A 144,179-nucleotide genomic window follows, 5' to 3' on the forward strand; every position below is an offset into this window, starting at 1 on the left:
TAAGCTGATCATTCAATACAGACTGGCGTTAGAACATTACTAGAAATCAACCAATTAGGCGAGAAATAACCTGTGAATAACCAGTCTAAGCTTCATCTTTGTCAATCAAAAGTTTGCCCGTCCTAAGCCTCAGCTAAATCCATGCACTTATGAATGTTCTAGATGAAATACCTTTTTATTGTCATGCCAAAATCAAGCACAAGAAACAACAAGTGTAGTGCCTGTAGTACTGAGGGAAGGCAAATGGTCCAGGTCAGAAAATGACACCAATACAATAAAAATAAACTGACAACTATGTTTCTTCCTAACAGAAGGTTGCTGGTCCCATTTCTTACTCTATCACTGGAAATCATAAATGTTAGGAAACTTTTTATGCATAATGATTTCCTGCAAAGGTTCAGATTTCATATTAAAGAAAAAATTTGACAAAAAGCATTACGAATAGTGGAAAGTGTAACTATATAATTTTCTGGTTACTATGCTAAATAAATAATTGATGATTTAACAAGCAATAATGTAGCTCTGTGAATTTTCCAACTGATAAATTCTACTAAAGGAAGCAAAGATACTGTCGCTGGAAAGGAGAAAAATAATTTTCACTGAAGACTGAAATGACTTCTTGCAGAACTTCATGTTCAAATCCAGGACTCCCAATGCCCCTCCTTGACATTCATATCCTGGACTTCCAATTGTCGTCACTGAGAATATGTTTCTTTACAGACCGAGCTCCCTATTTTTTAAATAAATGTAGATTCCACTTTCAAAATCTAATTTATAGCTCTGACTAACCCAGGATCTTTACTACTGACCAATATAAACCAAAGACAGTACTCCCTCAATATAACTGTGCCTCAGCTTAAGACAGTCCCATGATAATACACAGACCATTTTATTAACATATTCTATTTAAGACTTCTGGATGGAATTGTTAACCACTATGAAATAAAACTATCCCAATAAATGATCTAGCTATTGAAAGAAAGACTGCTGAATGCTTCGATATTTGTTTTATATACATGTACTTACTTCAGATCTTTAAAAGTGTCTTTATCCAGACTCCATATTTCTTCTACTTGCACACCTTCCACACCTGTAGAATAATGAATAGGATGATTTGTACACCAAACCCTTAGTTTTAATTTTGTTAATTTTAAGCCATATCCCAAAATCAAAACTGAATTCTTCACTTTGTTGTTGATAAATTCTGCACAAAGTATATAGTTTTGTTATGTGGGCTGAATATGTACTGGACCATGCATGCTTTGGAATAAAATGTAACAATGATAGAGAACCAGTACAACACTGGGTTAAAAGACTAGTACAAGTATCGCAACTTTAGCTTTGGAAAGAAAGTGTCACAATGTTAGAGAATCAGTTAAACACTGAGATAAAAGGCACAAGTGTCCCAGCTTTAGCTTAGTCAACCTAATAGTACCAAGATGGTGTCACCAAAGTTGGGACTGGTCAGGGGCTCTGTCACTGGTAACTTTATTGGTCAGTTTGATCACATGGGTATACATACACTCGATATAATATCACAATGGTCAATCACATATAGCAAATGACCACTGTGATGTAACACAATTATCAATATGGCATGTAGTCACTCACACATTCCAAGTTTAATCTAGCACTTGAGCATACTTTGATTTCTTCAATCTAACCTCCTTTCTACCATTCAGATGATAGAGTGGTCCCCCTTTTCTGCAGCAGGAAATGACCGATAGAATGGGTAGACTTTTCTGAAGGGAATCACAAAGATGTGAGTAATTGTTATAATACACAAAAATTAAGAAACATTAAATAATTTCATTTAAAAACCATGGGCACATTATGGAATCGATGAGATAAAATTTATATTAATGTTATTTAAAATAATTAGTGCTTTCCCCAGAATCGGAAAAAGGGTATTATAATTATCCTCACAAATGAGCAATTTAAATGTGTAGGCACTTAAACTCATAAATGGGCACTTTAAACATGAAGGCACTTGAACAAAAAAAAGGTACTTTAAATGTATAGGCACTTTAAATCTGTAGACACTTAAAAAATGGGCGTTTTAAACGTATAGGCACTTGAACTAAAAGAGGCACTTTAAATGTGTAGGGACTTGAACTAAAAAAAGCATTTTAAATGTGTAGACGCTTGAACTAAGAAAAAGGCACTTAAAATGTGTAGGCACTTAAAAGAGGGCACTTAAAATGTAGGCATTTAAAATGGGCACTTTAAATGTGTAGGCACTTGAACTCAGAAAAGGCACTTTAAATATATAGGCACTTGAACTCATAAAGGCACTTTAAATATGCAGGCACTTAAACTCAAAAAGGCGCTTTCAATGTGTAGGTGCTTGAACTCAAAAAAGGTACTTTCAATTTGTAGGCATTTAAACTCAAAAAAGACACTTTCAATCTGTAGGCATTTAAACTCAAAAAAGGCACTTTCAATTTGTAGACATTTAAACTCAAAAAGGCACTTTCAATTTGTAGGCATTTAAACTCAAAAAAGGCACTTTCAATGTGTGGAAGATTGAACTCAAAAAAGGGCACTTTAAATGTGTAGGCATTTGAACTAAAGAAAGGCATTTTCAATGTGTAGGCGCTTGAACTCAAAAAAGGGAACTTTAAATGTATAGGCATTTAAACCCCCAAAAGGCAATTATTTTTTTTATTTTCATATAATTATGTATGATGTTCTGAATAAAATGGTACATTCATATTGATGTTAAGCATAAAAATAAGCTAATTATGATCATTTTTCTCTTGCTTACATAATTTGCCATGAGATATGTTTGTGTGAGTAGTGATCTTAATTATGGGGAAATTAGAAGTCTTAGAATATAGGAATAGAGTCAACTTAAATTTAAAACAGTTGCAAACTCTGACACTCATAAATACTGTTCTGTGGGGGAAAAGGCAGGAGAATTATTCAAAAGGATTGTTTTGATGCTTGCGATTTAAATGCTTCAGCCATATAAACATAATTAAATCATACAAAAATAATACCTATATCTTCTTTATGGTGGCGCTCGCCAGATAATATGTACTTTTGAGAGAGTGACATATGTAAGGTGAAGTAGTTCGCATTTAAAACATGCACAGTGGAGAGAATGTTTGCATACCTCTATGCTACATTAATGTGGATGATATTTCTTTTGGATATTGTACTTTTGGAAATTTTACATGATTTAAGCACACTGCTAACTAAAATGACTGCTCCCTTGTGTTAAAAAATCAGTCTGAATTAGTCTGAAGTACACTATACATAGCAGCTATTAAAATAGGGAAAATGAATTTTGCCAGACTAGACAATACCAGCTTCTGAAAGTGCAATGAATGAATTACCAAATATATAAAATGTAAAAAAAGTTATTGGCTCTTTTTTATACAATTTACCTCTGAAGTTCAGGAAGTGAAAATGACCAAGTAGAGCTAGCACTTTTTTGAAAGGTGCACATTTGAAGTAAGGTCAAGCTGTATACTCTATAACCCATAGTACACCCATCAATCATACACCAAAATAAAGGGAATTAAAGGTTCTTTGCATTATACCTAAGATATACAAGGTCATTTTTAAATAGCCAGTATAACCAGTGAGGAAAGCCGGGGACATTCTTTTTCTTTAAAATCCTAACCCTATGCAAAATGTGAAACTGTATAGGGCCACCATAGGCATTTAAACCCCAAAAAGGCACTTTCAATGTGTGTAGACACTTGAACTAAGAAAAAGACACTTAAAATGTGTAGGCACTTAAAAAAGGGCACTTAAAATGTAGGCATTTAAAATGGGCACTTTAAATGTGTAGGCACTTGAACTCAGAAAAGGCACTTTAAATGTGTAGGCATTTAAACCCCAAAAAGACACTTTCAATGTGTGGCCACTTCAACTAAAAAAAGGGTACTTTAAATGTGTAGGCATTTAAACTAAAAAAGGCACTTTCAATGTGTAGGTACTTCAACTAAAAAAAGGGCACTTTAAATGTGTAGGCATTTAAACTCAAAAAAGGGAACTTTAAATGTGTAGGCATTTAAACTGAAAAAGGCACTTTCAATGTGTAGGCACTTGAACTCAGAAAAGGCACTTTAAATGTGTAGGCATTTAAACTCAAAAAAGGGAACTTTAAATGTGTAGGCATTTAAACTGAAAAAGGCACTTTCAATGTGTAGGCACTTGAACTCAAAAAAGGGAACTTTAAATGTGTAGGCCTTTAAACCCCAAAGAGGCACTTTCAACGTGTGGGCATTTAAACTCAAAAAAGGCACTTTAAATGTGTAGGCATTTAAACTGAAAAAGGCACTTTCAATGTGTAGGTGCTTGAACTCAAAAAAGGGAACTTTAAATGTGTAGGCATTTAAACTAAAAAAAGTAACTTTAAATGTGTAGGCATTTAAACTAAAAAAGGCACTTTCAATGTGTAGGCACTTCACCTCAAAAAAGGGCACCTTAAATGTGTAGGCATTTAAACTCAAAAAAGGGAACTTTCAATGTATAGGCATCTAAACTCAAAAAGAACACTTAAAAAAGGGCACATTAAATGTATAGACACTTAAACTAAAAAAGGGCATTTTAAATGTGTGTATCATTAGCAATAACAATCATTAATGATATGAACCAAAACATCAATTCCAAACGAAATAAGGTGATATTCATGTTTAAAGTGCCGTATTATTGTAAAATCGGAAAATTATAAAAGTAGTTAACTTGTAAAATTTAAAAAAAAGATCAAAATTATGTTTCATATGTATACCACACAAAGTGTTGAAGGAACAAATTCTTTATACAATCTTTCCTGGTATTGATTTTCTTTTCTTTTTTCATACCTTTGCTGAAGATACATGTGGCAGTACTGCTTCAAATACAACTGAATGTATGGTTAAGTATATGAATAAATTTTAAATCAATTAATAATAATCATTAATTACTGTGACTATAGGTGACATAGATGAAATTGCTTAATTTTACTACACTTTATATTTCTTCTGTTTTGTCATGTGTCTTCAAATTCTTGGATGAACTATGATTTAATTTACTGAATGGCAGAATAAGATGTACCTTTGAAAACAAACCTAGTTACTTGTTCTAATAACAGTCTGTTTTCTATTAAGCCTTCCAAAATGGAACTGTGTCTCTACCATGTTTGTAAACTATCATGCATTCAGTTTTGTAAAAGTAAATAGAAAATATGTTTTCAATGATGGCAAAATTATTAAATATCTTGTATATTTGTTAATTACTATATATAAGATTAATGGAATAAATTACTCATTAAATTTCTTTTAAAAATTTTTCTTAACAATGCTGGACACATCTTCACATTCTGTAGTTCTAGATGTCTATATTTCTAAGTAAGATACCTACAATCTTTTATATTTAAAATGCTTTTATATTTTATAATTTAATTTAGATATATGGACTATGCAGTCTGAAATAAAAATAAAACTCATCTTAAAAATAATACTATAACAAATCAGTATCATTTATTTTGCCCTACGAGAATATAACCGTCTGCTAAACTGGCAATATAGATTTCCTTTTTGATGTTTAGCTTTAATCTGAAACAATAAACTAAATGAATGTCAGTATATTATTAACTGTCAACAATCAAAAACTTTTGAAACTTTTTGAGAACAATAGTCTTTCTGACAGGATCAGATTCAATGCAATGATGACCCACATTAATCATTATCACATTCTGGATATTAAGTTGAAAAAATTAGCATGTCACATAGGATTATCCAAACAGACAATACCCAGCAACTGGCAACAAGGATATGTTGTAAATGATAATCTCTTTAATCATATCTACTCCACTGTGGTTCATCCATGAATGTCAACACTGCTGTAAGTAGTTCCATTCCAGTAAAGGGCTTAATGTTAATTAGAAGTTACATGCTACACAGTGCATAGTGTAAGCTCTGGGCACATGTATAATGACACGATTTATGCATTACCACATGCTGGTATTCAGAGGACACAATGAATAGCCTAATCTTTGGGCACAGATATATTACTACTTATGATCCTAGAAATTACATCAAGCACATAAGTGATCGTACTTGTTACAGAGACACAAAAAGGTACCTTTTGCAACCAAAGAAGAGACAGTTGATGGGGGGAAAAAGAGCCTGGCAGGATTTTAAAAAATGGCCTAGCGCACAAATGAAACAGTATGGCATGACACTATCCTAAAATGTCCTGTTGGGAAACATTAATAATTGTGATCAATCATGAACTGTGCTGCAAATTCACCTTGTCAACAAAAATCAAGGTACAAACATCTGGCTTTTTTCTAAAGACTTTATTTTGCATACTTCCCATTATAACGAGGGTTTCAATTTAGATATCTCAAGACTCAAATGGTCTAAAGTGCTTACCGTTACAAATCATTATTGTCTCAACTCTGTCTGCATGGGTTCGAGTCTCAGGCTCAGCCAATGTGGGTACGTGAGAAAGCATGCCAGTAGCTTCTCATGGATCGGTGGTTCTTTCCAGGGTTTTCCCAGGTTCTTCCTCCACTATTTATACTGGCCGCCATGTATAGTCTATCTTGTGCTGAAAAATGGCGCTAAACATTACAACAACAACAACAATTATTAAATACTGTTATTGTGCAGTAAGATTTATCTCATATTGTAAATATGCATTATGCTACATGTCGTGCAAATCTTGTCTAGTGTCTTTATTGTTTTATATAATGTTGCTTACGGGCTGAGGATGCTTTGATCAGCAATGGAAAGATCTCCAGACATACAAACATGCCAACCGTGTATCATCATGGCATCAGAGCCTTTAAAGACGGAAATAGCAGAAGGAATACGAGGGTCATGGGTGAAACGAAGTATTTGGAAGTTCCGTAAGTTCTCTCTTATATATCATGATAGAGAGGGTCCTATGTCAGAACGGGTCATGGGGGTAATCTAAGGTAGTTTTGTCACTCTATGATTTTTGTTCCTTCAGATATTTTTCTTCTTTTTTTCTCAACATCTAGCTCGCGTCGAGCACCTGTGGAAGTCTAAGCTTCTTTCGTAACATTGACATCGTCAACGCACGATAAAGAGAGGGAGGGTCTATTCACTTTCCTGGGGAAAGCACATTTAAAACAAAACATAAAATAATTTGTGTCTAGAACTTTGAAAGTGTCTGACGTACCAAACCCTCTGATTAACTCAGTGAAAACACCAGGGTCACTCTCAATTAAACACCAATCACCAGCACTGGACATCTTTGACAATTCTCACGTGTCTCTACTGATATAAAGGGGTGATAGTGGAAGTATTCCAAATGACATTTTGTCTAAAATAAAATCCGAATCTGGAGTTGAACAATAAACACCAAAAAAAAAACAAAAGGAAAACAATAAGGTGTCAATCGTTTTGATTTTTAACAAAAATTCAACTCACGATACAACCCCTTTAAAACACCAAAAAGCACAAAAACAAACAAACGTAGTAGTAGCAGTAGCAAGGGCATTATATAATCCGTAAGATAATATCAGGTAGTTTTAGTAGTAGTAGAAGGAACAGTAGTTGTTGTTGTGCTGTTTTCGTACTTGTTTTATTATTATTACCATTGTCCTCTTGTTTATTATTATCGCATAAAAATTTTATTTATGGTAGATGATTGTGATGTCTTAACGTAACACTTGCATTGAATCAAAATACTTGGTATACCTCATGAATGCTGTACACTTCCTTTGCATAAGTATCGTCTTACCAGAGCCACATACCAAAGCGTCAGTTACTAAATGGGATAATCAGCCAGCACTATGTTCGAGTGATTTTAGCCCGATATTCGTTTTCACTGCACTTTAAGCTATCATTTCAGGTTATTTTACAAACTAATTTGTTATTTAAAAATATTAAAGTTATTTTAAAAATTATTTAAAGTTGATGTTATAGTTTTTAATAGAAAGAAAATCCTTCTGGTTATTTAAATACAATTTCAGGCCACACACACACACACACACACACACACACAGAGCAGTTATTAAAAAATACTTCACGTTTTTGGAGAAAATAAGTCACAATATATATATATATATATATATATATATATATATATATATATATATATATATATATATATATATATATATATATATATATGTTCTATCACTTATCGCAATAGCTCACAACCCGAACTGGAGTCCTCAAACCAGGAAAGAAAAGGAATCTTACTGGATACGGCGCCTTAGAACATTGAAACCAAGCGGTTTAAACCAAGAAGACTAGAAAAAGACAAGCATGCACAAATAAAATTATCTTTTGCAGCCGAAAAATTTTCTTTTAAATAATTCTCTTAATTTGCTTAATAGCCTATGACTACTATAACAATTAAATACCCGGGATATAATCTGCGCTCACATAAAGTTACATACAATAACAGCTATCGTTATGGCTCATCAATTGCTAGGTTAATACAAATATTTTCCAGTATCAGCAACAAGCTGAAATAAACTAGTTGACACATACTATAGTTAAAATGTTTTATTCCTGTAGAAACATCCATGTTTTTCTGTCTTATTTGTTTGTCTTGTCTATGTTTTGTATTTGCCTTTGAAAAAGACTTATTAGAGAATCGAAAGAGCTCAGGCTAGTTAGATACTAGTTTCGCACTGTTCGTTGTCAGTTTATTGCGTTTATTTTAATCAATCTCTGACACACGTGATCCTTTGAAGGATCCCATGTACTTGGAAGGATTGTTAATCGCCGTATGATTTGTACTCTCTCTCTCTCTCTCTCTCTCTCTCTCTCTCTCTCTATATATATATATATATATATATATATATATATATATATATATATATGCAATAAACTGACAAAGAACATTGCGAAACTAGTATCTATTGTAACTTACTGTTATCAAATAAACGTTAAGCATTTTTTAAATATCTGCTGTGTACGTGAACGTGTGTGTGTGTGTGTGTGGTCTAAATTGTATTCAAATAAACTAGAGTTAAAAGGTTGAATTCCTGTAGAAACAGCCATGTAAAGTTTCACAAACATAACTTTTTTTTTGTTTTATTTGTTTGTATTGTCTGTGTTTTGTATTTGCCTTTGAAAAAGACTCATTGAAGGGTCGAAAGCGCTCAGGCTAACTAGATACTAGTTTCGCACTGTTCCTTGTCAGTTTATTGCATTTATCTTAATCAATCCCTGACACACGTGATCCCTTGCTGGATCCAGTGCACTTTAAATGATTGTTATTCACCATATGATTTCTACACTGTACTTATGATGTCAGTAGATTTTTAACACAAATGTGTCGACTTGAGTGCAGAAACCATCTGTAAAAAGATATTTTAGTTATAACTAAGGTGCGAGCGTGTGTTTTCGAAATCCGAAACTGTGACTGGAAGACAAGCAAAATTACTATAAGTTAAAACTTTAGAAAAGTTATCAGTATTCCTCACGATTTTTCAAAATTTAAATATAAAAAATATGTTTTTTTGCCTAAAAGGTAACATGTTCGCACCGAATCCTTCAATTCGTGCCCTGTTCTAATTATTAATGTATAATATATTAGACTGGTCCATGTTTGCTAAAAATATCGATAAAAACACTCAGTTCCTGGTCAAAAGCACTTGAACTGTACATTTGGAGCAAAATCGGTAATGTATTGCACTTGTTACGAATGCGTATACCTCAGTCTATCCTCAAATATTTCTGTTTTCATTGCCTTAGGACTATGTTCATATTAACGTAGTAAAATTATGTCGCGAGATATTGTCCTGTGTTGAAGGTTGTGATGTCCAGTCTACAGTTACTTCACAAGATTGTAATTTTTAAAAAGGAGAACAATTTGCCGGGTTTTTTAAATAATTGTTTTTGGTATACAAAGCGTACATTTAAAAATTAAACATCTGTTTACTCTGATACATATGTTGGTTTACATCTTTCCATCTTTTTTAACAAAAAAATATTGATATAACTGGAATAACATACTAATTAGGCTCCTGGTCTTCATCATCTAACGTTATGTCTATAACTTTATTATAGTCCTACAACGTAAGACACATTACCCGATATTGTTGTTCTGGGGGTGGGGTGATAGCACATAAACAAAAACATGTGTGATGTCTTACATTGTAGGACTATTACTTAAACTTGCTTTCAGAACCAAGACTCGAGAGAGAAATTCGAAGGATGAAAACTTGGTGAGATGATTAATGAAAATGACAGAGACTGAGGAAACATGTGCTACGTCAGAGACACAGAAAGGAAGCAACGAAAATAAGCTGTTTCCAACTGTAGCAATGGTAACTTGAGTTATGTACTCTTTCTTGTTTCTTTTTTCTGTGTGACACTGTGTTGTCATTTGTTAGCTGATAGATTTTGCCATTTTTCCTAAAATGTATTTTGAATTTTCTGTGTTGGTGTGGGTGTGCACACACACACACATATATATATATATATATATATATATATATATATATATATATATATATATATATATATATATGTTTGACACTAAGTTGCATTATCTTCAGGTAATTATACAGAACTTCTAGGTGTAATTAATAGTAGAAACAAAACAGACTCTGATCTCTTGGTGCATTGTGCAAGGGTAGATCCAGGTCTGTGTTGTTTAACGTTGGACTTGACTTTGAATGAGTATATATGGCACGTATTGTTCAGTACTATTTACTTCAAACTTCTCTTTTCCATTTTGCTTAAGAGATATTTTCCTTCATTTTGTACTATATTTCTTCTCATTTAAATTTTGTTTTCTTTTATTGCCAATTGATTGTAATGTGGAACTGTAATATGTTTGTCTTTCATTTCAGTATGGCCCTTGTAGCGTTTCCAATCTAGTGAAAGGGGATATAAAATATTGGTGTGCATGCGGACTTAGCAAAACCCAGCCCTGGTGTGATGGTGTGTATATTATAGGACTCATGGTACTAATGGTATGGAAACAGTAACCAGTCTTTAAATGGGCATATATATATATATATATATATATATATATATATATATATATATATATATATATGGGTTTGTCTGGCCAGGATTAGTTGATAATGAAAGTTAGATTTTAGTTAAAAGATTCTTTTGAGAGCTTATCCTAGTTGTAAGCGAAAAAAATAGAGACATTATTTTATTGATGGAATTTCAGTCCTTTAACAGACATGAGTTGGGAATACCCATTACTGAAATTAGCACCCAACTGTTTTGGTGCGGAATTCAAAGTACATGTTTCAAACACACATAGATCCAGTGCTCAAAGAAACACTTTTTAGACACAGGCCCAGAGCTGGTGACTTAAACAAAATCACAAGCCCTGACTGAAATTCAGGTCTCCAGTTTCCACATGCCTAAAATTTCCCCATTTTAAATATTATTTGTCACACAACATTGTAATCAGCATGTTCAAAAGTTTTCTCTGACAAATTTGATTATTTTATTTCATTGACATGCCAGATGGGCACCTCTTTTAAAATACAAGATGGGTACAATCTGAAATTAGAGGGGCCTGTCATCAGGCTATCAGATATTTTGAGCACTGTAGATCCAGAAAATACTGCAGCTCCTATGGTATTCTTTGAACAGAGCCTGTCATCCAGGATACATCTATACTGATAAATATTGGTTTGATCATGAGCACTAAGAAGTTTAAAGTTATTGAATTGTTAATATCATGGTGTTTGCATAGGTTTACTGTGGGAACTAAATTTATACCATGAGTCCTTTAATGGCACTCCACAAATCAACCAGAATATTCATCATTATAAGTTGAAAAATTGAAAGAGTATAAGATCTGTAAATGTCACTGGCGATATTAAAAGAAGAGAACCGCTGAGTCCACTTCCCACTTCTTTTGCACTTTATACGATTTTATTTTCTACAAAGATCGGCTGTCATTTTCTGTGTTAACAATAGTTACTTGATAATACTGAGGGAACCCAATTACTATAAATCTCTTTTAATACCAGATATTATAAATTTAGGAAATTGAGGAACATTGATTTGACAGGGGGATACTTGGTATACTCAGTTCTGCATTCACACTAAATTGGATTTTTTTCAGGATCTCACAAAGATACTGGTTTTAAGCCATTAAAATGGACAGTTTCGAAGTCACAGACACGTTTCCAAATATGTGCCTGCAAATATACCAAGGATCCACCATATTGTGATGCAACACACACAAACTTGCCATGTGATATACTTGAACGGCAAGAGTCATGTGACAGGAAGCAGTTGCACATGCGGGATTGTAAGTTGTGCACGAGCTGTGGGTGGGTGCCAGATTTCTGAGAGTGCTGCATATATCCTGGTGAATGTACAGGACACGGGACAGATTTCCTTGAATGAATGACAAATTTGATTTTTTAATTTATGTAAATGTATTATTTTTGTGGTGGCCAGGAACTTGGTCTAATCTGGTTTACTTTTGCCCTGAAATTTTGTTTAGATTTATTTATATAAAATATAAAAAATTAGATATATGTGACATACATTTAGTGAAGCCTTTAAGCATTTGATAGCATATGATGTTTTTTTTTATAAGACATCCAAATCCTAAACTTTATTCTTGCCATATGGATGATTCTGGCCATATAAGATGCAGGGGGTAAAGGACTTAACTTTGGCGGATGCAGGAGTAACAAGCCAGAAATGGCACCAACATACAGTAAATTTATAAATGTCATGCTCTGGTCATGATTAAGAGAATTGAAATTTTACAACTTGTATTTGGCCATGTGTGTCATCTTGAAATTTAAAAAAAAAAATGAAAGCATGAAAAAGATTGATTTTTGGAGTAAGTCACAAAGGTAATATGGAATACAACTAAGCTTCTTTGGTGGATAAATAAGGAAAATCAATTTACATGTTTTATAACAAATTATATTCAAAAGGATCTCATAAAATGACTTGGGTCAGACTGGTCTCTTTCTAAATCTATCCCATTACATTCCCCACGATCATTCTGCTAAGCCTATGACTAATATTTGGTTAAATACTGTCTAGCATTATTTATCTAGTGTTATTTAATGAATATTTATGATAGTATTTTGAAAATACTCTACCTTGACTAAGCATTTTTACAATTACTCACTCGACTTAAATCAGCAGTTTTGTAAAGTGTTTTATGAATAAAGAACTTTTTAGATGACAATTCGTGTTTCAGGTTTTGTAATAATTATTAATAAAAAATTACGACATTACAATCCACAACATAAACTGTGTGGTGGAGTGTGAAGAAAAGCTACAACAATATGAGCTGTCTTGTCCAATTCGTGGTCGATATCGTATGCCAGTATTTATGGCATTCATGTAGAAAGTAATTTTATTCACAAAATATTCATACAAAATTGTTATAACCTATATACACACACTTGCATAAAAATTTAATGATTTATGTATCAAGAAATATCTGCACGATTAATTTTACTTGTGAACTGGAAGACAGGATTTTCTAATTTTTTAAAATTTTAATTGCTGTTTATTATTTTGTTTTGGAGTGGGGCTGTAAGCTTTGTGAACATCTGTTCTTAATATTTTGCCAGTAAAGAAATATTTTATCACTTAAATACAGTGCCTAAGTTAATCTCTATAGTGTTATGAGTCTGTGCTGTTAAAATAAGTAACAGAAAAGAGTGAAAGACAACAAGATTTGTTAAATTTAACAAATAATTTATTTCCTTGAATACAAAGTGAAAAAGAAAAAAGAACTTACGTTATTGTGAATTAAATCCCAAAATAATCAAAAAATTACATACACAAGTCCTAGTAATTTGAAGTCCTGAATAAAATTCAGAACAAAGTCCAGAATAAGTCCAAAAAAGTGAGGTGATGACATGTCTGTTATAGTTCTTAGTGTGTTGATGTACCAACAGTCTTTTGTTCGATCCCAGAAATATAATTCCATTTTTGAATACACTACAAATTCCAGTGAATGTCTGTATGCAAGAATTTTATCAGAGCACTTTTGTATTTTCAGAGAAAATAATCACTTGAATTCAATAGTTTGAAGAAATAAAATTAAGCACAACTGGACACAATATACAATATCGAGGTGCTTGATCTTAAAGCAGCTCATAAAATCCTTTCAGTTACAATATATATATAGTTCTCTATTTGACCGAAACAAAACCATTACCTAATGGAAAATAACCTCCTAGAATGATCCTAATGTTTACAAAACAATAACGGGGCCCCAAGTGGCCTAGTGGTCTAAAGTGCTCACTGTTATGGATCACTGCTATCTCACCTCTGTCTGCATGGGTTCGGGTCTCGGGTTTGGCCAATGTGCGTATGTGAGAAACCTTGCCAGTAACTTCTCATGGGTCAGTGGTTCTTTCCAGGGGTTTTCCCAGGTTCTTCCTCCACCATTAATACTGGCTGCCATGTATAGCCTATCTTGTGCAGAAAAATGGCATTAAACCCTACAACAACAACAAAACAACAACAACAAAACAATAACCTGAATTATGTATAATTCACCTTTGCAAAATCCCAAATCTAGACCCAAATAAACATATTTACTTCTTCTATTAATAATAATGATTTTAAACCCATACACAGATAGATTAATTTAGATATGTATTAGATATGAATAAAATCAAAAAGGTCAATTTTGGTCAAACAGAAATGAACTCAATTCTGGGCAACACTAAGTCCAACACACAGTGCTACACCATAATAGCATAGAATGAAATAAAATAAAACTAGCTAACAAACAAAGCAAATTAAATATACATAACAGTAGCAAGTAAGCAACTCTCCCTCATTTGTTGATGAATATTAAGTTGTATATTTTTATATCCAAGTAGGGTAAATAGAAAGAACATGTTCAACCAAGTAGGGCAAATAGAAATAGCTTTTCCAACCAAGTAGCACAAATAGAAAGAGCTTGTCCAACCAAGTAGGGCAAATAGAAATAGCTTGTCCAACCAAGTAGCACAAATAGAAAGAGCTTGTCCATCCAAGTAGGGCAAATAGAAAGAGCTTGTCCAACCAAGTATGGCAAATCGAAAGAGCTTGTTCAACCAAAGAGGGCAAACAGAAAGAGCTTGTAGGGCAGATAGAAAGAGCTTGTCCAACAAAATAGGGCAAATAGAAGGAGCTTGTCCTACATAGTAGAGCAAATAGAGCTTGTCCAACCAAGTAGGGCAATAGAAAGAGCTTGTTGAATCAAGTTGGGCAAATAGAAATAGCTTGCCCATCCAAAAAGGGAAGGTTTGCTTTAAAAATTATTTTCATTATTGAGCAGGTCAATTAAAAAAAATAATGAAAAATAAGTTCAGAATTGAGAACCAGGAGGGGAACACTGATGTTAATAATGTATCTCTCTTGATCAAAGTTTGACTTTGCAACCTAAACACTTTGTAATTCACTTAGTTTATACTTCTCACCAGTGTTACAATAATGATAATTGAGTCTCGACCTCCCATCACAAATCCAGTTATGCATATTATGCTTATCTTTCCTCTCCTTATACTCTCTATCATCAATACCTCTAACCTCTCTCACATATATTGAAATATTGTTATAGCCACTATGTCCATCTCTTTAGCAAGAAAGTAATTTTGTTGAACCATCTACACTTTAATTAGACAGTTTGTTCCTTTGAATCTGAATAACAATTTAATATTTTACAGGGCAGCCTTGATATACCAATCACTTGAGATTATAGTGATGCTTAAAATTCTAAAAACCAGTAAATAAATGAATAGATTATTGTGCTAATTACGATATCTGAGGATAAATGTAATTGCCTGCTTGAAAAGGTGCTAATTATAAAGAAGAAAAAGAATTTGAAATGAATCACATGATTAAAGTGAGCTAGGTCACCCTTCTCACCATGAATATTTTGAACAATTTCTCAATCGTGATAAGTTTTGTTACTTAGTATACATTTTTCTGCACAGCACACATTTAAGATATAATTATGACTTATGTGTTAATCATAAATATGAAGTGAATAAAATGTTCCACTATTGATTGAGACTCTTTGACAGATAAATTCAGGCCATCATTCTGTGGATTGGGACTCTTTGGTAGATGAATTCAGGCCATCATTATGTGGATTGGGACTCTTTGGTAGATGAATTCAGACGATAATTCTGTGGATTGGGACTCTTTTGTAGATGAATTCAGGCCATCATTCTGTGGATTGGGACTCTGGTAGATGAATTCAGACCATAATTCTGTGGATTGGGACTCTTTGGTAGATGAATTCAGACCATAATTCTGTGGATTGGGACTCTTTGGTTGATGAATTAAGACCATAATTCCTTGACATGTCTAAGCTCAATAAGAATTATTCTTACTCTACACAAGGATTTACACAAGGACTATTAGTCACACAAGGACTATTAGTTACACAAGGACTATCAGTCACACAAGAACTATTAGTTACACAAGGACTATTAGTCACTCATCTGAAGAATCACTCATACATGTGACTAAAGACAAAGAAGAGAGCAAAGTTATCAGGAAGAAAATGTCATGTCTGCCCCAAATATTTGTAATAATTATCAAAGAGATCCATAATAAAATGACCAATATATATAATTTATAATTCTAAGTGGTAACATTAAATCCTTTCTTTGTTTTTCACTATTTCATACTTATTCACACATCTGGTCAATGTCCCTATTTTCTACACATTATGTGCTTTCGTGCACATTTTGGATTTTCAGTCATCTTTAATAGATACACCGACTATTGTTTACGATTTCTGTGTTCTGTTTCTCTTTTGTCATTCCGTTTATTTAACATTATCATCACATAAATGGTGAATGCAAATATCAACACGGCACATGCAAAGGTTACCACTTCGGTGGCCTAGTGGTTAGAGCGTCCGCCTCGGATGCGGGAGGTCGTGGGTTCTATCCCCGGCCGAGTCATACCAGAGACTTACAAAAATGGTACTGACAGCTGCCTCGCTTGGCGTTCAGCATTAAGAGGTTAGTGTTAGGACTGGTCGGCCTGGTGTCAGAATAATGTGACTGGGTGGGACATCATGCTACATGTCTGTGGCATGATGCCCCAGTGCTAGACATCACTATAAACTGGTACCATTGCAGACATCGTAGCGATATGACTTAATTTTTTTTTATAGCTACGTTAAAATTCAAAATCACATCACATCACATGCAAAGATTGCACTACTACTACTATATTAAAATTAGAGCACATTGAGTATTACTATTATCCATTCTGATTTGTAACATACATCATATTTCTATTATTGAACTAAGTTATATTATATGTACTTTATTACGACTCTATGGTCTTAAACTAAGTATAAAAAAGAGCAAAAACCAACAAGTTTTACATAATTATACAACTAATCTATTTCCCAAGAATACAAGGTGAAAATTTAAAATGAACTTACTTTATTGTGAATTAAATCCAAATAAGTCCAAAAAGTTCTATCACCAGTCTATATGAATAAAGTTCTATTTAAATTCAAGTGCTATTCAAAATAAGATGAAGCCCTAGTCTTTAATTTACTAATGTCCCTGTGGCCTGAAATGTAATGATGTGCTAACAGTATTCCATTAATCACAATAAGATAATCCAAGATGTCCTTGCGTGTACAAGTCCAAAAAATGTTTCTGTCCAAGAAGATCATTCACACTTTGTAATTCCAGAGAATAATAATTTCACTTGGTAATTCTACCCAAATCAAACACTGAACACAACAATACAAATGATTGTGCTTCTAAAGTTATGACAAAAATGGGTAATTTCTCAAGTAAACAAGATTATAGACCCATCTACTTGACCTGGGTCGCAATTACCATTTTCTGGAAACACTATGACATTTAATGGAGTTTTCCAATCTTGAACAATCTAGAATGTCAACAAGAAAACAATATGTTACTAAAATTATAAGGAATGTGGTCGACATCAGGTATTGCATCTTTTTCCATGAGGAATACCAATATCGTAGACTCGGACCCAAATAAACATGTTCACTTCAATCGATAATGATCCTAATATTTAACCCACACTCTGAGAGAAATATTTACTACTTATAAGAAACTATTTTGAACAAGGTCAAGTCCAAAATACAGTTCTGCATAACATAGTCATGAAAAAAACTAACAAGCACTACAAATTAAATATACATAACAACATTACCGAAGGCTTTTGTATATTTGATGGCGAGATCTTCAGATTGTCTAATAACTTTAATATCTCCACATGACGCTGTTAGAAAATCACAACACTAATTCTGAGGACACTCGGATTTCCCATAAGAAATATGAGAGTAAACGTTGGGAAATTTACAATTCGAACAGGAAAATCCGCCATGGCAACATCAACAAGATATTATTATTCTGAAATATATTCTTTAAGAAATTTTTATTTCTGCTATGACAAAGATCTCAAAATACATTTTTATCAACGAATGAAACTTTTCTTGAAAGTTTCAACAATAAATTAAATTGGTTTGCTGATGGTTGTGCCTGATATTAAGATTGTGAGCACGGAATAACCATTTAGCTGCTTGAAGAATATTGTTGTTGTAGGGTTTAACGCCATTTTTCAGCACACAATAGGCTATACATGGCGGCCAGAATTAATGGTGGAGGAAGAACCCGGGGAAAACCCCGGAAAGAACCACTGACCCACGAGAAGCAACTGGCAGGCTTTCTCACATACCCACATTGGCCGAATCTGAGTCTCGAACCCACGCAGACAGAGGTGAGATGGCAGTAATCCGTAACGGAGAGCGCTCTAGACAACTCAGCCACTCGGGGCCCCGCTTAAAGAATAGGACTTGATTTTAAAATTAAAGAAGATGTAATTGCCTATTGATTTGATACCCCAGTAAGCTGAATTAACAGACTGAAAACGCAACGAAACACTTATAATCACTTATATCGCACCAACGATCAAACATGCTAGAATACCGTTTACATATATATATATATATATATATATATATATATATATATATATATATATATATATATATATATATATATATTCTAAAAATGCGGGATCTGCAAGAAAGGTGCTTGCATATTTGGGCTGTCAGTGAAATATTACTGTGGTCATTTCTTATGAACCGAACAAGGTACCATTCACGAGGAAGCAGATTATCGAATACCTTGGATATATAAAATACCTCGAAATCGGACCATTGTCCAGAAAAGGGACATCCTATTATTATCCTTATTATTCTAATTTTAAAATAAAATACCTTTACTACTTTCTTGGGATGAAGATGGCAGCAACCGCAATTATAAAGGAAAAAAAAAGTGGAGAAAGGGGATAATTCTTCTTTTCCTTGAAATTTGTGTTTACTGTGCTTTTTCGGTTTGAGGAGAAGGCTGATACCATAAATGCTGTTGCATTTGTTACTGATAATAATGAGGAGGAGCTGTGTGTGATTAAAAGGTATTCATAAAGTGACAAGGAAAATGGCACAAATCTGCACTGAGATTTTAACTTTTATCGTTCAAAAACCTTTTTGCAAAGGGGACATCAGTCATCGGTCTTAAAGGTTTCAATTTCTTTTCTATTCATTTGAACCATTACGTAACAAAAGTTTCCCTCCTGTGTTTAATAACTAGATATGCGGTTAATCGTAGTGCTGTAAAATAACATTACAGTGCTGACGCGCTCTTTTATATTATATGAGGACACGAAATTAACGGTGAAAACGGTCAATAGATTTACAGAACGTTTTTTTCTTTTTCAACTATGGCGCCAAAAATTGAATCGTGAGTATTTTGCTATATTGCGATCTGTTTCGCCAGGAATATAATTGACCTCCGTTAATACAATAGAGTTTTAAATCTGCTTTGATCATTTCATTCCGACTAGGGGGATTGAAAGAGTTAGTGATGGATTATCCCCTTTATTTATCATGGTCTTGCCTTCCTGCGCACATGCATCTTTTTGTCTCCACTTACGCACGGCCGATGTTTTATTTTCATACCAACTGCTTGCAGCAGCGCCAAGGGACATATAGTTTTGATGTAAATCCGACGTCATCAGGTGGAATCAATAACGTGTACCAGCGCATTTTGTAAACTCAGGAAACGGAACTGGCCGTCAAAACATGACCGCTTTCTCTGAAAATGTTAACCCACAACACGCCCAACGCATGCTGCGCTAAATATTTTCACTTTAAATGGAAGGACAAAGTCGTCCCCATATAAAAGGGTGTTTTTATAAAAAAATCACCTATATTCAATTACGGCATAGAACAATGTGGCATACGCAACTCATTACTTTCACCAAGACTTGAATAGGACTCGGTTAACCTTGAAAACTCTTGCTTCGATGAGATCTCGCAGGTGAGGTCAAGTTGGTACTTAAAGTAATGAATGACCTCTAGAAGTAAAATGAAAGTTGTCTTTGCATCAGCAACGATTTTACGACATAAATCCCCATTCTGTACTTTGTGAGTGATATGTTTTACCACATAAACAGTAATTTCAAATGGAATTGTCTACAGAGCACGTGCAACGAGTGCACTCCTAATACTGTATGAGAATTGGAACGCATTGTGTATTACAGTTTTCAATGTTGATATGTTATGTGCTTCTTGTTTCTTTAACTGAATGTCTGTGGCTGGTTTCTTGTTTTTGGAAATACGAATAACATCACATGATGTGAAAAGAGCAAGCTACCAATCTGGAGGATGCGGAACATTCAATACAGTGCTCTATGTAATACTTTGAAATTGGGTCAATGACCAAAATAAAACAACCATCCCATGAGTAACGAACCAATCGAGGAGCTAGAGGAATTCAATATCTCGCTAGCAACGTGTCTACAGACAGATATGGAGAAAGAAGCAGCAACCAGAACCAGCAAAGCCAACCGAATCTTCGGAATTCTGAAATATGGAAGTCGGAACAACTCTGACTCAAGACCAAGCATAGGATTGATCGCAACAATGTCATTGCAGCATTGATAATGCACTGCTAAGAAAGCTGGAAATTATCATCAAGGATAGCACAGAATCTTCAAACATTACAAAACCAGTGCCTGAAGAACATTCTCAGTATCTACTGGTCATGCCAAACCAGAAATGGAGAATTTAATCAGACGACAGAAACAGCGTCTCTTGTTCAGAGTCTGAAGAAAATATGGCTGGAATATGTTTGTCGAATCACACTAGACGCAGTGCTCATGACATCCTCCCACTGGGCCACAGACGACAGACGAAAGAGGGGACGTCCTAAAAAGACATGAAGGAGGACTGTAAAGAAAGAGATGAAGGAATTTGGCTTTGAGTAGGATGCCATCGCTCAGAGAGCTGCATGCTGTCAGCAGTGAAGATCTCTTTCAGTTTAGCGTTATGTGTTAGCTAAGGCACAAAGAGGGATGAAGAATTTTTGAAGTTTAATATTCTGGTGCAATTTTGTAGCTGTTTAAGTGAAAAGTCGTTATACTCTGTTTAAAGAAACTATATCAGCAAAAGCATAACATATTTTTTTAAGTGATAAAATATTATTTTCATCAGCACTGAAGATTAAGCATGTAATTTCTCTTGCACAGCATACACTGCTGTGAACATCTTTTGTTTGTCGACTGGAACAAGTCATTGCTACAAATCGGAAGATACAGACCTCTGTTATTGCAAAAATTGTCGCAGTAAAAGATTGCCTTTTTGGCACGAAGGATGCTGCATACGCTCGGCCTGCTGGAGTTGAACGGTGTATCTACTCTATGGTTTTAAACTAAGTAACAAAAAGAAGCGAAACCAGTATATTTTGTAAATCTTAACAAATAATTTAATTTTATAAGCAATAAAACGAAATATTAAGAGGAACTTACAGTATAGTGAATTAAATCCAAAATAATCCTTGAACAAAGCTGTATCGGAAGTTCAAAAGAATAGAATGTTTCCAATGGAATCGAATGTTGTTACGACTCCATGATCTTAAACTAAGTAATTGAAAGAAGCAAAACCAATAAGGTTTGTAAATCTTAACAAGTAATTTAATTCTTTAAGTAATAAAATGAAAATGTAAGAGGAATTTACAGTATTGTGAATCAAATCCGAAATAATCCATAAAAGGTATATCAAAAATCCAAAAGTAGAGTGTTCCGAATGAATTCATGGCCCTGAATGTGCTGACGTACCAACGTCCATGAAATGCTGAAGTATGAACAATCTGAACGTATCACAATGACATTGTCCAAAACGCCTTTAAATTAATTCAACAAACTTCAAATAAAGAGTAATTCAAATATAAATGACCCATTTTTTTTCATGAAGCTGTAAATTTGCTCATTACGGTAAAAATATATGTAAAAGTATACATCAAAAACTAAAAATTAATACTTTTAGGTCAACATTAGTATTGCAATAGAATCAAGAACATGAGTTTATAGATGAGTGTGACTGGAAGAAATATTTTTTCTTGCCTTTTAAAATAACCAAGTATCCTAAACTGAGATGGTTTCAAACCAAACTAATGCATAGAATTTTACCAACAAATACATTTATAAACAAAATTGGAAATATCCCTACAAGCAAGTACTCTTGATACAATGACTCCTTAGAGACTTTTCCTCATCTGTTTTGGAACTGTTCCAAAACTGAGTAATTACTTACTTGTTTTATTAGGTAAGTGTAATCATCTGCATAATTATCAAGTTTCAAAAAGAGGATTTAATCGTGGTATAAGAAACTAAACGAAAAGAGATACTGTGACCAATCTTCTTTTGTTACAACTAAAATCTTATGTCTCTAAATGTAGATTTAACAACGAAACACCAAAAATTTCACACTTAAAGGAAAGAAATGAAGTTCTATTACATGTCAGACAAATAAAATGCACCTATCAGTTGTACATAGAACAAGTTTTACGACAAATGACAACTGTATAAGCACCTCTTTCAATAATTCGTACTATCACAAATACAATTCTAATTAAATTCAAATATGTTCATATATGAAATTAAGCATGTGTGTAGCAATTGAGGTATGAATTCATTTATTTTGTTGTTGGGTATATTAGAAAGGAAAAATGTTGTAGTTATATAATATACACATCTACAAAGCAGAGTAACTGCAAAGGTGTTAATGCAGTCAATTATTAAAGAAATATATGTCTCCTAATTTATGAATCATTTTTATTGAGAGATTGATAACAAGAGAAAATATTCATTCAAAATTATAATAGAATATAAATATTGCCAAATGAGAAAAGAAAATAGTAACTGGTATAAAACTTGTAATAAGTGAATGTGGAATATGGTATTAACATGCATGGTTACAATAAATACCCTCTCTCTCCAGACAGATGCCCCCCAGAAATAAAAGTGGTTATATGTTTTTGCACTCCCTAAGATCTGTAGTGTTGTGCTTTTATTAAAAAGAAATTTTGTTCCAAAAATTTATTTAGATGAATTATGACAGTTCGCGATGTGCGGAATGAATATATATATATATATATATATATATATATATATATATATATATATATATATATATATATATATATATACATCACACCAGAACATTATGCACTCCGTTTTACCTGTTTTTTTATTTTTCTCTCTCGTTGGAGAGCCCAGAATTTGATAATTTAAAATTAAAATTACCAGGTAGAGCGATATCAGAGATATCGAGCTTATGTTATGGTCCTGCGTTGCTGATTAAGTGCAGTTGATGGTGAATGAATAAAAAATAAAACTACAATTAAAGCTATTTACAAAGTTTATAAAATATTATATTATAAAATGTTAAGTTTATTTATCATTATTCAAACAGAGGTATATAAGAATGTATTTAAAAACTAAATGTTATTATTTATTATTAGCCTTAGACGTCTTTTTAGTTAAGTCTAAAGCGTTTAAATTAAATCTTTTAAATAATGTTTAAATATTAGTTTTTTCCCTTACATCTCCTTTGGTTATTGTTCTTGGTTATGTATCGCACAATTTGATGATTCAGGATTGTTACGTTCCATGAATAGCATGAAGCGTGATATTTACGAGTATTCCGTATTTCTTATCGTTACATTTAGAACTAGTTAAACATTCAAAGAATGCGCACTTGAAACAAAACTGTGTCTATCTGTCCTTACAAGTCCGTCATTTTCATTCACTATTTTCAGGTATTAAAAATGTCCCCGAGTTTATGTGAGATCAGTAGCTTTTATATTTATAAAATACTATACCCAGGCTTTACTGAGCTATCTTAAAACAAAACAGATGTGGATATTCTTTTATTTTATATTTTACCACAAATTGAAACATTTTTTTGTTTTGTTCTGGTTCTTATGTAGTGAAACCAATTACGGGTGATAAAATAACCTGTCTGCTGTATGACAAATATATTTTGTTTCATTACAATGAATAATTAATTATGAACTCAGTAGATGTTGTATGGTAATACTGGTAAAAGTGTGAGATGTGGTCCCTTTGTAAAGGTCATAAATTTCAGTCTACAATCAATGAGCAAGTTTATAATTTGAAAAGGTGCCAGAACAAGTGCCTAATTTTTTTTAAATAAAAAATTCATTCCGAAAGATTTTGTATACTTTAACATATTTTTTCAATTACATAATTGTAATCTAATATTGATTAGGATCGTGGTCTATAATTCAGAAGAAGTGAATGCTTTAATAAAATCGTTGTGTCCATTGATTAATGAAAATAACAACCATCACGGGGAAAGTAGACGGCTAACCTGTGAGATGACTGGCATCCGTGTTGATGAGATAAGCTTGATGGTCTTGATGTTTGCGATGAGGAAGTTCATCTTTAACACACGACAGGATTCCAAAAAGCAGTGTACGAACTGTGGTTCAAAAGGTAATAAAGCTCCCAGGTATCCATTTTTTGTTTTGTTTTATTGTTTTTGTTCTTGGGTTTTTTCACAGGTAATGATAAGTCATCAATTCAATCCGAACGTTTTACTTGAAAATCTCTGACAAAGTAACCGTTTCTTCGCGTCGTCTCCGCACTCTGAGGAAAGAGAGCTTCGATGTGATGGATCTCTAGAGCAATCAGTGGAGGAGAGGAATGATCACGCAAGTCTTTCTACCACTGATGCGACGCTGCTTCTTCCGAGACGCGACTCCAAGCCTCGTCCAGATACTCGTTCAATTTTTCTTCTTGACTCAACATCAGATATTTATCGTGTTGAATTTGACTTGGGTGATCGTTTTTGACATTCGTAGCAACCGTTCTTGGTAAATTCCGTAATTGTTTCTGCCAGGTGTTTGGCAAAACAGGAGACTAAATGTTGTTCTTGTTCTGGCCATCTCGACTTCATAACTATGTCTTCTTCGTCTTTGTCTTTGGGTTCTACTTTCACGGTATCCCCCCATACCATTTTCATAGCTTCTCCACTATTCAAAGAAAGATTACAGTCTTCCATAGCTTCTAATAGTCAACAGTGACTTCTCTCAAAGTGTTGATTTCTATCGTATTATCAAATTTGGCACACAAGATGACATTCACGGTGTTATATAGGGGTAGTGGATTTGCAAACTGAAGTTCTACACGAACCTGGCTTAATTTTATAGGGTGGAAATGTCCTTCGTCGCTGCCTTGGTCTGGAGTGAAATCAAAAGGAAACAATGCATACCCTCCTGCGTAATTCTCGTACGTAATACCGTCACTGGTGTTGGTCCCTAACTGTCCGATGGCTTCGTACATGGACAAGTACGATCTCAAGTAATTCATCTCGTTGCCAAACTTAGGTTCGAAGGGTCTGGTATACAGTGTCTTGCCATCGCGACCGACTTCGATCTTGGTCGCGTTGTGATACTTAACTCGAAAGGATTTTCATTGTGAAGTCCGTTGAAGTCTGAATTCTTGACGATGCCAATGATCAAACGCTTGGGTAATTGTCCTTGGAACACGTCGTATCGGATACTTGGCGGTCGTTCTGCTCAAAGTGTGACTAATGTCGTTTCCCAATTTAGGTAACACTTCCACACGTCGTACGTAGAGTCTGGCTTCTTGGATAATGGTTTTGTAATCGGCAGTTGCAGCCATCAAATGGAAAGCGGCGCTGCTGAGATTCAGTCTCAGGCGGACATCCACTCCGTTCAGCAAATACTTCTCTTGCAACCACATGTCTAAATGCAAGCGATCGGTCAGTTCTAAACTACGGCTTTTTTTAAATTTTCTTTTGACGTTCAATAAATCGTTTATTATCGTCATCTACTTCGTTGAATTTATCTGCCGTGTCAAGTTTCCATACCACGCAGGCATCCAAATGAGTGTTTTTGGCTTATCTTCCGTACGGCAAGAAGATTTCCAGGTACGCTCGTTAAGGGTAAGAATCAATACTGCTGCTGACCAGTTTGTTATTCAATTACAAATCCACTTTACTGAACAAAGAATGCATACAATTGTTGACGGGAACTACTACCTCACCGTCCCTTAGTTTGGGACCGTCCGTCGATGTGTCTTCCACTTTGACTTTCAGGTACAAGTAAATGTTGTTCAGATCGATGTAATCTTCAGGCTGTACTTTGATTTCAAATACGGTGGAAGCTGAGGCTATCAAAGAGGAGACGTCATGAAAATATACCCATTGGGATTCTTGAATCGTCTTCATAGTGGTTGGCATGGCAAACAGATCTAGTTCCGACTTGGAACATGCGCAAGACTCTCGGTGCATCATTTTTCTTTCTTTCCTTATGTGACTTTTTAAATAATCAAAAACGTCTAAAGCTTCGACAGTTCTTCTTTTCTTAGTCTTTCTAGCTTTATGAGTGTGAAGTCCTCTGAAGAGGCGTTTTCGTCGTCTCTTTCTGCCTTGTCCTTGCTGTGGAGTCAGGGAAGCAGGAATGAATGACTCAGTAGCGTCCTGCGCATTTATAGGACTTTCTCGTCGGCCCAAAATGTCTTTGCCCGTTTTCAGCAAGACATTTTGGCATGCTCTCAAGGAAGCTTTTTTGCGGTTTTGTTTGTCGATGATGACATTTTAGAGAAATTCATTGCCGGGCGCCAATGTGGCATCTTGCAAGGCGTGCAATCCTCGTGTAACCATCGGTTTCAACATGGGGGCCACCGAACGAAAGGTCGATTTCAGCATATCTCCCCAACCATGTCCTCGATGTCGGTCGACGCCTCGGTACACTGGATACATGACTTACGAGTCTTTAGAGATTCGTTTTCGAAAATGGAGCTTAACCGTGACTTTCCTTTTGGTGAATGAAATATTTTGTCCCAGATCTCCTTCAATAGCAATGTTAACAGTGTCAAAATACGACTTACTGACGAGTAAATAGTGCGGATGTACAAATTCGCGGTGAACGTGATAGGTGTTATCCATCTTCCTCGTCAGCGTTCGTGGCAGAATCTACTTTCAAAGGAATGACACGCTGTAACGGTACAGAGATGTGTCTCACCACGTTGTACTCCACCATGTTAGAGTACACAAAGATCAATCTGAGTCCTTGGTTCAATTCTACCGGGGAACAAAAATATTTAGCAAAATCCAGGTTGTTTCTAATGGTTGGTATGGGTCCACCCTTAAGTATTTTCATGTCTCCACCCAAAATGTCATACAATTGAGGACAAAAGTTAATACCTACCACTTTTTCCTCAGTCAAAAATTTTATCAGTAGGCGACGAGGTACTTTATGATACTTAATGGTTACACGGTTTTGTTTTTTTGTCAATTTTTTTTACCAAGCAGTGCATTGAATCTAGTAGCAATCGCGATCACCAAATCTTGACCGCTAAAATAATGGCCTGCACGAATATGCAACCCATAGATGTACCATTTAATTAGCTCGTTCGGATGTACCATTTAATTAGCTCGTTCGGTGGTATTGGCTTAGCGTCAGCTTCAGTTACAACAGCTGAGTGAGTGCTCAAGTATTCTTGCACTTGAACGTCATAAACTTCGACCTTAAACCAGTTTTGATTTTCGACGATGTTTAGAATTTGTGTAGGGTGAATGATTTCCACAAAAGTCACTTCCCAATGGGCTTAGTGATCCAATTGGATGGCCTGAGGTAATTTGGCCTTGTAACAACACAAAGTACTGTTGGGAAACACCTCAATGGAACTGTCACTGGGTAGCGTCAAGTAAAATTGGTTGTTGTTGTTCATAATTCTGCTGCTGTCCGATGGGTTACTCGAAGTCATAGAAGTGTCTAAAAGAGGATTTTTTTGGTGATAGTTGTTGTTGTGGTGCTGACTGGCGTTAGCCACAAGGCTCCCGTTTGAGGAGTATTTAAGAGAGGGATTATGAAGAAGGTAATCAATGCAACTGCCCATTAAAATGGTTCACAATTGTTTGTCTCCTTGTTGCAAACTCAAATTGGCAATGGCCGCACGGATGACACAATATACGTCAAAGATTTGGCAGGAAAAGACTATTTGCATTTTAGGCACACGTTCTCCACACCACACCCACAAGGGCTGCTTTTGAAAATCTTGCGAAGAAGAACTCGGTTAAAGAGTGGTCACTGCGATCGTAGCGGTTAGGTCTGTGTGGAAGGGCATGATGGTCACTTCTTTTTATAGTCGATCACTTGCGAAGCGACGATTCAAAAATCAAAACAGAGGATATCGTTTCCAACGTACTTTGACTTCTCTGACTCGATGTTTTCCTACTTTTCTGGTTCTTCGTTCGAGAATACTTTCGATGTCGCACACTTCGTCTTCTTTTTTGGTTACGCGTTGTAACTCGGGCAAGTAAAACGTTTCTTTTAACACTTCCCCGTTCATGTCTTCCAATTTATAGACGGCAGGATGACGGCCGCGCACTCGCCCAGTGACAACAAATAGTTCGGTGGTCCAGTTTGGTAAGTAACCTTAGTCGAAGTGCATTGGTTTTGCCAATGCGATCCCATTATCCTCCGGGTCTGTTGTTCTTGCCAACAATGAAATTCCATCCATCGCTTGTACGACACTGAAGTCAGTCACGTCAGAGATCTTTAAACTCCAGAGGTCCCTTTTATCTTTTTGTTCCTTTTTTTTCTTGCTTCCATGAGCCCTCCCAAAATAGTTCCCAATACTCCTTTCAGTAAGGGTCCTAACAACATGGGCAAAATTCCTCCGCGTTGTGCCAACATCTTTTTCTTTTGACGAATGGGTATTTTATTATGGACCATTTGGCGAAGAACGTGCCGATGCTTAGCTAAGCATTCTTTCTGATGTTTATACAAAGGCATCGTGCCTTTCAAGACATTCAGGCAACATTCACATACAGTATTGACGAAGTCCATGGATGAATGAGTTGTTTTTGCATGGGTAAAGGAGCTTTGGACAGGACACACAACATGTCACAATGTTTGGATAAACGAGGACGAAGTCTTTTCCTTTTTTTCCTTTTTTAACCAGAATGTGGGGCGCACTTCTTTTGGGGGACATCTTTGGGCGTTCGGGAGCACAAAAACACTTATCTCATCCTTTACTGGGATTTTTCGCCACTGATTGTCTTTACGTCGTATCAACTCTATAACATACAGGTACTTTGTGAGCAGCTGATACTGCAGTTAAAGAGGAAGATAGTGTCACCGCTGGGGAATTTTTTGGAGACGCGGGTTTCCATTGTTTCATCAAAAGAGGAAAAACGGGTGTCAAATTTGGTTTGGCTTTCATCACCAACAACGGAGAAGTGGAAGAACCTGAGGCTACTGGAGATACGGTCACCTAGCTGCAGGTCGTGGTTTGCGATTGTAAGGTTGCGTCCTGGCCGAAGTGTCTCTCTTGCACGTTGAAGCTATTTTCTGTTGGCTTTTCTTTTTCTGCGGACTTTCTTTGTCTTTTTCTGTGGGCTTGTCATTTTCTGGGGGTCGTGATCTGGTCTTGATACTGTTACTCTTTTTCCTCTTTTGGGTTCGTTTGGCTTTTCTGGGAGTGACTTTGTCTTGGTTAGGACTTTGGGGGGCATTAGAATCCCATTTTAAGAAGGAGCGAATGATGACACCTCCTAGAGACCCGCTACCGCCAGGTTTCAAAATGATTTGCTTTTCGGTTTGAGTGTTGATGCGGAGATCGGCCAGTTGTGTCAAGGCTACTTTGTTTCTGTCAAAATAGCGTTTGGATTGATGTGGAATGTGAATTATGCCTTGCAGTAATTTACGTGCTGTCACCGTAAACCATCGTAAGACTTCTTTGAGACTCGCCTCTAAGACACGAGCACGTATTTGTGGATTTTTTTTTCGCGACTGATGCCGTACAAGGCTCGAATCAATTTGACGGGAAGATGAGACTGAAGGGAGGTCATAATCACACTGTGTGAGACAGACCCAAAGCTTTTATAGACTTTTTTGTTAAATCGAAGACGAGGATGTTTACACGACAGGCCCTCCGTCTTGGCACCAGTGGTGAAACAGATGGGTACGAAGTCGCAAGTGGGTTTTAAAGGCGCGAGTAAATATGTGTGTGGGGTTTGAGTGGCATCTTCGTACGCATGAGTCATCCAAGGCGTTCCTAACTGTTTGGCTAAGACTTGCACTTGCGATTTATCTCTAGGGCTTTTAAACAAGACCATGAAATCAGCATTGAAACTGATGGTGCGGCAGGCTTTACTTTCTTAAAATAAATATTTGGTGATGTAAATGACACTGGCATCACGATGATGCACTTTGCGCGTAAACCATAGTTTAATTTCTTCTTCGTCTTCTCCTAACATGTCGTCGAAAATGACCAGATGGGTTTGACTGGGGTCAGACACGATTCCGTCGTCTTCGCCAGGAATGCCTTCCACAAACACGATGGAATCGCCTTAACTTTCTCGCAAGAGCTGTCCGAAAATTTCCACTCTTTGTAACACTACACGATCCATTAAGTTTTACGGTTGATCAAATGATGTTTATGTTCGAGCAAACGTTTGACAAAATCGGTTTTTCCTGAACCACTGAGTCCGGCAATTTACATGTTAACGGGATGGCGAAGATATAAGGCCTCCCAACTGGCATGACTTAACTGTTCGTCGATGACTTTGAAAGTGGATTAAGAGGGAGCAGAGACAACAGAGGTAGCCTTAGTGCAGGGAATGTCACTTTTGGCACGAAGACAGACAAGACAATAGTTTTTTTACTATTTCAGGAGAAGTTAATTTTTTTAAAATGGAACACCACGAAAGACAAATATCCATCAAATCCAAATAATTAAGAACTGCGATAAAATACACATCAAAACGATGAAAGTGGAATATAAACTGTACAACATGTTTTCTGGCAACAAAGGTGCCTTAGGGACAGTGTGTAATGTTCTTCCAGTCTCAACACTGGGCACAGTCACACAGGTGTCCTCCCGGAATGGTCTTTCGGGAATGTCCATGGTACTCCTGTCCTGAAGGGGGTGGTTTTCCTCGGTGTCAAGTTTTTCTTCTGGCATTGTCACTAACACAGGTTTAAAAGTTGGTTTTTTCACTGAACGTTTGAATTGAGGATCACAGCTCTTGGGCATAATTAGCCACTTTTTCGTCCAAGCCTCGAAACCCCAATTTTTCCAATCACGTACATCTGTCCAATGATGTTGCAAGTCACAAGCTATATAAACATCGTCGTGCACATCTTCAGTACATAAAAGTTGACGATTCTTTTTTCCCGTTGAGGTCAAGAGGTGTCCAGATGAGAACGCAATGCTTTAACAAAAAGAGTCTCTCGTTGACATTTAAAGGGACCACTTTCGTGTTTTATTTGGTGGTAAATACGGTTCGTAAAGAGTCGACAAGGAATCGACTGGTAAATGAAATCCCAGAAACCAAATCAATTAGACACACTCCACATGTCGACCCCCAATTCACTGGACACAGTTCTCGCAACAAGTGTTCGTAATCCTCCACCGTTTGAATACTCTTATTGTTTTCCTTCCACGGAATCTGTAGTATCACCACTGATAAAGGTCGTGGCATGGTAAGTCGTTTTTATACCTCTTTTTCTCGGATGCATTAAGTGTACTTTCTGCACAGAGATGATCGTACTCCAGTGGCGAATCTAAATGGTTTAGTCACTAACTTTACACCGATTGGAAGTTTCCTGTTGAACTAAGTCTAAGTTGTGTAAAAGATTTTGGTAACCCTCTAACTCTTCCTCTGGAATTCGTTGCAGTATGTCTACCTTGTATCAAGAAGAATGAGTCACAACAAACCTTTCCTTCTCGCCCACGTCCAGTTTAACAATGTCTGACCACTGGAACACTTTCATGGGAATCAGTCCTCTTATAGCATTCAGGTACAAGTGGTTTAAACATCGGTGTCGTGACGGATACAATTGATCTTTGCTTTTCACTTATAGTTTGACAAGCTCTCGGTAAATGCTTTCTCTCAACTCCACAGGCATATCACAAATGTTCTCTTATAAAGTATCCATGATCATATTAGTCATTATTATTTTATTTAAAATATTCCCCTAAAGCGAATGTAATGGACATAGTGAATAATTTCTGACATTGCCATTTAGGGTAACGGTCAAGAATGTCAAAAAATCTTCTAATTTAAACGGTCGGTCCATAGCGGAATAATCGAATGAACGCAGACTTGTTCCAGAGAAATCTGACGATTTTGTTGACTTTTTTCACTTTCTTCTTGTGAATTTCTCGACACAAAAGTTCTACAGTCACCAATTGAGATTTTGCTCTAGCAAGTCCCTGTCAATCATCCTTAAAGGTCTTCTCTTGCAGTTCTTTTGGTAAACATTGAGTATTACTTTTCAAATTGGGCGCAAATACTTGTCTCTGTGTTGTCCAACGTCTGACTACTAGCCAAGCTGGTATCTTAAACGACATGGTATACCACTTCAATGATCAGAGTCCCACTAAAGGTAGGTGGTGACAATGAGGAGACAATCGAGCATGTTCCAGGTAAACCGAATCTTTCTGTTCCCACTAGTGAAGTGACACACCGCAACTGAAGCACTTGACTTTATCCCCTTTACGCAAGTAGATAAATCCGGCTCTTGCTAATTCTTCGTGGGTAGGTCCTCCCAGATATATGATCCATGGTCTTTGAACGTTTGTAATCGACTTTCAAAGTCGCAGTATTCAGGCAAATGCACAGGGAACGAATATTCGTCTTTCACAGGTTCATATCGATGAGGGTAGGGTAAAATCCGCAGAAGTTTTCTCAGTTTTGGATGACATCAGTAGGGTGGTAGCTGCATGGTTTCACGTGGAGGATGACAATGACAATGAAATCCATTAAAGTGATATGGTGTTCTGTAACGACTGTCACCGCTTTAGCATCCGTCAGGTTTGACACCAACATCATCACTTTAGTGATAGTAGTATTAGTCATAGAAAAGTTCCTTTGGTGTGGTACTGTATCGCTAAGGTCACAGCGTACGACATCGCTTTCATCGCAAGGCACAACATCTTTCTCGCTTGGTCTTGGTAGCTACAATGAACAATCGGTCTTAGACGTTGTACTTTTTTATATGCTGACCAATATCTACGAGTCCGTACGGTAAAGTGACGTGGTTGGGACGGTGCACTTGCTTCTGGTACACGATTTGATACACATTTTCCAAAGGCCGACTGGCTATTTGGTTGGTGTGTGGGTAAGCGTACTCTTTAAAGTTTCCATCCTGTCCAGACTGCAAGGCTTCTTTCAGTACGCCAAGGTTCACTACTCGACTGGTGCGATAATTTCGAGTCAATCCTTTCACTTTACACTCGGTGCGCACTTCTCCTTGTTTGTCCTGGTATTCTCAGCCGTAATTTTTGGGACCGCTACTAACAAAACTTAGAGTCTTGTCGTCGGTCTGTTCGTCTGTCCAGGCTCCTAAACGGTCTCCTTCGATGTCAGGGTGACGTCCATGTGTTTCATGCATTTGGTTTTATCGTGAATCATCTGGAAGTAGCGGTAAGGTTCTGTCAAATACTCCGTCTTGGGGAAACACGGTCGTTGTGCTATTTTACCCCACCAGCAATTTAACATCACTTTGGCAAACGATCGCCTTCCTTCGTTTTTCTCCACTTGGTCTAAAGTGATGCCTTCCTGCTCCCAGTATTTCTCTTTTAATTGTATTTGGTCTTCAGGAATGTGGCACCTGGAAGAATATCCGCTGTCTTCTTGTTTCAGTTTCTTAAAGGTATCCACATTTTCTGCGAAGTGAAATTTTGAGTTTGGTTACCTTGTGGTATTTTTCTATCTTAGGAAAGTGGTAAATTTCGTACACTTCTAACAATTGGTATCCCAGGTCCAGAGATTGAAACAATTTCACACTGACCCACGTTCCCATCAAGGTGCGTTTTTCCTGGGTGTGCTAACAAGGCTGATCTTGATTGCACATTTCGGCACAAGTACGGCACAAGGTAAACATCCGTTTTCCTTGGCAATGGCGAGGTAAAACGGGATGCTACAAGTCCGTGGGAGGCAAGACTTTGCACTTGATCAATCTTTCGTATTGTCAAATGTTGTCCAGGTCGATGTGTTCCGTCAGCAATAGCGGATGCCCTGCTGTAATATGACAATATTTTCACACGTAATGATACAGCGAACACACGTCCAAGTATTTGATTTCTTCTCCTTTCTCCCCGTCGGCTTGGTACAGCAAACAGGTGGCATTTGTCCGTCCTCCGTACAAACTGTCCCACGGGTTCAGAGGGTCCACCAGCTTGTAACTTTTGACAATGCGTTTAATCTCGGGATCGGTTTTCAAACGGTGATCGTACTCGTCTTCCCACATTTCCACCATTTGGTATCCTTGCTGTTCTAACTTCAATCGCCGCCGACAAATGGCCTGGGACAATTCTACCATGGTCTGTTGTAAAAACTGATTTTTTGTGTCACGTTGAGGGTAAGAGAGGGGACATCCGTGAAATAAGCATCCGTTAAACTCGTACACGATCTTGGGGTTTTCTAAGTCACAGCCTTCCACCGAATACCTTCCGATGGTCTTTTCGCCTCCTCCGTTGCGAGCATGTTGAATCCATTTATCTTCCTTGTCGCACAAGTAATGTAGCCATCGCAGGGCTTTGACCGAGTATTGACGTTTAACAAAGTTCGTCGTTTTAGGGCTGATGACAGCCAATAAGTTTTTGGGCATGAATCGTTGGCGATACACTAAGGAACACGCTTTGGCAATGGTACAGGCTTCTTTCAAAGGATCGACACCCCCGTGTTCCATGAATAATTCTCGAAATTATTCCACAGCAACGCCGTAAAATGTCCACATCGGAACGACAATACTTTAACATTTCTTCCTGAAAGTCGAAGGGGTCCGAGGTGTGAGTCTGGTACCAAGCGTATAAAGCTTCTCGTTGTTCTGTACGCATGTTGTCGGGGTAATAGTAGTGAGCCTCAGGCAAATGGGGTAGAACTGCGTGTTGATTGGCTTCGGTACTGAAAAGTGCGGAAAATAGCATTTGGCCATTTCTGTCATTCCAAACGTTTTAGGCATTCGACTCAAAGCCATGGCCAAATAACTCGTCGAATCTTTAAACTGCACTTGTCCCACTTACATGGAAATGATTTTGACTCCTGTCAAAGTTACTTTAGAACGTTAGGTACTTTGTTCCGTATAGGATCTCAAAAGAACGGTCTATCGTATCCCGAAAAATTGGCAATGTGACTTGGCAATGACAATCTCAGTCTCGTCGCTATGGTTTAAGATCCACTGGGCTAAATCGGAGAGCGTGTTCGATCCCCGAAATATTTTTTAACGTCCTTCATGGATCTTGCTACAGTAAGGGCAATGACTAATGATAGGGTCTTGGATGCACTACGCGCAAGTTTGATGAGCCACACAGAAATTAGGATGTGAATGACGGTCTCTTGCATGCATTCGAAATCGAAAAAGGTGAAATTGCCTTTCTTCTGGTCATCTTCCTCCTCTTGTTTGGAATGGTATTTTTGAAAATAACATTCGTGTTCCAAGTCCACGATTTGGTGACAAATGTGACATCGTTTCTTTCCTGAACATATGTATGCCTTAGCATTATTGATACGTATGCCTTGTCCACAAGTAGGGCAAAATCTCAGGAGTTGACAAGCACTTTTCTGCTGTGAACCTTGCGTCTTCAAATGTTGTTGGTAACAGGCAGGGTTGACAAAAATGCGCTGAAAAGCAGGGCAATGCACTCGTTTTTCTCCTTCGTCAAGACAGGGTTGAGAGGCCAAACAATCCTCACATTTCGATCTACAATGCTTGTGTTGGTCTCGATTGTTATGGCCATAGTCACATTTCTTGCAGTAATAACTATATCCCAGGAATCCTGAGATACGGTTAATGGCATCGAAATGTTCATCGTGATGATAGACTTGATAGACGTGAATGTATATTCCATTCCGTCTTTGAAATTTTTGCCTCGAAATAACAAAGCTCCACACGCTTCTTGAGGGTGCACTTTCAAAGTGTAGCGTGGAGCCAAGACGTCTTTCAATTTGGGCATTTCTGGAATGCCACAGGGTGTGTTTTTGGTTTGCCCCGCTTGCTGTAACAAGAGTTCTGCTTCCCTTCGTTGTTTGGCTCGGTCCGATTGTAGAATTTTCTCCCAGGCTCTTTTCCATTCTGCCGTTGGTTCTTGTCGGCATACGTTCGTCCCACAACGATGACATGGGCTAAACACATTTGGTCATAAGTGTTGTTAATTTAAACGAGGCTACGCTTGATGCTACGAAGTTCGTTCACCAATAACACTTGTCTGCGTTGTTTGGTCCCTTTGAGGAGAGACACATGGGCCATGGACAGTGTCGCTTTTCCGTCGGTGATGTGAAACTTGTCGTTGGATTGTTGCACTTGTTGAACCTTGTCAATGATTTTGGAACGTGACAGTTCTGACGGGCTGCTAAACTCGATCCAAACGAGGAACTTCAAACCGTCGTGATGAATGGAAAGTCTCAAGCGATCGTGTTCTTTGGCTTCATATTGCCGTTTCAGTGTGGTTAACAAAGAATCCCACACCTCGGTATTGAACTCTTCTGCTTTTTCCAACGGTACGTAGGACTTGAAATCTTTAAACTTCACCGTATACGTGTAGGCTGTGTTTCTATATTTTCTAGAGGAGCGCCTTTCCGTCTCTCAAATGTGGTAATATTTTTCAGGGTTTACAGATGGTGGTGAACATTGGTTGGGTGTAGACTCTCTGGCTCTGGATTCTGGCTCACTCACGTCATCTTCAAAATCGTTGGCATGAATCTGAGCCAAAACTTCGGCTACTGTGCGAGATGATAAATCATGTTTATGTCTCTTACTTTCTTCTCCTTTCTCCACGACATGATGCGATCGTTTCATATTGACTGCAAAAAGTCAAATGACTACGTCTTAAACGCCATGGGTCCCTATATCCATGTCAGACCAGTGTCTTCCCTACATAAAGATCAGTGTCTTCCCTTTCAGTATTCATTTCACTCTCAAAACGACCAGAACGAAGGAAGAGCCTACACAGATCGAACTTCTAATCAGAGCTTTGCGAGGTGTCATACGAAAGTTTTCTTCAGACATGCCGACGGACTACTCCCCCTCCTTTCGAGATAAAAGTCAAGATACTTGCTATGTCTGTAAGAAGAATGGGCATTGGGCTACAGAACGTCCAGACCGTCATAAAAGCAAGACAGGTGTCAGAAGAGACAAAAGTCAAAATACCTGTTATCATTGTCAAGAGAAAGGACATTGGTCTTCAGAATGCTCTAATAAGCAACAGGAACAAGAGGAAGAAAGGGAATCAGAACAGGAAGAAGAGGTACCCTCCCGAAAGGATGACCCCAGACACATCCAGAAAGAGAAAAAAGAGAAGAAAAGAAGAGAGGAGAAAGTGAGGACGAAGAGGAGGATCTACATTCACGCATTCACACACGTACATCATGGGGCAAAAAAAAAATGTATTTTGAATTTTAATTGATTTTGGCAAAATGAATGCTATCTCTTTTCGAGATAGGTGGGTAGCCCTGAAAAGGGCCTTTGGGTGTTTGTTTAAAAACAAACACAGGAACGTGACGTAATCCGCTTTAATTGCCTTAAGCCTTTGCCACGGCCAAGGCCTACATCTGGACTGGGGTGATATCTCAGGCGTAATAACAGGGTTGGGTTGTTTGGTTCGGGAAGGTCTTTTTCTCTTGGGTCGTAATAAAGAAGTCTGATATATTTGTTTCAGAATCCTTAACTCTGCTGAAATATCTAAGAGTACAGTTACCGTATGACTTTCACTGTCCTCCTTCTCTCCTAGACCTATTTTCCTGTCTGCTGCTTTTCAGGGCCACTCATATGCCTAGAAAAAATTTGCTTTCTTGCCTAAAACAAAATTTTTAGTCGGTTGTATAGTTGTTTGTGTGATAGATTGATGTTCATCAATCTATATCTGTATGTTGTATGTTGTATTTGTTATATATGCATATGTCCCACCAGTCCCGTTTCCGCCAATCGTTTTAGGTTTTTCCCCCGCTATTTGGTCCCGATTGAGGTCAGCCACTTGCAACATTGCTGCCAGTGTCCAGTACCGTGAATTCACTCCTGTTCCATTCATATTGACCCTATACAGGCACAATTCATTCCTTATGTTAAATTCGCCTTGACCCCATATAGACCCACCCATGTTAAAGTCCCATAGTCCCCATAGTGCCGCGACACATTGTTGACTGCGATTTCCATAGACCCTATATCGTCCCACTATACTACTGATAACTTATAACTGTCATCAGTTCTAATTTGGAAAAAGTTTGATGATAGCCATTGGTACGATACACATACAAAGCTCTAAAGATATGTGTATTGACTGTAAAGATATCTCTAATGCATGATTTTCTTGGAATTGTATATTTTCAGCCTTGGAAATATAACAAGTGTTGCTGCTACTAGTGCAGTGGTACGTTACATGGAAATGTTCCTGTGGAATAGAGCGTGGACCACTGAATGAAAACCTCTGACTGGTAGGTGCAGGCGCTTCATTTGCATAATGTGTTATTATATTTGGTGCAATTGGGGCGGATTAATAGTGTTTGACAAAATTTTAAGAACGCAGGTCCGACATAACACATTTCTGGTTGTTGCATGCTTTGCGGTAGCTCTTGCGAGATTATTATTATCATTATTGTAGCCAGCGATGTGCATAGCCTGTGTCTGGATCAGTATTTTCTGTTAGTTTCTAGCATAAACATTTCTCGCATTTTAGTCTATGTGGGCAAGTTTGTTCTCACAACCTTTTTTTTTCTTCCATTAAGGTATTTGAATTTCTTGACCCAACTGGTGCCGGCAAAAATCCATTGCTCATTTTGCATAGGTGCATCCCATGGGTTACCTGGGCAATAATGTATGGTCAGGTCACATAATCACCGGGACGTTTGTTTTTATAACGTACGTAGATACAGGACACCTACCTGGATATATGGGGTTAGTGTACATTCTTGATTTTTCATTGCTTTTGTTTCTTACGTCCTCCCCTGTCCTTATCTTCGTCTGGCCCTCGTTAAATACGGAATTTTCTAAATATTTAGTTAACAATCTTGTTTTAAAGAGAAATCAGCCCCACCCCCTCTGAAGTGTCTGTGTTCTTCACCCCTCCTCTGTACCCAAATGTGCGTCCTGTGGCTTAGTGGTTAGAGCGTCCGCCTCAGATGCGGGAGGTCGGAAGTTCGAACCAAAAACTTATAAAAATGGTGCTAACATTTGCCTCACAAGGCGCTCAGCGTTAAGAGGTTAGTATTGGGACTGATTGTCCTAGTGTTAGGATAACGTGACTAGGTGGGACATGGGCCTCAATGCTAGACATCACTATAAACTGACACACTGCAGAAATCATTGAAAAATGTTAAAAATATTTAAGCTACGTTCAAAATCCAGATCACTCCCCACACACACAAACCAGCATATTTTTAAACCATGGTGGTTAATAAATTTGATGATTTTTAAGGGCCCAACAGCGAAGATTGAAACATTTTATTCATGTAAGCAGCAAGAATGTTCTTGCGTGTGAGTGTGTCTTTCTATCAGGACAGACGTTAGGTTGATGTATACTTTAAGTAACAACAATACTGTTTCATAGTGTGTTTCTTATTCATGATAAATGATCTACTTTGATTACTTTTCTCTCTCGTTGGAGAGCCATAATTTCTTTAATTTAATACCAGGTAGAGCGATATCAGAGATATCGAGCTTATGGTATGGCCTTGCATAAAGATTTTCGCGTGAAAATGACTCATATACTAGAAATAAATGCATAAATAAAGCTGTTCGCATTGTTTATAAAAGAAAACTGTTTTGATTCTTAAAGTTATAAAATTATTTCAGATATATTAATTTGTACTATTTTATTTACGTATTTATCTATGCTAACTCTGTAACTCTCTTACATTGTCTTTAACGATAATGCATGATTTCTAAAATCTTCATGAGTTAGTTTCACTATGATGAGTTGCTTCCCTTAGAGATCCAACGTTTATTGTTCTTAGATTTATACGCAAACCAAAGTTCGCATGCAGCATAAGCACCCTTTTGCAGTATTAAGTTTACGGATACTAAATATTTTGATATTGTGGAATTTATAACGGGTTAATGTAATAAGAGAATACTTGTCAAATACAGATTTTGATGGAAATTTTATCCCTACTTGTCTTTATGAGAAAGCCATTTCCACTCATGATCGTACGTTATTTTCTCTTAGTGTCAGATCAAAAGCTTATATTTAAAAAAATACTAAATGAACCTTTTATTACACTCTTAAATAAAAAAAAATATTTTCATACGTGATAAGATTCATCTTCTTTGCCGTAGAGCGCCAGCACCTTGGTGCATATCCTTTGAATATTCTCTCTCTCTCTCTCTCTCTCTCTCTCTCTCTCTCTCTCTTAAGCTAGACATTATAAAATCATATTATTTCATTATATATATATATATATATATATATATATATATATATATATATATATATATATATATATATATATATATATATATGCATATGTATACATACGCAAATGTTGTCACGTCCAGATTGAATAATCCAGTACTTATCTCAGTCAAATGTTTAAAATAAAGTTAATTATATGCGGAGAGTTAAGAAGAATCAATAAATCTGGTATTTTTCTTCAGGAAGGCACGAGAATAACAAGCTAATAATCTTTCTGTGTACACCCACTTCCATACACACCATACATATTCTGCACAACAACAGTACATTGAATCTTTAAAAAGAAAACTTAAATAGGTCAAGGTACTCGTGTAGTACAATAGGTCAAAATATGGCTTATCTTCACTTGCAAATAACTTATCTCTTATCTACGTATTCCCATTCTAACTTCAAATAACGTAGAATCTAGGCAACAATGTCACTGTTATAAAATAGTATATAAACAGAGAGTTGCAAAGTAAGGGTGGAACCGTAACGCTTTCGAATGGACAGTGCAAAAACAATCAAATTATGAGTAACCACTGATGTACTCCATGAAAGGATTTCACAAACATGTACCTTGAATACCTTCCATGCTGCCTCTCAGACAGGCACTAACTAAACACAAACCATAGCACAAAATTATTATTATTATTATTATTATTATTATTATTATTATTATTATACTACTAATTATTATTTCTATTATTATTATTATTATTATTATTATTATTATTATTATTATCATTATTATTCTACTAATTATTATTATTATTATTATTATTATTATTATTATTATTATTATAATTATAATACTACTACTAATTATTATTATTATTATTATTATTATTATTATTATTATTATTATTATTATTGTTATTATTATTACTATGCTAATTATTATTATTATTATTATTATTATTATTATTATTATTATTATACTAATTATTATTATTATTATTATTATTATTATTATTATACTAATAATTATTATTATTATTATTATTATTATTATTATTATTATAATAATTATTATTATTATTATTATTATTATTATTATTATTATTATTATACTAATTATTATTATTATTATTATTATTATTATTATTATTATTATTATTATTGTTGTTGTTGTTGTTATTATTATTATTATTATTATTATTATTATTATTATTATTATTCTCACTATGGAACACGAGATGGCAAACAAATGCATCATGTCCTGATTGAATGTATTTACTCTGAACGTTGGTCAAAATGATTCAGTAAATACGTAACTAAGTTAAGGATTCTGTAATTTTACTTAAAGTTTGAAACAGGTTTCGAAATTTATTTGTGGGTCTCCCTTTAGACTGGGAAGTGGTGGGGATTCTCTTTAGATGTGAATATACCTTTTGCAACACTAAATAGTATATTTTTTTATTAATATATTATCACTGATGCACATTGAGAATTTTGGTCAGTAAAACACCACACGCCAGCACATAAATATGTAACAGTAATGTAAAATATTTTAAAAAGATAACAGAAATATAAGTTGTACATTTGTGAAAAAGTTTTACCATTAGCTGACAAATATAATTTGTATTTAAATATTGTTCTTTAATAACATTATAAAATTAAACTAAACACAGCCCTATAATGCACGCATGACCTACATAATAGTGTACGTCAACTTCGTCGTATAGGAGTGTTGCTTGATCTCAAATAAAATAGTTTTGTTATTCCAAACTTTGATGCTAAAATATTATTACAAGAGACTGTTCATTCCTGACTGTTGAGTGATCTGCACTTTAGTTATCATGATAAAATTTCCAGACGAAAATTATCGATCGCTATGGACTTTTTCGGTTGCAGCTGGGTACTAACTGGATCAAAAAAAGAAAACGTCGGGTCTCGTCATTTCCAGAACAGGGTAGTACAATTATTTTTCAATATGTGGCGCTTCGTTGTGACGTCATATCTGTTCACGCTCTATCACACAACATGGATGGCATCGTCTAAATAAAGTATAAATAACATTCAATCTCTAAAAACATCAGTTAATAAATAACTTAAAGAGGTAATATCTAAAAACTTATAAATAACATAAGGTAGGAAACACCCGAAACACCTCGACTAGTAATACCATAATAACCTTGAAAATCTCTCTTCATACATGATATCTACTAAGAACCTCTATAAACAGCATAGAACATCCCCCCTCCTTTTAGAACATTTTGAAGAAAAAAAAAATCGAGGAAAACAAAAAGAAAAAAAAAAGAAACGCAAGAAACACCAGGCAAATGCAACAAGAAACCAGCGATGTAAAGCAAGCAGGACCGTTTCCGAGCTCTCCTTCCCACTAATGACAGCCAACCATTTAACTGTAGGGACCTTTATGGACCCACAGATTGAGGCCAAACTATCAGGGTTCCTTGAATCCATAAAAGCCTGGGGGAGGTGGCACCATCCCCTTCCCCAGGAACAACTAGCAGGCTGCGGTGCAGTCAGAAAAAAGTGGCACATGCACAATTGTGCGCACGCCACTATAATTAAACTCAACAACAACAAAATGGCATCGTCTTAATCTTTCTGGCGCACGTATCTTCTGGAGTGGTATATCAAATGCTTGGAAGGAATATTGATCGATAGTCAAGCGAAATAAATTGAATAATCGCCATTTCAAAGTATGTGTAAACATATTCAAAACAGGATACTTCCAGAGGAAAATAATAAATAACTCCTTCATGACCTGTATAATTTATCCCCATTATACATTCTGCATAGAGTGAGGTAGAGTCACGTTATGTCACATGAGAAGACACCACTATGAACTTTTATCGCTGAATATAAGATAAGCATGCTGGACGGAAGACAGGATCAGTTGTAGATTTAACACTGAGAGAAGCAACGTGGAACATATCCATGTAAGTATCAAGATGTTTTATTTCAACACAACGTATTCTGGAATAGATTATGGGAAAGACTTTTAAAAATAATCCTATACAAACAAATAATAAGACAGTAATGAATGACTAAGATGAAGGTTGCAATTTATGTACATGATCTACATTAAATCAACATGCGAATCTTTTACAGTATTGTGATGTGTCTGTTACGGTTCGGGTAGAAAACTGCAAACTAAATACTGTTACATGATATATCCGTCTTCATTCCCTTTTTTGTGACAGTCCATAAAAACTCCTTATTTATCCTCTGATTTGACCGTAGTGCCATTATGCGAAAGTTCTTTCTTGAGCCGACTAGAATGCTAATATATGACAATTCCGGTGTACTCTTCCTAACTGGTTAATGACAGTACTTGACAACTCCATTGTATTCTTCCTAGTTGGTTAATGATAATACTTGACAAATCCGTTGTATTCTTCCTAGCTGGTTAATGACAGAACTCCGTCTTTATCAGTCTTGTATAAAATTACATTTTCTATTAAAGCCATACCAAATTCCAATCACCCCACATTACTTTGATTGCGAAATGCAAACAAGGAAAAGACAACTTTTACATGTAAGATCCCTAGCAAAGGCTTCAGCGGAATCCGATGAGTCAAAATCAGCAATGACGATTCAATTTTGTGATAAACCAAATTTATTCCATTTCTGTAGAGAATGAGAAAAACAAATACAATTATAGGATCTATAATGTAGATGAAATAGAAATTAGCAGCTTCCCACAACTCCTGCTACAAATCCTAGCTTTAATTGCAAATTTGGCCCAAGATATACAAAATAAAACATAATAAGTGTCCGATTAGACTGGCTGATCACCACACAACAGACGCGTACGGACACTTAAAGGACGACATACACAAAGAAGGTTGATTCCAGGAGAGGTTAATGTCACACAATTAATGCAACGGCTCTCTGTATACGCGCTGCTACAGTTGATACGGTCAAAAACAGCTTAACGTTAAAATCAGGGGTCATGGGGTTATGGCAAGTATCTTCCATATAACAGCTGTATCTATCTCATAATTTCTTTCTCGCATTCTCCGTCTGTCTCTAAATTTGAAAGAATTTTCGTCATCCGAAAATTCCTATTGAAAATTTTGGTTCATCGAATTCCGCTGATAACGTTAGTATGGATATTGCCAGGACTTGCTGTGTATTCATCTTGTTTAAATGTCGCATATCAACGCTATAAAAATGATTACTGAAAACTGGCATGACTTCATTATCTAATGAGATACAGAACAAACGTTCGAGCAAAAGTAGACAATTTAATTTTCTATAAGTTTTATGTTCATGGTCTAGTTGGTTTTCACTAAGAAAACTAGACATTGCGTGCTGAGGGTGACCAATGCATTTTCACAACACTTATTTACTGGTTACCGCTCCGGTGGCCTAGTGGTTAGAGCGTCCTCCTCGGATGCGGGAGGTCGTGGGTTCGAATATGGTACTAACAGCTGCCTCGCTTGGCGCTCAGCATTAAGAGCTTAGTGTTAAGACTGGTTGGCCTGGTGTCACGATAATGTGACTAGGTGGAACATCATGCTACATGTCTGCTGCTTCATGCCCCAGTGCTAGACATCACTATAAACTGCCACACTGCAGACATCGTATCGATATGACTGAAAAATTGTTAAAGCTACGTTAAAAATCCAAATCACACACACACACACACACACACACACACACACACACACACACATTTACTAGTTGGGGGGAAATACAATGGCGACTTTCTTTTCTGCAGATTTTTGCTCCTAAGGTCTCACTGGATAGTTTCGTATTTTGACACACCCCTAATTTTTAAGGTAGAAGGCATGAACCTAATTATCACAAGCCTAGCGTTTATAAATTCACACATAAGCTAAATCTATAATGTGGTTTAGATTTACTTTGAGTTAGGCTTGAAAATAGGTTGGCTTGTTGGTGACTGCCTGTCACATTTAGATGAGCATTGGAGATCAAATGCGTAACTTGGGCTGCATATGAGCTGCCGACTTGCCTTACGTATTTATATGTGTCTGCTACAGAGGTAAATATCTAAAAATCTAGATGGTTGAGGGGTGATGAAAAGTATGCTAATATGTTATAGTACTAGTGAACTTTATTCATGCATAAGGCACATACTGATTCTTTTAGCTGCTTTGTCACAGGAGAATATTCAAAATAGCTATTTCTTGTCAAAAATGAATGCAAAATTTAGGGGTTGGTGGCAGTGTTGGTTCAGTATAAAAACCACCATTTGCATCAGGAATTAACCTGATTACTGCAATCAAAATCTCACATGTATGCTTTCTACAAAAATCATTAGTTTGTTTTTATTTGTATCTTCAGTGTAAAATTATTCTCATTTTTCTGTAATTGGTCATTGTTGGATGAAAATTCACCAGATAAACTGTTCAGTAAGACCTAACGTTCACGTGCTGACAATAGTGGGTCAGTAATGCAGTATAGTAGAATGCTTAGTCATTATTTGGTCATGCTAAAGTTGTTGTAGGGTTTAACGCCATTTTTCAGCACACGATAAGCTATGCATGGTGGCCAGTATTAATGGTCAACGAAGAACCCGCGAAACCCCCAGGAAGAACCACCGACCCACGAGAAGCTACTGGCAAGCTTTCTCACATACCCACATTAGCCGAATCCTAGACTCGAACCCACGCAGACAGAGGTGAGATGGCAGTGATCCGTAACGGAGAGCGCTTTAGACCACTCGGCCAGGCGGGGCCCCTGGTCATGCTAGAGTATCTTATTACTAAACAAAAGGTAGATAATGAGAGGCTGAGATTTTAATTCCCTCCCATTTGACAGAAATCTCATACAATGGCAACGAGCTTTTCTTGCCTAAGGTCAGTCATCTCTGGTCGTCTGTCTCAGATCTCCTATCTTAATTTCCTGCTGAGAAAGACATGCTAGCAAGTTTTGGCAGTTTGATTGACAGATATCTGGTGTGAATTTCAAGAAAATAATGAAAATTTCATATTAAAACTTGTTGGAATAAAACTTACATGTATATTATTTGTACAATAATCAAATAAAGAAATTGCTGAGAAAATAACCATTCTATTGAAGTCACAGATTATACCACTGTAGCAAAGACAAAAAACATAACACTTTGATTTAGATTTCCTTGTCTCGAAAACATTCACGATACCGAAATTATTAAAACTGAATGGGAAGTAGTAAACATGTCTTGTTTATTTAAGGCCATTTACACAAATAACTGAATACGTTCTAGAGAACTGGTGCCTTCATACAGGGGAATGTAGCAACAGGCGCACGATATGAGTGACACATAGAAATACTGCCACAGGGACGTAGTCAAAGTTATACGTAGCTAGCGTTACAGAGGGAATAAAGTCGTGAGCTTAAAACGGCTGCATCTCGAAACATTTTAAACTTAATGATAATGCATATATTTATGCTGTAGTCCAAATTATATCCAAAAATATTAAGATCAACAAGAGCTCTAAATTCTTTGCAACTCAACCTGCTAAGTTTGATTACGATTATGGTGATATCCTCAACGACGACGATGATGACGCTTTATTGTCATCATCATGATGATCATCTTCATCATCATCTTTTTTTTTTGCACATTCCATTGTGAATGAATACACTGTCTTCAGTATTGGTTATTTTTAATGATCTAGGTGGTTTACGATCTGGATGTTTAAAGATCTGCATGTTTAACGATCTTAATGCTCAACGATCTGTAAGTAGTGAAGGGGGATCCTATAGCCTCAATGGGAATTAGCATTACAGACCCCCTTGGGAACATATAGCCTCAATGGAAATTTAACATGGAGAAAAATCGTGGGAACATATAGCCTCAATGGGAATTTAACATAGAGAAAAATCGTGGGACGATATAGCCTCAAGAGGAATTGAACATGGGAATTGGGACTGTATAGCGTCAAAGGAATTTAAACAGGGTGGGACTTTATCGAGTCAAGGGAAATTGAACATGGGAATAGAGTGTGGGTCTATCTAGGGACTAGGGGAATTTAACATATGGAAATTGAACATGGTGGGTCTGTATAGCGTCAAGGGGAATTGAACATGGTGGGATTGTCTAGGGACAATGATGGTAGAGGGTCAAACACAACAGAGACAGAAACATACATACACTAGTACAAGCGTGAGATTTATATATAAAGCATTACCAAGACCTGAAATCTTGCTGGGGTGTTCAAAAATTTGCATAATTGTAATGATGCTATAAATAGCTATAATCAAGGAAATGCTCAACGACAAAATGGATGTGACTAAAAGTAACGCTAAAATGACGAAATTGTCCCAGAATTTAAAGGAAAATAAACATATCCCCGAAAATTAAGTTACAATGGTTTAGACTAAAATGGATAAAATTAATAACTACTTACAATATCAACTTCTGTGACGATCGTGAATAAATACCTATGTATCTATAATCAGTTGAAATTCCTATGAAATCCCACTATCTATTTATAGCTCCAACTTGTGGGTTTTTCCTTTGGAAAATCCCACTATCTTTTTATAGCCTCAGCTTGAGTGACGTTCCTGTTTATGAATTCTAGTATATATGTATAGCTACAAAATGTGGAAATCCCCAAGTCGATATTTATAGTCTCGAAATTTCCAGCGTCAGTGACGTCACTATACTGAACACTAGGGGATAAATGGCAACAGTGTTGCAAGTGGCTGACCTGAATACGCGCTACTGTAGGTAGGTAGGTAGAGTGTATCTGATAGGGATAAAGTGAGTTTTATACGGACAAACAGAGACCAATAGACACACACAACGTACGCGCGCAGACACACACACAAACACACAAACACACACACACACACACAACGTACGCGCGCCGACATACTCACACACACACACACATACTCACACACACACACACATGCTCACACACACACACATAAACACACACACTATAAAATAGATAAAATTAGTAACTACTTACAATATCAACTTCTGTGACGATCGTGGATAAATACCTATGTATCTATAATCAGCTGAAATTCCTATCAAATCCCACTATCTATTTATAGCTCCAACTTGTGGGTTTTTCCTTTGGAAAATCCCACTATCTTTTTATAGCCTCAGCTTGAGTGACGTTCCTGTTTATGAATTCTAGTATATATATGTATAGCTACAAAATGTGGAAATCCCCAGGTCGATATTTATAGTCTCGAAATTTCCAGCGTCAGTGACGTCACTGTACTGAACACTAGGGATAAATATCAACAGTGTTGCAAGTGGCTGACCTGAATGCACGCTACTGCAGGTAGGTAGGTAGAGTGTATCTGATAGGGATAAAGTGAGTTTTATACGGACAAACAGAGACCAATACACACACCCACACAACGTACGCGCGCAGACACACACACACACACACACACACACACACACATACACACATACACACACACACATACAGAGGGAAGAGGAAAAAACAAACCCCAAATATACTATCAACACAGAAGGGAGATGATACAAACCCCAAATAAACTATCCACACAAACGTACGCGAACGCATACAAACCCCAAATATACTATCAACACAGAAGGGAGATGATACAAACCCCAAATAAACTATCCACACAAACGTACGCGAACGCATACAAACCCCAAATATACTATCAACACAGAAGGGAGATGATACAAACCCCAAATAAACTATCCACACAAACGTACGCGAACGCATACAAACCCCAAATATACTATCAACACAGAGTGAAGAAGTAAAAGTTTTTTGAAAGCACCTAAGCCCTCACCTGCAATGACCAACTCTGCCAAACACCTACACCCCACCCCACCCCACCCCCACTCCCAACACTACAAAACCCATTTAACCCGTTATTTTATGGCATCAGTGTGTGATTTAGGAAACATCAAGACACAAAATAATGGAGGAATAGACTGACTATTGTTTACCGACTTGCATGCCTAAAGAGCGTGCGTGAAGGAAAACATCCTTCCATTTCAATTCTAACTAAAACATGATCCAGAGGGATAGAGATAGGTGAAAGGGCACAATTTCATAAAGTGTGAGTAGAAAACAAAACACGCCATCCTTATTATACAATGTCAAGACCAAGAGACACTTACGTGTTCTTTCTGGTCTATTCTCTTTTAGAAGGTAGTATGAAATTTCACATCAGGGCCAACGCATCGGCTCACATTGTCAATTTTTCCATTTCCATGTCTTTACTCTTTACTGGCACAAGTTCTTCATGATCTTCAATTTCTTCTTCTTCTCAATCCCTCTTCTCTGTTTCGTCTTGTTTTTGTTTATTCTCTTTTCTCGTAGGGCACTCTGAATTCCAGTGTCCTTTCTCCTGACAACGATATTAGGTATCTTGACTTTTGTCTCTCTTTCTTAGACGAAGCAGGTATTCTGGAGACAAATACCCATTTACCTTTGCAGATATAGCAAACTTCATTAGCACTTACACACTTTCGTATGACTCTCATCAAATCAACGACCAAAAGAGTAAGTTTTGTTGCCACTTTCGCATGTGAATTATGCTTTCGTATGACTTTTAGCAAATATTTGACCAGCAGGTCGATCTGTGCTGACTCTTCCATCTTTGATCATTTGAGAGCGGAATGAATACTCTGACGCTAAGACACTCTCCTTATATACAGAGACCTGCTGCGTATGAAACCTAGTCAAATGTAATTTTGCAATAAGATGAAACGATTTCATTGAGGAAGTAAAAGGCAATGATGTACCGTATCGCCTCACACAAAACCTGAAGTGTTAGTTCAAATCCGTGTCAGCGATTTCGAAGACGACATAACTGGGCTTTAATCAATGCTCTCCATTTCTGCCACAAAACCACGAGTCCTGATTCACGCCAAAAGAAATTTCGTTCGGTCCATAAAAAATAGTATCACATCTGAGAAACGCAAAAACGAACTTCCAGAAAACTGAGAACGACGGCTTACACCTACAACGTAAATGTATGAGTTCAAGTAGTGCGTAAAACTTAGTCAAATTAAATTTTTATTGTCAAGACGAAACGATCTCTTTTCAAAGAAGAAAGCAGACACCAAACGACAATGGCGATCCGTGTCACACAACACTTTTCAAAATGTGTATGATCAGAGGTTTATTTAGCGATCTGCACGGTTAAATTAAATGTTGATGTATTTTGCAATAAGACGGACACAATTTCCATGGGATCGCCCATGGTACGATTGTTCGTGCATTAGTTTAATTTTTAAAAATATTTTTTTTATATAAATCGCCTATAGGATAGACCCAGTAAAGCATGGCCATTCTCGTCACTGTCTGAATAGCTACTCAAGTCAATTCGAAGCGAACGCGGTAAGAAAATAAGTATAGCCAATGAAATGGCTTACAACGGGTGATGCATTGTTTTGTTCTAGGACTGTGTGGCATAATAATCCCTATGTTCTTGCGTTGTTACCATTACAGTGCAGACACTGAAATGTGAACTTACAAGCCCTCTTTGTGTGTGTGTGTGTGTTGTACCATTTCCTCTTACCACATCAAAATACTGAGCGTCACAGTATTGGTTCGCGTTTTCAAGCTGACCATTTTTTATATCTCACTTAAACATTTCGACATAAACACTCACACTCACATCGGTAGAATCAGAACAGACGTGTTACAGTATTGAGGGGCATGTTATCTTTTTTTTTCAAACCAATAAATTTGGGTTTGTATGAAGTAAAGAACCGAAAGTACAGTGAAACTCAAGGATGATGACCCAATCTGTCTGTCTATTGATGCATGTATTTACTTAAGAAGAAATATGACCTCTAAAACACAAAGAGATACGGCAAGCATGATTAGATTAAACACAACGATGTTTTTCCTTCACGCCTGTGTAATTTAGAGTTTCAATCGTCTTTGAACACAAACTTGGTCTCCTTTTGTAGGGCTTGAAATAATAAAAAAGCTGAAAAATCTTAAGCACTTTGCTATAGATAATTTCATCAACAGACTAAACAACATAAATACCGTTACAACAATAGAAAGCCTTAAATCTTCTATCAAAAAGAAATGCATGAAAAAAATTAAAGATTAACGATAACTAACCAATGAAACCGAATTTAACAAAGGCAATGACATGTGAAGAAATGCCTCTCACTTTGGAAAGGTAGGCGAATGTACTCTGTCATGCACCATCAACTTGAAAAAAATTATAAACAGAGAGAAACCTGAATTCAAAATTCAGTTGTTGTTATTTTTTTCTTCAAAATTATTTCGTTTCTTTTTTCTTTTTTTTGGAACAAATCTAAGCACTAATATAGAGTGGAAAAGGGAAAATGCACATACAAGCTTTGATATTTCTGAAAAAATGAGGGGATATTCCTAACGTTCATAACCACCTATATATGCTTGGACTTGTCTGTGACTTATCCACAAAACAAGATGTACATATTTCTGGTCAAGCTGCAAGTGTGTGCGTGTTTATGAAAATGGTAAAAACTTGGATATACAATTTTCTCGTGACACTTATAAAGTGAAGAGTCTGTGCAAGTGTCAAAAGCCAAAGTCATATAAGTTTTGTATTTTGTACGGCTTGTAAAGATTTCCACTTTAGGAAATGTGAAGTATCACAAGTTATTATCACAAACAGAAGTGGAACATAGGGGCTTGCAAGAAAGAAAATAACCCAGACAGTTGGTGTCATCAAGAGTGCTAGAGACGGTACCCGAACTTGCTTGCTTGCTTACTTGAATTAAAGTGATTTTCGCTCTAATGGAGCATGTATCACTGGTTTAATAACGCACCGCGTGATTTTTAATTACTCCTGGGGAAGGAAAGAGAGCCTCATCCCCCAGGCTTTTATGTACTCACAGACTATTTTTAAATTTAGCCACTCAGGTGTAGGACTAACTAGTCCTTAACAACCTGACTGAAAGGCTTTACACATGAGTGGGAATTGTCTCACCACACACTCATTTTTCTGTCCGAGCGTGGTAAAGGAGGAAAAAGGTGCTCAGCAAGACAGCCATGGATGTTAAGTACTCACCAAAACGCTAGCCCGTACTTATTTCAAATCAAGTCGTGTTTTTTGCTAATCGACAATAATAAGTACCAATAATGTGTTAACCACCTGTGCAATTAGTTAAAACCTAACGAGTCTGTTAAATTTCCTAACATATCTGTCTAATATTAGTACTTAGTGTACATAAAAATAGCCATACTGATCTTATTTAAATTATTATGTCTAAGCGACATATACCAGTTTGGTCACTGTTAGGTTTAAAAAGTTAAGTTTGTTGCAGTGTTCCAATGGGTCAAGTTTGTTTCGAGAATAGTTTAGTCAAGGAGGGATACCAAGCCAAATATGGTTCCCTATTTAATAAAAAGCAATCTTTTGGAGCCCTAAAAAAGTCTGTTTTTTCTGTTAGAAGGTAACACGTCTCTCTTTTGCTTTCACGTTCTTTCCCGCACTCCTAGTCACATGATTCTTGATATCAGGAAATGCGTAGCCATGATGGGCGGTAATGTAAGCAGCGGCTTCTACCAGTTGACTGAGGGGGTATCCAGTGTAGGTCTGTCTGTAGAATTGGGGAAGAACTCTGACCCCTAATCCCCATTGAGAAGGTCTTGGTTTAAAGGTGTCTAGAGATCTGTAGGCAACGTATTGTATGGCTCTAATAAACTGCCCTGCTATGTTGACGTCATACAATGCTTGATCTAGCCCCATTTCGGTGTACTTTTCAATGAGGGTCAGCGTCCCCCTCCTCCTCCTCAACAGCCTCAATTTTTTTTTCTGGTTCTGATACTAATTTTTCAGATATTTTCAAATCCGCTGCTATGGTGTCTGTCGCTGTTATTGTTGTTGTGGTTGTTATTTCAGCTGAGATTGCCTGTAGTATCGGAGTGAGAAAAGAACGTAGTGCCTCCGATAATTACATTTGAGTTTGCCATACCGTTTGTCTAAGATAATTGCACCTTTGTTTTGCCACCACTCTTTCCGGGACGGGTTGTTTGTTAGGTATAGTCAGCTGTTGACTAGATGTTATTTGTGTTCTCGAGGTGGGTGGAGTGCTGACTGGCAGAAACCGTAAAGTGGGCAAACGACGTCAAAGAAGTCAAAGTACGTTGGAAAGGATATCCGACCAGTTATCATTCTTGGATCGACGCTTCGCACGTCATCGACTATAAAAAGAAGTGACCATCATTCCCTTTCACACAGATTCAGCTACTGCGATCACTCCTTCACCCAATTCTTCTGTGCAAGATTTACAAAAACAACCCTTGTGGGTGTAGTGTGGAGAACGTGTGCCTAAAACGCAAATCGTCTTTTTCTGCCAAATCTTCGTGGTGTATTGTGTCATCGGGGCAGCCATCGCCAATTTGAGTTTGCAACAAGGAGACAAACAATTGTGGACCATTGTATTGAGCAGTTACATCGATTACCTGCTTCCCAATCCCTCCCTGAAATTCTCCTCGAACGGGAACCACGGGAACCTTGTGTCCAGTGTCAGTGCCAGCCACCACTCCAACAACAACTCCATTTTGGGCGGAGACACTCCTCTGACTTCCAGTATCGCCTCGGAGAGCCACAAAACTCTGGAATTATGAGCAATAACAGTCAATTTTACTTAACCTTACCCAGTGACAGTTCCATGGAGGTGTTTCCCAACAACACGTTGTGCTGTTACACGGTCAAATTACCTCAGACCATCCAGTTAGATCACGAAGCCTATTGGGAAGTGGCTTTAGTGGAAATCATTCACCCAACACAAATCAAAAACATCACCGAAAAGCAAAACACTTTCGAGGTGGAAATCCTGAATGCCCAATTGGAGGAAGAAATCAACAAAATCGGGTTTTTAGGGGACACAAGACCAGCCAGCAATCCAGCCTTCATTATCTACACCTTGAAAATTCCTTCAGGTTATTATTTTAGTGGTGAACATTTGGTGGACACTATTGCGGACAGGTTCAACTTAGCCTTTGGCAAAGCACTGAACAGAGCCAAAAAAAGTGTGAAGATTGAGTACCATAAAGTGGCTCATCGTCTCGTGATCAAATTTCAAGATACGGACAAATTGTCCCTCAGGTTCAATGGTAGTTTGTTTGAAATTTTGGGTGGACATGCAGAAATGGTCGCAAACAATATGAGCCTCAAGATCAAAAGTAATATGGATTTTTACAGAGCTTTTGGAAACCCGGTAGAACTGAACCAAGGACTTAATTTGATCTTTGTGTATTCCGATGTGGTGGAGTACAACGTGGTGGGACACACCTCTGTGCCGTTACTGCGTGTCATTCCTTTCAAAGTGGATAGTACCACAAACAATGACCAGGAAGGTGCAAACACCTATCACGTACACCGTGAATTTGTACATCCTCACTATTTACCCGTCAGTAAGTCGTATTTAGACACTGTCAACATTGCTATAAAAGGAGATCTGGGACAAAATATTCCCTTCTCCAAAGGGAAAGTTACAGTGAAACTCCATTTTCGAAAACGGTTCTCTAACGAATTGTAAGTCAAGACAGCGACGAGTGACATTTTCACCCAATAAAATCCGGCCAGATGCGTGTGGAATTTCAGTTTGCAGAAAATCTACGCGCAGATAATACGGTGAACGTCCTCCTGTATGCTGAATTGGACAATACGATATAATCCAACAGTTTGAGAGAAGTCATTCTACACTATTAGAAGTCATGGAAGACTTTTATCAATGTTTGTATAGTAGGGATTCTTTGGACATGGAATGTGAAGATCCTGAGGAAGGAGAACCCCAAGACAAAGACGAAGAAGTCATCATGACGAAGTCTAGATGGCCAGAACAAGAATCACATATAGTTTCCTGTTATGCTATAGTCTTGACAGAAAAAAATTAAGGAATTGATCAAGAAAGATTGCTATGGATGTCATAACGATCATCCCAGTCAAATTCAACACGATAAATGCTAATGCTGAGTCAAGAAGAAAAATTGGACGAATATCTGGACGAAGCTTAAAGTCTCATCTCGGAAGAAGACGTGTTACAACAGTGGTATAAAGGCTTGCGTGAACATTATTGTCCTCCATTAACAACTCAAGAGATCCATCGCATCGAAGCTCTGTTGGATCAGAGTTGGGAGACAAGGCGAAGAAAACGGTTACTTGTCAGACATTTTCAAGCAGAAAGTCAGGATCGAATTGATGACTTAAGAAAAAAAAAACAAAAAATGGATACCTGAGAACTTTATTACCTTTTGAACCACAGTTCGTACACTGCTTCTTGGAATCCTGTCGTCTGTGCTAAAGATGAACTCCCTCATCGCAAACCTCAAGACCATCAAGCTTACGTGATCAACACGGACGACAGTCATCTCCCAGGAACCCACTGGGTAGCCGTCTACTTTCCTCAAGAAGGATGTGTGAAATATTTCGATTCGTACGGATTGCCCCCTTTGGAAGACGATATCATCGACTTTATGAGAAGAAATGCTCAGACCACCCGATTCAATAATGTGAAATTACAAGGCACAGTTTCCTTGGTGTGCGGACAGTACTGTGTGTATTTTCTGCATCATCGCAGCCTGGGCTATTCCTTAGAACATTTAGTGACTCATTTTGATCCTCGTTCTTCTTCAAGAAACGATGTGAAAGTAGATTGATGGTTTTGTGACCAGTATGCTTATCTTTTGTCTCAAGCTAGGAAACGTAGTGTCCATCAATGGCCTGATGACTTCCAACAGTGGAAATCACAATTTCATTCACAACGTTGTCAGCCCTGTTTAAAGTAGAGTGTGAATTAAAAAAAACGTTTGGTATTTGAAAAAAATGTTTGATGTTATAGTGTTAGATTATTGTTAAAAAATGTTAGAGTTGTTTGTTAGTATGAATAAAAAAATGTTGTGTTTTGAAGAAAAAAAATGCCTTTGTGGTTTGTTTGGCTATAGGAATGTTGAATTGATGCTCTTTGACTTCTTTCTATCCCTCCCATAACACTATTTGAACGTTCCGGCTCGAAAACCGTGTAGCAATGTTTTCCTTCACGTCCGCGCTTTGACAATACAAACGGGGAACTCTCCAGTCTGCCCATCCATTGTTAACTTATCTTCCTACGAAGATGTGCTCAAGATTAGCCAAGTTGAACGAAGCCTATGTGAATTTGCATAGGGTCATGACAAGTCTGATACTGAGACCTGAAGAGATAGACAATATCATAATGTTGAAAGTCACTGAAGACCTGAAAGAAGAGCTCTTCAAGGAGGAATTCAAGAAGGAGAAAGAAGAATGGATGGAGAAGTACAGACTTCATAAACGGCAGAGAGAGAAGCAACAGCAGCAGCATGAACCTGACAGAGGCTTTGTCGATTGTCGTATCGACACCAAAGAGTTGTCGTATCGACACCAAAGAGTTCTTCTTCTCTTCTCCGAAGAAGCAGACCTTATCCTGTGAGAAAGTCTGTCGTCAGAGGAGGCCGCCATCTTATAACCTAAGCGATCGCCATAGCTTCAAGTTCCCAAAAAATTTCAGGGCTACCCCATACTCTCGAAAAGAAATAACATTCCATTGCCTATGATATGTTAGTCAGTTAGAAGAAAAAATACAGAAGTGAGTCTATCAGCACATGATTTCTTTATCTTGGTTAGAAAGTGTGACTCTAAGTTGTTCGTTTCCGTCGATTATCAAAATTTTAAAAATAGTAATATTCTGTAAAAAAGTGAGTGAATGTTTCTTTTAGGTCTGTGCGTTTTTTTTTTGTTTTTTTTTTGTTGGTGATAATATGGATAATGTAAGTTCGGGTACAACGAAAGTAAAAGAATTAGGCCCAGAACTCGGTGTGGAGGGAAGAAATATACCCAAGCCCCTATGTTCCACTTCTGTTTGTGATAATAACTTGTGATACTTCACATTTCCTAAAGTGGAAATCTTTACAAGCCGTACAAAATACAAAACTTATATGACTTTGGCTTTTGACACTTGCACAGACTCTTCACTTTATAAGTGTCACGAGAAAATTGTATATCCAAGTTTTTACCATTTTCATAAACACGCACACACTTGCAGCTTGACCAGAAATATGTACATCTTGTTTTGTGGATAAGTCACAGACAAGTCCAAGCATATATAGGTGGTTATGAACGTTAGGAATATCCCCTCATTTTTTCAGAAATATCAAAGCTTGTATGTGCATTTTCCCTTTTCCACTCTATATTAGTGCTTAGATTTGTTCCAAAAAAAAGAAAAAAGAAACGAAATAATTTTGAAGAAAAAAAAAAAACAACTGAATTTTGAATTCAGGTTTCTCTCTGTTTATAATTTTTTTCAAGTTGATGGTGCATGACAGAGTACATTCGCCTACCTTTCCAAAGTGAGAGGCTTTTCTTCACATGTCATTGCCTTTGTTAAATTCGGTTTCATTGGTTAGTTATCGTTAATCTTTAATTTTTTTCATGCATTTCTTTTTGATAGAAGATTTAAGGCTTTCTATTGTTGTAACGGTATTTATGTTGTTTAGTCTGTTGATGAAATTATCTATAGCAAAGTGCTTAAGATTTTTCAGCTTTTTTTATTATTTCAAGCCCTACAAAAGGAGACCAAGTTTGTGTTCAAAGACGATTGAAACTCTAAATTACACAGGCGTGAAGGAAAAACATCGTTGTGTTTAATCTAATCATGCTTGCCGTATCTCTTTGTGTTTTAGAGGTCATATTTCTTCTTAAGTAAATACATGCATCAATAGACAGACAGATTGGGTCATCATCCTTGAGTTTCACTGTACTTTCGGTTCTTTACTTCATACAAACCCAAATTTATTGGTTTGAAAAAAAAAGATAACATGCCCCTCAATACTGTAACACGTCTGTTCTGATTCTACCGATGTGAGTGTGAGTGTTTATGTCGAAATGTTTAAGTGAGATATAAAAAAATGGTCAGCTTGAAAACGCGAACCAATACTGTGACGCTCAGTATTTTGATGTGGTAAGAGGAAATGGTACAACACACACACACACACACACAAAGAGGGCTTGTAAGTTCACATTTCAGTGTCTGCACTGTAATGGTAACAACGCAAGAACATAGGGATTATTATGCCACACAGTCCTAGAACAAAACAATGCATCACCCGTTGTAAGCCATTTCATTGGCTATACTTATTTTCTTACCGCGTTCGCTTCGAATTGACTTGAGTAGCTATTCAGACAGTGACGAGAATGGCCATGCTTTACTGGGTCTATCCTATAGGCGATTTATATAAAAAAATATTTTTAAAAATTAAACTAATGCACGAACAATCGTACCATGGGCGATCCCATGGAAATTGTGTCCGTCTTATTGCAAAATACATCAACATTTAATTTAACCGTGCAGATCGCTAAATAAACCTCTGATCATACACATTTTGAAAAGTGTTGTGTGACACGGATCGCCATTGTCGTTTGGTGTCTGCTTTCTTCTTCGAAAAGAGATCGTTTCGTCTTGACTATAAAAATTTAATTTGACTAAGTTTTACGCACTACTTGAACTCATACATTTACGTTGTAGGTGTAAGCCGTCGTTCTCAGTTTTCTGGAAGTTCGTTTTTGCGTTTCTCAGATGTGATACTATTTTTTATGGACCGAACGAAATTTCTTTTGGCGTGAATCAGGACTCGTGGTTTTGTGGCAGAAATGGAGAGCATTGATTAAAGCCCAGTTATGTCGTCTTCGAAATCGCTGACACGGATTTGAACTAACACTTCAGGTTTTGTGTGAGGCGATACGGTACATCATTGCCTTTTACTTCCTCAATGAAATCGTTTCATCTTATTGCAAAATTACATTTGACTAGGTTTCATACGCAGCAGGTCTCTGTATATAAGGAGAGTGTCTTAGCGTCAGAGTATTCATTCCGCTCTCAAACGATCAAAGATGGAAGAGTCAGCACAGATCGACCTGCTGGTCAAATATTTGCTAAAAGTCATACGAAAGCATAATTCACATGCGAAAGTGGCAACAAAACTTACTCTTTTGGTCGTTGATTTGATGAGAGTCATACGAAAGTGTGTAAGTGCTAATGAAGTTTGCTATATCTGCAAAGGTAAATGGGTATTTGTCTCCAGAATACCTACTTCGTCTAAGAAAGAGAGACAAAAGTCAAGATACCTAATATCGTTGTCAGGAGAAAGGACACTGGAATTCAGAGTGCCCTACGAGAAAAGAGAATAAACAAAAACAAGACGAAACAGAGAAGAGGGATTGAGAAGAAGAAGAAATTGAAGATCATGAAGAACTTGTGCCAGTAAAGACATGGAAATGGAAAAATTGACAATGTGAGCCAAAGGAAAAACCCACAAGTTGGAGCTATAAATAGATAGTGGGATTTCATAGGAATTTCAGCTGATTATAGATACATAGGTATTTATCCACGATCGTCACAGAAGTTGATATTGTAAGTAGTTACTAATTTTATCCATTTTAGTCTAAACCATTGTAACTTAATTTTCGGGGATATGTTTATTTTCCTTTAAATTCTGGGACAATTTCGTCATTTTAGCGTTACTTTTAGTCACATCCATTTTGTCGTTGAGCATTTCCTTGATTATAGCTATTTATAGCATCATTACAATTATGCAAATTTTTGAACACCCCAGCAAGATTTCAGGTCTTGGTAATGCTTTATATATAAATCTCACGCTTGTACTAGTGTATGTATGTTTCTGTCTCTGTTGTGTTTGACCCTCTACCATCATTGTCCCTAGACAATCCCACCATGTTCAATTCCCCTTGACGCTATACAGACCCACCATGTTCAATTTCCATATGTTAAATTCCCCTAGTCCCTAGATAGACCCACACTCTATTCCCATGTTCAATTTCCCTTGACTCTATAAAGTCCCACCCTGTTTAAATTCCTTTGACGCTATACAGTCCCAATTCCCATGTTCAATTCCTCTTGAGGCTATATCGTCCCACGATTTTTCTCTATGTTAAATTCCCATTGAGGCTATATGTTCCCCCGATTTTTCTCCATGTTAAATTTCCATTGAGGCTATATGTTCCCAAGGGGGTCTGTAATGCTAATTCCCATTGAGGCTATAGGATCCCCCTTCACTACTTCTGTACGTTTAATGATCTTAATGCTTAACGATCTGTATGTTTAACGATCTGGATGTTTAATGATGTGGATGTTTAACAATCTGTATGTTTTGATCTGTATGGTTTACGATCTGTATGTTTAACGAGCTGTATGTTTAACGGTCTTGATTTATAATGATCTATATGTTTAACGATCTAGGTGGTTAACGATCTGGATGTTTAACGATCTGGATGGTTAACGATCTGAATGTTTAACGATCTGTATGTTTAACGATCTAGGTGGTTAACGATCTGGATGTTTAACGATCTGTATGTTTAACGATCTGTATTTTTAACGATCTAGAAGGTGAACGATCTGTATGTTTAACGATCTGGATGTTTAACGATGTGGATGTTTAACGATCTGGATGTTTAATGATCGTGACGTTGAACGATCTGTGTGTTTAAAGATCTGTGTGTTTAACGATCTGTGTGTTTAACGATGTAGATGGTTAACGATCTGTATGTTTAACGATGTAGATGGTTAACGATCTGCATATTTAACGATTTACGTGTTTAACGATCTGTATGTTTAACGATCTAGGTGTTTAACGATCTGTGTGTTTAACGATCTGTATGTTTAACGATGTAGATGGTTAACGATCTGTATGTTTAACGATCTGTATGTTTAATGATCTAGATGTTTAGCGATCTGTATTTTTAATGATCTAGATGGTTAACGATCTGTATGTGTAACGATCTGGATGTTTAATGATGTGGATGTTTAACGATCTAGATGTTTAATGATATAGATGTTGAAGGATCTGTATGTTTAACGATCTAGATGGTTAACGATCTGTATGCTTAATGATCTGTATGTATAACGATCTGGATGTTTAATGATCTAGATGGTTAACGATCTGTATGTTTAACGATCTATATTTTTAACGATCTAGATGTTTAACGATCTGGATGGTTAACGATCTGTATGTTAACGATCTTAATGTTTAACGATCTGTCTTTTTAAGGATCTAGAAGGTTAACGATCTGTATGTTTAACAACCTGTATGTTTCACGATCTGTATGTTTAACGATATGGATGTTTAATGATGTGGATGTTTAATGATCTGTATGTTTAACGATCTGTATCTTTAACGATATGGATGTTTAACGATGTGGATGTTTAATGATCTGTATGTTTAACGATCTGTATGTTTATCGATCCAGATGTTTAACAATATGTATGTTTAACGATCTGTATGTTTAACGATGTGGATGTTTAATGATGTGGATGTTTAACGATCTGTATGTTTAACGATCTGTATTATCAGGACTCTTTGGTCTTGAAATAAGTAATAGATAAGGATGAGAAGCAATGAGATTTGTAAAATTCAACAAATATTGTATGTCCCTAAAATACAAAAGTGAAAAATGTAAATAAATAAAAATTACGGTATTGCAAATTAATTACCAAATAATGCAGGAGTTTCTAAAACAAGTTCTAATATTTAAGTTCTGAATAAACTTTACTGACATTAAATAATCCAACGCTGGAAGCTTTGATGTGCGTTTGGTGGCCCGTGATTTTGGTAATGTGCTAAAAGTCTTTGTTGATCACAATAATACAATCCAAGAATATATCTCTAATTGACATTTCACTATGAATCAAACTTTCCATGAATATAATTTTATATAAGCACTATGTACTTCCAGTGAATAGATTATTTTGATCAATACGTTCCAGCCAAATGAAATACTGGACACAACAATGATTCTGCCTCAAGCTCCTTATATCACGAATAAATAATTTCTAGAAAAACATGTTTAACGATTTGCGTGTTTAATGATACCCGAATATAATGGATATCTTTTTAAATGCCAAATTATTTTTTTATCTTTTTAAGTCAACTCATGACTCGGGATCTGCTAGTCTGTGGTAAGTAGAACAATTTTGTTTTATGCTTATGCAAACGAGAACTTTAAAGCTGGGTGAAGAACAATACAGTCAAAAATATACACATCTACAAAACATAAAGGTTCCTTTCCATTGGTCAAACAACGTCTAGCTGTCCGGTTTAATAATAACTGGCAATGTAGAATCAGAGAATCTTTAATAGAGTCATTGTATAGAACTTTGTCTTCATAATTTGGCTATAAAGGAGTATTAGGATATGGTAACAGTGACAAAATACAGAAAACCTCTTAGCGAAATAAAGGTGTCCGACATACTTTACATCTTACATAAAGAAGATGGAGGAGACCACAGTCTACCACACTAGTTCAAAAGACTTACATTGAAAGATGAGTATCACATGGTATCAGAATGCCAACAAAATTTGCCGCCAAGAAGAAAAACTCTTACTTTCGGAAAGTTCCGAGTATGTTGAAATTTATTAAATTATCCATAGCGCAATACTCGAAGGGCACACGGTCCTAATTGTATAGAAGAATGGGAACCAGCCTGGAAATGGGTGAACATAACATAGAGTATATATATGGGTTTGGTTAGCAAGGATTGGTTGATAACGAAAATTATTTTGTCAGAAAAAGAATCTTTTGAGAGCTTATCCTAGAGTTGTAACTGGAAAAAATAGAGACATTGTTTTCTTGATGGAATTTCAGTCCTTTAAGAGTCGTGAGCTTGGAACACTCATTACAGAAAGTAGCTCCTGACTCTTTGGTGCGGAATTGAAAGCACATGTTTCAAATACATGTAGGTCCAGAACATGCCGCGGCTGATATCCTTCCCTCAACATAGAAGCTGACATCCAGGTTTCATCTATACTGATACATATAGGCTTGATCATGATCACTCAGAAATTTATAGTTATTGAATTTTTAATATCATGGTGTTTGCATTAGTTTGCTATGGAAACTGAACTAATACCGTGAGTCCTGAACATAATAATTTCAAGATTTCTGCTCAAAATGACGTAAATTACATCTATGCTTTCTCAATAATAATGATAATAATAACGATAATAATAATAATGGTAATACTAATACTACTACTACTACTAATAATAATAATAAACAACTTTGAAAGTAGTTATTATTATTATTATTATTATTATTTTACGTTCGCTCTTTCATTCCTCTAAGCTAAATTCCTTGTTTTAATAAATACATTACGATCGTTCATATCTTATATTTTATTTATAATGTTCTTACGATACTACTGAAAAAGTATTTTCAACGCTGTTTACATCTTGATGACAGCTTTCGTGTTCTCTCCCGAAAAGCTTGTATTTAAGCATATACATGAGCTTGAACAAAACATATTTTGATGCATATTTCCCACAGCAATATTTGTTAAATAGTTATATTTTGTCATACTACACCCACCCACCCACCCACACACCATAGAGTCGTCTCAATATATATATATATATATATATATATATATATATATATATATATATATATATATATATATATATATATATATTGTGACGACTCTATGGTCATAAATTGTGTAACAAAAAGAAGCACACCCAACAATTCTTTAAAAACGTAACAAACAATTTAATCTTATTATAAAATATCTTCCGGCATCCGCAACAAGTCACAGTCATGTAAAGATTTTTCAAAGACAACGGTTTTTCTGTTTTATTTGTTTGTCTTGTCTATGTTTTGTATTTGCCTTTGAAAAGACTCATTAAGAGTCGAAAGCGCTTAGGCTAGTTATATACTAGTTTTGCACTGTTCGTAGTCAGTTTATTACATCTATCTTAATCAGTCCCTTACCAACGTGATCCCTTGCTGGATCCATTGCACTTGAAAGGACTGTTATTCGCCATATGATTTGTATTCTTTATAATTTTTTTTCTGAATGTTGGCACCTCAATTAACAACTATTTTAAGATCCATAATTAATAATTTGCACATTCTCAATTCATTCTTAAATCTATTTGCAGCATATTTCTAAATATTATAGTATCACCACTCAATAAATTTCACAGTTGTCCTTGTACTCAGATTTATGGATTTGTTTTACATGTAAATATAACCGTTCGTTTGATGCGGGATATAGTTACCTGAAGTATTATTATTCGTTCCTAAAGTTTAATTGCCCAATGAAATCTTGATGTATATAATTTGCCTTAATTGTTTCAACTTTTGAGTAAGTCCAATATATCACTTGGTAGTTCTATGTGGTTTTTGAAGAGAATGACAATTAGAGATTCCCGGCTACTTATATGAAAGATTATGTTTTCAAAATATGCTACATTCTAAAATGAAAGGAGATTTTTATGTCTAGTAACTTTTAACTGAGCAAATTCTATGCCATTCAAATATATATAGCATCTTGAATTTTAGCTCTGTGTACCTGAAGCACGGGATTCAACTCTCTTAAAGGGTCAATCAATCCAAAAGTTTTCTTTATTTCCAATATCATCTCTCTCGTCTTGGGATTAGTACAAAATACATAGTCGTATAAACTTAACTCTAGACTGAAGTCACAACATACTATAATATATTCTAAATAGCATATAATATTATAAACATTTGGTAAAATTCTGGTGAATCGTTAGTTGGGATCTGTGTGTGTGTGTGTGTGTGTTCAAAGCAAGTAGGAAATTTCCATTAAGATCCTTTTTAATTCAATGTATGAATTTTAACTGAGAGTTTATGATATATTATTATCTTCATGCAGCAAATGCACTCAGGTGACTTGTCAGTGAGATAGGTTTCCAGCTAACAAGAAACATCATAATGCTTTTTCTTTCTGAAAATCTGGTGACATGCCATTCTCTAGATGCACAACGAAACAGTAAAGCTCTTACATTGGTTATTTTAAGTATACACGACTTTGGCATTAAAAACTGTATCAAACAAATTTAAGCATGTAAGTATGTATGTATGTATGTATGTATGTATGTGGTTTAAACATGCGTATAGGTATACACATGCATCTTCCTTATTTATGTGCATTGTTCTGTTTTGCAGGCCTTGTGCTTGTAGGTGTGTTTATGACAGCTATGATCCAAGGTTAGTATATAGGCTGGGAGTTTTGAGAAGGTAAGGTAAGTCATTCTGAGCGGCAGAATATTAACTCAGATTCTCTCTCACAAAAACTTACAGTTAAATGTAATGTATATTTTATCAAGATTTGCTTTATATTTGTCTGACTAATGTAATGTATATATTATGTTACAATTGCATTTATGTTTGATTACAATTACATTTGTAGTCCCGACCGAATCATACCAAAGACAAAAATAGTGTTGGCAGATGCCTCTATTTGTTCTCAACATTAAGAGGTTATTGTTAGAACTGGTCGACCTGGTTTCAGGATAATGTGATTGGGTGGGTCATGATGCCACATGGCTGCGGCATGACGCATTGGTGCAAGATATAAATGTGAACATCCACACTGCAGACATCATAGCAATATGACTGAAAAATTCTTAAAGCTACGTTAAAAATCCAAATCTCACACACACACACACACACACACACACACACACACTTATAGTATCTTACAATTGCATTTATATGATTTTACAATTACATTTGTACTATGCTATTCTTAAATTAATACTATGCTACAACTACATTTATGCTATGCTACTATTCCATTTGGGGGCCCCGAATGGAATTGCCAAGTGGTCTAAAGTGCTCAGCGTTACGGATCACTGCCATTTTACCTCTTTCTGCATGGGTTTGAGTCTCGGATTCGGCCAATGTGGGTATGTGAGAAAGCTTGCCAGTAGCTTCTCGTGGGTCGGTAGTTCTTTCTGGGGTATTCCCGGGTTCTTCCTCCACCATTTATACTGGCCGCCATGTATAGCCTATCCTGCGCTGAAAAATGGCGTTAAACCCTACAGCAACAACAATTCCATTTATACTATGCAACAACTACATTTATACTATGTTACAATTCAATTTACACTATGCAAATATTAAATTCATCCTATGCTACAATTCCATTTATACTATGCTACAATTCCATATATACTATGCTGCAATTCCATTTATACTATGCTCCAATTCCATATATAACACTGGACAACAAATTTTTACAAAAGTCATGTTACTGAAATAAAATTAGTCAATTCTTATCAATTTTTATGTGCTGAACACGAATATGACAGTCAAATTGCAAAATTGGCTCTAGTTTTTTTTGTAATCTGCAAGAAATTAATGTTTACATAACGAAATGCATTCCAATAGTAAAAGGTCAACTGTAATAGCCTACTTATAAAAAATCAAGTCATTGACTACATCTTAGATTTCTTCGCCTGTCTCTTGTACAGCTGTTCGGGAGCATCTCTGAGGAGTGTCCAGCAGTAGTCAGCCAGCATTGTAGTGGACCATTTTCCCTGGTATCTTTGTTCCATTGTTGTGATATCTTGATGAAAACGTTCGCCGTGTTCATCACTAACAATACCACAGTTGCTAGGAAAGAAATCCAAATGGGAATGAAGGAAGTGAATCTTTAGAGACATATTGCAGCCAAGTTTCTTATACTTCATCAACATGTCTTCTACTAGTTCCTTATAGTTTTCTGCCCTAACATTTCCGAGGAAGTTTGTAGAAACTAGGCGAAAAGCATTCCATGCTTGTTTCGCGTCACCTTCCAGCAAGTTGTTGAACCGGTCATCTTTGAAAAGCTCTCGAATCTGAGGACCCACAAAAACTCCCTCTTTAATCTTTGCTTCGCTGAGTCGAGGGAATTTTTCATGCAGGTATCGGAATGCTGGCAAAGTCCGGTCAATGGCTTTCACGAAGTTCTTCATCAAACCTAGTTTGATGTGAAGGGGTGGTAGCAAGATTTTCTGAGCCTCAACCAGAGCTGGGTGTTGGATATTCTTCTCTCCAATGGCTACATTCTGCCTGTGAGTCCATTCCTTCCTCATGTAGTGCATTTCCCTTGCTCGGCTATCCCACTCGCATAAGAAACACATGTATTTTGTATATCCTTGCTGCAGTCCCATTAAAAGGGCAACTACCTTCAAATCACCACAGAGGTGCCAGCTGTACTTGTTATACTCAATGGAATTCAGTAGCTGCCTTAAGTTATCGTATGTCTCTTTCATGTGGACAGCATACGCTACTGGAATAGATGGAAGAATGTTTCCATTGTGCAAAAGCACAGCCTTGAGACTCAGTTTCGAAGAGTCCACAAATAGTCTCCATTCTTGTGGGTCATGAGTGATTTTTAAAGCATTCATGAGGCCCTCAATATCGGAACAGAATATCAGATTACTTTCCTTTCTGAAGAAAGGCTCCAATTGCTGGTGGCGCTTTCGATATGCAGTAATTGTGACATCTTCTTCTAGAAGATTCCATTGTTGGAGTCTTGATCCTAGCAATTCTGCCTTGTTCTTTGATAAGTCCAAATCACGAATCAGGTCATTTAGTTCTTTCTGTGTTATTCTGTGTGGGGTTGATGATGCACCACAGTGAAAATCTGGATCACTGCATGCTGATGGACCAGGAGAAGAACAGGTCGACTCACCTTTGTCTTCGTCAGATGAATCAAGAGAATATTCTGCTGGAGGTTCTGGAATAGGAAGTCCCTCACCATGTGGAACTGGTCTCAATGCAGACGGAATGTTTGGGTAGACTATTCTCGACTTCTTTCGCTTCGTTATTCCGCCGGAAAGAGGAGGAACCAAGCAGAAGTAACAGTCATTTAGGTGGTTGCTTGGCTCTCTCCACACCATTGGGACTGCAAACGGCATTGATGACCTTTTGCAATTCAACCACTGTGAAAGTTGTGTTGTACATGTAGCACAGCATATATGCGGAGCCCAAGGCTTGTCTTGGTCACCAACCTTGCATCCGAAGTAAAGATGATATGCCTTCTTCACTTGAGAATTGATACTTTTCTTCTGGTTGGCAAATGTCACTTCCCCACAAATATAGCAAAAATTGTCCGCGGTATTAACACACTTTCGAGGCATTACTGTTCTTTATTGTACGTAAATGGATAAAATAATAAGTTTTATGTAACAGTAGCTTGAACTGTCTCGCACAACGTCTAAAATATTTTAAATGCTGAACCTATCTGATTGGGCTTTATATAGTACACTGCTTACGTCAGCTTCAGCAGCCGCCTGGCATTAGTATAATAGGCCTACACATGTATAGTACACTGCTGACGTCAACTTACTTAAGCAGCCGCATGGCATTAGTATTGCATTGCATCAGAAAATGATGCAATCAACTGTGGATGATGTGAGCATGATGGTATTATGCAATGTTACATCATTATTCCGGATGTTGCTGCAGTCCTACTGGAGAAATTTACACAGTGAAACATAGAAAATGAGGTATATGAATATCTTCAAAACGAGAGCCAATACAAATTTTTCACGGTTATATTCGTGTTCGGCACACCAAAATACTACAGATTAGGGCCTTTTCAAGTCAGTAATGATTTCACTGTTGACCAGTGTAATATGCTACAATTCCATATATACTATGCTACAACTGCATTTATACTGTGCTACAATTCCATTTATACTATGCTACAATTAAATTAGTGCAATACTAATATTACATATATACTATGCATCAATTACTTTAATACTATGCTACAATTGAATTAATTCACTAAATCTAGGTTGCCGTTGTTGTTGTTGTTGTTGTTGTTGTTGTAGGGTTTAACGCCATTTTTCACCACAAGATAGGCTTTACATGGAGGAAGAACCCGGGAAAACCCCTAAGAGAACCAGCGACCCAGTAGAAGATACTTGCAAGCTTTCTCACATACATTGGCCGAACCCGAGACTCGAACCCACGCAGACAGAGATGAGATGGCAGTGATCCGTAACGGTGAGCGCTTTAGACCAGTCGGTAAATCTAGGTAATAAAAGTATTTAACACGTGTTGCAGAGTCCTGTAGTAAATGACGAAGATCTTGTGTTAATGTAAAACAACACAAACACTCCAAAGACTTATTTTTAAGAATATATTCTAGGTATGCCATAGATTATCAAGTACTTTCTTGTTTAAATAACCACTTATTACTGTTGATCCCTTTTGTACTTATTTAAAATATTTCCCTAAAAACATCACATTTTTGCTCTTTTAGAAGTAAACTTTATCCAAAATGAATTCTTGTATTTTTGAGAAACCTGTTCAACGTACGAGATAGGGTATTTTACATATTTCGTGATTTCTAAACATGGGCTTTCGCAGTAATTATTCCGTGGGCATATAACAGGCAAGACATAATCCTGGGGTTGGATGGCAGGGGGCAAAATAAAACCCAAATACGGATACTGCATAATATATATTTTTTTTTTAAGTTGGGGCTAGAGGTAAGTGCCCCTTCCCTTCCCCCCAGCGTTGACGTCCTTGCTTCTAAATGCATGCTTACTCTTCTTGTGGTCATGCATGTCGTGTGATCATTCCCTTGTTTGTTTTTTCTTTTTTGTATCAATTTTCCATACGTAGATTTTCCTCTACATTCCCCAGTTTTTCCCAATGTTGATAATTTTAAGGTGCAGCATAGACGATTTGACAGCTGTTTCTATGTCAAGGAATTGTTTCTCTTCGTGTTATTTCTAAAGATCCTCTAAGTTTAATTTGTCATTTCTTCATATTCGTTTCATTATATATGCCCCATATCTGTTTTCATATCGATATAACAACCTTCTTCATTCTCGAAAACTCTGAGCCGTTATTTGTTCTTCTTTTTCATATTCTCATTTCAAATTTTCATTTCCGCCATTATCGCAAATACTTCCGAAACCGTTTTTGTTGTTGTTGTTGTTGTTTTGTGTTTTTTTTTTGTTAAGAAGAAAACATCAAAGTCCTGTCGAGTTAACAATGGTGACGTAGCTCATGTAACAATGGCGACGAAGCTTTATATGCAAAAATACATGGCGAGGATAATATACCTACCAGACGATTATCCATGACAATATTGCGAAAGCGCTTGAAGGAACAAAATGGATATATATTAATGTTTATAGCTATATGTGAGCAGGTGTATATACGTTAATAAATATATAGCTTATTAATTACATTTAATAATTGCAGGTGTCAACGCACTGACATGTCGAGTTTGTAGGAACGCTTTATTCCTCGATGACTGCACCGAACAGCAAACCTGTTCACTGAATGAGGTTCGTGCCTTCGACTGTAATAATTCTTAAACTTGACGGATACATATTTTAAAACCGTACAATTATGAACGAATCTAAAATATGGGATGTCATCCTTGTACATATTTTCAACTACAGCTGCACAATGGATTGCACCCTTTGATTTGTTTACAGATAACAGAAAATCACACCATATAAATAATATGATACAATTTCCACGTTAATACCTGTATGCCCTTGGACGAGAACTTATTATCTTTGTTCATTCATTATCCAATACAAACTTTAGAAAGCAAACGTTTTCTGAGAGAACTCCTAAAGACAACGCACATATTATGTAAAAAGTGTGCACAAAACAACTGAAGACGCACCGCGTACGTGTTTACATTCTAGAATGGACACCTCGATCCTTTGTTTACTTCTGTACCCGTAGATACAGTGTCAGTTTGTCTTTGGAGTTTCTGTACCCTAATATGGTTAGTTTTAGTTCCTAATCATGTCCAATTGTGCATACTTGTTTTCTTTATATTTCACTCCGATCGAGTTAAACTTTAACCTTTAACCTGTGAAAGTGTTCTATTATTTGTTTTATTTTCTTATGATGGCTTGCTTTTTACTTGTAATCTGATCATATTTTGTATTTTGTTGTGAATACTCGCATTACTTATAGTGCATACAGCTTAGATTAGCATCGATAATATTTTAAATGCATGCAACTTAACAAATAACAGCCTGATGACATGGAATGGACTGAATGAATATATATATATATATATATATATATATATATATATATATATATATATATATATATATATATATATATATATATATATATATATATAGGGGCCCCAAGTGGCCGAGTGATCTAAAGCGCTCACCGTCACGGATCACTGCCATGTCACCTCTGTCTGCGTGAGTTCGAGTCTCAGGCTCGGCTAACGTGGCTACGTGAGAAAGCCTGCGAGTAGCTTCTCGTGGGTCGGTGGTTCTTCCCGGGGTTTTCCAGGGTTCTTCCTCCGCCAGTTATACTGGTGGCCATGTATAGCCTATCTTGTGCTCAAAAATGGCAACAACAATATATATATATATATATATATATATATATATATATATATATATATATATATATATATATATATATATCGTTTGCACACTGGTAATATCTATGTTGAATTCGTATTCATAAAATATTGATAATATTTTAAAATACTTGAATTTAGTGAATCGCTCTCAGGGAGGTAACAGTCATTTGGTTAGTTCATCCGTCAGTCAGTCGTACACATGCATACACATACATATATATCAATGGGGATACATACAATATGAATAAGAGTTGTACAAACATATCCACATACATAGGCGTCAGTGTGGATACATGCAATATGAATAAGAGTTGTACACACATATCCACATACATAGGCGTCAGTGTGGATACATACACTATGAATAAGAGTTGTACACACATATCCACATACATAGGCGTCAGTGTGGATACATGCAATATGAATAAGAGTTTGTACACACTTATACACATACATAGGCATCGATGTGGATACATGTAATATGAATAAAGCTGTACACACATATACACATTCATAGATATCAATATGGATACATACAATATGAATAAGAGATGTTCACACTTATACACATTCATAGGTATGGTTACATACAATTGTGAATAAGAGTAGTAAACACGCATGCACATAAATGGGTGTCAATGTGGATACATACAATATAAGAGTGGTACACACATATACAAATATATAGGCATCAATGTGGATACACACAATATGAATAAGAGTTGTATACACATATACACATTCATAGGTATCACTGTAGTTACATACAATATGAATAAGAGTTGTATACACATATACACATTCATAGGTATCAATGTGGTTACATACAATATGAATAAGAGTTGAATACACATATACACATTCATAGGTATCAATGTGGTTACATACAATATGAATAAGAGTTGTATACACATATACACATTCATATGTATCAATGTGGTTGCATACAATATAAATAAGAGTTGTATACACATATACACATTCATAGGCAAAAATGTGGTTACATACAATATGAATAAGAGTTGTATACACATATACACATTCATAGGTATCAATGTGGTTACATACAATATGAATAAGAGTTGTATACACATATACACATTCATAGGTATCAATGTGGTTACATACAATATGAATAAGAGTTGTATACACAGATACACATTCATATGCATAAATGTGGATACATATAATATGAAAAAAGATGTACAAACATATTCACATTGATAGGTATCAATGTGGATACATATAATCATGAATAAGAGTTGTACACACTTATCAACATTCATAGGTATAAATGTGGATACATTTATAGGTTTTTGTAAATACAACGAATATGTTTTAGGCAGATACATTGTAACGTTTTATTATGAATTGGTCATTTGGTGCAAATTACACATACCTACGTGAAACGGCCTAACATTACCTTTATCTTATTACAGGAATGCTACATTGATCAGCTACTAACGCCCCAGTTTCAAATCTTGTATAATGGTGGCTGTAGGTCAAGGGCAGTAAGTAACATATTACCATAATCGTTCAGAAAAGCGATTAAGCTAGAAAATAATATACACAAGAATATGTTTATTTATATTACACCTTTATTTTGTCATACTGTTGGTGTATGATTTCATTATTATAATTTAAATTTTCTCCAAAAATTATATTGAAAATAATCTCTCTCTCTCTCTCTCTCTCTCTCTCTCTCTCTCTCTATATATATATATATATATATATATATATATATATATATATATATATATATATATATATATATATATATATACATACATACATACATACATACATACATATATATATATATATATATATATATATATATATATATATATATATATATATATATATATATATATATATATATATATGTATGTATGTATGTATGTATGTATGTATGTATAATGGAGGTTTTAATAGTAACATCCTATTGGTTTTAGTTTATGGATCGATCATTGCGAGTAAGCACTATAGCATTAACATTTCATGACCATGGCAATTTGTCCCATACCAGGATATCATTGATGCTAAAGTTGTAGGCAGCCTATAATTTGGGGTCTAACTGCATCAGGACAGAAAAGTATATTTAAGGGTTCAAAATCATTTGTATGTGTCCCATTAAAATGCAACGTTTTAAGCATTAAGTTCCAAACATTACGTACCATGAATGAGACGCCCGGAGCGCTAAAAGGCTGATTTTTATTCTTTAGCAAGAAATGAATGAATAGAGACCTGCCAAAAATAAAAATTCTGACCAAGTTATTTGTAGATATATGTCCTCCTTTTCATTGCCATAGTCAATTTGTTAAAAATGTTATTTCTGTTTGGCAAGATTAATTAAATATATTCAATCCATGCTCTGGAATATTAAGACCGTTATGTAAACGTTTGCATCCCAAACTCATCTTTTTGGCTGAATATTGACCTAGCTATTTTCTGTTTTAGAACTAGTGCCCGCGTGTTATCATTCTCGGCTGAGGTTCTGTCTGGAAAAGTTGATTTTTTTTCCCCCCATAATGTTGCAGGCGTGTCTTGCTGCTTCGTCGACACATCTTGGGAAGAGAGTTGTGCCCAGTTATATAGGTTGCTCTCGATGCTGCGATACTCCTGGAAACTCATCATTTCTGGAATGCAACACTCAGCTTTGTGGAATAAGAACTCGTAAGCGTTGTCATTTTAACGTTGTAGGTAGAGCTAAATGAATCCAGTGTGATGGCATGAGAGATTTTTTTTCTTCACAATTATACACACTACTACGGCTATTGTTTATGACTCTGCATTCATTAATAACATAAACTGCTGGATGGTATAGTCGACAATGACAAAGATTACAAAATTACATATATATGCAGCTTTGTAATGTGTTTATTTGTACTCTATCAGCAAGAGTGTGAAATGCTTTAGGTGCTTGAGGTTTAACTGGGCTGAATGTATTTAAGTTTCGATAAATACATGCATGAAAATATACATGTAAACACATAAATGATATATTGTCCTGCATTAGATTTCAATCAAAATAGTTTTGCTGTTGAAATAACGTCAGGTCCATTCACAGTTCATCAGTGCATTTCTCATTTCTTTGTCAACCAGCTTATTTTCTGTGTTAGTGTGTCAGACACTGTATCTTTCTTTTAATATAGATAGTGCTGCCAAATTGCATTATAATATAGACGCTATATGTATAATTCGCATTTTAATTCGACAGCTGGAATCATCTAGGGTCAATATATGTTATCTTGGCATCCGTCCGTCTACGGAAGACGATGGCGTAGCTCCAAAGTAAGCTTTTGTTTATCATTCTTTCTAGCTCTCTTTTCAGCTTGTTTTATTTTTCTCTCTTCCTCTGCGTTTTGAACTCCCTGCCTGACAGCGAGACGCCAGCTGGAATGGTTGTTTGCACACTTCTCCCAGTCGTTGACATCGATGTTTGCTGTCTTCATATCCTTCTTGCAAACATCTTTGTAGCGCAGATGTGGTCGTCCAGTTGGTCGTGCACCTTCTGCTAACTCCCCATATAACAGGTCCTTGGGAATGCGCCCTGGGCCCATTCTCTTGACATGGCCAAGCCAGCGAAGGCGTCTCTCGCTGAGAATGGAGAACATGCTGTTCATGTTGGCGCGTTCTAGAACCTTTGTGTTGAGTACTTTGTCCTGCTACTGGATGTGCAGAATGCACCGCAGACATCTCAGGTGGAAGCTGTTGAGTTTCCTCTCGTGTCTTGCATAGGTAGTCCATGTTTCGCGGCTGTAGAGAAGTGAGTTGAGCACGCAGGCTTGGTAGACACGCAGTTTGGTCTTCTCGGTGAGGTTGGGTTTGTTCCACACTCTCTGGTTAAGTCTGGCCATCACTGCTGATACCTTGGCAATCCTGCCGTTCACTTCAGAATCAATGGAGAGTGAGCTGGAGATGTTAGACCCGAGGTATGTGAAGTTCTCGACAACTTCCAAGTTGTACCCATCGATGGTGACAGAGGGAGGGGAGTCTGCGTCCTGCGCCATGACGTTCGTTTTCTTCAAACGGATGGTCAGTCCAAGTTCCTTACAAGCATGGGAGAGGAGGCATACCAGCTGCTGAAGTCCATCTTCCGTGTGTGATGTCAAGGCTGCATTTTTGGCGAAGAGCAATTCACGGATGAGTATCTCTGTGACTTTAGTCTTAGCACGGAGACGGGCGATGTTGAACAGCTTGCCGTCAGCCCTGGTATGGATGTACACTTCCTCGCTGCAGTCCTTGAATGCGTACTGGAGAAGTATGGGAATGCTTCAGATGTTGCGCCATTGAAGCACACTGTGCTGCGCATGTTCTCGTGGAACGATATGATGAAAGCAAGCAGACGTGTGTGTGTGGAGGGGTGGGTGGGGTGGGGGCGGTAGCCAATCTTCTGCAAGAGTCTGAAGAGTCCACTCCGACTAACCAGGTCAAACGCCTTCGTCAGGTCTCTGAAGGCAATGTAGAGGGGCATCTGCTGCTCGCGACACTTCTGCAGCTGACGTAGTGAGAAGATCATGTCTACAGTTGACCTGCCGGCTCGACATCCACACTGGGACTTTGGGTAGACGCGGATGGCTAGGATCTTCAAGCGCGCAAGGCAACACGGGCGAAAGCCTTTCCAACGATGCTGAGGAGGGAGATGCCCCGATAGTTGTTTCAGTCGCTAGGTCTCCTTTGTTTTTGTACAAAGTGACGATGTTGGCGTCACCCATGTCCTGTGGGATGTAACCCTGTTCCCAGCAAAGGCAGAGGAGTATGTGTAGGGGTTGGAGCAGTGCTGGTTTTCCGCTCTTGAGGACTTCAGGCGGAAATGGCGTCGCTTCCAGGAGCCTTCCCACAGACAAGGCAATCGCTGGCTTTTCCGAGCTCTTCCAGGGTGGGCTGTGTGTCTAGCTCCTCCATGACAGGCAGGTCTGGAATGGCGTCCAGGGCAGTTCCGGTGACATTGTTTTGGGTTGCATAAAGCTCGAGATAGTGCTCAACCCATCGCTGCAGTTGTTTCCCCTGGTCTTTGATGACTTCGCCCGTCTTGGACTTGAGGGGGGCGGTCTTGTAGCTGGGGGGGGGGGGCTGTCGTCTTTTTATACCCTCGTACATTCCTCTTGCATCCCCGGTGACGGCAGCTGTCTGTATACTGTTGCAAAGGTTGAGCCAGTAGGTGTTGGCACAGCGGCGGGCGGTCTTCTGGGCGTTGTTCCTTGCAATCATGAGGGCTTGTAGTGTTCTGGGGCTAGGTGCAGCCTTGTATGCCAGAAGGGCTTTCCTCTTTGCCTCACTCACGGGCTCCATCTCCTCCCAGTTTGCCTCATACCAGTCGACATTCTTTCGCTCCCTCTTCCCGTAAGCTGTGATGGCTGAATTGTACACAGAGTCACGGATATGGGACCACTTGGAGTCAATGGTGTCATCACGTGTCACTTTGGTGAGGGATTCCTTCAGTTTGCTGATGAACTGCTGTGTTTTATCTGGGTCGCTTGCACAGCAGGTGTTGATGCGTGGGTGACCCATCTTCTTGGCGTGGTGCAGCTTCTTGGGTAATATTCGCACCTTGCTGGCCACGAGGGAATGGTCAGTGTCGCAATCGGCACTGTGGTAGCTCCGGGTGAGGAGGACAGTGGTCAGTTTTGCACGCCTGTGATGACGAGGTCTAGCTGGTGCCAGTGGCGTGAACGTGGGTGTGTACACGACACCTGGTGGATCTCCTTGCACTTGAAGAAAGTGTTGGTCACACATAGGCTGTGGGAGCAGCACATCTCCAGCAGTCTCTGACCATTCTCGTTGATCTTGCCCCTTCCGTAAAAGCCGAGACAGGTGGACCAGGCCTCATGGTCAGCTCCCACTCTAGCATTGAAGTCTCCTAGTAAGTAAAGGCTTTCATTGTTGGGGATACTGGATATTGCCTGATCCAGAGCCTCATAAAACTTGTCTTTCTCCTCGTGGGTGGAGCAGAGGTTTGGGGCGTACACACTGAAGATGTTGACCGGGCCTAAGGATGTTGACAGCCGGAGGGCAAGGATTCTCTCAGTACCTGATGATGGAGGGTCAATGAAGGAGATTAGCGTGGTCTTTACGGCAAAGCCTACACCATGCTGCCTAGGTTCATCTGAGGGCTTCCCCTGCCAAAAGAACGTGTAATTGGCTTCCCTGATGGTGCCACTGTCAGCCAGTCGGGTCTCCTGGAGGCAGGCAATGTCGATGTTCAGTCGGGACAGTTCTCTGTCAATAACGGCTGTCTTTCGTGCATCGTCAATCTGCTGTAGGTCAGCGGTCAATCCAGGACACATGGTCCTGATGTTCCAGGTTGCAAAACGAAGAGTTGGAGTCTTCTTCTTTCTTTTTTAGTCTTTCCTGGTGCGGAGTTTTGTGGCCCACTTGTCGAGATGGTTCTCTAAGTTCCACGCACCCAGTGAAGCAGGCAGGCCATGGCGGACAGCACCTTACTGACTGGGGGCTGCCCAGCTTGAGGCGGGCGGTAGCTTTCCAGTGAGACCTGGTGATCTCTCCCACCGTCAGAAGTAACCCCTGGCGCCAAGCTCTACGCCAATCAAGCTTTGACTTAGAACCGGTAAACTGCTAATTCTCGTGTTGTGCCGACGCCGTACGACGACGCTGGAGTGTCGTCTTCAGTGGAGCTATGAAGCCTGGTCAGGGTGGTATGGATAATCAGCTGTTGTCCATGCAGCAGATCCCCCCTCTCAACGCAGCTGGTGGGCCCAAGGGAGCGATGAATGCCGATACAGCTTGGCACCAGCGGCGTCGCAGGAGTTGCCGGAATGACGTTGAAGTCAATGTCAGACCGCCTTAGGGACTCCGTCTCTGGATTTTCTGTCAGGGTTTACTCCCTTAGCCTTTCCTATGAGTGGGTATAGCCACAAGGCAACAGAGGTTTGGAATCTGAGTTTTCCTTCTCCTAGAAAAGGTTGTTCTATCCCAGCTTGTATCTCATCTAAATTCAAAGTCTTTTTAGCAATGTACAATCAGCATATCGCTCTTGCCACAGTACTGAAACTACTCTTTTAAAAGTAGTTAATGACATTCTCTCTGCATTGGATAGCGGAAATATTAAAGTCCTCACCCTCCTTGATTTGTCTGCAGTATTTGACAGAATAGACCATGATATATTACTTCACCGTCTCCAGCATGTATTTGTCATTCATGATACAGCCTTACTGTGGTTCAAGTCCTACTTGGTCAACAGGACACAAATTGTATCTGCAAATGGAATACACTCCAACCCAGTTGATCTATGTTGTGGTGTTCCACAGGGGTATGTTCTTGGACCTGTTCTCTTCATTCTGTACACTCAGTCGCTCTCAAGTGTCTTAGATCATCATCCAGTGTCTCATCAATTGTACGCTGATGACACGCAAATATACAAAACTAGCCACCCAACTGAAGTTGATACTACCATTCAAGGAGTAGAGAGGTGCATTTCTGATGTGAAATCATGGATGTCTTGTAACAAGCTGCAGATGAATGATGATAAAACTGAGGCCATTCTGATCACAACACAAAGACTTTCTCATTCACATCCTTTACCTAAAACAATAAATATCAGCAACGCCGACATTAAATTCACACAATCAGTACGAAACCTAGGTGTTACTCTGGACAGTACTCTCACATTGCATGTCATGAACATATGCAAGGCTGCATATCATGAGCAGCAGCTCAGTTCGTAAATATCTTTCAGCTGATGCCACTAAAACACTTGTGTGTTCATTAGTGCTTTCAAGACTGGACTATTGTAACTCAATTATGTCTGGTTCCTCTCAATATCTACTCCAGAAACTTCAGAACGTTCAAAACACAGCTGCTCGGATCATACTTAGAGTACCACGATCAGAGCACACCTCCCCGCTGCTCTGTACCCTACACTGGCTATCCATTCGATCCAGAATCAAACACAAAATTTGTTCTCTGTGCTACATTTCACTGTCGGACTCTAGTTCAACATACTTATCTGACCTCACTCATGTGTACACACCAGCAAGATACTTACGCTCCTCTTCTGACAATCGTATACTCATTATTCCAAGTATGAAAACAAAGTAATATGGACAGCGTTCTTTTGCATTCCAGGGCCCAGCAACGTGGAATGAATTGCCCACTGAACTTAGACACAAAGACACAGTGATCACATTCAAGAGGGCTCTCAAAACTCACTTATTCCGACAGCAAGAACAAACTTAAAGACCTAATAATATTTCCTACCTGAAATATTCTCAGCATGTTTTTTATTTTTTTTAAAGTTTTTCTAATTTCATATTGTTTGTTTTTTTAATAATATTATTATGTTTCTTATCTTATAGGTGTTGTCTAAAGTTGTAAAGCGCTTAGAGCTTCTAAAGATTAGGCGCTATACAAAGTCCTCAATATTATTATTATTATTATTAGATGATCTACCATCCAAGGTTTACGAGTCCCATCAGTAGTGAAGGGGGGAGGGGAGATTAGCGTCAATGGGAATTAGCATTACAGACCCCCTTGGGTCAGATTAGCGTCAAGGGAAATTTAACATGGAGAAAAATCGTGGGTCAGATTAGCGTCAAGGGAAATTGAACATGGAGAAAAAATCGTGGGTGAGATTAGCGTCAAGGGAAATTTAACATGGGAATAAATTGTGGGTTAATATACGTACAAGGGGAATTGAACATGGGATTTTTTTTTTTTAAAATTTTTTTTTAAAAAAGGGGGTAGGCAATTGAAAGGCTATCTCTTTTCGAGAAATATGGCAGGCCCTGAAAAGGGCCTTTGGGTTTTTCTTCTTCTTTTAACTTCTTAACTTTTTCCACCATCCTCTTATTTTGTCCATAATTCCTTTCTTTTTTTTCTTTTCTGTTTCTGGTATCCAGTCCGGGTGACCCATGGCTCGGAACTTGGCCTGTATTTTCATCCAGTTGTTATTCAGTTGGTCGAATTCTAATTTCTTCTTCTTATTCTGTTCTTCCTTTCTTTCTTTAGTCCACCTTTCCTTTATGTTTTCTACTTCTTAGGTCATCACTTGTTTCATTATTTCTTCTCCTTTTTTCAACCTGTTCAGTCCCCTCTTCATATATGACAACTCCGTCCAATACACTATATGTTCTAGGAAGCACCGGACTTCGATGACATAATCCAGTGCTTCCTTCAAACTCCCCACTCTTACATAAGGTGGGTCAATTAATCCTCTTGATTTGTTGACTTCATCTTCTATCATTCCTTCTATTATATGTCTGGCGGCCTTTATACGTTCGACTTGACTGGTTACCAAGTGTTCTTTATCTTCATACTCCCATTCCTTTTGTATCCTTTCTATAGCATATTCTGCATCTATTATCCAGAAATAGATATGCCTCAATTGATTAAATAAATCAGTCACTTGCGTCATCTTGTCTAGATTATTCTTTGTAGAATGGTTTGAACGACGAATACTGTGGGTTCTTATACGAAAAGCGCGTACGTGAAGGAAAACATCCCCCTAAAAACATAAAATTGGTCTTACATAGATCATGACCAAACAACGCGCGGACGTGAAGGAAAACATCCCCCTACTTTTTCATTTCATATAATATAACCCAAACTATACTCTCCACATACGCTAAGAAACAATAAAGAAACCCATAATCTACTATTCGCACAAACATACCTGAACTCTTACAAACCCAAACACACAAACACATACCCTCACACTATCTTAAAAAAGAGTTAGTGTTTATATTCACACTACTCTACCTTCACACATTGGCAAATTAATAGTTATTTCCTTTCTAGAGTATTGGGTAGCCCTGAAAAGGGCTGTTTTTTGAACTCCAGATGCACCTATCTAATGGTTACACCTTCCAGGCCTGGCGCCACACACGCATCTTTGACTCCAGTCTCTTTTTACTTTTTGTCTTGAGAGTGCAGAGGCGGGATGATTCGCTTCAGCACCCCAATCCTCTGTCTCGGGAATATTGTATGACATCCTCTCTCCTATTTTCTTTTCCTCTTCTTCCCTCTCTCTTCTCTCCTCCTCTTCCTTCTTTATTCTTGCTTCTTCTACGATAGCCTCCGCTGATAGTTCGTTTACTATGCGCCTGGCATATTCCAGGTGCATCTGGAGTTCTAACAGTTTCACAATTCTGGTGTTCATTCTTCTGGCGGTGTTGATCAATCAACAAGGGTAGCTAGACTGCCGAGCGAGTTTCAATTTATACTGAAAGCGCGGACGTGATGGAAAACATCCCCCTAATAACATAAAATTGATCTTACCTAGATTATAACCCAAAACAACAACGCGCGGACCTAAAAGAAACACTCACTCACTTTTTTATGCTACCCATCACTATTTTAAAATTTTTATAAATCACTTCAATAGACTATTCACATACGCAAAACCAATCCAATCTAACCCCAAATATACACCTCAAACACCAAAAAAGACATCATATTAATCTACTATCCACACCAACGTACTTGAGCACTTACAAACACACAAACACATACACTCTCACTATCAATAAAGAGTTAGTGTTTATATTCACACTACTCTACCTACACACATTGGCAAATCGATCGTTATTTCTTTTCTAGAGTATTGGGTAGCCCTGAAAAGGGCTGTTTTTTTGTTTTGCTATGGCATTCTTTTTTTAGTTTCTAAGAATGCGATGTCCTCTGAGGATAGACTTTCTGGCAATAGGTCTGCTTCTTCGGAAAGAGAAGAAGAATTCTTTGGTGTCGATACGACAATCGACAAAGCCTCTGTCAGCTTCAGGTTGCTGCTGCTGCTGTTGCTGTTGTTGCTGCTGTTGCTGCTGTCTCTGCAGTCTGTACTTCTCTGTCCATTCTTCTTTTTCCCTGTTCATTTCTTCTCTGAAGAGCTCTTCTATCAGGTCTTCAGTGATTTTTAACATTCTCACATTTTCTATTTCTTCTGGCTTCGGTATCAGACTGTGTCTGACCCTATGCAAATTCACGTAGGCTTCGTTGAGTTTAGCTAGTTTGGAGCACATCTTCTTAGGAGGATGAGTCGACAATGGATGGTTAGACTGGAAACAACCCCGGTTCTTAAAGTCAAAGCGCGGACGTGAAGGAAAACATCCCCCACACGGTTTTTGAGTCGCAACGTTTAGTGAGTGTCATGAGAGGGATAGTAAGAAATGAAAGAGCATCAATCCAACATTCTTATAGCTAAACAAAAGACAAAGGCATTTTTTTTCAAAACACAACATTTTTTATTCAAAAATCACTTAACACTAAACAACAACTCTAACATTTTTAACAATAATCCAACAATATAACATCAAACAATTTTTTTCAAAACACAACATTTTTTCTCAATTGGCAATCTACTTTAAACAAGGCTGACAACGTTGTGATTTCCACTATTGGAAATCATTAGGCCATTGATGGACACTACGTTTCCTAGCTTGAGACAAAAGATAAGCATAATGGTCACAAAACCATCGATCTACTTTCACATCGTTTCTAGCAGAAGAACGAGCATCAAAATGAGTCATTAAATGTTCTAAGGAATAGCCCAGGCTGCGATGATGCAGAAAATACACACAGTACTGTCCACACACCAAGGAATCTGTGCCTTGTAATTTCACGTTATTGAATCGGGTGGTTTGAGCATTTCTTCTCATAAAGTCGATGATATCGTCTTCCAAAGGGGGCAATCCGTACGAATCGAAATATTCCACACATCCTTCTTGAGGAAAGTAGACGGCTACCCAGTGGGTTCCTGGGAGATGACTGTCGTCCGTGTTGATCACGTAAGCTTGATGGTCTTTAGGTTTGCGATGAGGGAGTTCATCTTTAGCACAGACGACAGGATTCCAAGAAGCCGTATACGAACTGTGGTTCAAAAGGTAATAAAGTTCCCAGGTATCCATGTTTTGTGTGTGCTTTTTTTCTTCTTCACAGGTAATAATAAGTCGTCAATTCGATCCTGACTTTTTGCTTGAAAATGTCTGACCAATAAACGGTTATTCGTTCTGTTTCCTCACTCTGATTCAGGAGAGCTTCGATACGATGGATCTCTTGAGTGGTTAATGGTGGACAAGAGTGTTCACGCAAGTCTTTATACCACTGGTGCAACACGTCTTTGTTCGAGATGAGACTCCAAGCTTCGTCCAGATACTCGTCCAATTTTTCTTCTTGACTCAACATCAGGCATTTATCGTGTTGAATTTGACTGGGATGATCGTTTTGACATCCATAACAATTTTTCTTGATCAATTCCGTCATTTTATCGACCAAGTGTTTGGCAAAACAGGAGACTAAATGGGCTTCTTGTTCTGGCCATCTCGACTTCATCATGACAACTTCTTCGTCTTTATCTTGAGATTCTTCTCCTTCCACGGTCTCCTCACATTTCATGTCCAAAGTTTCTCCACTAGGTAAAGAGGGATAACAGTCTTCCATGGCTTCTAATAATCTAGAATGACTTCTCTCAAACTGTTGATTTCTATGGTATTATCGAATTCTGCATACAGGATGACGTTCACTGTCTCTGGCAGAGGATTTGCAAACTGAAGTTCCACACGAATCTGGCCTGATTTTATAGGGTGGAAATGTCCCTCGTCGCTGCCTTGGTCTGGAGTGAAATCGAAAGCCCACAAAGCATAACCTCCTGCGTAATCCTTGTACGTAATGCCGTGACTGGTGTTGGTTCCTAACTGGCCCGTGGCTTCGTACAGGGACAAGTACGATCTCAAGCAATTCTTCTTGGCAAAGTCAGGCTCGAAAGGTCGGGTACACAAGGTCTTGCCATCGCGACTGACTTCGATTTTCTTCACGTCGAAGTGTTGAAAGTGGAAAGGATTTTCAGCGAAGGCTCCGTTGAAGGCTGAATTCTCGACCATACCAAGGATTAAACGTTTGGGTAACTGTCCTTGAAACAGATGATCTTCGATCATGGAATGATGTCCAACGGGAATGGTGAACGTTTTCACTTCCACACGTCGTATGGGATACTTGGCGGTCGTTCTGCTCAACGTCTGACTGATGTCGTTTCCCACTTTGGGTAACACTTCCACGCGTCGTACGTAGAGTTTGGCCTCCTCGATTTGGCTTTTGGGATTGCCAGTCTTAGTAGCATCAGCATCAGCCAACAAATGGAAAGCGGTACTGCTACGATTCAGTCTCAGGCGAAGATTTACCCCGTTTAGCAAATATTTCTCTTGCAACCACATGTCCAAATGCAAACGATCCATCAGTTCTAAACTTTGTCCATTTGTGATTCTGCTTCGTCTTTCCCCAAAGCCGTCATTGTCACCTGCGTCACTTATCTTAAACTTGTCCGCTTCGTCAGGTTCCCATAGCACACAAGCATTGAGATGAGTGTCCTTGGCATCTATTCCGTACATCAAGAGATTTTCCAGGTAGGCACGGTAAGGGTATGTATCCATGCTGCTGCTGACTAGTTTGTTATTCAAGTACAAGTCCACTGAGCTGAACAAGGAATGCATGAAATTGTTGACGGGAGCTATATTCTCAGTGTCTTCTACTGTTTTATTTTCCTTATCTAGAACTTTGACTTTCAGGTACAAGTAACTGCTATTCAGATCGATGTAATCTTCGGGCTGTCCTTTGATTTCAAACTCGATGGGAGCGGAATCGGTCAATGAGGAGACGGGATGAAATTCCACCCATTGGGATTCTTGCATGGTCATCATGGTAGGGGGCATGGCAAACAGATCCAGTTCCGTCTTGGAACAAGCGCAAGACTCTCGGTGCATCATTTTTTTTTGTTCTGTTCTGTTCTCTCTCAATAATCGAAAACGTCTAAGTCTCGAACGGTTCTTCTTTTCTTGGCCTTTCTCGCTTGAAGTCTGGTGAAAGGGTGTTTTCTTCGTCGTCGTCTCTTTCTGCCTTGTCCTTGCTGAATGCCTGACTCGGTAGCGTGCAGGGCATTTATAGGTGTGTCTCGTCGGCCTAAAATGTCTTTGCCCGTTTGCAGCAAGACATTTTTGCCAGCCCTCATGAAGGCTTCTTTAGGGTTTTGTTTGTCGATGATGACATTTTGGAGAAATTCTTTGCCTTGCGTCAGTGCCGCATCTTTCAAGGCGTGCAATCCGCGTGTCACCATCGGTTTCAACACCGGGGCCACCGAACGAAAGGCCGATTTTAACATGTCTCCTAAACCGTGTCCTCGCTGTCGAGCAACCCCTCGGTACACTGGATATATGACTTACTTACGAGTCGTGAGAGAACCGTTTTCGAAAATGGAGTTTCACCGTGACTTTTCCTTTGGTGAATGGAATATTTTGTCCCAAATCTCCTTTTATAGTAATTTTGACCGTGTCCAAATACGACTTGCTGACCGGTAAATAGTGAGGATGGACAAATTCGCGGTGAACGTGGTAAGTGTTTCCACCTTCCTCGTCAGCGTTTGCGGCAGAATCCACTTTGAAAGGAATGACACGCAGTAACGGTACGGAGGTGTGTCCCACCACGTTGTACTCCACCACATCGGAGTACACAAACATCAAATTCAGTCCTTGGTTCAGTTCTACCGGGGTACGAAAAAACTTGGCAAAAGTCTCGTTGTCAGAAATGACTGATGATTCGTTTTTTTGTTGTTCTACTTTCTTCCTCATCTCCATGTCACCGCCCAACATGTCAAACAATTCAGGACAAAATAAGAAAGACATGATTTTGGGCCCCTCAGGAAATTTCATCAGGAAGCGACGAGCTGTTTTGTGGTACTCTAGGGTGACACTTTTTTTGGCATGCTCCAAAGCTTTCAGAAACACACCATTAAACCTGGTGGCTATGGTGTTGACCAAATGTTGACCACTAAAATAATAACCTGGGGGAATGAACAAGTGATAGTCGGTCCAGTTTGGATTTTCTTTGTTACGGGTTTTCTTGTCATATTTGCTATGGATATCCATCCACTGTTGCAATTGTTCGTCATGAACTTGCACCGTAAAAAAATTTTGATTGGGAAGGACATTGAGGACTTGGGTCGTGTGAATCATTTCTACTAAAGCCACTTCCCAATGGGCTTCGTGATCTAAGGGGATGGCCTGAGGTAATTTGGCCGTGTAACAGCACAACGTGTTGTGGGGAAACACCTCCATGGAACTGTCACTGGGTAAGGTCAAGTAAAATTGGTTTTGGTGACTCATAATTCTAGAGTTCTGTGGCTGTCCGAGGGGATATTACTGGATGTCAGAGGCGTGTCTCCGCCCAAAATGGGGTTCTGGTTGTTATTGGAGTGGTGACTGACACTGGCACTGGATACAAGGTTCCCGTTCGAGGAGAATTTCAGGGAGGGATTGGGAAGCAGGTAACCAATGCAACTGCTCAATAAAATGGTCCACAATTGTTTGTCTCCTTGTTGCAAACTCAAATTGGCGATGGCTGCCCCGATGACACAATACACCACGAAGATTTGGCAGAAAAAGACGATTTGCGTTTTAGGCACACGTTCTCCACACCACACCCACAAGGGTTGTTTTTGTAAATCTTGCACAGAAGAACTAGGTGAAGGAGGAGTGGTCGACGTAGCTGCGTCTGTGTGAAAAGGCATGATGGTCACTTCTTTTTATAGTCGATGACTTGCGAAGCGTCGATCCAAGAATCAAAACTGGGTGGATATCCTTTCCAACGTACTTTGACTTCTTTGACACGCCGTTTGCCCACTTTACGGGTTCTGCGTTCGAGAATGCTTTCGATGTCGTACACGTCGTCTTCTTTTTTGGTGACACGTTGTAACTCGGGCAAATAAAACGTTCCTTTGAGCACTTCTCCGTTCATGTCTTCCAATTTATAGACGGCAGGATGACGGCCATGCACTCGTCCAGTGACGCGAAACAATTCGGTCGTCCAGTTAGGTAAGTAACCTTTGTCGAAAGTGCGTTTGGTTTTGCCAATGCGCACCCAATCTCCTACGGTCAACTCTCCACTTTTCTTGGGGACAGCCCTCGTCGGGGACGTACCAAACAGGCGCTCAAACACCAACACTTCGTTGTCGGGAGTCACTTCTTGCGGGGCACGTCCGATGCTTCGATGGTAAGATTGGTTGTACGCTTGCACCAGGTGCGGTAAGATGTCGATGTACTTCAGAATGTGGTGATGCGTAAAATATTTCCACATGCGTTCTTTCAAAGTGCGTTGAAAACGTTCCACGATGCTGGCTTTGGTTTCGGGATTCTCGGTGGTAAAAAAATGAATGTCACGTTTCTTTAATTCTTTTTGGAAAGCTTGGTTCAAAAATTCGGTGCCTTTGTCCGTTTGCCATCGAAGAGGGTGACGACCGCTTTGTTTCAACACCCGTTGCAGGGCTCGCACTAACTCGCTACTCGATTTGGAAGTCAAGGGCACGACCCAGGCAAATTTGGAAAAGACGTCGATGACACAAAACAAATATTTGTAGCCACGATTGTAGCTGGCCAAATGAGAGACATCGGCTAAATCGGCTTGCCATTGATGATCGATGCCTTCCACTCGGGTGCGACTTCTGGCAAACTTGCGTCGAATGGGTTTGTGTAAAGTGTAGGTAGCTTGTTCTTGTAACCATCGTTGCACTTGAGGTAAACGGAGACTTTTCAGTCGAGTTTTGGCAGCACGATACAATTTTTGAACTCCTGCGTAACCTGCAGGATGCGAGGGATCGTAGTAAATGCTGGCTAAGGCTTTTTCCATTTTGTTGGTGTGTTAATAAGTCACCCACTCTTCGGTGATGCTACTTTGGGTGGGTCGAAAGGGTGGTTTGGAAACGGATTTACGTGTCCGATGGGCTACGGGAGTAGAAGTCGAAGGTAGTGGTGGTGGTGGTGGAGGTGGCAATGGAATGGCTTTGGTTTTCTTTTCTTTTTTCACTTCTGGTTTCCCTTCTTTCTTTTTCACTTCTGTCGAAGGAGGCGTGGACATCATCTTTTTAACCCAAGCTTTCATTTCTTCTCGTTGGGGTGTGGGGGACGGGGTCAACAAGGATGCTGCAATCTTACTCGAAATGGGAGCTGCTGACGGTGTTTGAAACACTTCGCGCATCTCTTCTTCCTCAGGTCTTTGTGGGGTAGCATCTCTGGTGACCCTTGGGGATGGTAGTGGTGGTGGTGGTAATGATGATGGTGCTGGACTTTTCATCAAGGTCTTAAAATCTTTCAGAGTGGGTAAAGCTGTTTCGTCTAAAGCTTTCTGGTGAAAGAGTTGCAGTCTTTGCAAGAGTTGACTGTACTTTTGCGATTTTTCTGTTTCGGACAAATCTTGGCGATCCATCAAGGACTGCAATTCGTGTTGTAACTGGGACATCTCGCTCAAATTGGGATTGGGAGGTAAATGCGGGGTGCGTTGTTCTTGCCACCGATGGTATTCCATCCATCGTTTGTAAGGCACTAAAGCTAGTTTTCGTCCTTCCATGGGATTGTCAGGGGTGGATTCTGAGATCTTGGGACTTTCGAGGGTCTTTTTATCTTGCTCCCACCAGTCCTCCCAACATGGTTCCCAAGACTCCTTTCAGTATGGGGCCTAACAAGAGAGGTAAAATGCCTCCACGTTGGACCAACATCTTCTTTTTTTGACGAATGGGAACTTTCTTTTGAACCATTTTCCGAAGAACGTGACGATGTTTGCCTAAGCATTGTTTCTGGTGTTTGGACAAAGGGATCGTGCCTTTCAAGACGTTCAAACAACATTCGCACACGGTATCGATGACCTCTTTGGAGGCCGTTTGAATGAGTTTTTTTCGTAGGGGTGGAGAAGCTTTGGACAGGACAGATAACATGTCCCCATGTTTAGCTAAACGTGGTGGCAGTCCTTTCCTTTTCTTTCCTTGGGGTTTTCTGGAGGGTGACATCTTTGCTTGTGGGTTCCAGGACATTCACCAAACAGACACTAACGTCGATGACTTAACACACACCCTTTTATCTTTTTTTTTTGGGACTATCGCTTTGTCATAAAGGTGACAATGTTTTTCCCAAAATCGCCAAGGAATCCTCCCCTTTGTTGACGCCTCTTTTTCTTGGAACGACTGTGTCTTTTCTTAGGGTAATGTCGATGCTTGGCTAAGCGCTTTGTCGGATGACGCGTCTGCCTTTGTCTCTTTCTTTTTTGGCTTCTTGGAGGTGACATCTTTTACAAGTTCACTGATACCCCTACTTGGTCACAGGCTTTTTTTATACTGGAACGCGTCGCCACTGATTGTCTTTACGTCGTATCAGTTTGAGGACAGGCATGACACGTCGTGCAGGGGTACGCAACGGACTAAATCGAGCCAGTTCTTGCTTGGACAAATCCAGTAAACTTTGTAACATGCCCGATCTTTCATGGACTTTGATTTTGGGAGAAGGTACTTTGTGAGCAGCAGCCACTGCCGCTAAATTGGAGGGTCCTGCCACTGGGGAAGTTCTTTTGGGGGTCATCAACGGAGAAGTTCTTGGTGTGATCAACGTCTCCAAGTACTCTTCAGTTCCTGGTGTCATCAACGGAGAAGTGGACAAACGTGAGGATGCCGGAGACGCAGTCACTGCCGTGGCAGGTCGTGGTTTGCGAGTGTAAGGTTGCGTCCTGGCCGAAGTGCCTCTCTTGCGACTAGTTTTCTTCTGTGGACCTTTCTTTTTCTGGGGACTTTTTCTCTGTTTCTTTTTCTGGGGGCTTCTTTTCTTTTTCCGGGGTGGTGTCTGGTAAGAGGAGGGTCCTGCCACTGGAGAAGTTCTTCTCTTTGGGGACCTGGTCTTTTTCTTTTTCTTCTTGGGGCTTCGTTGGACTTTTGTCTTGGGGATAACTTTGGGGGCATTAGGATCCCATCTTAAGAGTGAGCGAATGATGACCCCTCCTAGAGTACCGCTCCCTCCAGGTTTCAAAATGATTTGTTTTTTGGTTTGAGTGTCGATGCGGGGATCGGCCAGTTGGACCAAAGCGACTTTGTTTCGATCGAAAAAGCGTTTGGTTTGATGAGGAATCTGAATGATTCCTTGGAGTAATTGACGTGCCGTCACCGTGAACCATCGTAAGACTTCTTTGAGACTAGCTTCTAAGACACGGGCTCGTGTTTGTGGATTTTTTTCTCGACTGATGCCATTCAAGGCACGAATCAATTTGACGGGAATATGCGACTGAAGGGACGTCATGTTCACACTGTGTGAGACAGACGAAAAAGGGTCTGAGGTTTTTATAGATTTTTTATGGGGAGTGAAATGAAGTCGAGGACGGAGACGTGTACAGGACAGGCCCTCCGTCTTGGCACCAGTGGTGAAACAAGTGGGTACGAAATCGCAAATCCTCGGGGGTCGTAGGTTTCAAATCGACGAGTAAATAGGCGTGTGGCGTTTGAATGGCATCGTCGTACGCCTGAGTCAGCCAAGGTGTTCCTAACTGTTTGGCTAAGACTTGCACTTGCGATTTATCTCGAGGGCTTTTAAACAAGACCACGTAATGCGCATTGAGACTGATGGTGCGATGGGCTTTACTTTGTTGAAACAAATTTTGGGTGATGTAAACGACACTGGCATTACGGTGATGCCCTTTGCGCGTGAACCACAATTTAATTTCTTCTTCGTCTTCTCCTAACATGTCGTCGAAAATGACCAAATGGGTTTGACGGGAGTCAGAGACGATGCCGTCGTCTTCTTTAGGAATGCCTTCCACCAACACGATGGAATCGCCTTGATTTTCTCGCAAGAGGCTGTACGCCGATTGCCACTCTTTGTAACACCACACGATCCGTTGAGGTGGTCGATCGATCAAATGATGTTTATGTTCGATCAAACGTTTGACGAATTCGGTTTTGCCTGAACCGCTAGGTCCGGCAATGAGCATGTTAAAAGGATGGCGAAGATACAAAGCCTCCCAACTGGTACGATCTAAGTGTTCGTCGATGACTTTGACAGTGGAGGAAGAGGGAGCAGAGACAGTAGAGGTAGCCATGGTGTGAGGAATGTCACTTGTGACACGAAAACAAACAAGACAAGAGTTTATATACTTTTTCAGAACACGTTTATTGAATGTTTTTTTTTTTCAAACATGAATACGAAAGACAAAAATACATAAAAGCCAAAGGCTTAAGTACAAAGATAAAAGGCACATGATAACTATGAACGTGGAATAAACACAAGTGTCTTTACAACAACCACATGTTTTGGGTAATGTTCTAACCAGTTCTATAGTAGGGGGTAAGGTCACACATGTGTCCTCCCGAAAGGGTCTTTCAGGTCTGTCCACGACAGTCCTGTCCTGGGTGACGGGTTCTTCTGGCACCGTCACTAACACGGGTTGAAAAGTAACTTTTTTCCTTGAACAACTCTCGTTCATACTGGGCCACTTCTTGGGTCCAAGCCTCAAAACCCCATTCTTTCCAGGCACGGACATCTGTCCAATGGGGATGTAAGTCACAAGCTACACACACATCGTCATACACGTCTTGGGTAGCTAAAAGTTGACGAATCTTTTTTTCCTGTTGAGGTCGAGAAGTATCCAGATGAAAACGCAAGGATTTGAGCAAAAGGAGTTTTTCGTGACCATTTAAGGCCATTGAGGTGGTAAGTACTGATCGTAAAGAGTGCACAAAGAATCGGCTGGTAAACGAAATCCCAGAAAACAAGTCACTAAGACACACACCACTTGTCGTCCCAAATTGAATGGATAAAATTCTTGTAATAATTGATGGTAATGATCCACGGTTTGAATATGGTCATTGAGTTCCTTCCACGGAATCTGTTCAATGACATGTGACATAAGCCGTCGCATGGCAGCCTGTTTTTATATTCTCTTTTTTTCGGATGCAATACACGTACTTTCTAGCCAGAGATCTTCGTTCTCCAGTAGGGAATCTAAATCTTGCATGCTTTAACCGAAACGTCAGAGTTCGTTCAGAAGTTTCCTCTTCCGCTAAGTAGATTCCACGTAACAAATGTTGGTAATCCTTTAACTTGTCTTCCTCAATACGTTGCACTAGGTGAATCTCAAAGTAACCATAATTATGAACATGTCGATCATTAGCGACCTCAAAGTTTCGAACAATGTCTGACCATTGAAACAATTTCTGACGAATCAGTTCTCTTATACCATTCAGGTACCAGTGGTTAAAGATCTGGTGACGTATCGGATGCAATTGTTCTTTACGTTTGACTTGTATTTTGACCAGCTCTCGGTAAATGCATTCTCTCAATTCCACAGGCAAGGCACGAATGTTCTCTAGCAAAGTATCCATGAATAGGTCATACTAAATCCTCTTTGGTCTGACACAAGAAATGTACTGTTTGCACAAACATGGTTTTAATTCATTGTCGAATCTAAATCGTTTCACCACTAATCTACACATTACAATTCGTTCAGAAGTTTCCTCTTTCACCAAGTTGACATTGCATGAAAGATGTTGGTAATTCGTTAACTCTTCCTCTGGAATTCGATGCAGTACGTTTACAATGTAGTAGATAGAATCGTCCATACCAAACCATTCCTTTTTATAACCAGGAGGTCGTTGATCAATGTCTGTCCAATGGAACAGTTTCAACTCAATCAGTCCTTTATAGCATTCAGGTACCAGTGGTTCAAACACCGGTGACGTAACGGATGCAATTGTTCTTTACGTTTCACTTGTATTTTGACCAGCTCTCGGTAAATCCTTTCTCTCAACTCCACAGGCAAAGCACGAATGTTCTCTTGCAAAGTATTCATGAATAGGTCAGTCCGTACAATTCACAAAAGTAATCCACATAGTGAGTAATTTCTGACCACTGCCATTCAGGGTAACGTCCAAGAATGTCACTGAACTCTTTTGATGTAAACGGTCTAAAGCGATACAATAGGAGGAATGCACCCTTGACCCAAAGAAATCTAACACACTGGTTGACTTTTTTCACTTTCTTCTTATGAATTTCTCGACACAAAAGTTCTACAGTGACCCATTGAGATTTCACTCTGGCAAACCCCTGCCAAACTTCCTTGTAAATCTTCTCTTGTAGTTCTTTAGGTAATGATTCAATATCGTTTTTGAAATGAAGTTTAAATACTGGTCTCGGTGATGTCCAACATTTGACTCCTAACCAATCTGGTTTCTTCTTCGTCAACGACATGGTAAGTTACTTCAATGTTTCGGTCCCACTAAGGGTAAGTAATGACAATTCGGTGACCATCGAGCATGTTCTACGTAGACCGAATCTTGCGGTTCCCAGTGGTGAAGTGACACACCGCAACTGAAGCACTTGACTTTATCTCCTTCGCCCAAGTAGAAAAATCCGGCTCTGGCTAATTCTTCGGGGGTCGGTCCTCCCAGATACTTAGGCCATTTTCCTTTGAACGATTGAAGACGATTTTCAAAGTCGCAGTATTCCGACAAACGCACAGGAAACGAATATTCGTCTTTCACAGGTTCGTTTCGATGAGGGTTGAGTGACATGGGTAGGAGTTTGCTCAGGATTGGATGACATCCGTAGGGGGGTAGACGTGAAGGTGAACATTCCCCTTTAAAACGAAACCCAGTAAAATGTCCAAGAGGACGAGCGGCATCACTTTCGCATCCCACAGGTTTGACACGCACAGCATCACTTTCCATGATAGGGGTAGGGACACTAAAGTTCCCATGATGCTTTACGGCATCGCTCAGGTCACAACGTACAGCATCGTACACATCGCAAGGCTCACAATCGCACTCGTCTGCAAACTCCGTTACGCAATTACAATGGTAACCACATGGACAATCGCAGTTTCCTTCCGGACATTTTCCGTCGCAATGCCTGGGTCTTATCCATCCAGTATTAGTCACACTAGAGGAAGATACAACTTTTTTACAATCCCCAAACTGGAACGATGTCTCTTTCAAAGTATTCATCTTGTTCGCTCGGTCTTGGTAGTCCCAATGAACTATCGATCTTGCCTAGGGTTCCTTTTTATATACAGACCAATACCGACGTGACCGTACGGCAACGTAAAGTGATTGGGAAGTCGCACTCGCTTCTGGTATACGATTTGATAGACTTTTTCCAAAGGTCGACTGACGATGTGGTGAGTGGGTAAACGTACAATCTTGTTCGGTTGATAGGTGGTCACTTTAAAGTTTCCATCCTCTCCCGATTGCAAGGCTTCTTTCAATACCCCAAAATTGACCACTCGACTGGTACGATAATTCAGAGTCAGTCCTTTCACTTTGCACGTCGTGTGCACTTCTCCTTGTTTGTCCCGGTATTCGTAGCCGTAATTTTTGGGACCACCACTGACGAAACTTAGAATCTTGTCGTCGGGATGCTCGTCTGTCCAGGCTCCTAAACGGTCTCCTTCGATGTTAGGGTGATGTTGAATCGGGTGATGGATGTAAATGCAACTGTCCGTGTCAAAGTACAGGACGCGTTCCCCTAACAGTTCTAAAGCTTCGTACAATTTTAAGCGAGCATGGGCTGTCACGTAAGCCGCAATGATGACATTTCCAAAAGGGTCGTCTTGTACAAAGTCCAGATCTTCTTCGTAATTGACCAAGATCAAATTCTCTCGAACGACGTCCACGTGTTTCATGTATTTGGTTTTGTCGTGAATCATCTGGAAGTAGCGGGAAGGTTCTGTCAAATATTCCGTCTTGGGTAAACACGGTCGTTGTGCCATTTTACCCCACAAGCAATTTAACATCACTTTGGCAAACGATCGCCTGCCTTCGTTTTTCTCGATGTGGTCTAAAGTGATGCCTTCTTGTTCGTAGTATTTCTCTTTGAATTTTATTTGGTCTTGGGGAGTGTGACACCAGGAAGGATAGCCGCTGGCTTCTTGCTTCAGTTTCAAAAAGGCATCCACGTAGTCGGCGAAAATGCCTTTCTGAGTAGGGTCACCCTTGCGGTATTGTTGTGTCTTGGGAAAGTGGCAAATTTCGTACACTTCTAACAGTTGGTATCCCATGTCCAGAGCTTTGAACAATTATACGCTGACCCAGGTTCCCGTCAAGGCCCGTTCTTCCTGGCTGTGCTGACAAGGTTGGTCTTGGTTGCACGTTTCGGCACAAGTACGGCACAAGGGAAACATCAGTTTGCCTTGACAATGGTGAGGTAAGACGGGATGGTATAGGTTCGTGGGAGGCAAAACTTTGCACTTGATCAAGCCTTCGTATTGTCGAATGTTGACCAGGTCGATGTGTTCCGTCAGCAATTGCGGGTGCCCTACAGGAAAGCGACAATATTTGCACACGTAGGGATACAGCGAACACACGTCCAAGTATTTGATTTCTTCTCCTTTCTCTTCGTCGGCTTGGTACAGCAAACAGGTGGCATTGGTCCTTCCTCCGTACAAACGATCCCTCGGGTTCAGCGGGTCCATGAACTGGTAACTTTCCACGGCACGTTTAAACTCGGGATCGGTTTTCATACGGTGATCGTACTCGTGTTCCCACATTTCCACCACTTGGTATCCTTGCTGTTCTAACTTTAGGCGCCGCTGACAAGTGTCCTGGTACAAGTCTTCCATGGTTCGTTGCAAAAACTGATTTTTAGTGCCACGGTCAGGGTAACAGACGGGACATCCGTGAAATAAGCAACCGTTAAACTCGTAGACGATCTTGGGGTTTTCTAAGTCCCAGCCATCGACCGAATACGTTCCGATGGTCGTTTCGCCCCCTCCGTTGCGGGCATGCTGAATCCACTTGTCTTCCTTGTCGCACAAGTAATGTAACCAACGTAGGGCTTTGACCGAGTAATGACGTTTGACAAAGTGGGTCGTTTGAGGACTGATGACAGCCACGGTGTTTTCAGGCATGAATCGTTGTCGATACACTAAGGAACACACTTTGGCAATGGTGCAAGCTTCTTTCAAAGGATCGCCCCCTCCGTGTTCCATGAATTGTTCTCGAAATTTTCCACAGCAACGCCGTAAAATGTCCACGTCGGAACGACAATACTTTAGCATTTCTTCCTGAAAGTCGAAAGGGTCCGAGGAGTGAGCCTGGTGCCAAGCGTAGAAAGCTTCTCGTTGTTCGGTACGCATGTTGTCGGGGTCGTAATAATGAGTCTCAGGTAAATGGGGTAAAACGGCGTGTTGATTGGCTTCCGTATTGAAAAAGTGTGGAAAGTACCCTTTAGCCATTTCTGTCATTCCAAACGTTTTAGGCATTCGACTCAAAGGCATGGCGATATAGCTCATCGAATCTTTAAACTGCACTTGTCCCACTTGCATGAAAATGATTTTGGCTCCGTTCAAAGTCACTTTAGGACGCTCGGTGCCTTGTTCCGTATAGTACCTCAAAAGAAACTGTCCATCGTATCCGGAGAAATTGTGAGCCATCACCGTGGCATGACGATGACAATCTCCGTAACGTTCGATGTCCTCTTGGCTCCACGTCTTGTCGACCGGGTCTAAGACCCATTGGGCAAAATCGGCTAACGTGTTCGGCCCCCGAAAGATTTTTTCACGCCCTCCGGGAATCTTGCTGCAGTGAGGGCAATGACTGAAGATAGGTTCTTGAATGCACTTCTCGCACGCTCGATGAGCCACGCAGAAATTAGGAATGTGAATGCCGGTTTCTTGAATGCATTCGAAATCGAAAAAGATGAAATTGCCTTTCTTCTTGTGACCGTCCTCTTTCTCTGGTGGGGGTTGGTATTTTTGCACGTAACATTGGTGTTCCAAGTCCACGATGTGGTGACAAATGTGACATTTTTTCTTTCCTGAACATACGTGTGCCTTGGTATTATTGGTACGTATGACTTGTTCACACGTAGAGCACAATCTCAGCAGTTGACAAGCGCACTTCTTCTGTGAACCTTGCGTTTTCAGATGTTGTTGGTAACAGGTAGGGCTGACAAACGTGCGCAGACAAGTTGAACAAGGCACTGGTTCTTCGCTCAGACAGGGTGAAGAGGCCAAACATCCTGTGCATTTCGATCCATAATGCTTGTGTTGCTCTCGATTGTTATAACCATGGTCACATTTCTCACAGTAATAACTGTATCCCAGGAATCCGGTGATACTGGTAATGGTATCGAAATGTTCATCGTGATAATAGACATGAATGTATTTTCCGTCCTTAAAGTCTTGCCCTCGAAACAACAGAGGTCCGCGCACTTCTTGAGGGTGCACTTTCAAGGTGTATCGTGGAGCTAGGACATCTTGCAATTTTTGCATTTCAGGAATGCCACAGGGTGTGTCTTTGGACAGTCCGGCTTGTTGTAACAGGAGTTCTGCTTCGTTTCGTTGTTTGGCTCGGTCGGATTGTTGAATAGTTTTCCAGGTTCTTTTCCATTCTGCCGTGTCGTTCTTGTTGGCATAGGTTCGTCCCACCACGATGGCTCGGGCTAAGCACATCTGGTCTTGAGGGTTGTTAATTTGGACGAGACTCTTTTTGGTGCTGCGAAGGTCGTTCACCAATAACATCTTTTTGTATCCAGTTCCTTGAGGAGGAGAGACGTGGGTCATGTCCAGTGTGGCTTTACCATCGGTGATGTCAAACTGATCATTAGATTGTTGTACGTGTTGAATCTTGTCCATGACTTTGGAAGCGGTCAATTCTGCAGGGGTGCTAAACTCGATCCAAACAGGGGATTTCAAACCGTCGTGTTGCATGGAAAGTCTCAAGCGATCGTCTTCTTTGGGTTGACATTGTTTCTTGAGTGCAGTGAGCAAAGAATCCCACACCCCAGTGATGAACACTTCTGCTTTCTCTAACGGCACTTCAGCCTTGAAATCTTTAAACTTCACCGTGTATTTGTAAGCCGTGGTTCTAAATTTTCTAGAGGAGCGCTTTTCCGTCTCTCGAATGGAATAGTATTTTTCAGGGTTGACTAAGGGTGGTGAACTTGGTTTAGAGGTTTCAAATTCTGGTTCACTCATGTCCTCTTCAAAATCACTGGCATGAATTTGTGCCAAGATTTCAGCCCTGGTACGAGGCGATAGATCACGTTTCTGCCTCTTACTTTCTTCTTCTTTCTTCTCGAATGAATAGGATCGTTTCATCTTGAGTGAAAAACGTCAAATGACTCAAGTTCAAACACCATAGACTAATTTATAGTCATGGCAGACCAGCGTGTATAAAAGGGTGTGTGTCTTGTCCTTTCACTATTCATTTCACTCTCAAGCCGAGCACAACGATGGAAGAGACTAACCAGATGGAACGTTTCGTCAGAGCTTTGCGAGGGGTCATTAGAAAATTCTCTTCAGACCAGCCTACGGACTACTCTCCTTCCTTTAGAGATAAAAGTCAGGATACTTGCTATATCTGTCAGAAGAAAGGGCATTGGTCTTCAGAGTGTCCAGACCGTCAAAAAAGAAAAAAAAACAGGGGCTAAAAAGGACAAAAGTAAAGATACCTGTTATTATTGTAAAGAAAAAGGACATTGGTCTCCAGATTGCCCAAAAAAGAAACAAGAGGAATCAGAAAAAAGAGGAATTCTTCAGAAGAAGAGAGGGATTCTTCAGAGGAAGAAAGGGATTCTTCAGAGGAAGAGAGGGATTCTTCAGAGGAAGAAGAGGAAGAAAGAAGACAATTCTATTTACAAGAGGCAAAGAAACAGGAGAAGAAAAGAAGAAGGGAAGAAAATGAGGAGAAAGAAGAGGAAAAGACGGTGAAGAAATTTAAAAAACAGAGAGACTAAACAAGGAGAAAGAAGAAGTTAATGAACTTTTTAAAGTTTTGTATTGTGAATTGTGAATTGGATTGTAACAATGGATAAAAGAATAAATTAATGATATAAGGTATGTGTCTTTGAGTTTTGATTTTAAAATAAGAAGCTACACTCACGCACTCATACAAAGACACGTACTGTAGGGGTAAAATGGGTGTTTTTTTTTTTTTGAGTTATTGGCAAATTGAAATTGTATTTCTTTTCGAGAAATGTGGGTGGCCCTGAAAAGGGCCTTTTTTCTTTATGGTGCAGGGGTGAGTTTAAGCAATCAATTTTAACTGCCTTAAGCCTTTGCCACGGCCAAGGCCTACTTCTGGACTGCGTAATGTTGATGATGATGATAATGATTGGGTTGAAATCACTAAGGGTGGTACGGTAGGCTTAGTCACAGGGTTGACGTGTTTAGCTCGGGAAGGTCGTATTCTCTTCGGTCGTGATAAAGAAGTCTGATACATTTGTTTCAGACTTCTTAACTCCGCTAAAATGTCCAACAGTACCGTGACCGTTTGATTTTCACCCTCTTGTTTCTTTGCTGCTACTTCTTCTTGCTGTTGTTGCTGTTGTTTTTTTCTTACCTCTTCTTCCTCTTGCTGCTGTAGGAGAAAAGCTTGTTCCGCTTCCTTTTGTCGTTGTATAAATTTCTCCAATTTTTCTTTCTGTCTCTGTCTAAAATTCTCCACTTGCGGTAATGAAGAAGGTAACGAAGGTTCCGGAACAAATTCTTGCGAGGAGAGAAAATCCACAAAATCCCAATTCACCTCTTCTGAAAGTAAGTCGGGGTTCTCTTGGGCGGTCTCCCCTGCTGGTGCACCCCATTGGATCGTTTTCTGAGTTTCCGTCATGTTGAATCACTGTCGCATAGATTGACTGCACACAAGCGCTAGCGAATCTATATTGACTACGTGACGTCACAGACTGCTCTCTTCGGATTGGATGCGGGCTGACTGAATTTTGTAACGCGTGTTCGGATTGGTGAATGAACTCAATCCGTTTCAATCCTTCCTGTACCTATAAATAAGCGCAGTTCACTGCATTGATTCACCTGTTCTCGGCGCCTCAACATGTGGACCGATGTGCACTCTTCAACACTTGTGTCAACGATGATGTTCAGGACGGACATGCTCATGTATGTCCGATCGAAGTGGACCATTGTCCACAGGACAAACACCAGCCTGTGGATACGTAGGATCTACGTTGAAAGACAAGGATGCCTGAAAAGAGTGCTAATTTACGGGCCAACAGTGAGACGCAACCTAAGGACAAGAAGAAGACCAATGCGGTGCCATTTATGTTAATGAATACATTAACATAAACCCAAAGGCCCTTTTCAGGGCCAGCCATATTTCTCGAAAAGAGATAGCCTTTCAATTGCCTACCACCTTTTTTTAAAAAAAATTTAAAAAAAAAAAATCCCATGTTCAATTCCCCTTGTACGTATATTAACCCACAATTTATTCCCATGTTAAATTTCCCTTGACGCTAATCTGACCCACGATTTTTTCTCCATGTTCAATTTCCCTTGACGCTAATCTGACCCACGATTTTTCTCCATGTTAAATTTCCCTTGACGCTAATCTGACCCAAGGGGGTCTGTAATGCTAATTCCCATTGACGCTAATCTCCCCCCACCCTTCACTACTCCCATCTATCCGAAGCAACTGGTTTTAAGGTGCCAGTGGCCCGCCTTCACCCCTTCTCATGTTAGTGAAAACGTGGTCTGCCGGACTTCAAATCTAATCCACTCGCGTCAAGTACACATGTTTCAGATAGAGGAAATTACAAGATATAGCGTTTGTCTGTAAGGGCTTATATCAAAACTTGCTCCACATTAAATACTAAAAGGTCAACATTACAGCCGATATGTGTTAAATTTAATTCATCTTGTGTCCGTCTATTAACACGATTATTTTGTTATATATGCAATGTCTCATGTTACTTGTTAGGGGATAATACAACCAGCCAGTGCTATTACTGTGGAGGAGATGGGGATAGAGTTCAAGGAGCTGTCGCTGATGGAAGAAAGTGCGAAAAAGTCAAAACCTGTAATGACGATGAGGTAATCAGTACTTGTTTTTCAAGACCAACTGTCGCCTCTAATGCAAATGCTCTCTGCGTTCTTCTTTCTGGCTATCTTGTATCTGAATGCCTACGATGCAGCAAAAAGAGTGATTGGGAGTACCAGTTCTTATGTCCCACGATGAATTGTATTTTCCAAACTTCCACAATAGAACTGGGTTCAGCGGAATGCAATGGTATCGAGGGTTTAAAGTTTGCGATCGGCGAATACGTAAATAAAAGCACTGGCCTTCAGGATAGTACGAACGTTTATTATAATTCTTTGTTTTGTATTAAAAAGCAATTTGATTTCCAGTTGATATCAGATGATTGCGGGAAACAATGGATAATTAGACGCCATGTAGATTCCAGGTTATGCAAGGGGAATTATTCTGACATCATGGTGATACTGAAAGAAATACTTTTACGATGTCATATACTTTTCCTAATGTCGGGAGCTTGATGTTTATGTTGCACAAAATGTAAGTCAGCTTGAACAATGGATGCGGCTTCTATGGTACTCATTGTGCCACCTGTACTAACACAAACGTATAAAAAAGAATTAAAGAATTGCGTCTATAACCATCTGTGACGGGGAGAGTAGCGCCGGGACTGTCGCTGAGAATGGACCACCAACGTGAGCATGAACGTACATGTCAGCCTCAGAGTGTTTAAACAACTCCCAGTGTTTAACTGAAAAGTAATAAATTGCGTACAACAAAGTTTTAAAGTCAATAACTGTTAATTGAGAAAGCCTCCATAAAACAACAATCGCCTTACTTTACATTCTGACTCCTTTTCGTTACAATTGATTTGATCTCTTGGTTCTTGACAAATACGGAAATCAACAGGTTAACCGATTTGTTACATTGATAGCGCTTTAAGAAGATAGATTCTATTGAAAACATGGGGCACGGCCATTATTTGCAAATAGTGATATGCATGGATGTATTTTTAAAATAGTGCACTCGTCAGCAATCCAGAGATTTTCCCAAAATCAACTTGTGGTGTAGAACTGGTAACTTACGGTCATGCAGTGTGTGTAGGGCTATGCAGAAAAAATACCAAAAACTTCGAATATCGCGATACAGTAAAACACATGATATCGTAAGAAGCTACCATTACTTTTGTGAACAGACGAACAGTTACAATCTATAACCAAATCTTATTTTATGTCCTGTGAAATGACACGCTGACCACATTCTGAATGCATTAAATCTAATTTGTATGACCTAGAATCATTTAGTCAAGGCAGTTAAAACCTACTGAGAGCAGATATTAATCAAAGAGAGTGTACGGAAATCGAACAGACTATACAGTAATCAAAGAGACTATACAGTACTCAAAGAGACTGTACAGTAATCTAAGACAGCGTACAGTAGTAGAAGAGTGTATACAGGAATCTATGAGATAAGAGAGTCTACAGTAATCGAAAAGGCTATACAGTAATCGTAGAGAGTATACAGTAATCGTAAAGAGGGTCTACAATAATCTAAGAGAGTGTACATTAATCAAAGAGAGTGTACGGTATACAAAGAGAATGTATAGTAATCTAAGAGAGTATACAGTAATCGTAGAGAGTAAACAGTAATCATAGAAGGCATATAGTAATCTAAGAGAGTATACAGTAATCTAAGAGAGTAAATAGTAATAGTAGAAAGCATACAGTAATCTAAGAGAGTTATACAGTAATTATAGGTTACTGCATTTGTTAGGGAAAATATGAACGAGTTTTGGGATGGAATACTGCACGAACTTGTGAGTGCAGTATATCCTTCCGACAAAACGAGTTCATATTTTCCCATACAAACGCAGTAACCTTTTTATTATATGCTCATTTTTTAATTCTACCTATGGTTTAATTATATAAACAAAATACACTACAAGATACAACGTAAATGAATGAATGCCGTATTCCAAAGTAAATACACAAGTGCAGATTTGTCATTACACAATGACATCATTATTAATGCGCACATAACTCCGCCCAGATAAATTTGAACTTAGTCGCGCGCTCGACTTAACTTTCGAAAGAAAATGGCGTGTCAAGTTAAAATTGAAATTTGCAGTCATATTGTGAATGAATGAGCATTGCAACAACTGTTCCATTTGATCTGGAATGAATATATTTTGGTATTGTGTTTCGATTCGACGAAAGTTTGTGATTTTGGACTGGATTCATTTGTGCAAATTATACATGAAATATATCGGATTGAAGTGGCGCGGGAGAAGCGTGTTTACGTCTGCAAATGTGTTCTGTTTATGTCATTGAATATTTGAAATCATTGTGTGGGTAAAATATGAAGTCTTTCAGTTGCAATTATCAAAAAGACGCTATGGAATGTAATGCTTATTTTATTTTGAGTGCAGTAAGGAGGATGCAATTGCACTTATCGAAATTACAGCACAATTTCGAAATGTGTAATCCAGATTGAAAACCGATGGCATGGCTCATGTAATTCGGATTTGCAGAATTAAGAAAATACATTTTGAGGAAATTCAGGATGTAAAACTAAGTATATTTTATTTTGTCATTCTTATCACCAGCTAAAGAAAACAGTATATGCCTTGTCACTTGTATGTTATTTGTAAGGACATAATCTTCCGTCATTTATATAATGTGGCTAGCCTAAATCCGTAACATTGCATCAACGCGGAATGTGCCAAAACAGCTGGGTTTTATTTTGCAGTCCACGAAACATGTTTTAGTTCATTCAGAAACAAATTTAAACAACCACAACGTAAAGAGCCTCTTACGCGAGTGTACATGATTTGTTTACAAATCAAAAGTGCTGGCGTCTGAGTCCATTGTTTATTTACAAAAGAAAGTAGTTCCTTTATTCACGTGAATGCTATATGTGTACTGTCGCACGCGTTCAGTATCGGGGAATATTGAACGATTCTGACAATGTAAAGTTAATGGGGAAAAATGAGCATATAATAATCAAAGAGAGTATACAGTAATCAAAGAGAGTATAAAGTAATCGTAGATATTATACAATAATCAAAGAGAGTGTACTGTAATCAATGATAATGTACAGTAATCAAAGAAAGTGTACAGTAATCAACAAGAGTATATAGTAACATAGAGTTTACAGTAATGTCATAGAGTGTACAGTAATCAAAGAGATTGTACAGTAATCGTAGAGAGTGTACATTAATTGTAGAGAGTAAACAGGAATCGTAGCGATTATACAATCTATGAGTGTACAGTGATCAAAAAGAGTGTACAGTAATCAAAGACAGTGTACAGTAATCTAAGAGAAAAAAGCGTGTACATTAATAGAACAGGCTATACAGTAATCAACGAGAGTATACAGTAATCGTCGAGAGTATACAGTAATCCAAGAGAATGTACAGTAATCAAAGAGAGTGTACAGTAATCAAGGAGAGTATACAGTAATCAACGAGGAGAGTATACAGTAATCGTAGACAGTGTACAGTAATCAAAGATTGTACAGTAATCAACGAGAGTATACAGTAATCCTAGAGAGTCTACAGTAATCTAAAAGAGTATACATTAATCTAAGAGAATGTACAGTAATCAAAGAGAGTATGCAGTAGTCGAAGCATGAACGCCATATAATTTAAGTATGATATATGAATCGAATAACTTATTCAAACTGATGTAATGCAGCAGCATGTGGGATTTTGTCTAACTTAACAACATGTCTGCATCCGGGTCGACTTATCCAAATCGCTATGCCAAAATTGATGGAATTTTGTCCCTGATATACGTATTTCAAGTTGGCTCTGCTATAAGTAAATGGGATGCACTAAAAGCACGCAGTTCAAAGGAAAATGATGCCTGGTGATTTGGGATTGTGGATTCTGGCGAATGGCTGCAATATTTTCATGTTTCGTGTTGGACCATAATGTTCAATCGAATACCTGATTAACATTCGACATGAACATTGTTTAAAGCTTCTTGCTAAGCTTCCTATTAGTTTAGAGACACATCTCCGAATGCTCTGGTGGTCTAGTGGTTAGAGCATCCGCCTCGGTTGCGGGAGGTTGGGGTTTGAACCCAAGCCGAGTCATACCAAAGACTCATCAAAAATGGTACTAACAGCTGCCTCGCTAGGCGCTCAGCGTTAAGAGGTTAGTGTTAGGACAGATCGGCCTGGTATCAGGATAATGTGACTCGGTGGGATATCATGCCACACTGCAGACATCGTAGCGATATGACTGGAAAATTGCTAAAAGCTACGTTAAAAATCCAAATCATTCACACAGTCATTATTCCATCTTCAGAGAATGTTCTGTGTAAAGAATTACCGTTCTCTGCAATCAACTTGAGCTTATCTACCTCAGCTACTTACTTTTTATACGCAAATTAAATATATACCAAATACATTTTGACATTACGTCATACTGCGTAACATCATTTTTGTGCAATTTTTGCAGGTTTGTTTTGTGTCAACCACAAATACTGCCGGGTCCATTACGCATGCGTTTGGTTGTGCGCAGAAACTGGTGAGTAAATTTATCATGATATTCCGTTTATTCCCAGGCTGGTATTTTCCGATTTATATATTTATAAAGGTTGAAGGAACTTTTGATGAATTTATATGAGGTTTGTTGTCAATCAAATTTGCTGACAATAAGGAATCCAACCAGCAGTAACGGCGACAAATATTGTTTGAGGTATGTGTGAGCTTGTAGTAACGCTGAAAATTATTGTTGACGTATGTATCAATTTGTATTAAAGCTGACAAATATTGTTTATGGCATGAATCATCTTGCTAAAGAAGAAAAGTTTATATATTTAAAGAATCTGTAATTTCAGATTGTTTAGCTAATTAATTTCATTCACATTGAAAATACATAAATATTAGTAAAGACAGCTATATGGATCCAGGTCTATAACAAATGGGGACTTACATGAAAGAAATATTCGATGTAGAGTAATATTAAATCGATACGTTAAAGATTATCCCTTGAGAAATAGAGTTTGCGACTTTTTTTCAGAGAAAAAAATTTCACAAATTTTAGGGTCAAAACTATCCAATATCTAGCACAATACATGATTTGACGAGTTCTGTATTGTGATAGACTCAGTCAGATTCTTGTTTTGGAATAACTGCCTTTGCATAGAATGGTATAGTGAGATGTACGTTGTCAACAAGCATGCTCAGAATGAAAGTCGTATAATATTTAAATTTGACCGAGATTGTACTGCTTTAATATACTTTAAGTTTGGTGTTGACTAGCCATAAAATTGAAATGTCATGGAAATGTCATGACGTATCCAGCAATTTGAGAGATGATTTGTGTTAGGCCATTATTTTGAACAATATGCAATATGCATATGCAATTTACAATTTTCAAATCTAAAACTTTTGCAACATTGTATGTCATCATTTATATATACACCTATCGTGATAAGTTGTAAAATGAAAGGAACGGACACTTGCTGATATTGTTTAGCCTAATAGTTCACATCATTTAGGACAAAATGCAATTGACTTTCATTCACACTTAACCTGTCACGACATGCACGGAACTATAATGCTTGCTTAGCAATCGAACTATCACACTAACAATACGAGCATGGCTTGTTGTCCTAAATGATGTGAAATCTATTGAATAGCACGTTTTGTAGCTCCTTAAATGTACACATATCATTTAGTGTAACATTATGTAAACGTTTTTACAACAATATGGAGATATAGTACAGGGTTATAACTATAAATATATGTGAGCTGGCTGGTAACGATCTGGATATTCTAAAGTTAAGGACAGGAATTATTTTTCCAGTCCATGGTCAGAAAGCATACCACACTACATGTCCAAATTGTGAAGGACAATGTTGGGAAAGCTTAAACAAAGCCAAACCTTATTTCAGGTGATTTTCTTGCGTGTTGTATCCTTGCCATACTCTGGGCCAATTCTTTTCCAGCAATGATATTGCAGTGCGCTATATTTGGTCTTTTCTCGTTATTAAACAAGAATAGCAGAATTATAATGTAGTGTTTTCAGAGGTAAAGACAAATTGCATTAATAAGGGTGACGTATGAATACATCAGAGCTAACTTGAAGTCGTGCTTTAAAATTGAACTAGACAGTGGCAAACATTCTTAAATATGAATATCTGATCCGGAAGCAAAACAGACTTTGCAACTTCCAGCTTCACAGAGTATTGAATGATGAAATGTGTACATAGAAATTAATAACTTCAAGATGATTCCGCTCGAAGTTTTGCGATAAGATAGACACAAAACACCAGTTATATGGAGGGTGGAATATAGGACATGCTTCTCATTACAAAAGACGAAACAACAATTAATTATAATTCATAGCTGTATCAAAGCAACATATAATATCAACCGGCCTGGAAACCTAGGGTGCTCGATTATAACAGTTTTATAACACTGTAAAACGTCATATCCGTCAAAAATGTTTTAAACGGCTCCATTACCTTAAGAGTAACTTTCTTGCTTGATCTAATAAAAATCTTTATATTCGAGGAAAGATCCATAGAAATGTCCTTATAGTCGAATGACCTCTGTAAAAATTGATTTAAAATCGTTGAGTATATTTGGCGAACACACTTTCTCATTTTAATCCAAAGAGATATTTCTGGAAACCTATGATCAAGCTCAGTATCACAAAATTCTTGTATGGTTCTATTGACAAGATGCATAAAACAAATGGAGTTAGTTACTTTAACATTCTGTGTTTTTATATAATGCAAAAGGACGAATGTAATAGAAGATATGAACCCAAAGTTATTTCACTGCATGTTCTGAATTGTTGATTTCAGCACTGTCAATTACTTACTATACTAGTTCTTCAAGGACTAGGCATATCAACTGGCGTTGATATATCTCACCTTACTGATACCGGTGAAATAGTCTTTGTGGGAAGAAAAAGACAAACGGAAGTTTGCTACATTTGCTGTGGAGATTCTCTTTGTAACAATGCTGAATGTTGGAATGTGAAAAGTAAGTACATACCCATAGACCGTAATAAGGGGAATGTGATGGGAATTTGTAATCTCGTGCCTCTTTTGCTACGATTAAAACTGAAAAACAGATACGTTACTTGCTAATCAATGTATTTATAAATATAGGTCTGTAGCAAAAGAGCCTTTCTGGATTATTCCTATCATCTATAATATATTTTTGCAAGTGTCCATACCCTATAAGCCCGTTCCAATGGGCTGTATGAAAATTGTTCAACAGCAGGAACATGTACAGTACACCTGAAATCATATCCTAAATTTAAAGTGTCTATCTTAAGCTGTGTAACGGGCAATAAAGCTACGTTTCTTACGCATGCTCCCACCTTCTTACGTGTGGACCGGTGGGAATATACGATCCTTCGTTATTCTATGTTTTCCATGTATAGATTTTAAAGTTTACTATACTATTAATTTTGCTTTTATACATTTTCTATTCGGATTACCATGTTTGTCTTGCTACACGCATCAACCTCTCGATTAGATACACGATATAATCCTATCTTTGCATTTTCATGTAAATGAAAGAGATACTCGTTTAAGCTAATCACATATAATTAAAGGATGCATATTTTTAGCATGTTTATTGTTTAAAATTTATGACGATGTCATGCGAATAAAAATTAATAAACAACAATTGTGAATCCCCACATGGCAATGCTTGACACATTTTCCCCAGATAAAATCACTTCATGTTCTATAAAATAATCAGTACATCGTCTTACACTTGTTTGACAGTTTAGATTAAGTCCCAGTGAGCCACGGTATTTTACAAATATTTAACGAAACATCGATTTGCTACACTGAAACTCAATATTGTTTTGTGACAGTACACTAAAATATGGAGGTAACAAATCAGTGAGATGATACTGATTGCGGTGTAACACGAAACTGAGACAGTCAACTAAACCTAGCCAGATTTGCTGTTCAAAGCAACAAATATGTGCATCTTCTTCACTTTCAAAACCTACTGTGGGTAAAACTACGTTTATGTAATGTTTCACACGTTTCTTTGTTTTCTAATTTGAAATGGTCGCGTAAAAGCGTTGGTATCTACAATCCATCTTTTAAAATCGAGTCTGCGTCACTAATTTTAGGAATTTGTAACAAGTTTTTTTTTTTTTTTTTTTTTTTTTTTTATAGCAACCACGTACTTTTTCATCACTAGCTCATCGAAAGCGTTTTATGTGCAGGTTGTAGATCATTGCTGAGACACAGAAATTGCTGTTATCAAACTACATGATATATGACCTCGATCTTGACCTTTCATATTCCCCATCACATTGTATCTCACGATCATCAGCATACTATGCATTGTTTGCTTTAGCTTGTCTATATGGTAATGTGTTAAGACCACCTTTAATTCCACTATCAAACATCAGCAAAATGTAATAATCTATCAAGCTATAAATTCTATACTTGATAAGTTTAAAATGGCATGAGATAAACCAGTGCAGTGTTATAAAGTGCTTCGCTAAGTTTGAGGTCCTTCAAATTATGAATTTTCAAGAAAATATGACACAACGTTAAATTATCTTTTTGCAAGCAGTAGTCGTGAAGGTCATCAGAGGGTTCAATATAAAGAGTGGCATTGCAAAGTGTGCCTAATGGTTATCCTTACGAAGTGCTCTCATGTACACAGTGCATGGGGGATATAGAAATAGAGGTGCACATAGAGTGGAGGAAAATGGGAAAAGATAGAATCTGAATTAATGCATAGAAACAAAACACATCAAAAGTTCTCTTACTGCTGTGTAAATAAATAATTACCTCAAATCAATCTGATCGTATGTCACACTTGTCACATTTACCCCACAGCAAACAGCTCGCGCGGTTTGTGCTTTTGGGTTGACCTGGGCATTGTATTTTGGCTGTCACCCTTTCTGTCCTTTCTTGAACGTATACTACAGCGGCATGTCCACGTTGTCTTTGTATTCTTCCTTTAAAATGCTGTGCAAACGTCGATAATGTGTGGTGCTACTATATACACACATACATGTATTATCATTAAATTCTGCAAGAATATGAAAATACGCCCCCACTCCTCAGTAGTCTTGAGAGCTTGGCTATTGAGTACTTTTGCGTTCTGCCATGCTTGGTGTTTGTTCAGTACAACAATTATAGCAGGTACCAATTTAATTTAAGATATTAGTTATGTTTTAGCAGCACAAGAGCATTTGTGTGTTTCATGAGTAAGTTACCTGAGAGATCTGACGCACATCTTTAAAAATCCAGTGGTAAGGAAATTGTTCCAGAGTCTTTTTTTTTTAAAGCAGTTTTTTATATAAAAATGTGTTTCAGTGAGGTTGCTTTTTTGTATGCAGTAGTAATGGTGTATTGAAATAGAATGGGTTTCAGTAGTTTTCTTTGTTGGCATTGTCTTGTTTTGTCTTTGCGCAGTAGTAAGAAAAATATTTCATTGTTTTTTATTTTCTATTTTATGCAGTAGCAAGAAAATTGGTTAAATAATGAGTATATTGATAGTGGGAGAGCTAAAATGTGAATTAATTAATTAATTAATTAATTAATTAATTAATTAATTAATTAGCAATATATTGCTGTATTTGTTATGAGCATTGCATAGGGGAGGAAAGTTTACTATTTTGATTTCACTTGTGTTAACGACCTCTCCACTCGCCATTTACTCATATTCAATTACGGTGATTAATTGTTTTTCATTTTTCTCAACCAAAATGCTTTATATTAATGCAAAATATAATTAAACAATTATTTGATTTGTTTTGTTTATCTTATTTCATCGTTTTCATCATCATCATCATCTTTTTGTTAATCGACCGCTCCGTTGGCCTAGTGGTTAGAGCGTTCGCCTCGGATGCGGGAGGTCGTAGGTTCAATTCATGGCCAAGTCATACCAAATACTTACACAAATAGTACTAACAGCTGCCTCGCTTGGAGCTCAGCATTAAGAGGTTAGTGTTAGGACTGGTCGGCCTGGTGTCAGGATAATGTGACTGGGTGGGACATTATGCTACATGTCTGCGGCATGATGCCCCGGTGCTAGACATCACTATCAACTGCCACACTGCAGACATCGTAGCGATATGACTGAAAAATTGTTAAAGCTACGTTAAAAATCAAAATCACATCACACACACACATCGTTTTGATAATCAAATCATGTTCTACGTGCTTTTCCAATCTTAATATTACTTCGAAAACATATCTGTATTAACTTTTTCCAACAATTTCGAAAACATAATTATATTAACTCTTTCCAACACTTATATAGGTTCAAACACGTAATTGTATTAACTTCAACCAGCACATATAACTTCAAAAATATACTTGTATTATTTTTATCAAGCAATTATATAACTTCGAAAACATGCATGTATTAACTTTATCCAGCACTTATATAACTGCCTAAACATACTTGTATTAACTTGAACCAGCACTTACATAACTTCGAAAACATACTTGTATTAACTTGATCCAGCACTTGTATAACTGCCTAAACATACATGTATTAACTTTATCCAGCACTTGTATAACTGCCTAAACATACTTGTAATAACTTGATCCAGCACTTGTATAACTGCCTAAACATACTTGTAATAACTTGATCCAGCACTTGTATAACTGCCAAAACATACTTGTATTAACTTGATCCAGCACTTATATAACTGCCTAAACAAACTTGTATTAATTTGATCCAGCACTTACATAACTTCGAAAACATACTTGTATTAACTTGATCCAGCACTTGTATAACTGCCTAAACATACATGTATTAACTTTATCCAGCACTTGTATAACTGCCTAAACATACATGTAATAACTTGATCCAGCACTTGTATAACTGCCTAAACAAACTTGTATTAACTTGAACCAGCACTTACATAACTTCGAAAACATACTTGTAATAACTTGATCCAGCACTTGTATAACTGCCTAAACATACTTGTAATAACTTGATCCAGCACTTGTATAACTGCCTAAACATACTTGTAATAACTTGATCCAGCACTTGTATAACTGCCTAAACATACATGTATTAACTTTATCCAGCACTTGTATAACTGTCTAAACATACTTGTATTAACTTGATCCAGCACTTGTATAACTGCCTAAACAAACTTGTATTAACTTGAACCAGCACTTACATAACTTCGAAAACATACTTGTAATAACTTGATCCAGCACTTGTATAACTGCCAAAACATACTTGTATTAACTTGATCCAGCACTTATATAACTGCCTAAACAAACTTGTATTAATTTGATCCAGCACTTACATAACTTTGAAAACATACTTGTATTAACTTGATCCAGCAGTTATGTAACTTCTAAAACATACTTGTATTAACTTCATCCAGCATTTATATAACTTCGAAAACATACTTGTGTTAACTATATCCATCAGCAGTTATGTAACTTCTAAAACATACTTGTATTAACTTGAACCAGCACTTACATAACTTCGAAAACATACTTGTAATAACTTGATCCAGCACTTGTATAACTGCCTAAACATACATGTATTAACTTTATCCAGCACTTGTATAACTGCCTAAACATACTTGTATGAACTTGAACCAGCACTTACATAACTTCGAAAACATACTTGTATTAACTTGATCCAGCACTTATATAACTGCCTAAACAAACTTGTATTAATTTGATCCAGCACTTACATAACTTTGAAAACATACTTGTATTAACTTGATCCAGCAGTTATGTAACTTCTAAAACATACTTGTATTAACTTCATCCAGCATTTATATAACTTCGAAAACATACTTGTGTTAACTATATCCATCACTTGTATTAAATATATTTGTATTACATTTATCCAGCATTTACATTACTTTGACAATTTACTTTAAATTGCATTTATATGGTCATGATTACATCTATTGTTGTGTAATGACAACGATGACGTTAATAATAATAATAATAATAATATTATTATTATTATTATTATTATCATTATTATTATTATTATTATTATTATTATTGCTGTTGTTGTCCTCCTTTCTATCAGTAGCAGTTGTAGTAATACTATCAGTAGCACTACTTGCTGAAGTAGTGGGAGGGGAAGTATATACTACTAATACAGTGGTAATGGTTTTAATTTTGTATTAATAATATCAATAGCTATCATATGATAGAAAAGCTAGTACAATAAAAACAATGTTAACAATATTTGATTAACACTTAAATATGGTTATTATTATTATTTATTATTGTTATTATAGATAGACTTGCCACGTTTGCCAAAGCAAGCAAATTAGACTACGTTACCCTAAAAATCAAGCCATGACGTGCATGGAGCTACACTCTTATCATGACTGAAGACTTAATGGGCAATTAAAACTGTACATCAAAGAGTCATCGCAGATTATAATTGGACATCAAAGAGTCATCGCAGATTATAACTGTACATCAAAGAGTCATCGCAAATCGTAAATTTGTTCAAGCTATTTTAATTCATCAATATACTGTATACACTTCTTTAGTGGCATGCTTTAAAAGACGTAAGAATAAACAATAACTAACTGAATGAAGCATTAATAATAAATAATAACGAAATGGAAGCAAAGACGCATACATACAACACTTAGACTAGTTGATTTTCATCAATACATCTTGAAAATTGTTACCTTCAACTATATAGGTGTGAATATAATGACATACAGTGATTATATATATATATATATATATATATATATATATATATATATATATATATATATATATATATATATATATACATACATACTTGGAGTGACCGTCTATTTTAAACTCCAGCAAAATATGAAGCCCCAAAATGCTGTACAAACTTGTATGATCTGCGTAACGTGTCATATTTAAGTTTGTGAAGCGTTTTCTCGGTTCAATGACCTTAAATAAACTGCAAAATTCTTATAACTAACTTTCACACTCATAAACAACAGAATAATATGAATCTTGCCAGAACATGTAAAAAAACAATGTTCATTCCGGCTGTTTTCTCTTTATGGCCGTTTCATCGCCAAAAACGTTAGAACTAAACCAAAAACAAATCTGCATAAGAAAGAGCTAGATTCAAATACATACAAAAGATATGTGCATACAAACGTACACACACACACACACGTTCATACAAACATGCATACATATATATAAACCTTCACAGGTACATACATTATAACATACATACATACAACCATACGTAAATATGTACTAACTCCATAAATGCACACGCTAATAACATTCATGTATACATACAGTCATACATAAATACATGCATACACACATTTTTAATAATAATAATAATGATAATATTGACTTAGTGTACGCAAGCTTAATATTCAGTAGCTCTAAGCTGTGTTTATATAGATATATATTACAAAAAAGCACGGTACAGTAGAACTACAAATCTTGCTCAGAACAATTAAGGGTAAAGGAACCTTTTTAACTCTGTTATTGCAGATGGTGGTGTCATTGTCTCTAAGTACATGAGGCAATTCGTACCAGGTAGCTGGACCCTGATATGCAAGTGAGTGTTGTCTGCAAAACTTACTTGTATAAGCAGGAATAATGAGAATACGAGTGCAAGCGGAAGAGTTTGTAGGAGGAGTGTACCCATTGGTTAGCTCAGATAGGTATTTTGGACCATATGCAGACAACGAAATATAGCAGTGAGAAGAGATTTTGTGTTTGATTCCTTGGGTAGACAGTGGAGGGTCTGTGTTATTCTCAGCACGATCAGAGCAGCTATTGTTAACTTTTTTATATTTCTGCGGTAGGTATTGAGACAACCAGATAAAATAGAATCACAAATGTTATGTCTAGAAAGTACTAAGAAACGCATGTATTTTGTTTGCATCAATATAAAGAAAATTGTGAATGGAGCCTTTGTTTCTCTGATCCAGATATGCAGCTTTGTGTGTGATTTGGATTTTTTTAACGTAGCTTTAACAATTTTTCAGTCATATCGATACGATGTCTGCAGCGTGGCAGTTTATAGTGATGTCTAGCACTGGGGCATCATGCCGCAGACATGTAGCATTATGTCCCACCCAGTCACATTATCTGACACCAGGCCGACCAGTCCTAACACTAACCTCTTAATGCTGAGCGCCAAGCGAGGCAGCTGTTAGAACCATTTTTGTAAGTCTTTGGTATGACTCGGCCGGGGATCGAACCCACGACCTCCCGCATCCGAGGCGGACGCTCTAACCACTAGGCCACCGGAGTGGTCTATGCAGCTTTGCACGTGTTCGTATCTTATTGGTACAGTGAGAGAGAACTGTTGTGAGTGACACCTAGGTATCGTACCGATTGCATAAATCTAATGTTGGCGGTGCTAATATTTATTGTTTTTATATAAAGAATAGGAACGGGAAAGTTGTTGTGAGTTAATAGATTGGTTTCAATTTTGTCATCATGTATATGCAGTTTGTTACATGTTTCCAATTACCTCACATCGGAAATGCATTTATCTATGACTCAGATGTTAGCATCAACTTCGATTAGGTAATTAGAAAGGGGCAGGATGTTCAGAATGAAGAGAACGTGTCCAAAAACATAACCCCGCGGAAGGCCAAAACTAACCGGGCTAGAATGTTTTCTATTTAAGGACACACTTTGTGTCATGTTGGTTAAGTTTGACGTGAACCACAGTGCAGCAGTATAACAAATACTAAATACACGCTGGAAATGGTGAAGCTATATATCATTGTCTATTGCGTCAAAGTTGCACATAAGTCCATGAGGGTGAGAATTTAATATATGTCAAATATAGCGATAGTGTTGAAAAATCGTTACGGTCAACCGTTGCTTTCTTCAACTATGCCTTTACTATCGCAGTTTTGAAAACTTTTAAGAGATAAGAGTTATCAACATCAGTTAGTGAAATCAATATAGATTCTAAGCAATAAAGTAGCATTGATATGTGAATCGGATCAAGTTCACATTACTTTGGGACACTCTTCGTCAGGATTGTGCGTAATAAATCCGTAGAGGCAGCTCAAATGATGTTAAAGGGAGCATGTAACATTATGTTTCACAAATGCAAGGCATGGATAAATCCACTGAAATTGTATTCTCGAATGGTTTGCACTTATCGCTGAAGAAATCTGCGAACAGGTCTGGGAGACAGACTGGCGAGAAGGTCGTTGGTGTAAATTTGTTCTTTGACAATAACTTGTTAGTAATACCGAAGAGCTCCTTAAGGCTGGAACTTTCAGCGACCTTAGTACTGAAGTATGCGTATTTGCTGCATTAACTATGTTTGTCACAAGTCTTCTTAGCCGCTTCATAGATTTGCTTGTGGATCGTAAAACGGGTTGAAAGCCAAAGCTTCTCAGCCTTATAGCAACCATTTTTTAGCAGCACCAAGCTTCTCCCGAACAATGCTATACCATGGAGAATACTTCTCAGCCTTATACTACCAGTTTTAGCAGTACCAAGCTTCTCCCGAACACTGCTATATCATGGAGAATAATTCTCAGCCTTATAGCAACCATTTTTTTAGCAGTACCAAGCTTCTCCCGAACATTGCTATACCATGTAGAATACTTCTCAGCCTTATAGCAACCAGTTTTAGCAGTACCAAGCTTCTCCCGAACACTGCTATACCATGGAGAATACTTCTCAGCCTTATAACTACCAGTTTTAGCAGTACCAAGCTTCTCCCGAACACTGCTATATCATGGAGAATAATTCTCAGCCTTATATCAACCGTTTTCTTTAGCAGTACCAAGCTTCTCCCGAACACTGCTATACCATGTAGAATACTTCTCAGCCTTATAGCTACCAGTTTTAGCAGTACCAAGCTTCTCCCGAACACTGCTATACCATGTAGAATACTTCTCAGCCTTATAGCTACCAGTTTTAGCAGTACCAAGCTTCTCCCGAACACAGCTTTACCATGGAGAATACTTCCGAACGGATACTCGGCGCTGGGTTTACCTCAGCAGCAATAAAAAGTTGTATGGAACTTTAAAAGACATTGAACCAAATTTGAAGAAGAGAATCATTGGGAAAAGTTGGCAATTTGATTATGTAAATGCTGAATTCGAACTTATGATTAGACTTGTGGAGAACCCCAAAACCAAGGACAGCAGGTTCTATCTATCTATCTATCTATCTATCTATCTATCTATCTATCTATCTATCTATCATAAATGATAACGAAACGGATGACACTGAAATTGTATCAGACATTTGCATCCCAAATTTGGACAGACAATACGTGCACACAAAACAGGATTGAATATTTAGTACTGCGCATATATTGATAACAATCTCTCAGAGAAAGCTCATACACGAAATAGAAGAAAATGATACGCGTATATATCTGATTTTTTATTCCTTAAAAGTCAAAGAACTCAGTAATAAGTTCAATTAAATTTCCATATATCTAGCGCGGTCATCATAAAAGAAACTAAAATTAAAAGAACAACATTTTGCCATTAATTTTAGAGTAGATGATTCAAAAGAAAATTACCCAATTCCGCACACATTAAGACCTCTCTGTTTCAGTCAAGGAATACGCTATAACTATTTTTTTCTTCCCATATCTGTGATATAGACAATGTTACTTACATCTTCGACGGGTATTTTTCGTGTTGTAATTAGAATGCAAAGGGTGTTGCTAATTAACTTAATAATGACGTTACAGATTTATCTCTTATTTACAAAAAATGTACTCAAATAATCCATTTTTTATTTAATTACTGAATCCACTTGCGATCATAGTTACATGAATTTATCTATGTCTTGGAGACACTATTTTGTATAGGCAACAGTAGTACATCGAAGTAATGTATATCTTTATCTATGTCTTGGAGACACTTTTTATAGGCAACAGTAGTACATCGAAGTAATGTATATCTTTATCTATGTCTTGGAGACACTTTTTATAGGCAACAGTAGTACATCGAAGTAATGTATATCTTTATCTATGTCTTGGAGACACTTTTTATAGGCAACAGTAGTACATCGAAGTAATGTATATCTTTATCTATGTCTTGGAGACACTTTTTATAGGCAACAGTAGTACATCGAAGTAATGTATATCTTTATCTATGTCTTGGAGACACTTTTTATAGGCAACAGTAGTACATCGAAGTAATGTATATCTTTATCTATGTCTTGGAGACACTTTTTATAGGCAACAGTAGTACATCGAAGTAATGTATATCTTTATCTATGTCTTGGAGACACCTTTTATAGGCAACAGTACATCGAAGTAATGTATATCTTAATCTATGTCTTGGAGACACCTTTTATAGGCAACAGTAGTACATCGAAGTAATGTATATCTTTATCTATGTCTTGGAGACACCTTTTATAGGCAACAGTAGTACATCGAAGTAATGTATATCTTTATCTATGTCTTGGAGACACCTTTTATAGGCAACAGTACATCGAAGTAATGTATATCTTTATCTATGTCTTGGAGACACCTTTTATAGGCAACAGTACATCGAAGTAATGTATATCTTTATCTATGTCTTGGAGACACCTTTTATAGGCAACAGTAGTACATCGAAGTAATGTATATCTTTATCTATGTCTTGGAGACACCTTTTATAGGCAACAGTAGTACATCGAAGTAATGTATATCTTTACCTATGTCTTGGAGACACCTTTTATAGGCAACAGTACATCGAAGTAATGTATATCTTTATCTATGTCTTGGAGACACCTTTTATAGGCAACAGTAGTACATCGAAGTAATGTATATCTTTATCTATGTCTTGGAGACACCTTTTATAGGCAACAGTAGTACATCGAAGTAATGTATATCTTTATCTATGTCTTGGAGACACCTTTTATAGGCAACAGTACATCGAAGTAATGTATATCTTTATCTATGTCTTGGAGACACCTTTTATAGGCAACAGTAGTACATCGAAGTAATGTATATCTTTATCTATGTCTTGGAGACACCTTTTATAGGCAACAGTACATCGAAGTAATGTACATCTAACACAACTTAACTCATTACGGGAGGAAGTAATGGTGCGGTTGCTGTGGTCTTAAATAAATGACATCTCCGAAAAAGATGTCATAACTTTTCCACCTTTTTTGGGATTTGTCTATAATGAGGGGTGCATCCAAATGGAATAGATAACTTTAGATGTATTGTTCTGCACAGATTATAATATATTTTATGTTTCACCGGTACCCCTATCTCTACCGTCACATAATAAATGAAAGCAACATATAAGTTGATTCGTCCAAGTAGATCCAAAAGTCATACATTCCTGAGTTATTGGTCAAAATAGGCTCGGGGCAATTTCATTGGCTGCAGTCAGCAGCAGGGAGGGCGAACAGACCTAAGGGTTCCGACAAAAAATAAATTTTCCAGAGAAATTCAATCCGGAGAAAGGTTCTATTTACCGAATAAAGGTTTCCTGAAAGAGTTATATCTTTATTGACCCCCAATCCGAAAATAAATCCTTAGTTCGAAGATCTAGCTGCAGAATAATATGTTCATGATTTTTTTTATTTTGTTGATTATATTTTTGTCGACCAACCGGAGATAGACGCCCTCCCTGCTGCTGTCGTGTCTAAATGGATTTTTAAGATTCTCACTGTTAAAAGATTCTATCTAGGCCGACTCGATATCTGGTTCGTGGATCACATAGATTGACTGTAACAAATCCATATGGTGTAGACTGAGCTCGTCCAAAAAACTTTTTGAATTTGTTTATATCCATGTCGCCGCTACACCACGTTTGATGAATGTTTCGCAGCGTATGTGTATCTACACCGTTGAAGATCGCCAACATGTTACAATTATCTCTAATTACCTTTGGAATTTGTGTATATCTCTGAGTTACATAAATGACGTCAGTATTTGTATGACGTCCATATGAAAAGATTCTGGCAGGATTCGATTGTTTATCCGGCATCACATCCTCATAGACCACCAGATTGTTTATCGAACCATCTAGAGCATCAACCGATGGCGCTTCTTCAATATCGGTGATAAAATCGATTATATTCTCACCGTTATTCAACAACACTGCGTTCTCATTAAACTCTTTCAATACCTGATAGCATCGTTGATCATCCACAGATGGTGCAACTAAATATAGCTTATCCCATTTGAACCATCTCATAATCAGATTCAACAATAACTGTGTTTTACCTGACCCTGATGGTCCTATGATGATCATTCTAATCGAATTAGGTAACGCAGCATGATGCTTCACCGGAACAGATTTCTTTGTAGCCGAAAAATCAGTTACATTCATGATATAATTATATCATGGATTTATATTGTGTGCGGTGTAGAAAACGAACTCCAACTGTGGATCTGGCAACTATCGTTACAAAAAACAATAGATCGGCTGTCACTGGCACATGAAAAATATGTGGTACAAAAAAATTTAGATTCTCTTCATCGGGCGAAAAACCGGTTAAAAAAGAGGAAAATACGGAGGTGATATCACCTCAGGATTATCGTCGTTACCGGGATTCTTTTGGTCCAAATACTCCGGAGAAAAACATCTACCAGGATACAATTACTGCGGACCAGGTACCAGACTCGATATCAGATTAAACGATCAAGATCAACCGAATCCTGGTGAGGATCCTGTGAACGCGATTGATCGGGCGTGTTATGTTCATGATCTTGAATATCGAAGCAAAGATCTGCAACAACGGCATCTAGCTGACATCAAATTGCTTCATGCAATAAATTCGATAAAAAATAAGACCATCAAAGAAAGATTAGCTAGCTGGGCGATAAATGCCGCTATGAAAGGCAAATTAGTTCTAGGTGGCAATTAGTATTATATGGAAGAGATTTATTATTCTCCTGTTGGATTTTGGAAAGGTAAATCAGCAATCAAGAAACTAGCAAAAGCTGCTAAGGTAAAACCATCAGTAGCTGCTACGTGGTTATCTAAACAGGCTATATGGCAAATTTATCTACCACCACCAAAACGAATCGAATACGCACATTTTGATGTCAGCGTTCCAAATGAGGTTCATCAAGCTGATATCATGTTTCTACCACACGATACCGTTAACGATAAAACATACAAATATGTATTAACCGTGGTAGATATTGCTAGCAGATACAAAGAAGCTGAGCCGCTGATAACGAAAACAGCAACTGAGGTTGCTAACGCATTTGAAAAAATATATCAACGAGGTCCATTAACGTGGCCAAGATTGCTTCAGGTTGATCCTGGGAGAGAATTCCTTGGTGCTGTTACTCATTTGATGAACAAAAGGAATGTTGCATTAAGACGCGGTAAAGTCAACATCCATAACGACCAGGCTATTGCTGAAAGATTTAACAAAACACTAGCTGAAAAATTATTTGGCTATCAGTATGCAAGAGAATTCATTCAGGATAAACGATCTAGCTACTGGGTCATTAGGCTACCGAATGTTATCTCAGCAATAAATAACGAGATAACAAGAACGATAAACATGAAACCAGCAATAGCTATACAAAAAATTTTTATACCGATACGTAGAAAAGATTTTTCAGTTCGACCGGTACTTGGTGATGTCATCGTTAGGTACTTATATAAACATGGTGAAGCTGAGGGAGGCAGAAAAAGAGCAACAGATCCTATTTGGATTGTGACAACACACAAAATAGTATCTGTAACGAGATCATCAGGTAGACCAGCAATTTATATGCTCGATGTTTTCGCTCCTCAGCGTGAGTTTACACGAGAAGAATTACAGGTGATTCCTGTTGATACTCAGTTACCTCCTCAGTCGCTTAAATGATCTATGCCGCGTCTGTTACACTCTAAACAGGCTAGAGTAACATTTTTTCTGTTATGTCCTAGATTATTATTTATTCTATCTACGATAAATTGTCTTGAATCATTCTTTTGATACGTCCAACTCATAATACAATTACAACCGGAACAGTGGTTACCCTGTTTTTCTTTCAACGATAAAATAAAATCTACATCCAGGTCGAATTCGTGATTATTTTTCTTATCAGTTTGTTTGTAATTGAATAATTTTTTTTAAATCACGTATTCGTTTGTTTCATCGTTAATAACTGATCTATCTAAGGTGATTCTACCTAACTGAGATATTTTTCTCACTCTAGATACAGCTAAATATACTAGATTGGACCATTCGATGTTGTCATCTACAATCCAAACTCGACAATCAGAGATAGTTAGTCCCTGTGAAGAATGTATCGTCATAGTATCCTAACGTCCACGGTGATTTTTCTGCACCTAGCATATCGTCGACGAAATCAATATCAACGACGACGATATCATTCAATACAAGATTCTGCTTACCTCGTCCTGGTATATCGACGTCAATATTTTGTAATCTGGTATCGATTGGTCTATAACACAGCGGAACAGGCATCAGAGGGAATTTTTCTTGATGTATCTTGAATAGTTTTTGTTGAAGAACATCCCTGATTATTTTTCTGCTAGCTACTATCAAATCGTTCGGAGTCCACATTGATAAGAAATCCTTCATTGATGTTTCCGGAATTACCTCTCTCATTACGTCACATTGAATTTTATTTGATTTTAATCGAATTAGTTTTTTGAATTCACTTAATCTACCATCTAGCGATCTATAATCAGTATCGACTTCCTCGTAATAGTCCACGAAATTTTTCAACCATTCGTGAGGAGATTCTCCATCAATAGGATTTGGTTGACCGTGATCACCGCACATAATCACAGCAGTATTTTTTGTTGATAACCATTCTAAGAACATTTTTAATGTACCAGCAAATACTGTGCAAATCTCATCCCAGATAATTTTTTAATTTATATATTTTTCTCCCATCCTAGACGGACTCCACGTACCACCGTTGTACTTGAAAAAACTGTGATACGTACACGAATTTACTCCTCGCTGTTTCATCTCCCGCGCTAATCGATGCGTTGGTGTCAACACGATCATATCAGAGTTCTTAAATAATTATATCATTCTGGTTGTTTTTCCTGATCCTCCCGGTCCGTTTATATAGACCATCTTGTATCTTGCAGCAGGATCATAAACAGATGGTGCTGTTGATGTTTCTGATACGCTATCTGAATAGTATTTTTCTTCATCAGATACGTCAGCGTCTTCACAGTGATGTAGAATGCACTCGTCTTTCACTCGCCACGTACCCCATGATCCATCTCCGGTTAGTTTTTCTAACTCCGGTAGGTATTTTTTGTCAATATAAAACGAATCAGTAGCTACTCTAACCGCGGTATCAGGAAATCTGTTTATCATCGATAAAAGATTTATACTCGCGTACGCCAACATCGACGATCTTAAATGAACATACTGAGGTGATTCCCCCTCAAGGTAATTAACCACGGTACCTAATTTCGTTCTATCCGCGACGTAAACATCCTCTTTGCTACAAAATATACCTCTCTCAGCGGTATCAGCTATTATAAAATCTAACTCAGCCTCATCCATAATTAATCTGCAATTACGTCTCTGATGATCATAAACACCACCCTGAGTGAATTTGCCGATTATTTTTCTACCTAAATCTTTTGCGTCATCGTGTTCGGTTGGTAACCAAACATCAATTTGTTTCTGATACGAAATAATTGCTTCGCTGATCATTAACGACGTTAACATAGCAGAATCTAACATATATCTCAGTGACACTATTGGAACCCAATGTTGTTCTGATAAGTGTCTTCCAAACCAAACGTAGCATATTTTGTGTAATCCTGAAGCAAACTTGAACGATGTAACCTTGGCGAATCCTGTCAGGGGGAAATCCGGTAACGGACCATTAATTGATACTCTTGTCATCTCGTCGCATGGATGACCAAACTGAGTAAAATATTTGTTGCATTCTCCCATCCCTAAGAAACTACCTGGATAACACGCTATCATGTCAAATGAAATCATATCAATAAAATTATATTTTGTGTTCCATAATCCACCATGACCGTATTCAACGCAACTCTGTTGGATATCTTTAAGAAAATCTTTTCTGGTTGGTTTCCACGAATTTTTCTCTCTTGCTGCATGAGCAACAACAGACGGAATCGTGAAGCAGTTAACCAATAATTCTTTATTTACTGAGTATTTTTCTGCTATCTCCGTCATCGAGTCATGTAAAAATTCACTTCGATACATATCCCCTTTTCCGTTTATCACTGGATCGCGTTTATCACGAGTGATCCAAACGTCATTTTCGTTATTCACAATGAATTTTATTCTAAATATGTATTTGTCGTTACTGAGTGAGTTAATTATCTTTTTAGCCCTTGTATCGTTCATCGTGTTATCGATATCGGCTGCTTTCCACGTCGACCATACATGAGCTGCTCCATCATCGTAGAATTCTTTCTTAGCCTGATCTAGCTCAGGAATAACATATTCTGTTTCGTCGAGATCAAATACCATTTGTTATATTTTAAACAAGTATATCTTTAAATAAATATGAATAACTGCAAATGGCCCATGGTTGGTTCGTTTACTTGCTGTGATAGATCGTGCAGAAAAGAATACTATGGAATACATTTAGCCTATATAAAGCGAGGCGGAGTTGGTCCAACAAGATGTATCAGATGCAACATTGGAATTCGGGGAAAAACTAGAATATGTTTAGAATGTGGTGGAAAAAGATACAGAGAATTAAAACGGCATTATGATAAAAAGTGTGAGGAGGATTATTTAAGTAGGTTTTCGAACAAACTTCCATTTAGACAAATGGAATATAGTATATGAATGCCATATTCATGAAACATCCAATCTACGATAGCTACGAAGCATCTGCTGATGGTACCATCAGAAATTGCAAAACAAAACAAAAAAAAAAACACTCGGTAACGTTGGTAATTCCGGTTATCTCATGATCAGTATCGGTGGTAAAAATTATTATAACCATCGATTTGTGTTTGAATGTTTTCACGGACCAATTGAGTGTGGTTTAGTTATTGATCATATTGATGGAAACAAACTCAACAACTCTGTAGAAAATCTGCAAGCAATTACCCAGAGTGAGAATCTGAGGAAGGGAAATGCTGGTGGACGCAGAGTTTCTAAAGCAGTTAAATCAATAAATACGGAGACAAACGAGGAATTATATTTTCAATCAATGACATCTCCTGCAAAATATTTTAGTATGAATATATCCTCAGTACAAAAATGTGCAGAAGGAGATATAAGTCATCGTTTTCATACAAATTCGGTAGCTGGATCGAATTTAGTTATTTTCCTCTTATATTGGACAAATAGAATCATTTATGAATATGACTCAAGGAAATATCAACGAGATAATAAAATCCATTGAGGCATTAAAAATCAAAGAGATACAATTATCAGATGATTTAGATTCTGATAAGATCACGTCAGATTTTGATACCATCATGCAACACAAACAAGAAAATAGATACACGCTGTCGTCTGAATATAGACTCATAAAAAAAATACAATCTGCGATGTACAAAGCGCTCATCAACATTGATGAAGCTGGTATAGGTGATTTTGCTCCGTTGGCACGTGTCGTTGAAAAGATTCGATCATCGTTATCTGATGAATACGAGTCAAAAAAACAATAGATACACGTGCACGACAACTGCGGAGATTGATAGATATTGAAAAATTGTAGATATTGTATTTTCTGTGAATATTTTATTTTTTCTCTTATTTTCAGTGAAATTTGACTGTTTTGGTTGATTTTTTGACAATTTTGGTCGATTTCACTCATTAGATAGGTTGAGTAGGATACCCGATTCTTTAATTGATTTCAATTAGAGATGATACAAGAGTCAATATAAACCAGCGATATTTGATTATTTTGCCTGTTTTTTGACTGTTTTGTGAGTTGATTTTGCTTGTTTTTGGTTGATTTTTACCTGTTTTTGTTGACTCTTGTATCTCTTCTAATTGAAATCAATTAGAGAATCGACCATGTTGGGTAAGTCATCCAATGGGTAAAACGGGCAAAACAGTCAAAAAATCGACCAAAACAGTCAAAAAATCGACCAAAACAGTCAAATTTCACTGAATTTACAAAAAAAAAAAAAAATCTACAGATTATAAAAAATATTTTTTATTTTTATGATTTTATCAACAGATTTATGCTTAGTGTTTCTCCGCATGCATCTAGCAGATGTCCAGATTGATCAGTCAGTGAAAAATTCACGTGCTGCAACAATCTATTGTGGCATCGAAGATAAACAGGATTGATTGGTTCTTGTACCAGTAGAAATCCTGGTGGATCCTTTGGCGAAAATGAATACAAAACGAATCCTTGTTTCGCCTGATCAGAGACGGATGCATCAGCGATGTAGCTGTTTTCGACGATATCACAATTGAGATTGACCGCGATGGTGGTGGTTATATTGACTATCTCAGGTGAGAGATGTCTGCCAGTGCCATCTTCGGCGTTGTCGCGTTTGAGAATGGATGGTGGTGGTAGTTTTTTCTTCATGCAGCGTGTAATTCAGAAAACTTTTCATCAATGGTTTTAGCGAGAGCTTTTTGCATTTTATCTGCAGTGTACCCAGGTAATTTATAATTGCTTAAATCAGCCTCGGTAATCTTATATTCTCTCAAAAAATTTATTTTATTATCTGGACTGCTTCTTCTTATTGCTTCAACAAAATTAAAATTGATTTGCATTACCAGCGATGTAAATGAATTTGCGTCATTTATGATATCAACAATTTTATCACATGAACTCGATATATCAAAAATACATTCTTGAAAATAATTTTTCAATAATTGTATTTTTTCATTATACTTTTGCTCTAATTCGCTAAACCAGCCGATAACAGTTTCTAATGAATAAAAATTATTATCAACCCACCAAGACATATCGCTGTAATCCACCCCAAGTCTGAATAAAAAATGTATTGCCGGATTAAAAATTAATTCACTTGCGATATGTCTTGGAAGATAACTCACACCAGAAATAAAATCCTCCCTCTTAGGTTCTGATGGTATCGGTTGTTCTGGTGGTTTGATCTCGGGCCAACCTAGTACGGTTCTTATTGAGCTAGCGTAAATATCTACCTGATAATTCGAGCTTATTTCAATAATCGATTTTGATGTTGGTTCGTGGACAGTTATCTTTATTCCGGGATCGGATCCTGTTATATTTTTTATTCTGTGTATCAGCTCATCATTAATCTGATCGATCTGATAACTACCTGCTGGTAATCCAACCACATTCCAATCAGGAGTACCATCGTCTTTGTTTTTATAGGCAAAAACAAAGGAATTGTTTGAATGTAATCCACCAAATGATTTTGATCTGATATTTGGCCAGCTGTAATAAACGCGTAACTGAGCTAGTGCTATCTCGTCGATAGAGATAGGAGTAGGAAAAATGATACTGAATTCGGGTTTAGTTGAACTAGCTGAGATCATCGTTGTTCTTGTCACCGTCGTGTTCGTTGCAATCTGTTGCAGTAACTCGGTCATTATTTATATTGATGTCTTTAATCGCTTGATTTAAATCCTAGATATCAACGCGAATTCGACGTCGGATATAACGCCGTCGTTGAGACTTTCTGATAACAACAAAGATAGTTTGGAGTACGCTGCCGATGCTGTATTTAGTTTATCTTTATATGCGATTAATTTTGTGTTGGTACACGAGGATATTTTTTTTGTTATGATACCAAATATACCAGCTAACGTGGTGGTTGTCGAAACAATTACTGTGATAACAACAGGGGCTATCATCGTTAACGCGGATAGGATTATACCAGCACTGGTTATTATTGCTGATACAGAATAAACAGCAGCATCAATAATAACCAATCTGCGTTGATATTTTTTTATTTTTACCTGATAGACGTCGATGATACTCTTCAACGACATCTGCCATGCACGAGCTTGACTGTATCTATATTCCATTATATCTATCTATCAAAAACTAAATGAAGAAGGTACCTCAGCGAGAAACTCTATGTACCACCATATAGGTATTGGCACTGTTGGTGGTTCATATTTTTTCGTCTCATCACCAGCAGCAGTGGGTTCGAATCTAAATGTTTCTTCGACATCTTTATTTAGCAAAGTATTTAACGTGCCGAGAGCTCTTTCAGCGCCGTGACGCCATCGATATCTATCGCAGGTGATTCTAAATCTCTCTGAGGAAAATATGTTTATTCTGTATGCGCCGGTAACAGGTGCTTTGTACTTGAAAAAGGTACTTTTTGAATGCTCCCATATGAATACTCCTGATGCAATAACAGGAGTCAGATTGATGAATAAATCCTTCATCGCTGATGCGATCTTGCTAAGATCGATTTTGCCATCAACCGAGGTATTAACGACAGCGAGTTTTCTATTGATTTTATCGACATCATCTGAGCTAGCCATTCGAAGCACTCGACCGGATATAAGCTCGATATCTCCGCGATTTCTCTCAATGGCGTTAGAATTTTTCCTGGTGTCTTCTTTAACAACGTTAAAATCAGCCACGTGAGTGTCGTATTCGTTTCGTTTGATTATATCACGTATCTTTACGTTGCTAGTCTTTAGTTTTCCATATTCATCCTGAAAAACAGCAACCTCACCAGGATCTGCTTCTGCTAACGATAGAATATTGTTGACGTCGTCCTTTGTTGCGTATCTTGATAAATCACCGTTATCAAATTTTTCTCTCTCTAGTATTTTTCTTATTGTTCTTGTTAACAGAGATCTACCGTAGATGTCAACCATTATACTCTTTGTTGCTGATCTAATTTATTTGATGTATACTCGTGTACTGTTTTATGATAGGGTTTTTTTTGACCTGGATATCGCAGTAAGAATATTGATTGCCTCATCACCACATATCGGAGGATCGGTTAGTGTTTGTGTTGGTAGCGTAGATTACCACGTTGGAGTATTTAGCTGAGCTACATATCTTAAAAACTCTCTAGGTGGGGCTAACCCGTATGAGTCAGCATAGATAATCTCGCGCGGATTTATCGCGTACGCTACCCAGTGAGTACCTTTTTTTTAACAGCGTTAATTAGATCGTAATTCGACATCGGTGTTATCTTCTGTACCACACCGCGGGAGTTCCTGGCAGAGGAACCCCTTTCCCGTAGTACCATAGGGGTGTCCCTGGTAATCGGAGTCCTCGTCCTTTCTTATTGTATTTGCCGCCGGTGACTTTATCAATGACCTTCGAACCCACAGCACCAGCAGCACCAAGTGCTACAGCCTTTGCGATAGCTGGTGCGGCAGCGGCGGCTAATGCGGGTAACGCAGCTGCCTTTGCTGCAATCAATGCTGGTAACGCGAATAATAACGGGAAAAATATACCTACCTTAACCATATCCTTTATAGCAGCTGGAGATAACGCAATTTGTACTCCGGTGTTAGATGATTTAGCTTTATTAAAATGCTTTTGTTGCGTTTTTTTTATCGATATTTTATTTGGACCACCTTGAATCTGACCGTGTTTCAGCGTTAATTTTGTCCCACATTTTTTCGTTAATCCTGATTGTAGCTTTTTTATCTGACCCTGAGTCAGAGTCACACTAACATGTTCGTACGACATTTATAAATTTAGATTGAATCTAAATCACATTTTCTCTACAGGAGCGTCGATGATCCTCATTTTGCCTTCGATACCCTCGAGCATCATGGTTCTATCGCTGAGTATAACAGCAATGGCTCTAAACGCAACAGCAGGATTGTTGATTATTCTAGCCTTAAAATGAATATCAACGACAGATTGTTTTATCAAGTTCATGTGTTCCAGTGAAAAATAATAGATCGGATAAAATTTTCTAAAATCTAACTGAGATATTTGCAATCCGGTATCAATATTTTGATCTCGACCCATGTAGCTCCACAAACGATGATAACCACGCACCACTGAGTTATTTGCGTAATCTAGCTGAATCTCTTCAATTGGTTCTTGATGTCCGTTTATCCTCATTGATACATCACTGGCATTGAATGTATCGAAAATCATATGAGTTTGAGTTTGATCACCTAATCGTTCAGCTTTTTGAAGAGCCACAAAGATATGTCTTGGCGCAGACACACCCTGCTGAGACGCTATATGCCAGGTGAAGTTGCCGTTGATGTTATTCTGGATGCTATCTGTGAACGTCGTCAGCCACGACATCACTCATTTACCACCTTGATTCATAAACGATAACAGATTTCTCTCTTCTTCTATCGTTGGTGTCATCGAGGGCATCCACAACGTTAGTTTTTCTAATACAACCTTACCAGCATCACCTGCTCCTCCAGTACTCCAGATAGCGTCGTTGCTGTCGCCTTTTCGATAAAAGACAACCGTGTGTTTAGCTCCAAATATGACTTTTCTGAAATCCCTACAAAAACCAAAGATGTGTGACAGCGGGATAGCACATGAAAATCTTTTACTGTCGCCCTCCAACATAGCTGTGCGAGTGGCAAATCCGAGATTGTACCCAGCGATTTCAGTTATAATCATACTCTCAACATCAGCATCGGAAGCATCTTGTTTTTTGGTCGTCTTACAAGAAAATGTTCATTCTCAGCATTATTTGAGTTATCCTTGGTGAACATCATGCTAGGACCAGCCGATCTGGTGAAATCATCTGAATATCTCGCTAGGCCTATGATTGTGGTTGCTACATCGACGTTGTCGTTAATTGATTCGATTTCTCTACCATCGATCATGTATGCGGCACTCTTGAATAGCGCCATAATACCGTTGTTGACTAATCCAACCTTGATAGCTGCTCCGTAATTAGTATCATCGTTTTTCACAATCTTGCCAACAACCTCAATGAATGCCTCACACGGTAGAAAATATCTTGTTGTATCCTGCACTTGTAATTCGATTCTACTGGGACTGTTTGGTGTTATCGCGTCGTATGATTAATACTGGTAGTCTCGCACTGAGTCGTCTCTCTCTGCTGGTTCATCCAATTTGAAAGCTTCATTAGATGCACGCGAGAACATATTTATTAATAAGACAGTTTTATCGTCTAAAACGAAGACGCCCTCCGAATGCAGAGGTACCAGCCTCTTGTGGTTGTTGTACCTGTTCTAGCGCCAACGATGCTAGTTTTTGATTATCCGCGTCATTTATAATCTTGCTGATGTCGCCAGGCATCTCAGCCGTTACAGGCAATTTATCCGCAGGTTTCGGTTTCCCTTTTACTAATCGCAGTATTCTATCTTTAATAGCGTCATATGCTTTGCTGGTAGCATCACCAACGGTACCTATGACTTTGTCGCGAACAACCCCTATGGATTTTGACGACAGCTGCTTAACTAACGGACCAACCTTAGGAGCTATTCGAGTGAAAAATTTAATGATTGAATCACCTATCCCCGATCCGTATTTGAGTTTATACACAGGTAACCTTGAATTCATGATACGAGCCTGTATCGCTCTCTGATGACTCTTATGCACGATCATTTTATTTTATAATCTAATTATTCAATCACTGTGATACTCATCTACGAGCTCATCAATAAGATCGCGGTAAATAGCTACATCGATAATTTTTCCTTGAAATAATCTTCGACAGATATCTGTTGCTTCATTAACTATCTCGTGTGAATTGTTTCCGGCTCGTTTCCCTCCAAAACGAACCTCCAACCGAGATACATCGTTAAGGACAGGTAGAATTATATCCGCTACCGGTATGGGGAAAAGGTGAAAGACCCAGTTCTTCTATTCTCATTTTTCTTCCTGTTGCTTTTTCATAAAAATCTTTATATTCTGGATAAGAAGAATCGATTTCTTTATTTTTATGTACAGAATATACAATTAATGGCCACATATCTTCTGATATCGATTTATCAAAATGTTTTGGTTTTATGTACATATCTTTCATGTTGTAGCGAGAAGCAATTGTGATTGTGTTTTCTTTATCACCTCGTTGAAGTCTTTGAATAGTTAAATCAGTGAGTAAATCTTTATAACGATCCAAGACCGACAATTCACCAACAGGAGAAGTAGAGGGAGTACTTTGACTAGATGAAGCTATCTTAGTACCAGGACCACCTGTAGCACCAGACGGGGGTGAAGAAGATTTTTGTTTTATCGCGTTAACTTTTTTGAGAAAATCTTTAAAATCCGGATCATCAGGTTTCATTTTTTTTATCTGTATAAACAGAATAAATACTTGATTCCATAAATGTTCTGGCACTAAATCAACATAAATGTCTTTATTTTTATAACTAAGAGCCGCTATATCAGCTGCAGTATCTTCACTGAAACGAATTGTGTTAATAGCAGCTTCTGAAAACATTTCGGAGTAATCTTCGGGTATTTCCCGAGGTACAGGATCAGATTGATATATTTTCACAGGAAATTTTTCTTCTTTTTTCTTTTCCTCCTCTGGTTTTTCTTTTTCTATTTTCTGTTTCTTTTCTAATTGTTTTTGTTCTTTTTCTAATTTTTTCTGTTCTTTTTCTAATTGTTTTTGTTCTTTTTCTTTTGCTTTTCTGTCCTCCTTTATTTTTTTCTCAAGTCTTTTAATTCTTTTTTCTTGTTCTTTACGTTCCTTTTCTTGTTGTTCTCGATATCCCTTCTCTTTCTCCTGTTCACTTTCTTTACGTCTAAATCCTGTGATATACGCAAGATACTTTTCATCAGTTGCATCTAGTTTGTTAATATTTTGTTTCGCCTTGAATAATAATTCTATCCATCCTTTTCGAGTCTTAACATAATGTTCAGGACGTAAATAAGGCCTCCTAGATAAAAATTTTTCACTTGCGGCTCGACCAAACTCATATGCATCGTCAACATCTTTAAATGGTTCTCCTATCCCCCATTCATCTATTCATTGATCAGTAAATCTTTTTACAAGTAGAGCAGGACGTTGTATTTTCTTTAGCCCTAACCGCTACCGGTACAACAGGTGCAGCAGCAGCAGGTTGCGGTCGAGTTTGTTCTTCAATTTTTTTCAACACGGGGAGGATACCATGTTTTCTCACCTCAAGATCCTTTACATCACCTAGAAGAACCTTTTCCGTGGTTTCAGTTACTGGTTTAAATAATTCCTTAGTTGCCTCCGCGAATCCTTCCTTTGCATCTCGAATAGCTTTTATTTTTTGTTTAACCGATTTTTGCACTGGTAGATACTCTTCTATTACTTTTAATCGCTCTCGTGCTATTCTTGAATTAAGTGATTCTCCAACATCCATATTATTTTATTTTCATTTTGTATCTTGAAATCGAGATTATATCCATTTTTAATAAAAATATTATATCCATTAACAATCTGAGAATCTAAAAATCCATTTAAACACGACAGCAGCAGGGAGAGCGTCTATCTCCGGCTGGTCGACAAAAATATAATCAACAAAATAAAAAAAATCATGAACATATTATTCTACAGCTAGATCTTCGAACTAAGGATTTATTTTCGGATTGGGGGTGAATAAAGATATAACTCTTTCAGGAAGCCTTTATTCGGTAAATAGAACCTTTCTCCGGATTGGATTTCTCTGGAAGATTTATTTTTTGTCGGAACCCTTAGGTCTGTTCGCCCTCCCTGCTGCTTGCTGTCCTATACACAGAAAGGTGTGTAGCGGGAAAAAGCCACGAATAACTGCCCTGTGCAGTTATGGACAAAATCTTTGCCAAAAACGCGTACCATGACATAGGCAGGATGACAAAGAAATTTGAATTTAGTGTACACCATCCGTTAATAAAAACTCTCCCAAAGAAAACTGAGCACACGTATGTGATTTATGTGTTCCAGTTTTCGACAAGTTACAGATTTACTCGTACAGTACACCAACTCTTGTCGACGTATTCTGTTTGATGAAGAGTATAAAAACCTGCGGCATTAACAAATTAATCACACTGAGGTCAGTATTTTGGGGTTTGTTCAAAACTTTCGTAGAACCCTTAACGATTTCGCTATATATTTATTTTGAACAAGACAATATTTATTGAATATGCACTATAAACCCCAACTCCTCTTCGTACGTATGTTTATGTCTGTCTGTCTTTCTGTCTGTGTGTGTGTTTGTGTGTGTGTGTGTGTGTGTGTGTGTGTGTGTGAGAGAGAGAGAGAGAGAGAGAGTTGTCATTGACCATTGATACATCGTTTAATTATGATGAATTCAACTTGCAATGTTTTGTGCAAACGATTCATTCAGCTGCATGCTTATCATAAATCACATGCAACCCCAACCAAAATAAGAAAATAAATTTCAGGATATAATCGGATGTACCTACCCTAAGAATGGCTTTAAAGCTTCCATTAAGTTAAGTGCATGTTGTTTGGTATTGGAAGATTGGTTTGTGGCGGTGCATGACCCCTCTGTGTCAGCATGCTTTTGTAGAGAGAGAGAGAGATTTTGTAATAATTCCAAGGCAAAAATGTATCATTTGACTTCCATCGTGATTTAGTTGTTCTATTTTCAAAGCATATACATGTTTAAGCATCGCTTCCACTGTCATTCTGCACGTTTTCCTTCGATCAATAGATTAGATTCCAGAACTGTACATAAACGCTAAAAGAAAGGAAGGAACTATGGTAGTAAAAGTATTCATACAAAGAAGCACAAGCACACTATTTTGCGCACAGATCATAAAATCAAGATTTAATATTCCCTTCCGTTTCTGACTAATTTTACCCTGAAAGTTCCATACATCTCTATTATGTTCTACTGTATGATTCTTGACCTTTCATTTTCTATGGGTAAGATCGCAACGTTTTTGTACCCCCAATATACATTTAAAATGCGCTTGAAATGTATGTCTTTATAAATCGTGTTTGAAGCAAGAAATTTCACTGCATTTCGCTTATCCTCTCAGCGTTTACTGTATGCTATATCTTAGATAATATGTTCTGCGAAATCCGACGTCACCCGCACCTGTTTGATGTTTTATGTGAACTGTCAAAACTTTCACACAACAGTGAAGCGGACCAATCTGATACTGTTGACGTAGTGAGAGTCCTTGTAGCTAAAACCCATTATCTTACTAACGGGATGGTAGGGACGAGACACCGGCCGCCAAAGGTTTTGGGGTGCCTAATAGCCGATACAAATTTCGGGACTCATGTTCTGGCCCTTTGGGCCATCATCGTAGCCTTGGGCGCCATTTACCCTTAGTTGCTTACTATACCAACAGATGTCCCAATTTCCCTACTCTTCTCTTACTTTTGTTTTAATTTTGAATCACACAATCAACATCGGCAATTAGTCTTTCAGTGTCAGATGGAAAATCAAGAAATGCTTCGAAATAACCACGAACACTCTCCTTTTACTCGTATTATGTATATTTAATTGTTTGTCTGTTATTTTTAATTTTTATTTGTTTCCTTACATGTTATTGTAATGTAACATTGTTTGCTGGACTTGACTTTGTCCAGCACTGAGTTCATTTCTGCTTGACCTGAGTGACTTTTTTATATTTTTTATTTCATTTATGTAAACAACTAATAATAGCTTCATTATTCTCTATGTGTATGAGTTTATTAACCGAATTATTATTCAGGCAAACACATTAATTTCGGTCAGGGTTTCGGAGATTCCAAAGTAAATTTTAAAGGCTATTGTGTTGTTAGTAAACAAGGCTCAGTAGATCATTCTAGAAAGTTATTTTCCATTAGGTAATGGTTGTTTGTAGAAAATGCTGATGTGACCTGAGGTCAAGCAGAGAACTAAATTATATTGTGGCTGAGGATTTTGCATCTAGCACTTTAAGTTGTGTTATGTTGTAGCTGAATTTCATTTTCTTCAAACATTTTAATTCAAGTGATTATTCCCTCTGGAAATACAAAAGTGCTCTAACAAAATTCTTGGATAAAGACATTCATTGGAGTTTATACTGAATTCAATCCTGGAATAACATTTATGTGATTCACCAAGACTCTGTTGATACATCAGTACTTCGCAGGCCATAACAGATACGTCATCGCCTTCCATTTGGATTTCTTCGGGACTTGAACTGAGTTTTATTAGGAACTGTATATTACCAGGACTTGTGTCTTTAATTCTAGGATTATTTTTGGATTTAATTCGCATTTCCGTAAGTTCTTTTTGTTTTCATTTTTCACTTTTTATTCTGTGGAAATAAATTATTTCTTAAATTGTACAAAACTCGTTGTCTTCACTCTTTTCTGTTACTTATTATAAGAGCATAGATTCGTAACACTCGTAATTTCTGGAGAGCCAATTGCTAATCCGACATCATTTATTATATAAGCAAATAGCTAAATAAAAAACAAAGCCTCTCTGAAAAATTTAAATTTTAAGGACTTTTTAATTTATTTATACTAAATTATTTAAACTGTAAAACTTGTATAAATCATTCATATCTCCATAGAACTCTAATGTATGCAAGGAACTTGTCGATAAAATGGGTTTCCTGTAGACAATATATATGATACTATCTTTCTTCTCTCAAAAATATCAAAAACATTCTTACATTTATTATAATCTCCTAATCCCCAAGTATTAAAACTTAGCAGTTTTAAAATTTTAATGACTCACATTTGCTGTTTAACAATCTTAAACTGTTGTTATGAGTATGTGTTCAACTGCCGCTTATACACTTACAAAACAATTGCCATACTTTACTTTCTAGTACTGTTCCAAATATTGTCAAAATCAAAGAAAGAGGTTCTCTCTCTCTCTCTCTCTCTCTCTCTCTGAAGCAAAATGAAGCATTCTACAAAAATAAGAGGTAAAATATAAGAAGTAAGCATACAGGCTTTGATGATAAGTGTATTCCTTTGCGTCAACATAATGGCCAACTTGAATCTAGAGTGACACTGTGTTTCGAAAGTCATGACAGATTCATGCATGAACTGCTGTCATTAAAAGTGCTAAAATAATCCCTATCAAGATACAGCATATGAGTGTATAACCGTATATATTCGCTTATAAGTCGAGTCAAACTGCAAACAACAAAGATCCTGATATGTCGTAGCATAATGCACCGGCAGATCAGGGTCTATTTTGTTTGTTCTACTGAGAACTAATAACAAACAGCATTATGGGACGGTAGAGCTAAGTCTGTGCAGTTTGCAGTTGGACTCTTCTTATATGCGAGTACATACGGTATATTCAGAGGCGGCTTTAGGAGTACGCGGGGCCTAGGGCCGGCCATGACCGCGCGGGGCCAGAGTTAAAAGCTGAGATGCAAGTTATCGGACAGCCGTTGCCCGCTAGTGGAGTTGATAAAATGGCTGCATCTGTCTGCATCTGTGCTGCCACATGTTAATTGTGTTACGAAGTTGACTAAGTTGACTTCGCAACTTTTCATGCATTACGTGCGGCCTGAGCAGCAGAGGGGGCGAATAGACTCTAATTGACTCACTCTCTATTTCAAATAATAAACCTTCCTGGAAATCGCAAAAAGCTTTGAAATGAACGTCCTTCTTAAAAATCGTAAAGAAAAAGGATTTAGAATCGAGTGCCGAGTAGGAGACTTCAATTTCTCTGCTGCTATTAATTACATTTTTTTATCAAGAGCGATTCGATATCGTGACCGTGGGTCATGTAAGTTTATTGTTATAAAACTATGCGGGGATAACTGAGCATGGCTAAATAAATTTCTAAACTTAATTATATCCATATCACCGCTACACTATTTCTGATGAGTATTTCGTAGAATATGTGTATCAACTCCGTTAAACACAGCAAGAATATTACAGTTATCCCTGATCACTTTTGGTATTTGCGTATATCGTTGGGTGACATAAATCACATCAGTGTTTTTATGCCTGCCTCTAGAAAATATTCTAGCTGGATTTGATTGCTTATCCAGCATTACATCATCGTACACAACTAAATTATTAATAAATCCATCAAGGTCATCTACAGATGGCGCTTCATCAATATCAGTAATAAATTCGATAACATCATCACCGCGCTCATCCAACAACTTTGCGTTTTCATAACATCGCTGGTCATCTACAGACGGAGCAACTAAATGCAATTTATCCCATTTCAACCACCTCATTATCAAATTAAACAACATTTGCGTCTTACCAGATCCAGATGGACCTATCATAATCATTTGGACAGAATTTGGTAACGCAGCATGATGCTTGACCGGTTCTCGTTTTCTTGTCACTGAGAAATCAAATACATTCATGTTATAGAAATATAATAAATAATATGGATTTATAGTGTGTGAAATGCAGGACGCGTACCCCCACAGGTGAACTAACAACTTTACAACAAAAGTTAACAGGTCAGCAGTTACATGTAAGTGTGAACGATGCGGTACAAAGAAATTTAAGTTTATTTCTAATCCAAACAATATATAAAAAAGGAGGTGATATTGCCGCACATTAGCCAAACTATCAGAAACTCCGTGTGCTAAGTACCCAGGAGAATAACACCTCCCAGGATATAATTACTGTGGCCCTGGAACACGACTTGATATCAGACTTAATGACCAAGACCAACCTAAACCAGGTGAATATCCAATAAATGCTATTGATAAAGCGTGTCATGCTCATAATGTAGCTTATAAAAGTAAAGATCTGCAGCATAGGCAATCGCAGATGTGAAATTAATTCAGGCGCTAAATTCCATAAAAAAATTCTTTCAAAGAATCATTAGCTAATTTTTTGGTGAGATCTGCAATGAAGGGTAAGCTTGTATTGGGAAACGGAGTTTCCTAAGCTGGTGATTAATCATCCGATTATTGAAATAATGGAGTCGATTTATTATTCCCCAAGAGAATACGGGAAAGGTAGAGCAGCGATTAGTAAACTCGCGGAAGTAGCAGGTGTCTAACGTTTTACTGCTGAAAAATGGTTAGCCCGACAGGCAATATGGCAAATTTACCTACCACCGCCTACAAGATACAGTACGCACATTTTGATGTCAGCGTCCCTAATGAAGTTCATCAGGCTGATATTCTAATTTTACCACATGATACTATCAAAATTGGAAGACGCCGATTAACGTACAAACATGCGTTAACTGTCGTTGATGTTGCAAGTAGATATTAAAAAGCAGATCCGTTATCAACAAAGACAGCTGCTGAAGTAGCTTCTGCGTTTGAACGAATTTACCGACGTGGTGGTCTACGATGGCCACAGCATCATCGCTGATGAGGCAATTCACCGCGATCAGGCAATTGTTGAATGATTCAATCAAACGCTTGGTGAGCGGTTATTTTGATATCAATACGCGAAGGAAATCATTCAAAATACAAGATCTCGCGAGTGGGTTGCAAGATTACCAAGTTTAATAACTGCGCTAAATAATGAAATTACTTGAACAACCAACATGAAACCTATTAAAGCAATTACAAGCGCGCATATGCCAGTACAATGACGTGATTTTTCAGCGCAACCAGTACTGGGTAATGTTACTGTAAGATATTTATATGAACCTGGTGAACTTGAAGTTGGTAAAAAAAAGAGCAACTGATCCTATCTGGAGTATTACGATACATAAAATTTTCAGCGTGGTAAGATCTACTGGTAGACCCGCAATCTACGGATTAGATTCAACAGCTCCTCAACGTAGATTTACACGTGAACAATTACAAGTAATTCCCGAAGACACTCAATTACTACCGCGATCACTTAACTAGCACCCCTATGTGGATTATACTCGAGACTGGCCGGCATCACATTTTCTCGTGCATGACAAGGACTAATATCTTTTCTATCTACGGTAAATTGTATTGGATTATTACTCGAGTACTGCCACAACATTACACAATTACAGCTCGCACAATGATTATTCTGCTGCTGATTCAGCGCTATGACAAATTCAACATCTAGATTAAAGTCTCGCTTTTTGTCACTTTGTTTATAACGGGCTAATTATTTTCTCATTATATCACCTTACCATTTGTCAAGGCTCGACATTTGTCGAGGACATCATCAATAATTTATGTAGCGTCTATGACAATTCTCTGCAGCTGAGATATTCTTCTGACTCGAAACACTGCGAAATAAAATAAATTTGACCATTCGACACGATCATCTAAAATCCAAAACTCGCGTATCACAGATGGTTAACCCTGAGATGAGTGAATTGTCATTGCGTATCCTAACGTCCACGGGGATTTATCTGTACTCAGCGCATCTTCAACAACATTGATATCAACTGCGACATCATTTAATACAAGATTCTGTTTCTCAGTCTGTTCTGGTATATCAACGTCGATATTTTGCCTTTGTGTATCAGCTGGTCTATAACATAATGGTACACGTAGATCGGAAGTTTTTTCTTTATGCTTTTCAAACAACCGCTGTTGAAGTGTATCACGAACTATCTTTCTACTTGCCACTATCAAATCATTTGGTCTCCACGTTTGCAGAAAGTCGTTCGTTGAAGTTTTTGAAATTCTTTTACGCATCATTTCACACTGAATTTTATTCGGTTGTTGTCTGGTGAGGTTAATTTTTTAAACTGCCTTAATTCTGCATCAAGAGATCTATGATCATCAGTTATTTCTTCATAATAATATACAAAATTATTTAGCCAATCATGTGGAGATGGTCCAACAAACGGTGGTGGTTGATCGTGATCGCCGCACAATATCACAGCTATATTTTTGAATAACAGCCAATCGAGAAACATTTTTAATGTATCTAGCGACACTGTACATATCTCATCCCAAATAATAATGTTTGGAATATATTTCTCTCCCATTCTGTAAGGAGTCCATGTGTCACCCTTGTATCGAAAAAAGCTATGATACGTACATGATTGCAGTTCTCGTTGTTTCATTTCTCTTGTGAGTCTGTGCGTAGGTGTTAAAACAACAATGTCATCTGAATTCTGTCGAAATAATTCGATCACTCGAGTCGTCTTACCAGAAACTCCCTGTCCGTTTAGATAGACCGTCTAGAGTCTAGATACTGGATCATACACGGATGCCGCATATGAAAATTCTGATATCTAATTGCTGTAATATCTAATTGCTGTAATAAATATCCTTGATCTCAACATCTGCCGATTCAGAATAAATATATAACATTTCTTCTTTCATTCTCCATTTGCCCCAAGATATATCAGTACTTGTAAAACGTGTCAGTAATTCTGAATATTTGTTTTCGATATAGAATGAATCCGTTGCAATTCTGATTGCAGTGTTAGGAAATATATTTATCATCGATAATAAATTTATAGAATCATAAGCAAGCATTGAAGATCTTAAATGAGTAAACTGGGGTGACTCGCCATCAATATAACCAACAATTGTACCTAACCGTGTTCCGTCAGATAAGTTAGCGTTTTCTCGACTTACGAATATATTTCTCGCTGTTGCATCAGCGATTATAAAATCATATTCAGCATCATCTAGAATTAGTCGTGCATAATTTCGTTTATGATCATATGCTCCACCATGAGTAAATTTACCGATTATTCTTCTACCGAGATCTTTTGCGGTTTTATCATCATCAGGTGGTGGTAACCAAACTTCGGTCTGCTTCCGATATGATATAATTGCCTCACTTACAATCAACGATATCAGTATTTTACGATCAAGCATATATCGTAATAAAACTATTAGTGCCCAACGTTTTTCTGAGAAGTGTCTACAAAGCCAAACATAACAGATGGGATGAAGACCCTTAGCAAACTCAAATGGTATAATACGAGCGAATCCGGTTAAATCAAAATAAGGTAGTGGTCCATTTATCGATACTCTTGTCATCTCGTTTGTGGGATGTCCAAATCTTTGTTAATACCCAGAACACTCCCCCAATCCAAGAAAACTTCCCGGATAATACGCGACCATATCAACCGAGATGACGTCGTTGTGGTCATACTTGGTATTCCACAATCCACCGTGTCCTTATTCACAGCAACTGAGCTGCACGTCTTCGAGAAATTCAAATCGTGTTGGCTTCCACGAATTTTTCTCTCTTGCAAACTGAGCTCCAACTGACGGAACTGTAGAACAATTATTTAATAATTGCTCAGTATTCTCTGTTGAAATTATCTGCGCGAGATTTTTCATTTCTTCATGAAGAGATTCTTTACGATATATTTCGCCGTTAGGTCGTACAAATTGATCATATTTTTCATCATCTGAACTCTTAAATAGCCATACTGATACTGGATCGTTTTTACATATTTCGTGGGGGCCCCGAGTGGCTGAGTGGTCTAAAGCGCTCTCCGTTATGGATCACTGTCATCTCACCTCTGTCTGCGTGGGTTCGAGTCTCGGATTCGGATACTGTGGGTATGTGAGAAAGCTTGCCAGTAGCTTCTCGTGGGTCGGTGGTTCTTTCTGGGGTTTTCCCGGGTTCTTACTCCACCATTAATACTGACCGCCATGTATCGCCTATCGTGTGCTGAAAATTGCGTTAAACCCTACAACAACAACAACTTATTTCGTGAATAAAATCAAACATACCTCCTTGGTAAAATCTTAAAGTTCGATCTCGTGGAAATATTGTGACTGCGTTGATCCACACGTGCGCATTATGATCAAGAATTTCAATTGGAGCTCCTCTCGATTTATTCTTTGATTCATATAAAATCTCCCCGGTAATCGGTTTTACTACTATTGGAAATTTTAATTTATTTCCCAACTCGGTGACTTCATTTATCTGGTATTCTTGACTAAATCGGCCCAACTGTTTATCCGCGAACGTCGTAAATCCGTTAACTAATTTCCACGCATCGCATTTGTAAAATGTTCGATTACTCGTTCGGCTCACAATTCAGCTTTGAAAATCTCATTGGAGCAAGATCATTAATATTGGGTTTATCATTTAGCTGATAAATGTCATAAACAACCGCTGTTATAGCAAGCGCTCGTTCGTAATATGGTCTGTCAATACCAGTCAGCACTGCTGGCTTGGAAATTTTAAGTAACACAGCGGTTTTTCCATTAGCAAGGATAGGATCCCGTTCGTCACGGATAATCCACTCCGCGGAATCTGTTTCTGCTAGCACAATAAACTTTATTCTGAAAAAATATTTCTGATCGTTGATATAATCGATAATCGTTTTCGCCCGCGTATCGTTCATTGTAGCATTAAAAACTTCGTCAACACCTTTGTCAACACCTTTGTTGTCAAGAACAGTTTTTAATGTCGACTAGTGTGAGATGCCCCATCATCACGATATTCTTTTTTAGGTTCCCTGCTAATATTAATCAGATTAATCGACGGATCAGTCAGAGTTCGCCTCCGCAAGTCAGGTGTTATTCTGTCAAGATCGAATCTGGACATTTTTCAAGGCTCAATTGTAGATAATCTCTCAAACTCTTCCATATTATATTTTAGGCAAATATTTAATAAAAAATAGTATATATATGACGACTCAAATAAGAAATCAGTGTATTGATGCTAGTATAATGATGAAGTAAAATAAAAGGTTGGATTATTGAGCTTGCACTGTTAAATGTTATTTAAAAAATTCTTTATCATTTAGCCGATAAATTTCAGAAATAATCGCGTATCTTTTACCCAACTGAACGCTATATTCTCTGTCAATTCTAGCCAGCATTCCCCAACCGAACTTTTTATTTAGCAAAAGGATTTTATCAACACGGACAGGACCACGTTCGTCACGAATAATCCACTCTGGCATCATCCACGCATCCGGATTCTTTGGCTCAATAAACTTTACGCTGATAAAAGATCTTTGATTGTCGAGATAACCAAGAATCTTTTTCTCTCGATCATAGTAAATTTTAGAAAGGACATACTTTAATCCCCCATGCAGAATATCGACCACGTGTGAGATGCCCCATCATCACGAAATTCTTTTTTAGCATCCCTGATATCCAAAATCAGATTATCACCCCGTTCACCCAAAACTGGCCTGTACGGGTTGGGAGTTAGTCTGTCAGATCAAACCTTGAACTTTCCCAAGGCTGGATTGTAGATAATCTTTCAAACTCTTCCACATTATATTTCAGACAAGTATTTAAATAAAAAGTATATATATATATATATATATATATATATATATATATATATATATATATATATATATATATATATATATATATATATATATAATGACTCAAATAAAAAATCAGTGGAAGTGGTCGATGGTAGGGTCTTCAACACCTTGTAACAAAT

General features: G+C 37.8%; 3 protein-coding genes across 4 annotated transcripts in view; 2 read left to right on the plus strand and 1 right to left on the minus strand.

Annotated features, from left to right (window-relative positions):
• The window catches only part of LOC149778805 (ubiquitin carboxyl-terminal hydrolase isozyme L5-like), a 46,179-nt gene extending 38,915 nt beyond the window's left edge, over window positions 1-7,264 (minus strand). The window contains exons 1-2 of the mRNA XM_089939565.1: window positions 7,147-7,264; window positions 1,027-1,090 (exon numbers count right to left, since the gene is read on the minus strand). Of these exons, the coding sequence (XP_089795691.1) occupies window positions 1,027-1,090; window positions 7,147-7,219 (137 nt within the window). The 5' untranslated portion in view covers window positions 7,220-7,264. The remainder of the gene's footprint in view (window positions 1-1,026; window positions 1,091-7,146) is intronic.
• A 2,259-nt stretch (window positions 7,265-9,523) lies between these two features.
• On the plus strand, window positions 9,524-13,119 carry LOC149778806 (uncharacterized). 2 transcript variants are annotated; one of them, XM_089939566.1, is made up of 4 exons: window positions 9,524-9,607; window positions 10,114-10,255; window positions 10,784-10,874; window positions 12,028-13,119. In XM_089939566.1, exons 2-4 carry the CDS (start codon window positions 10,166-10,168, stop codon window positions 12,255-12,257), a joined length of 411 nt encoding a protein of 136 aa, XP_089795692.1. In that variant the 5' UTR covers window positions 9,524-9,607; window positions 10,114-10,165; the 3' UTR covers window positions 12,258-13,119. The 2 variants fall into 2 exon arrangements, with proteins under 2 accessions (XP_089795692.1, XP_089795693.1); XM_089939567.1 differs by having other exon boundaries at window positions 10,784-10,906; window positions 12,028-12,211.
• Window positions 13,120-43,503: 30,384 nt separating this feature from the next.
• On the plus strand, window positions 43,504-113,824 carry LOC149778807 (uncharacterized). The gene is made up of 10 exons (XM_089938526.1): window positions 43,504-43,588; window positions 62,525-62,556; window positions 65,571-65,612; window positions 70,620-70,705; window positions 73,209-73,280; window positions 74,310-74,445; window positions 101,225-101,337; window positions 105,744-105,812; window positions 108,103-108,283; window positions 113,520-113,824. Exons 2-10 carry the CDS (start codon window positions 62,532-62,534, stop codon window positions 113,582-113,584), a joined length of 789 nt encoding a protein of 262 aa, XP_089794652.1. The 5' UTR covers window positions 43,504-43,588; window positions 62,525-62,531; the 3' UTR covers window positions 113,585-113,824.
• Window positions 113,825-144,179: the final 30,355 nt, after the last annotated feature.

This window comes from Sinohyriopsis cumingii, chromosome 17 (genome assembly GCF_028554795.1).
Source record: "Sinohyriopsis cumingii isolate HCF-2022 chromosome 17, ASM2855479v2, whole genome shotgun sequence".
Classification (NCBI taxonomy): Eukaryota; Metazoa; Mollusca; class Bivalvia; order Unionida; family Unionidae; genus Sinohyriopsis; species Sinohyriopsis cumingii.

What these genes read in the sequence shown, in the direction of transcription:
- LOC149778806 (XM_089939566.1), top strand. Translation starts at nt 10,166, where the DNA reads ATGAAAATGACAGAGACTGAGGAAACATGTGCTACGTCAGAGACACAG. An exon ending in TGTTTCCAACTGTAGCAATG is followed by an intron (nt 10,256 to 10,783) that starts GTAACTTGAGTT and finishes CTTTCATTTCAG; the next exon opens with TATGGCCCTTGTAGCGTTTC. An exon ending in AACCCAGCCCTGGTGTGATG is followed by an intron (nt 10,875 to 12,027) that starts GTGTGTATATTA and finishes GATTTTTTTCAG; the next exon opens with GATCTCACAAAGATACTGGT.
- LOC149778807 (XM_089938526.1), top strand. Translation starts at nt 62,532, where the DNA reads ATGACTCGGGATCTGCTAGTCTGTG. An exon ending in TATGACAGCTATGATCCAAG is followed by an intron (nt 65,613 to 70,619) that starts GTTAGTATATAG and finishes TAATAATTGCAG; the next exon opens with GTGTCAACGCACTGACATGT. An exon ending in AAACCTGTTCACTGAATGAG is followed by an intron (nt 70,706 to 73,208) that starts GTTCGTGCCTTC and finishes ATCTTATTACAG; the next exon opens with GAATGCTACATTGATCAGCT.